Raw genomic sequence first — 143,415 nt, 5'->3', positions numbered from 1 at the left:
TATGAAAATGCACACATGTAGCAATTTTGAAACAAGATTTAAAAATGTAAATAGCATTTCTGTCACTTTCTTTCTGTGACAATCGTGCCTCCCTTCTGTGTGGACAGCATTATGTAGCCAGGGCTTTAGAGCCAGATCCCCTGTGTGCAGATCGAGGGCTTCGTTCTGTCTCTGTGTGGCTTTAGGCCAGCTCTGGGACCCAGGCTCTCCCCCCCCCCCCGTACCCCAGGAGCTGGGTCATCATTCCCACTTGCCTGAGGTATGGTGGGGGTGACAGGTACCAGTTTATGGGTGAGGACTCCACAGGTGGGGAGAGCTCTTATGGGGTAACCATGGTGATTGTCACCAAGATCTGGTTCATCCTTCCTGGCTATCAGTGAAACTACAGGCCTGCAGGCTTATGTTCTGAGCTGTTACCAGAGATTGTCAGGCCATGGCTGAGCATAAACCTGTGACCAGGTCACAGTTCCCCTTTGCCGGGCCCAAGGCCTGCAGCGTGGATACAGACAGAGGGGCCTGTGCTCGTTGAAGGAAGGCTGGCCCTAGCATCACTCAGGACAGAGCGGACAAGCTGGTCAGATTCCAGCTTTCTCTGTGCTCCTTTGGAAGTCCCTAAAATGTCAGTTTGGGTTCATGGGCTGGTTACGGTTCTGATTCCTCCTAACTCCGTAAGGCAAGGCCATGAATTATACAGCGCTGGAGCAGACGGCGCTAAGTAAGGCTGCATTGCAAGCTGGGCTTAATAAGGACACTCTGGCTATTTTTGGAAGGCATTTGCAAGTCCGAAATATGGTGTGTGGAACTCTGATGTCGACTTCAAATCCTGCCGCTTTCAGCTGGGTCAGCACTATTTTCTGTCACTTCCTGTCAACAAGCAACGAGGAGGGGCCGCAGTACTTCATTTGGCTTTGTTTTTAATTTTTAACTTTTTGGTGATAGCACAAATGGTCCAATGTGCCTGCCTCCTCCCACCCGGGGCCCTGTCATCTCAATATATAGCCTCATGGACTCAAAGGGTAGGGACAGACATTCCCCAGCTGCAGAATCAGGAAGAGCTCTGTCCAATGGTTCTGTGCCACAGGGGGCAAAGATAAAAGCTTTTTGTTTTGTTTCTTAGGTTTGCATCAGGGTTTTGTATGGCCCTCACCTGCAGGTGTCTATGACACAGTTGTACCATGTGTCAGGAATCTCATTCAAAAAAGGTGAAGGAGCTGAGACCAAGTCTTTACGGTCCTCCAAAAACAGTACCTAGCATTTAGTTTGAAATTGCACCAGGAAAAAAGTAAAAGTTGATAAGCTGCATCTCCTACAAATGCTACCAGGTGGGCGACCCGATAAGCCCAGGTGGCACCTTTGGGGCTTCTGGAGAATGGGCTGTATCACCGAGCTGGTGCTGGGTCCGGGTGATGTGGGGGGTCACACTGGGACTTCTTTTTGTGGGTCTAGATGGGGGTCTGTTGACAAATAGAGGATTTAAAGCACTAATCAAGCAAGCAGCAAGCCTCAAGAGGCTCAGAGACTTGGAAGCAGGAGCAGCAAGAGGCCTCTACAAGCCTCCTCTGTGGCCACTGTTGACAGTACAGGTTTGTGGTCTGCCTAACTCACTTCCTGGGCCACATCTCTGTGTACACCAGATGTGTCCTTGGGACTCGTAAGTGCAAACACAACCCAACACTGCAGGATCAATGGTGGGCACAGAGTGCTTTGAATGCGACCCCCATGCAGGCTGGACGTGGGTCTCTCTCCAAGGTGTGCTATTGTCCATGGGTTCTTCCTTTCTCACTTTTCAAACTTGACAAAGACTTCTGGTTCTCTGACTTCCTCTCCCACTGCAATTTGAGCCAGAAGAGGAGCAGGGAACACGGCTCCTTCCCCCGCCTCACCGCTCTGTGGCCCTTTCCTCTCCTGCCCCTGGTTGTCTGTATCTGATCTCCACAGCACAGCAGTGACTCCACCTCTCTTCTAAGCCACACTCTCTGCCTCAGCTCCTTCAGAGCTACGCCAGGTGATTCTATAGGTAAGCACTTAGTACTGAGAACAGTTTTTGCAAACTGACAGCTTTAACTTTCTAGAACTTGAATCTACTAGGAGTACCGAACGTTTATTTTGAAATGAAAAAGGTTGACTTTTTGTCTTTCTCTTTGCATTTTTGGTAAGAAAGTCCTCATCTTTTCTGAGGCCAAGACACTTATATCTGGATATACACGGGTGCAGAGAGCGTTATCACCGTTTAGTGCCATTGATAAACACTCCTGGCTCCCTGGGTCTCCTTGAGTTTTTGCACAGGCCCCAGAAGAATCAGTTTTGGAATTAGGGTCCCCAAATCCTTATTCTAGTACTGCCATGATTTAAGGAAGTCTTTGGAGCCTCGCTTTCCTCATTTGTAAACTGTGGGGAGCAACGATAGTCTCTCAGTGTCACTTCGGGTTCAAGGGAGACAAAACATGAGAGTGATCTGCAAAGCACAATGTGCTGTATGAACTGCATTACTTTCCAGCTTTCCTCAGATTTAAACGTGTCCTCTGCGAACCCCAGCCAGGGCTTCCCTTTCGGGGGCCCATCGCCTTGTGCTCGGGGTTGTGCAAATACCGTGTTATGTTGAATTTAGTTTCTAATTTTGCTCTGGATAGATGAGTGGATTCTTAGCAAGCACTCAATAAGTTGGGGAAGGGAAAGCGAGCCATTCACAGTTTTGGCCCCCTCCTCTTGGGGGATGTGTGACAATCTGGACACAATTTGGTTGTTATAACTTGGGGTACTTCAAGTATCCAGTGAGTAGTACCCCACAATGCTGCTAAATACCCCACAGTGCACAAGACTGCCCCACAACAGAGACATGTCCAGCTGCGAATGTCAGCAGCACCCTGTCTAGGAACCCTGCAGCAGACTTTCTTTCTAAACAACTCCAAGTCATAAATCTTATGTGTTTGGAATTGGAAGGCAATCTGTGCAACCTCAGTGAAAACTGTACTCCGGGTTTAGAAATGTTTGAAAACTTCTTGATTATTATTAAAGAAAGGAACAAGATCAGGAAGATGGTGGCTAAATAAAAAAGGAAGATTCTGACAATTTTCCTACTGGGGGTAGAAGAAGAGAGAAATTTGCGAAACCCCAAACTGAAGGGATGAAAGTGTGGGGATCAAGCAGGGTAGGGCTGGGGCTGGGGCTGGGCTGGGCTGGGAGCCCCCAGGGATGGTGCAGGAGGTCAGCCCAGTTGCTTCCGACCTCCTTCCTGCAGAGGCAGTGTCTTCCCCACCTGTTGAAGTGCGGGCATGGGCCTTTTCAGGGTCACTGAAATGTGAGCTGAGGTGACACCCCCTTGGAGTAGACACTTTCACAGTGAATGTGTGCTTCTGCTGTTTGCCATACGGTCACTTAGTCAGTCTGGGTCATAAGATGAGTCAACAGCCACACAGAGCATGACCTGTAGCTGCCATAAAGCTGGGGAAAGAAACAAATACCAGATGCCTCGAATGCCTGCTGTTGAGTGATGGTACTATTTGTTACTGCCTCCTAGCTTAGCATATCCTGACTAGTGCACTGTAGTAAGCCTGATTTAGGAAGGGCACGAACCTGCCTTTTTATCCTCGTGTGTTGACTTGCATGGAGATGATGGGAGGTCTTGCCTGATGGAACTGGTGTAGGGCACAGTGGCTCCTCATCTGTCCATCTGGGCTCTCATAACTTGAAGGGCCAGTGGCCAGAGTAGAAAGAGCCACCGAAAGCAAAGCAAACCTCAAACCCCTCTCCTTGCTGGTAAGTGCCATCTCTAGAAAGATAAAATGGCTCTAATTTTTAGTCACCACAAATGTCACTATTATCACAGATGACATTAATTTTAAAGAGAAATGGAAGAAAATATGTCACATTTCTGTCAGTGCATATGCTTAGTGAGTGAAAAGTTTATACCAGATGCCAATTTAAAGTAAAAACATACAAATATTTCATTGTTTGTATGGATGTATATGTTTCGGTGTGTACGGTTTGTGTCTATATAGGTACAGAGCACTGGGCTCTCAACTGGGAGAAAATTGCTTGTGGAGAACATTCTAGAAATGTGTTTGGTTATCCCCTGCTGAGGGGTGGGCAGCCCTACTGCATCTAGGGGGGAGCCCGGGATGTTACTCATGTAGAGTGCACAGGACAGTGTATTATTTGGTGATGGCATCGATGAGAGTGGGCCATCCCTGCACAGGTCCACACCTAGATTAGCTGGTATGTGTGAGACATAGAGGATGGGGACTTTTCTTCAGAGCACTGCCTTGTTCATTTCCCATCCCCATCTTGGCTGCCTCATTTGAAAGAAACCACGTGTGTCAGCTAGTGGGAGGCCAGCCCGCGTAGCCCTTCTGGGATACGTTCTCTTGGCTCTCTGTGTTCCCTGAAAACACACACAGAGTCAGGTTCCACTGTCCTGTGGTTGATGTACACCCCATGTGCTGTGTGGCACATCTGGGCTGGGCAGCACCAAGAAAGGTAAGGATTCAGCGATGAGGGGGTACACAGGGAAGGGAGGGCGAGTCATTTCACAGCTGTGTGAACACAGGAGGCTTCTGTTGTTCTTGTTTTTCGAAGACAGGACTTCTACACTCATCTTAGTTTCTTGTTTTTTGGTACCAGGGATTGAACTCAGGACTCGCACTTGCCAGGTAAGTGCTTATACCACTGAGCTACTTGCACACTCACTTTAAAGAACTTCTAGGCAGAGTTTGTCTCTATATGAAGACACTGAGGCATGTGGTTTTATAGGCATGGTTCTCACTATATGAAGACATTAGGAGATATGATTTTATTGCAATGCATAAGATATTTCTGCATGTATGAAAGTTGGTACACATGGCAGCAATGAGGTGTAACATTTAATGTTCTAACAGCTAGAGTGAAAATCCAGTAAGAGATAAAAGCTGTCTTTGAGAAATTTCCTTGATAAGTCACTGGGCTAGAGAGAGACTCTGAGAACAAAAATGTCAGCTGGACCCTCAAATAACAAGTTGCCTTCACAGTAAAGATGAGAAAATCTCAACTTTGGCTCCTGAGATGGGGGAGTAAGAATGAATTTAAGGAAGATGAAAAACAGAGGAGGAGGAGGAAGACACAGCAGCTGTCAAGCTGATGAGATGCTGGGATGTTCTGTGGGTGGTGGACCCACTCGAAACATATGTGGCTGTTGAGGGACGGCAGTCAAAAAGTTTTTAAGAGTCAGAGTGGTTCTCTAACACATTTTCACTTTTCTGTTAAAAAATACAGGCATAGTGGCACATGCCTGTAATTCCTGCTCTTGGGCAGCTGAGGCAGGAGGATCACCACAAATTTGAGGTCAGCGTGGGTTATGCACTGAGTTCAAGGCTAGCATGAACTGCATAGGGACCCTGTCTCAACCTCCCCATCCCTGTCTCAACCTCCCCATCCCAACAAAAAGAAAAGAAAAGAACAAGAGTGAAGCCATTGGGTGGTTGTCAGGCAATGTGCTCAAAATCTTCTCAGGACACCTGTCCTGTCCCACCTGAGGCTCTGTGTCAGCTGCTCTGTGTAGGTTTGCAGATGAGGCTGGGCTTCATGGCTAGATCATGGGTGGAACAGGTATACTAGGAAGATGGCCCAAGGCTGAGACATGCTCAGGTCTTGGTCCCTGATCAGGGAGTCCAGTGAGGTTTGGGGGAGACCTTGGTCAGCCACAGAGCAAGGATTTGTGGTTCTGGTCATGTGAATCTAGAGGACTTCCAGTCATTTAAATTTAAAGGAGCTAGGTGTACCTGTTTACAGTGGGAAGCCACATATATTCTAGCAAAGGGTTAGAACAGATGCTTAATGTGGGAGATACTGGAGAAGTGCTTAGGTGAAATGGCAAAGAATCTTAGGCAGACACAGTAACCAAGTGTATTGGTCAGCTTTCCAGTTGCCAGGACAAAATATCCAGTATCACAATTTCTAGGTAGAGGTTTAACTTGGTTCATTGCATTAGGGGATTCAATCCATGGTTAACTAGATCCATGGTAGAAATATCACAGCAGAAGGGAAGAGCAGAGCAAAGCTGCTTAGTTCATGGTGGCCTGGAAATAGAGCAATGGAACAGTATCAGAGAGGAAGTGACCAGGAAGCAGATAGAGTCCCCAAGGTCATGTCTCTATGACTCACCCAGACATATCCAGAAGTGTGTTTTATTAATCCTCTGAGTGGTTCTCCAGCCAATCAAGTTGCCAATCAAGTTTAACTGTCACAGCAAATGAATATTCCTGACATAGCTGCAGAAATGGGACTAAACTTTTGAGAAAAGAAATCCCTGCTAGCTATCATCCATTTACATTTCAGGCTTCACATTCAGAGTCTGGGAATAGGGTGACAGGAGGTATGGCTTAGTCACATCATGCACTGGTCTCTTTAATGCTCAAAGACTATGAGGGGTTTAAAAAAAACACTATGAGGCAGAAGTTCCTGGGCCTCCATCAGCAGTGCACTATGCAGAGCTGTGAGCTCCTATAAGGCATAAAATTGTAAGGTGGGACCATGAGGTTTGCCTATGCTGTACACCAGGTCCTGACACTGACACCTGGATTGAGTTTCCCACTGTCTCTCTACACACCTTCTGTCAAAGCCTTAGATGGGACTCAAGGAAAGGATCATCTTATGATCCTCAGCGCTCATTCTTACCTCCTCCTAGCAAATCTTCCTTTATTGCAAAGGATGAAAAAAATAACAGTAGCAGTACATTGTCTTGACTCCCTTGCAGCTAGATATCTGATTGTGAATTTAGTTCAACCCATTAAATGCCTTCAAGCTGAAATTTGGAAACAGAGATGAGGTTAAGTTGCTTATTCTGCTTACACACCCTTATTGGAACTGAGAAAATCAGGCATGCTGGCTTTGTGACCCTAGGCCCTGGTTTCAGGTCCCTGGACCACATCCAAGGGACAGAGAGTGGTGACCTCCAGAATCTCCACCTTCCTGGCTGAGTCAGAGTTAATAACTCCTGTGGTGAGCCATTTCTTAGTGTTTGGTGGGAGATTCTTGGAGGCCAAGGAAAAAGTCTGCTACTCCAGCCCTTCTTTTGGGTTTTTATTTTTGCTAGTCAGTGCCAGTGGGGGATATCAAGTGATGGCTATGCTTTAAATCATTTATTTCAAAGAGTCTGTGTAAGGTGGCAGTAGATACTCAATACGTCCTGTTGGCCAGCCTTCTCTGCTCCAGCTACCTTGTCCTGGTTAAAATCTCTGGCACTGGCCTCATTTCACAGATCAGAGGAGGAACAGGAAAGGAGTAAGGCATGGTAGTAGCTAGGATTTCTCTCATTTCAGAGGTGCCTTGGGTTTGTCACCCCAGCCCAGTCCTGTATCTGGTTTCTGTGTGGTGTGATAAAGGTTCACTTTGGTGATCTTGACCTTAACCTAGCACTGAAATCTGCAGCTGAGTCCTATACACCTGGCTTGGCTTCCTGTGGTGAAACCTGAAGGGTGAAAGGAAAACCATTCTTGGAAAGTGAGCAGAGAGAAGGGTTCGACCATCAGTGACGGAGAGGCTGGTCACAGAATTCTGGTTACCAGCATGTTCTTCCATGGACCCTGAGCTCAGTAAAGAGGACTCTAGTATTGGTAGTATCAGATGGTTGGTGGCAGCTTGACCTCAATTAACAGGTCTTAGAGGAGGCCCCAAGAGAATCGCCTTTCTCAGGGTCGGGATGGGAAGGTTCATTTGGAGCCCACTGGGGATGTGCTCATGAAGGAGCAAGAGAAATGCCACACTGCTGACACACTGAGGAATGCCTCATTCAGTTCTCCCAATGGGTCTCTGCTATGAACCACATCCCCTACCTCCAGTTCCAAAAATCCCCAAAGTTCTCACCACCAATAAACTTATACAGCTGGCAAGTGAGGATAGATGTGAGTTATTTATGGTCTTAGTTAGTCCATTGACTGTAAATATCTATATATGTTTCCCTCCAGAAATATTAATGCATTTGATTGCAACCCAGAACCCGTGGGCTGTTCTGTAGTGTAGTGTGTCCCATGCAATGTCTCTAAAACCCAGCACTTCTAAATATTGAAACATGGTCCAAAGGTAAGGCAGAGAGGGTTTGTTTTATTTTGTGTTTTCATATGTGGTGTGATTACCACATACTGTGAATATTTACATTTTTAAAAATGTATTATAGTTGGGTATGAGGGTGCATGCCTGTAATCCTTGCACTTAGGAGACTGAGGCAAGAGGATCACTGAGAGTTCATGGTCAGCCTGGGCTCTCCAGTGAGTTCAAGGCCAGCTAAGTCTGCAGGTGAGAGCCTGTCTAAAACAACAACAAAAGTAAATAAATAATAAGTAAATAAAAATAAAAATTGATTATAACAAAAGACACACTGCCATGAATCAATCCCCTTTAACACTATTTCCCCCTTGCTTCTGAATGTACTAGCCCATCATTCTCGCCTCTTTCTGAAGCAGTTCTGGAAGTCCTCTTTCCTAGGTGTCTTTAACAGTGCAATTAAAAAAAAAAAAAAAACAACCTGGTGGGTGTGGCTGCTAAGTGCTAACAACAGACAGCCAGACTCACGGAAACACTACACAGTACCACCATCCACCCTACTCACTGGATCTGGCACAGGGTGATTTCTGGCTCTTCCCCCAAATCAAAATGGTCATGAAAAGTAAATGTTTTGAATTAATTCAGAACGTTGAAGCAGGTGCATCAGCATAAGTGAGACATTCACAGAAGAGGGCTTCCAGAACCTGCTTCAGGAAGCAGCAAGAAAGACAGGATAAATGTGTCTGAAGCCAGAGAGAATGTGGAGGGGGATTCACGGGCCAGTGTCTTCACGGCGATAAATTTTTAAAATTGCAACTGTGTGTTTCTGTCACACATCACGTAAGGAAAGCGGAGGCTACCAGGCGAGAGGCACACCGAACCCAGGCTTCCTGACAGTGCCGCCAGCTCTCACAGCCCAGGAGTGGGTCTCGTCACGACATGCCCGGCGTGGGAATTCAGAAACTGGAGCCACCAGTCACTCCGCACGCCTATGATGAGGAGCCCCTGACTGCATGTGGCACGCCAAGCTCTTCATGAGCACTTTCAGTTGCTTCATGTACTTTTGGATCTGTGTGGTTTATGGACCCAGAGTCAAGGAGAGGTTTGTCTGCCAAGCCTGGAGCTCAATGAAGCTTCCTGAACTGCAAATATGATCACGTGACTCTTAGACGTTTCTTCTCCCTGAACCCCTCTGTGTCATCTCTCTCTCACTCCAAACTCTTGCTCACCCTGGAACCCTGCCTCAACTTCCCTCTGATCCTTTTCTCCTTCAGTAGTTAACCCAGTCAACAAACACTGATGGGGCGCTGTTGCTGCCTGCGGTGTGGTGTGAGAGGTTTCACGGCTTATGGAAGAACACTGGTCTGGTAGACAAAAGACCAGGGTCCTGCAAGCCCAGGGCTGGGCCTTAGTTTAGCTATGTATGAAACAGAAAGATGATTGAGGGACTGCAAAACACAGGAGGAAACATACACAGGATCCAACAGTAAAGCAGTGTGGGTTTTGGCACAGTCAGGATGTTGGCTATGCTGTTCTCTTGACTGAGTCCTTCTAGGGATACCTGCTAATCTCAGGGTGGCTTGTTTCACGGTCACAAAACGGCTGCCAGAGATCTCTGCAACCATATGCCTCACAGTGAGGGAGCAAGAAGCAGAGGTATTTCAGGCATTAAGAAGTAGTTACTTAGAACCAGGCCTGCTGTGACTGAGCCTGCATCATGGGGCCAGAGCTGGAGCAGGAGAGGCTATGAGGTACCTTGAACATCGGTCCCGGGGAAGCTTACTTTTGCATCTAGCAAAGCCCAGGGTTCAGGCTGACTGGTTCACCTTGAGTTACCCAAGTGGCCATTGAGGCCATACAGAGATAGGACATGCAAAAAGAAGCCATTTCCACATTAGCACAAGAGCGGGTAAAGTTACTGAACTTGAAAGTTTGCAGAAGATGCTGCAGGGCTGGGAGCTAAACTCTGAGGTTGGGGTGTGGGCGGGCTGGGCTGATGTCCCTGAGGCCCATGTGCTGTGGTTGCATCTGCCCCAAAGGGGGTGAACTGGAGTCACCTGTGGCTGCTGGGGGGAAGTGTGGCAGGGGTGCCAGGAACAGGAAGCAGTGGTTTGGATGCAATCCCTCCCCCTCTGCCTGCCCACAGTGCTGGCGGGAGGGAGCCTGGCAGGGGAGGAGGGGCAGCAGCCAATACCCAGGGGTTCACAGGAGGACACGAAGTAGAGAGGCACAGGGCAATGTGGAGCTGCCCCCCAGGGTGGATGGTGGCCCCTTGCTTCTGTTCCCTCAAAGCCTCTGTGCAAATCAGAGGCAGGAGCCGCTCAGGGCAGGGCTACCTGCAGCAGGGTGCTGTTCGGCAAGCCGAGGAGGATACCCTCTTGCACAGTCAGGTGTGATGGCCCTACATCCGTTCAGCTACAAGTACATTGTGCATCTGTAACATGTGGGCATGTGCCACACATGTGCACGCATGCATATGCAAGCACACACACCCGTACACATATGCACACACACGCAAACGAAAGCACGGTTCTTACAAACTTGGCTCCTATGTGACCACAGGAGGACAAATAGGGATGGTTTGCTTTGACCACACAAGGGAGCAGGCCATGCTGTTGTCTCACCATTTCCTGCCCTCTGGGGATAGGGTTTAGGTGGTAGCCTCTGTCCTTACCACATGTCTTGCAGCTCTCGGGTATGGGCCCATGTCTTCTGAAGGACCTTTGAGGGGGACAGGGTCTGGTGATCTGGGCATTTCAGACAGGAGGTGCTGGAGAAGCCTGAAAGGGCTCTTTCAGATCCCTTCGGGATAGGTGCTCGGCTGGAAAGTGACCTGGTGATAATGCTGGAGACAATACCATAGCTGTCTTAGACTAGGTTCTCCAGCCCAGCCTGGGTGTGGTTTGAGCAGTTGGGCCACCTGTGGGAGATGTCCCCATGAGGAAGAGAGGAATCAGGGTGGCCTCACGGACAAGGTGTCCAGCACCACGGCTTTAGCGAAGCCCCAGTGAGGCCCATCCTGGGATCTAGAGTTAAGAGACCATCACAGTGGTCTCCCAACCCAAGGCAGGGCTGGGAACCCACACATGGACAGTCGGCAGCCAGGGCTACTTGGGAGGAAGTGTGACCTCAGGATAGGCAGTTTCTAGTGAGGTCAAGCTGTGAGCTTTCATCCAGGTAGCAGGAGGATGAAGGGTCAGCCCTGTAGGCAAATCGATCTCCACTCCAGTGGTGACAGTGAGGAGCAGGGTGACAACAGTTACCCCACTCTGGTCACTTTACTGAGGTAGATCCTCTTCTGCAACTGGGTCCTTGTCAGGTCTTCTGTCCCAGTGACCGGTGCTAACACCCTCTGCTCCCCACGTTGCAATCCATTAGTAGGACTCACCAGCTCCATGTCTGAATTACATCCTGAATCTGTCCATTTCTTTCCACCTTACCTCCATCTCTAGCCAAGCCAGTGGACCTTCCCTGATGGACCATCACAACTTCCCAACTCTCCATCCGAGCTGTTCTGCCTGCTGTGTTCCACTCCATAGCTAGAGCAGCTTCCAGCATACTCCTAAGCAAAGCTCTTTAATCACGTCTTGTTACACCCAAAAGCAATGTTCCCACTGCTTACCGTGGACACAAATCCCCATGGAATAATCATCCTCGTCTCCTCCAAGCTCCCTTTTTCCTGGCTGGCTGTGCCCTCACTATACTGCATCCCTTTCCACTCCTCAAACAGATCACAATCATGCTTGCCCAAGTGCTTGGCATGATCTCCCCGGAACCTGAGCCTAGGCTCATGGCCACCTTCCCAGGGAGGTCTGCTGGGTCCCTCTAGCTCAGTTCTCATAGGGACAACAGTCCAAGCTGGATTCCAAGCGGTGCCTCCCTCGTGCAGGCTGGGGTTGTGTGTTGTTCAAAGCTGCCTCTACACAGTGTAGCCTGGCCGGGGGTGTCTGTGTTGGAGAAATTTCTCCACATAAATTATCTGCAAGGTCCCAGGGCCTGGGAGCCTAGGTTGTCCTGACTATGGTGCATCCCAGCTGGATCTCAACCAGAGGAAACTCAGGAGGGCAGGACTTACGTCTCCATCTTCTAAGTGAGTTAGTTATGGCACAGAAGGGAGACGGCCTCATCACTGAATTTATATTTGCACCGGAAACTGCCTGGCCCTCAGTGGAACAATGAAGGGAAATTTGGTTACACGTCTACCGCTCCGGGGTAAGTAGAAACAAAGATGAGGTTGGAAATATTTTTCACATGTGTGCTTTCTTGGGCCATTCAGAGAAAAACAAGCTCTTGCACCATCTGAAGGAAGCCATCATCCAGTTTACAAGTAGTGATGGAGTCTTGGCTGTGGTCAGAACATCTGGAGGACTTGGGTCGGGCTTTTGCAGGGCCCTAGGGTGGGGTGAGGTCCCTTTTGTTGTGGAGCTGACTTGTAGCAAGGGAGACAGGGCAGAGAAAAGGGGCCTAGGGACAACACTCATAGAGGCCTGGGCTGCTGGAATTCTGCAGGTGGGATGCTGGGATACACAGGCTCTTAACAGATTGAAATGCAATCTCCCTTGCGTGTCCTGATTCTCTGCCCTTCTCTCCCTGCCATTTCCTTGCCCAGCTGGGGAGCACTAAGGAATGCATCGCTGTGCCTGACACACCCTACCTGCCCGATGGCTGATTATCTCCTGCAAACACACACCAGCAGCAGCCTCTTGGCTAGGAAGCCCTTTTGCACCTCACGGCTGCTTTTTGGAACAAGAGCACGCTTGGTGTTTGATGCCTTTGTAGGAAGTGGGAAGCACTGCCCAGAGGGATGAAGGGGTAAAGTGGAAATGCAGGGCTTGGCTTCAGAGTGGAGCACATGCAGGCTGAGAGCAGTTCTGCTGCCTGAGCAAAGTTAGGCTCAGGGCAGAGAGGGCGAGAACCCAGGAAGGAGCGAGGTAGGAAGGAGGGAGCCGGCACTTGCTAATCTGAAGTTAATTTTGAATTGCCTTGAAAATCACCATGCACCATCCAGCTCTGCCTTTGATGGTGGAAATAAAGCAGCTGCTTTTTCTTCCTCTTCAGGGCTGTCTTCCCCCCAGCGGTGCAGCAAATTAGGCAGAGCAGCAGTGGAAGTTGCAGTGGGTGTAATTTCTCAGGAAAAGGTCAGGCTAATTGTTGGTTAGTAGCTAGTAGTGGTGGGGTGCACTATGGGGGGGGGCTGCTCCTGCCTGCTCTATCCTGCCCCTCAATAATGCTGCCTGGCATCTTCAAAGACAACCACCAAGGACTTTGTTTCAAGCTGAGGCCCACTGCCAGCCTTTCACCAGCCTGCCTGTAGCACGTCACATTCCTGGAGGCAGTGGGGGAGAGAGCTGGGAAGCTGGGAAGACACCATCCCTTTGCCCTGGTACAACTTCCTGAGCAGCCCCTGACGCACCCTCTAATTCCTGCAGCAACACCTTCCCTCTGGGAAGTTAGCAGTGCGGCTCCTGACCAGGGAATACAGGCTTCCTCATTTCCCCTTCTTTCTTTCCATCTTCAATTCAGTTACTATCACAGAAGCTTCCTGGAAGGATACCCAGTGCACGCATCTCTAGAAAGCCTCCTGCGCATCTTGGGTCAGATATAACCAGCAATTCGGGGAGCTGATCTTTGCCACTGGAGGCCCTCCTAGCATGGTTTTGAGTGAGCAGCAAGGTGGCAAGATGCCCAAGAAGGGGGTCAGGAGGTGCATAGTCCTGTGATGGATGGAAAAACTGTCATTTCAAAACTAATGGTGGCTCCACTCTTGAGAGATGCAAATTTTAATCTTTGCACAGACTTGGCCTCATGCTATGAGAGCTACTCAAAGGTCCACCAAGGGAGCTTGCTCCTGACTAGGGAGTGATCCAAAGGCAGATGACTGAGATGAGAGATGGCAGGTTACCTTGTTCCCGGTAGCTACAGTGGCGGCCTTAGCTCCTCCCTTTCCATCCTCACCTCCCCCTTCCCTCCTGATTTTTGATCTTGCTTCATTGCATAATCAGATTGATTTTGGAAACTCAGGATTCTGTCCTGACTACTCCTAGGCTGGAAGTATCTTTTTGTTCCCAAGGGCGATACTCAGCTTGGCAAGTGGAGGTCTGGGAAGACCACTTAATCCTGGCTCAGCCACCTGCATTCTTGATGGGACCAATATGATCTTAGGTCCTTTGTATAGTGACCGCCTGGTTGTGGTCACAGATCATCCAGGTCCTTGGTGGCCTATATATGCCAACACAGGGACTGCTTGGGTTTCTGCATGTTTGATCAAGGATCTCACTCCTGCCTCCCACACTAGTCTGAGTTGAGCGGGAGCTTGTGGGGACTGCTAGGTGTGCCACTCACTTCCCTTTGGCTCTTGGTTCCCATCCCCTTGGCCCCAGCTCCCGCACTTCCCTTGGAAAATGCCCATCAGCAGGTGTCCGGATGTCCCTTACCCCTATTCTCACAGACTTTGCCCTGTCATTCCTTGGGGCAAGCCAATGTCACCTGAATAGAGATGTAGACAACAGACTGGGCTGGACAGATGACCTTCAGGCAAACAAGGACTCCACCAGACTCAGTTAGCCAAGGGACAACCTTACAGCTTGTCACGAACCCATTGAAAGGCCACATTGAAGGGAATAATCCTGCTCTCCAATGGATGTGGGTCCCATCTGGAGGTTCCTAACAATTCTAAATAATATTTTCTTTTTAGGGGCAACACATGCACCCCTGAGATAGTGCTTCTTATGTGGAAGCCAGACATGAATTTGGCTTTTATCTGAAGCCTTAGGTTTAAGTCAGTGACACTTGAGCTTTTAGAGCTATAAATGATGCGAACAACTCACTGCAGGCCTTGTAATGTAGGTTCACCACCAGAGGTTTAAGTCAACACCACTGGCAGATCACATAGTCCCCCAGATGGGAGCTTCCTAGATGGGTGAGGGCTCTACTTATGTGTGCCTTTTGGATGGTTTTCTCTATCACGCAAGTCCTCCCAGTTAAAAGGAGGATGAAGTTTGACCCTGAAGGCAGCTGATCTCACTTCGACCCTCAGAATAATCTGAATCTTTTTCCTTGCAGGCACGATGGAACCTAGGTAGCCCCTAATCCATCCTCCTTTGCCTGGCTTCCTTCCTTGGTCAGATGGAAAGAGGTGTCCAGGGGCAGAAGATGGACTTTGCCTGGTTTCCCTGAGGGACTTTGATTGTTTATGGCATCTGTTCACATGGCTGGTCAGAGACTCTGGCAAGGTGTGGTTCCTATCTTACCTTGCTGCTTAGAGTCCTGCTGGCAGCGGTCTTAATTAAATGTCATAGGAGCCTAACAACACATTTAGTCCCACCCTTGGCTGATCCTATTGGAGAGGATCAAGGGAAATACTTAAGGGAAAGTTGGCCAGAAGCTAAGATTGTAAAATGCAGGTTAATATCTTTGGGAAATGATTCTTCCTGGGGCTTGTGAGTTTCTGAAGAACAGGAGTAGTTTGGTCCAGACGATCTTTTATAGGATGTTGTATTGCAAACAACCTTAGCAGACAATATCTCCCGTGAAACCCAAGGGCAGGAGAGCCCACTATTCACTTGAAAATATTTATCACTATGTATGCTGTGTCCTCTGGCTTTTTCTGCGTTCCCTCATGGGGCTTGTGACTTGGGGAACTAACACGAGAAAATGCAACTACGTACTCCGGCCTACCTAGACCTAGAGCATGCATATGAATTTTATCTATCAAATACACGATGGGGAAACGAAAATGAGAGACTGCGACTTTGACTTTGCCTGATTCAACTGGCTGATCAGTATGGGGCCGCCGTGCGGCGTTATCCTCTGCTCACTGCATGTAGCCAACCTTATGGAAAGATCTGGAAGGCTGGCTGGAGAGGGCTGGAGAGACCACTGGAGTCCCACCACATGAATTTCTACCACAATCTTCCAGGAGCTACAGCTCTGACTTCTCATCTGCCATGCAGAAATAAAGGCAACACTTCCTTCAGAGGGCTTTACTAGGGACTAAACCACGTGTAGCCCGAGCAAGCTTTTGTCATTGTTAGGTGTTTTCCTCAGAGACTTTGCTGAGTCCACCTTGACTTGTCCTTTGTGCAGCTACCTTTCCCCCTCAGCGCCTCTCTATAGTCGAAGTATATTTTCTCTACTCTGAAATTGGCCAATTGATGTGGCACCCCTCACAACAATCTCTGGATGTGCCTCTAATCTAATTAGACTAATTTCAATTTCCTGGATTTAATTACTTTTAATTCAATTAATTTAGGATGCAGTACACAAGGTGATTAATTAGGCAACGTTACTGAGGGATTCGGAAGGTGGATTGCAGTGTGCAAAGGTTTAAGTGTCATTGTGGCCACATTCATCCATTGTCACTTTACGTCGGAGGTCACTGCGGACTGGGAGGGTGCGGCTCAGAGGAGCCAGCGGGACAGGGACACCAGTGGAAGCTGCTGGCATCTTTTGCTGCACAGCTCTCAGGGCCCCTCAGTGGAGGCGAAGGAAAGGCAGTTCTCCCATGGCCTCTGAGTTGGAACTGAGGCACAGTCTGTGGGTGTTGAGGACAGAATTTGCCTCTGAGCTGTGAGATTTCACTGTGCAATTTTTCTCTGTGTGGCAAACAGGCAAACCTCAGCGCTCCCTCTGACCCGTCACACGTTTCCTTTTCTTTTTGATTTTTGCTCTACATATCTTTTTAAAGTCATGAAAATAACAACCTTAACAAAGATGTAGAGAGGTATAGAGTGCTACAACCTAGGCACTGTCCTGTGTGCTTTTGTACTGACCCATTATTTGTCACAGGACTTTAATACGGTCAAGTGTCACCTAATGAGAAATTTGTCATTAGGCTATTTTGTCACTGTGACAGTCAAAGTGCATTCACACAGACTAGTGCAGATATGACTAGCTGTCACTAGTATATAATCCAGTGGGATCTGGGTCACATAATCCAGGGGAAGCATCACTGTATGTGCCATCTGTCATTGACTAAAATGTCACCATGTTTAGTGAGGTGCTATCATTTCCACTGTCCAGAGCTGGCTCTGTCAAGGACGACTGTTGTTTGTATTATTCAAAGACACTAGGCAATGGGGGAATGGGTACTGTCAAAACATGTTATATACAGGTAGGAAAAAACACACCAGAAGCCAGTATTTTCTAAAATTCTTATGCATTAATATGCACCAAAATTAATATGCACTAATGTTTTTAGGCAAAAGATGGAAAAGGGTTTATTGACTTTTCCCCTGACCATCCCCAATATTTTGATAGGTAAGAATCGAATTAGAGATGAAAGGCAGCTGGTATTTGTTGAATATTCTGATAAATGTACACACATACACACAAATATATTTTTGAGTCAAGAATGACCAGAATGCATGCTAGTTTTGATTTAAGTTTTAATTTTTATTAGTACATGTTTGTGGTATGTAAGGATTTTAGTCATTGTGAGGAACTTGAACATGTATGTAACACATCGTAACTTTTCTTGCCTTCTCCCAACCCCTGTCTTTTTTTAACATGAGATTCATTTATTCATTTATCTTATAAGTCCTTATAAAATTAGTTTTCACTTTTATAAAACATATATGACAGTTGCCTTTAGAGCACATGGTTTTACCTGCGCCATTGAGGAGAAGCAGAAATAACAGTAACAGCGGCTTGCAGAACCCTCACACAGGCCAGCTATGCCCCCAGATGCCTGCAACTGTTGACTTGGACCTGGCCACTGCCTGGGGCTTCCTCATAGCTCTGCTGGGGGGTCCAGCCCTTAGGCTCAGGGGGAGCTGCTCTCTGCCTTTTTCCCTCTAGAGGTGTTGACTTGATGAGGTCGTGGACTCTGCAGTTTGGAGGGGACCCTGTTTTGGCCTCTTGTGAGGGCAGTGGGCTTTGGCATATCATGGTGGGAGTGTGGGTGTGTGCGTGTGTGTGTGTGTGAGAGAGAGAGAGAGAGAGAGAGAGAGAGAGAGAGAGAGACAGAGAGAGACAGAGAGAGAGAGAGAGAGAGAGAGAGAGAGTTTCTGTAAGAGCAACCAAACAGGAAGGCAGAGGGCATGCTTTCAGTGACCCAAGGACCTCCCAAAAGGTTCCCAAAGTCCCAAAGTTCCCGCCATTGCTCAATAGCACCCCCTTTGGCCCAAGACTTTAATCACAATCTTCTCTGGGAAGGGACACAGACCACACTCAAACCTTAGCAGTAAGCAAAGCAGCTGGTGCAATGCCAACGGGGTGCAGGTAGGGGCAGGAGGACCACCCTGGGGGTTATGCCCATTTGCAAGTCCTTGGCTTCCTATGTGCACAACCAAATAACCACGTGAGTCCACCTCCAAGGTCACAGAGAGGCCAGGGAGCGATGAGGACCACGGCCAAAACCTCTGCCTCACCCACATCTGTGGGGCTCATGTAACCTGTAGCCAAAGCCCCTCTTAGCACCCTCATCCTTGGCTTAATGAAGGGAAGGAGAGCCCAGCATTGCGGTTTTAAGGCTCGGTTCATTTCTATTAAGACCATTGCTGGCCCTGAAAGATTAACTCACACTCACCCTGTGAAAGCTGATCCTAATGGAAAATTGAGCTAGAAAATTCTGCCCCCCGCCCAGCAGATTCAGGGAAGGGCCGCTGCAGGGCTTTGGGGATTTATGGGCACGTGCAGTCTCGCTTTCTCTTCAGGATGCTGGCAACCCCGCTTCCTATAAATTGTCGCTGGTATTTCTGAGCCTTCCCTTGCCAGAGACGCGGAGGCCTGCAACACCTTTTCCGTGCAGTAGCCTGTGAAAATATTGAAGTCGGGCCCAGAAAAACACCAGCATAGAAAGGGGAAACTTTGATGTTTGCTAGTTATTTTCAGACCACCCTTGCCAAATCTTAATTTTTCTCGTTTACAAGGAAGGGATTCTGACCATCTGTCTGCTGTCAACTGATGTTTGTTTGGATGAAGATTTTATTTTTTTCTCCCATCCAGCACTCCTGTTCTTACAAGTAGTTTATTGGACTTCATAAATGTCAGCTTTTTGCATGCATTTTATAAGCAGCTTATGACTTAGTATTTAATCAAAATTGAGCAGTCAGCGTCTGTAATCAATCTGAAATGGAGTAACGAGGAGAGGGGAGATCAGGATGTACCAGAGCTGCAGTTTGTGTCCCCAACTGTTCCCAGAGGGGCCCGTTAGCACCTGCCGGGGCAGGGGTGGGACAGTGAGGGGGAGGGGACAGCATCTGGAGCACCTACTGTGTGCTAATTGCCTTCATGTTAGTTTTCAGTTGCCAAAAGAACACTGACAAACCATCTCCAAGCCAGTGCCTAAAACGCTCACTGATTTTTAGCTCATTGAACTAATTTAGGGGTGAAATCCTGAGGGCTTGGCATGACTCTCCTCTGCCTGTAGGGCTCTATTCCACTCCTTCCTTGTCCTCTGCAGCCTGGCTGGGTACAAACCCACACACTCAAGCCATGCCTTAAGCTTCTGCCAGCGTTGAATTTGTTAACATCCCATGGGCCAAAGAAAATGGTGCAGCTGAACTCTGAATCAAAGAGGTGGTGTCTCAGTCCATGAAGGCTGCCATCACAGAATACCATAAACCAAGAGACTTATAAGTGATGGAAGTTTATTTCCTACAGTTCTTGAGCCTGGGAGAGAAAACCATAGCACAAGCAAATTTGGTCTTAGAGGATCTGGAAGCGTACAATCTGGTTCAGGGACCACCCCCTTCCCGCCCTTGGCACATTGCCCTCCAATGGTGGGAGGAGCAAGGCAGCTCAAGGAGACCTCTTTTATAAGAGTGCAGTCTTATTCATGGAGGCTGAATCCCCCAAAGCCCTGTCTTCAAATACCATCACATTGATGGTTACATTCAGCATATGAATCTGGAAGGGGTGAAAACAGACCTAGCAGGGGGCCAGACCCCCTAATGCTGAGAGGATTTGATAGGTCACAGGCCAAGGCCATGGGCAGAGGGAGGGAGGAAGAAGAGCCAGGGCCCTGGTGCCTGGTTCCATCACAGTGAAGATGGAAATCTCTCGAAGGAGGTAAGGGCTGTCACCCCCACATCCAGATGAAAAAATCCAGAGGCTGAATCATAGGCAACTCCTTGAGCACTTAGCAATGAAGGCAGGAGTCTTCCTCAGCCTCTTTTTGTAGGTACTGGGAATGGAACCCAAGGTTTTGAGGCAAGCACTCCACTATTGAGCTACACCCCCTCCCAGCCTTTTTATTTTAGTTTGGGCCAGGGTCTGGCTAAGTTGTTCGGACTGGCTTGAGCTACCATCTTCCTGTTTCAGCCTCCGGAACAGCTGAGATGACCTGAGTACTGAAAGGATTTTGGCCCAGATGGGACACTGTAGCTGGTGGGAAGCTGGGAGGTGGAACCAAGGGGCTCTATCTTGGGGTCACCCCCCCCAGGCAATTTACCTGTGGTGCGAAATGAATACCAATGGGTACCTGTGCATCACTGATGCCTCTTAGGCTCCACCCCAACCTAAGCTACACGTATGCCCCCACACCACGGGTCTGACAGAGACAATGCCAGACCTCAGAGGGTCATGGAGTCTCTCTCCACATTCTTAAAATAAAGGCCACTTTTATTTCATACTTCTTATCTTTTTCGCTGTGCCAAAATTTCTATCAGATGGTTCCCTTCCATGCCGAAAATTCTATCAAGTACCACCACTCACTCCCAGCTCAGCCTCTCTCAACCTACCTCCTCTGGCTCTCTGAACATCCTTTTCTCTAGGAGTACATACAGCAAAGCCTTTAATATGTGGGGCTCCCCATTCGGTGTTAAAGAATGAAAGGGCGGGGGGAGGAAGCAGGCACGGCTGCCTGGCTGATGGTCCCCACAGCTGTCTGAAGGCAGAGTAGCTGGAGGCCTTGGGGGAGAATTCTGTGCCTCCTCTCACCCCTCCTCCCGCTATGGGGCTTCCCATGGACAGCGAAATTTGAGCCAAACATTTCCCAAAGACTTCAGAATTATTGATGCTGATGTGTGGCAAGCTTCACGGGCACCTCAGATCTAGTCTCCCTCACTCTGGTCCTAGTGGCATCATGGAAAATGCCAAGGAGCTGGAAGACCATTGCTGACCAACAGCAGCAGGAGACACATGGGCTGAAACAGATATAGGAGACCAGAGGGGCTCAGGTTCCTGCCTGATAGCAGCTCCCTGACCCCGAGGACCAGCTTCATCTTACAGAGGTTCCTTAAAAGGGCCATAAAGGAAGGTCAGGAGCTTCTGAGGACCAAGCCTGCCAGCTCCTCCTGCCCTACTCCTGTTTGCCTGGGCCTCCTGATGCTCCTCCCCTGCTTCCTGTGTCCTCTACTCCCTTCCCTGGGGCTGGCTCCCCATCTTGACCTCTCTGTGGGCAGCAGGGTATCAGGGAAAGGGCCAGCTGACTGAGTTAGGTTCCACTCAATGGCTGTTTATTCCTGGGCACTCAGTAAAGCTCTCTGCCTCAGCTTTCTCCTCTGTAGAATGGGGGTGGGCACACAGGCCCTAGTGTGCTGGTTAGGAAAGCCATACTGTCATACCCAAGAATGGCTTGCTGGTGGATATTCAGTTAATGCTCTTTTGTTGTCTTCTCCCTCAGTCTGACCTCCCTTTCCTGTCTGTCCTGATCACTGTAGCACTTTCCTACCCTTTCAATAATTTAACATTAATGGTTTATTAATCAGAGGCTTCCTAATGGGCTGCTATTGACCTTGCAAAGAGCACATCCTCCACTGTGGGGCTGCGCAGGCCCTGAGGGAAGGGAACTGATGGAGAGGCTGCTGGAGAGTCCTCTGCCCAGGAGTGGCCCTAAAGCAAATCCCGGATGTTGTCAACTCAGGCCTTTGACCTCCTGCAAGCATCATTTCTGCAGAATGGAAAGCCTTTGCCCCTCGGAAATGCAATCTTGCACGGGAAGTTCCCAGCTCCACCCTGCTGCTGGTCTTGTAGGAGGACTCAGGCCAGCTTTAACTCTGGGCAAAACCAGCTGTTTTTCCAGACTCGGTCCTGGACCCAGACTGGTGCTTGGAATCTTAGTGGGCTCCATTTCAAGAGGGCTCTGTGATAAGAACAAAGGCCTCAAAGGATGGGGGTACAGGTCAGCGGCAGAACCCTCGTGAGCCTGGGTGAGGCCCTGGGGTTTAACCTCCAGCACTGCAAAAACACATACAAACAAATGAAATGGCTTTAGGAAGTCCATGGGGATGAAGAGAAATCAATTCCTGCCCCCAGATTTGAAAATTGAGGGTTTAGGTTGTGTAGAAGCTAGGATTCCCATGTGCCAGCTGCTAGGGCACTCCTCTTGTGGCTTTTGGGTTTAATCTTCATTGAAACCCATCTTGCAGAGTGGAACCGGAAGTGGAGGGAGCTTGCCTTCCGGTCACCCATCAGCAGCTGCAGGACAGGAAAGTAGCATCAATGATCTTAGGGCCTAACTCACCCATGTCCCACTCTGTAACTGCCACTGCTGTGGGAAGAGCTGCTGTACCTTTTGTGGCTTCCTGTCCTCTCTGGAGCCCTGCAGGCACCCCCTCTTGAACCAGGGGTCAGTGTACACAGACAATGGGCATAAAACTTCAATGACCCAGCCTGGCAAGGACCTGGGAAAGCAATACAGTGTGACATACGGATGACCTGCTCAGCGCACCTTAGCTGCAGCAAACCAGGGAGTTCCAAGTCTTCTGGGGTCACACAGAGGTGCTGTCCTTCCGCCTACCTGGCTTAATGCTGAGAAACACATGCTTCTTTCTTGGAGCCCAGCATTTGTGGCCCCAACCATTTCTGTCCATCAGAGTTGCTCAAACTCGGATTAGAGGCCAGACAGATTGGAACCCTGGGGGCTGTCTGGACTTGGCAAAGATGTGTTTTGCGCTGGTCCCAAGATGAAGAGACAGAGGGGATTCTGGAGGAACTAGGCAAGCTGGGAGCTGTCAAAGGCACACACCCAAATGGAATGGGTGAATCTAACCTCGTCAGCCTTGGTGGGGTTCTAGCAGAGGCGCAGGAGCTTGGACTCTGGCCCATCTTATTAAAACTTTGATCAGTGACTGCATGGAGAAGAACTGCAGAAGGGAAGGAGGAACATTTAAAAACTCTCCTAAGCATCACCAAACGCTGCCAATGTTTTACATCAATTATTTCTGTTTCTATTCACAGGATGCTTGCAAGGTAAGTTTTGTCACCCCTCTACCGGCCAGGAAATGAAGGCTGTGGCCATGAACTCACAGCCATCCGTGCATCTGACTACAGAAGTGTGGCCAGGGATTCACAGGGGCTCATTAGCTGGCCTGTGCCCAACAGGTGTGTGGGCAAGTGGGAGAGACAGATGACAACATACACAGGAAAGGCAGGGTTCACGTGAGCCTGGGATACACAGCCACTGGCCACCATGAACATGAGATAAGACAGGTGGCAGAGAGACCTCTGCTCCAGCTGGGCTTCAGAATACCCTAGACACAGACAGGATGTGGGGTACCCAGGCCCACAGCACAAGTGAAAAGGTGTCCGGGTTTTAGTTGACAGGAAGTTTCAGATGAGTCAACGGGGGTTGTGGCAGTCAACAAAGCCCATGTCACTGTCCCCTCCCAGAGGGGAGACACCCCCAGAGCCAGCAAGGAGAAGATGCTCTCTGGAGTCCAGGAGACAGAGTCCCCATGGGAAGCTGGCACAGCCATCAGCATGTTCCTCTGCTCACCTTTGCCCCACTGCAGGCTTGTCTGTCTCTGCTAAACGGTGGTGGCCACTTTCTGACTGTCATGCAGGGGCCTCATGTGTTTTGGGAACACATAGTGTTGGGCTTTTACTGTTGCAACCAGAATGAGTGCCTGCAGGGTCCGAATAACTCACTCTCCACGCTCTGAAGACATCTCCCAGCCATTGCACGGGGCTCCTCTGGTGACCACAAGAAGTACAGCGCGTCCAGCCTCGCTGAACATCTGTCAAAGATAAGAATCAGTGAGGTCCCCTTGATGTCTCCATCATGTGATCTTGAAACTCAGCGCTTCTCTGAGAGCCTGCACCCTGCAGAACCCCCTGCCTCCCAACCCTGCCAACTCGGTGCGCCACCTCCCTTGGGTGCTTCTTTCTCCTCTACCTCACTCTTCAGTTTTCTTTCTGCTCTGCTCTGGAATGGGCTGAGCAAGCCAGAGGGTGGTAGAGACAGGACCACGCTTTTGCCATGTAGCAAACACAGCAATGGGGGAGGCCCTGCAGACCGATCTTGGCCTAATTGCTTGTGCATGCACAGTACCCACGTGTGACAAACCCCAGCACACACTGCCATGTGACAGCTACTTGCAGCAAACAGCAACAGGCAGAGGCCCTTTTTCCTCCATAAAGTCCCCATTATCTTTACTTTTTAAAAAAACAATTACTACTTTTTATTTTGAGACAGAATCTAAGCTGCCCTTGGCTATCCTCAAACTGGAAATGTGCCTGTCTCAGCTTCCTGAGTCTCTGGGATTACAGGCACTATGCCCATCTGATCTCATTATCTTGTGCTTCCATGACCTTGCTGGGCTCTTTGCAGAGCTGACTCTCATTCGCCTGATGGTATCTTTTGGGAAGTGTTGGACTGTGGGAGGGAGTGCACCCTATTCAGTCCACCTGCTCCCCTGGATCGCCCAGCCTCCTGTGCTGCTCCATCAGGACCATGTGGCTCATTCTGACCAATAGTGAGGGGCACAGGCAGACAAGAAAGGTATGCCTCTTCCTCCTCATCACAGTAGTGACTCTGAGGTCTGAGTGAGCTCTTTCTGGCCTGCAAAAGCAGGACAGGCCTCCTACCTCTCCTGGCACCCAGGAGGCACAAGACATCAGTTTTCTTTCTCATTGCTCCTGGGTCCCCACACTGTTGCTGCAGCCTGGCCTGGCCTCCCCCAGTGTGCCCACATGTGCTGAGTGGCAGCTGATCTGAGCTCCTTCCCGGCATGAAGGACAAAGCTCTGGGGAGCCACTGGGGCAACTGACTAACGCTGTCCTTCCCATCATCATGCAGCCAGATGGCACTTCCTGTTGGCAGCACGTCTCATGGGCCCCCTTGTCCCCTATCACTCTGCCAGAGGCACAAGGGACTGCCTGGGAGGCAGAAAGTCTGGTCCTAGGGAGGCCTGATGTCTATGGGTGTTGGGGCAGGAGCAGGAAGAGGGGGTGCCAGCCCTGAATGGAGAGGTGTGGCTTGGGAGGAACAATCTAGAATAGATTATTATCATCATTATTGTTTTGTTTGAAATTTGAACCCAGAAACTTGAACTGAACTAGTCTTCTGTGCTTTTTAATTTTTTCTGTATGCTGCCACCCCCAGCTTAGACTTGATTTTCAAGTCCCTTCCCATCCTGACTGTCCTCAGCACAATGTCTCGGATAACATAGATTTTTGTTTTGAAATTGTATGAGTACATAAATTCCTGCTGCTAAGACAATAAAGAGCTTCTGAAACAAAATAGCGCGGCTTGCAAATAAGAAGGGTCTCACTGAAATGATCCTCTCCAAAAGGTATGGTCTCGCGAGATCAATACGGTAGGCTCCTGTGAGGCTGACGCATGGTGACGAGTGGTCACAGAGGCATGTGGTAATTTACACGTCAGCCACCAAGAGGGCTGAGCTCAGGGAGGAGTCGGCTGGAGGCAGACTGAAATCATCGTGCCAGCAGCCCCATAATCAGGGCACCTTGTGCTTTATCATGTGCTAAGTGCTGTCATTGACATCCGGAGCACTCAGGGACGATTCCCTACAGGCTTATGATAATATATCATAGATCATCTGGTGTCAGACTCGTGGTAGCCTCCAGGGAGAAAAACTGCTACTCTCCTTTTATGGATGCCTGGTGGTGGTTGTGTTGGTGGTGATGGGACGGGTGAGTTTTAGAGATTTTTCCCTCAGATCACACAGAGAGTAAGGCAAACCCAAGACCTGAACCCTGATCTTTTGACTCAAACCGTCAGATTTTAAGATGAAAGAACACCCAATGTCTTCTCAGAGCTGAGAATGTCACCGTGTAGGTGACACGGGGTGTGGGAATCTTTTTATGGAAAGGACAGCTCTGACCATCTTGGGGGCAAGAAGGTCTTGGGGTTCCAGGGAGAACTCTGTCCAACCCACCATGAAGCCTCAGCTTCTCCATCTAAAAATGGGAATAAAGTCGTGAATTTACATGAAATAGTTCTAGGGGGGCCCCATAAGAGATAAGAGAAGGAGGAGGAGATGTTTGGTACACCCAAGAAAGTCAGGGTTCTGGTTCCGTTTAGGAATGCTTTCAGCTGCAAGTAACACAGTAGCCCATTGCAGTGGTTTGATTAGATGGAGCTATATTTTCTCTGATGTAAGAAGTCCAGAGTATGACAAGAACAGGAGGAAGTGATTTAAGAACACTGCTGGGGTCTGGTCCACTCTTTCTTGCCCATCCCTCACCCGTGCTACCCCGTGAACATGAAAGACACTGCTTCCTGAGGCTTTCTGCTCAAGTTCCAAACAGGATGAAGTAGGAAGCAAGGCGGCAGAGCAGGTGCTCGCGTCAGGGATGTGAACCTTTTCTTAGACACCCAGCAGTAGCTGTGATGTCGGCCTGCGCTGTATGCAAATGCCCAGCCTTCACCTACATGGAGACTGGGAAGGGAACACTCTCAGTTGCCTGCACTATGACCCGAATAAATCTGGGGTTTCGATGGAAAAGAAGGGGGCAGCATTGGCAAGGTAGGTGGCAGCCCTAGTTCCTGTCTCAGCCTCCGCTCTCGGATAAGCACTGAATTCCCAGGAATCTTCAAAATCCAGGTTCTGGGTTTGCACGGGAGCAAATCAGGCATCGGTGACACAGCAAATGCACCCGATCCTATGCCAGCCCGCAAGTGGAGGCAGGCTGGGGACAGGCGGTGGACGAGGCCCAGGGGCCTCTCTGTCCTCTGCACCAGTTCAGGGTCATTAGCCCTGCTGGCTGGGCTGGGAGCAGCGAATGCGAATCCGAGGAGCTCATTAGGCCTGCTCTCCTAGGGTCGGACTCCTCCCAAAGATGTCTAACCACAGACTTCCTCTTGGCTCCTGGCGATGAGGGGAAAACAAAACCACAGCAGCTTTCATTGCTGAAAAAGACAGAAGGGACTGGGTTTGTTTAAGAAGGCCAGAGGGAGGCATTTTGTTTCTGGAAGGAAATGCTAAAGGTTTTAGTCTGAAAAGTCTTGCCTGGGCAGCGGAATTGCCAGTGTGGTTTCCGGCTTCTGCAGTTTCAAGGCCCTGTCTGTGGTCGGTGAGCGGAGACAAGAGCCCCAGGCTCAGCACCGCTAGGGGCCCAGCAAGTGACCTGCCCTCGTGAGGCTGAGGCAGTCAGGCCTCTCTTGCCACTTCGGATTTCAAAGAATCCCACCGTGCAGTCATCTTTCCTAGCTCGTATTTTTTGTATTGAATCTCAGCTATTGATTAATTCTCATTTTGTTCTTTCCTTTTTTTATTTTCCTGTTCCCTGCCTTTCTTATGATGTGGGTTCAGCACTTTTATTTTTAGTCTTTCTTCCCTAATAATGAAGGCATTTCAGGCCCCGCTTTTCCCCCCTGAGTTAAGCTTTTCTCGGGGACCCATAGGTTTTGAAATAAACGGTTCCCTTTTTCATCTGGTTCTCTATGCTTTTTAATTTTCGTTTTTATACTTCCTTTGATCAGTGGGTTCTCCAGAAGTGTGTTTATTAATTTCTGAGCAGTTAAGAATATTTTCAATCACATTAGTGTTTTCCTTTTTAATTTAAAAATTTAGACGGTAGTAAGAGACTGTGACCTCAAAAGGGTCTAATTGTAAATTTGGAGGAAAATTTCTTGGGCTCCCACTGTGAGCTCTGACTTCACACACGTCCTGTGGGGTGGGGAGGGCAGAGCTGCTTAGAATCCTGCAGAAGAGGACGGAATTCTCGAGTTTCCTCGTCACGGTCTCCAGCCTGGCTCCAGTGTTCTCCAGCCGGGCACCCCAGGCCGAACCCAAATTCTTCTGCACTTGACTTCCCATCTTTAATACAGGCACCTGAGAGTATAGATTTCCTAGCATTTCTGCAAAGAATCTCGGTACCCAGGGTGGTGCAGCCATAAGGAAAAACCCTTGTGGAGGATAAAAGTTGCTATTTTTGTTGTTATTTTGTTTTTCTTTTTCTTTTTTTAAGAAAAAGAGGAACCTTCACTGTCCATGTGCTGAGCTCTACCTGAAACGGGAATTGTGGTTTCTGGTCATGGTGGGGTCTGGGAGAAAAGGGGAAATGGGGGTGTAGTGTCGCTGTCCCCACCCACCAAGGGTGGCACCTGGAGCCCAGGAGATGGGGTCACTGGCTCCCGGAAATATGGCGATTCAGAGAGGAAGCCAGGCCTCCGAGCCAGGCCCCGGCCACCTGGTCCCCACCCCTGCCAGCCGCGCTCCCGCTCCTCCCTGGTAAGCAAAGACAGTTGACGGGGCTGAGCCTCTGTGTAGGAGGGTAGCAAGCGCCTGGCAAGGGCACTGGGAGGGCAGAGAAGCTGCAGGAAGGGGGCTGAGCTGGGACTGCGGGACGCTCGGGTGCGAATGCTATTTCATCAGCAGAGGAAGACCACACTCTGTCTGGGGGAGGGGACCCTCTAAGGCTGCCCTGGGAGCTTCCTTCTACAGAGGGCCTCAGCCTGCTTTGCCTTGCTGCCCTGGGCCTGGGGTTGACACTGGTGAAGGCAAGTTCTCCTAGGGACCCTGCCTTTATTTCCCTGGCAAGGAGCAGACTTCAGGGGCAGGATCCCTGTGGGACTGATTCCAGATATGGCTGCGTGGGTAGTAGGCTCAAGGAAATGGGGTGAATGGGGAACAGCCTGGGCAGTGCTGAGCAGGCCTAGCAAAGAAGTAAGGCCAAAAGGGAGGCCAGGCCAGCGATGCCAGCTATGCCAGCTAGCCAAATCCAAAAGGCAGAGACAGGGCCAGGAGCCACGGAGACTGGGGAGGCCAGGGAGCTCACGGAGAGGAAGGCTGGGGAGGGAGGGCAGCACAGGATTCCTGCATCCCCGGATCACTGTGCAAGTTGGCAGCGTCGTCTTCCTGTTTTGTGAGACCTGTGAGCATCCTTGTATTAAGTGTTTTGCAACTTTCATCTCCCCTTTTCTCTTCCCTCCACCCTTCTTTTCTCTAAAACTCACTTTAAGCGCCAGACAGGTGCAACTGGGTAGGGACAGAGCCAGAGAAGCTTACGGGTTCCCTGGGCACAGTGCAAGGAGGTGATGGGTGGCATCCCCCAGTCTCGGGGGTGCTCCAGACAGAAGGGGGCATGTGGGCTGCAAGAAAGAGCAGGAACAAGTTCATCTCATGGGAAAGGTACACAAAGCCAGAGGACAAAACCTTCTGACCCTCACAAGGGTATCAGTGAACAGGGGGAGCTCCAGTTCCGGTTCTGGGCCTGTGGTGACTCATAGAGCTCAGGGCTGTTGGAGGCCTTCCACAGAAGGCACAGTGGTGGGGCATGGTATACAGGGTTGGAAGTGGACAGTCCGGGCATCCAACTCAGGTCCTGGCACTTCCCATGCTGGTTGTTGCTGGGAGCCCAGTTTTATCAACTATAGATTAGAGACCCGGGACCTGGGTGTTCCCTTGGAAATCATGCCCTTGGTTGGAGGGGCAGCCAGGAGGTGGAGTGGGGGGATAGAGAGAGGTCAGCTGGCACTGAGTGCGGCACTGGGAGCCTGAGAGGGGATCTTGGTCTGTGCCGAGGTGCGACGGTAACGCAGCGGAGGAGACTTGCTTAGCCTGGCAGGTCTGGAGTTTCCCTATGAGCCAGGGAGCGGCACTGAAAGGCTTCCCGCCAGGGCAGGGGAGGTTAGCGAGGCTAAGAGAGAAGCACTGGGATGGGCAAAGGCGCGGAGGGGGAAACCAAAGGCAGCTCCTTCCAGCCAGATGCAAGTCTGAACTGGGGGTGCAGAGGCTGCAGAAGACGAGGCCTTGAGTGCTGGGAGGAGAAACCCAGGCCTTTAGTCCTTGTGCATTAGGGGACCATTATGAGCTAGATGATGACTTGCTTCTCGTTTCCCAGTCTCTAATGGGAAGAAAATGTTCAAATGAGAAAGAGAATGGGGGAAAGGAGGCAAAGGGAAAAAAAGCAACTCGAGTAAATAAAAAGAAAAGCTAGATGATGGAGAGTGAACCAACGAGCATGGGTCGTAGGGTCCTAGACGCTGCATGAAAGGTCAAGTCTGTCATCCAGCAGTGACAGTGACGGTGCAATGTGAACTCAGCATCTCTGCACTGGGCTGCAAGGACAGGCTGTGTCACTCAAGCAAAAACAGTCCCTTGAGGGAAGGGCGTTCCCCAGGGTTGAAAGCTTCGCTCCCTCCCCATGGAGGAACTGGAACCAGGAACTGCAAAGTCAGACTGGGGGCTCCCCCCAACTTCTCTTCCGCTTTTTCTCCCCACTTCCCAGCCAGATCCCCCTGTGCATGTGGGACACAGCGGCCCTGCTCCTGCTCCTACCACAAATGTTCTTTGGTGGCCGTGGCCAGCTCAGTCCCACTCTGGTGTCCCAGGGAGCCTGGCAAGCTGAGCTTGGGGAATTGGCAGCCCTGGCTCCATGATTGGGAAAGGCATGATTTTACTGAGCAGCAAGGCACTGGGCCCACCCCTGTGGGTGGTTCTCAGAAGAGGGGTGTCAGGGCCCTCTGACTGCTTTCCCCATTCATGGAGGAGTCTCTCCCTTTCCCAGCTTCGACATGGCCAGAGCAGGGCTCCCTAGGGCTCCTTCTAAACCCAGGAGGCCCCACCATCATTTCCATAGAGAACGGTGTCCCTAAATAGCAGACGCAGCCAGCTGAGGCTGATGATACACAGAACGGCATTGGCCACTGGAGTAAGTGTGTGCCTGATCGTGCATGTGGCAGTCACCTTCTGGCAGAGCTCTTGTGGCAAAGTAACCCAGCACATGGCCTCTGAGCTCTGCACCATCCCAGCAACACCGGTCTCTGTTGCTTCCTAGTCAAGCTATCTGGCCAGTTCCTTGTCTGGCCACGCCTCACTTTTCTCCTCCATGACCTGGGACTAATGAAGGCAGGAGGGGAGACTGTGGCCCTTGGGGGTTACTGAGCCACCCGCCCAGGGAAAGTGCTCAGCATGGTGGCTGGGCAGGGGCTGCGATGCTTGCAGTTTTATAATTACTTCTGCCTCTGCTTTGGCACCGGCTGCAAGGCCTCGGCCCCAGGCTCTTGTGGTTCGTTTGCTGATTTTCAGTGAACGATGATAATGCACCTGATGTACTGGCCTGCCTGCCTCCCGGGGGGGTGGCCTCCTCTGGGATTTCACTTGGGCTTCATCTTATCAATACTGCTTGGACAGTCACCTGACCAAGACCTACTCATCCTTCAGACTGCCCTTGGAGTCTGCCTTTTCACTGAGGCTTTGCTAGGGACCCAGAAGGAGTTCATCCAACCCTCCTGCAGGGCCCAGCAGCTTCCAGCAGTGCATAATAGTCCAATGCAATGATCCAGCCCCGAGACCTTGGCTTTTCTGTGCCTCAGTTTCCTCATGTGTCAAAGGGGGCGATACAAATAACATCACCTGCATAAGGTTTGCATTTGGATGACACGAAGTGAGTTAATACTTGCAAAGTGCTGATAATCCTGCCTGGGAAGGGCTCTGGAAGGTTGGCAATTTCCATAAAATAATCTTCGAAAACATAGATATTAATGGTCGTATCAACTTCTATTGTGTGGGTAGATCCTGGTGTACTTACCCGGCCTCTTATTGTTGAGTGTGCAGGCTGTTTCCAATTCTTCACTGTTATAAATAATTCTGCAGTGAACATCTTATACATAAATCTTTCTGTTTATCTCTGATTACTTCCAATATTGCTTGTCTTAGAACAAAGCCGTGTCCCTCAGACTTTTCAAAGATGCCCTTTGAAATAAAAGTAAAGCCTCTTTCCCATCAGAAGGAGAAACATATGGACTCTGTTAGTCAAGACGGGGCTCAAGAGGAAGCTCAAAATATGTTCAAGATGGGACAGGCAAGGCAGCAGGATATCTGACACACAGCCAGTTCTGAGCTCCCTCCCGGCTCCCTGCCTGGAGGAGGGGTAGGGTCTTAATCCTCAGGACCACTGATTTCTCTCTCTGAGGCAATTCCTAGGGGCTGTGACGTTCTTGGTGCTGCAGAAGCAGCAGACACAGAGCAGTAAATGAAGCCATCATTCTGAGAGCTGTACCAGACTCCTCCAGCCAGTAGGGGGCGATATCGCCTGCTTCTGTCAGAGATAGAGTTGGATTTCTTGATCTCCAGGACTGACTTCGTTGCCTAAAAACTTTGGCTCACATTTTATATATTTCTTCTGTCTGTTTTTCTTCCCTTCCTCCCACCTTGACACTTTTCAGCAGCACTTTGGATTGCCATTTCTTTGCCCATTCATTCTGGAGGAATCCGGCATATGCTTCCCGCCCCTAGGCCAGACATCAAGATTGTTTTCAGACACTTGCCTTGAAGGCTCCACCTCGCACACATCAAACATATTAAATATAGTTTTTCCCTGTGAAAAATTATAGGAATTATTTTTATAACTTTGCTTTTGAAATTCTTTGGCTACAAGTAATTCATTTGATGTATGGTTGGCTTTGATTCCTCGGCAATTATCAGAGGTACTCAGGAATTCTCACAGAGTGAGAAAATCTAACCTGCATGTCGTTTTCAAGCATAATGAAATTTTTTGTGAATACCAAATGAAACCATTAATGAGGTTGATGTAATAGTTTGTTTTGTAGACGTTTCATTAAAATTTTATTGATTTCTCCTGCAAACTTTTCCTTGGAACCGATCATTATGCTTTCGGGTCTCCTACTGGTTCAGAAACTGCTGCAAAGTTTTCAAGGCTAAGGGAGGCTAAGAGAGTCCCCTCCAAGCTTGGGAGTAGATGAAAGGCTCGACGGAGTTTGTGTAAAGCTTCCAGACACAGGAGGACAGATGGACAAATTACTCATACAGGAGGAGGAAAGACATAATTGTAGAGGAATGTGACCAGGGTAAGGTGAAAATTCTGTCTTCTTTAGTCTATGTGTGGGCAGAGGGGCCAGTGAGCTTGTGGACAAGTTGACATTGCCCAAGCCAGAAGCCAAGTGACATCGGGTCTTTCCCAACCAGATTCCAGGAGGACAGGTGGCACCCAGAAAGAACCTGTGAGCCAGTAAAGCTTCTGACTGCTCAGCCTTACCTGTGCTGATATCCAGGCTCCTGGTGTCACCTGGGAGTTTGTCAGAAAGCAGAACCTCAAGCTCTAAGACCTCTTGAATCAGCCCTGTCTTTAGCAGGGTCTCTGCATGATCCGTGAACATCAAGGTGTGAGAGATGGGCTGCAGGTCCAGCTGGATCAGGGATAGGCTTTCTGTAGGGCGTGGCATCCTAGGAGCTGGGGAAACTAGGGAGGTGGCCTTTTGGGAATCAAAGGTAAGAGAGACACTTGTCCCTCAAGCTGTAAGCTGTTTTCAAGTTTGGCTTGCAAGTCCAGTCCCTGGGGGCCCAGGTACTTTCAAGAACTGCTTGGCAAGTTGAAGTTTTCCTGCTCAGGGACTTTGCCCCACCCTGTGCCCATGCAGGAGCTTCTGCTGGTCTCTGCTCCAGACAGCCTGTCTTCCCTGCTGGCTCCTTTAGCCAGCACTCTGCCGATTATCTAATAGACTGTAGACTGCGTGCATAATTTATTCCTGTGAGTAATTGATCACATTAGGATGAGCAAGGGGTAGCACCAGGAAGAGAAAGGAAAAGAGACATCGATAACCAGGGGAAGGAAGTGAGCCACGGCCAGCTAATTGGATGTCTTGCTGAGGCAGCTTTTTAAACACGACATTCATGTAGCTGCCGGCGTCCAACCTGCCCACTCTTGCTCTATACGGGGTGGGCTTTGCCAGGAGTTAGAGCTCTGACAGGGGCTGGCCTGTATCAGAAAACTTGGCTCATGGACTAGGTGCTTTTAAGCAAATCCAATTTCCCTGGTCTCAGTCTTATTATCTGTAAAATGGAGAGGGCTGTCTCCGTGGGTTCCAAACAGGACTGATTACAGAATTGCGGGGATATCTTTGGATGCCTACATTCCCAGCTTGGATGTCCTGAAGGCTGTTGCAGTAGCCACAGGGTGACTGTGACAAGTACCTTATGTGCCTCTGAAGCCCCTGGAGCTCTGGGCAGCCAGGAGCACAGGCTTGGAAAGATAACCTCTGACTGCTGGCCCAGCTCCAGCATTTGCGCTTTTTGCTATGGGTGGATTTTCTCATAACTTCTCATGCAGTCCTGGTTCAGTCCCGAATGGAAAAAGATCAGAAAGACAGGAACCTCATCCTGGCACAGTCGCTAATTCATTACCTGACAGCAGTTCCTCTCCGGGCATCACTTCACCCACCTGGACTGGGGCTGGAAGGTGTCACAGTGCTTCTAACTGAGCACTGTGTCACCATGTGCTGAGGATCCCAGGCCCGGGCAGATTTAAAAAGCACAGATGCCAGGTCCCTATCTACTTGTAGATTTGTTTGGGGGGCATCTTGGCTCCCTCAGGATAGGGTTTGTATGAGCCAGGCTCTGAGCCAGTGACCTAGAGCTGAGCACCACAGGACAAGGAAGGGTCGAATGCAGGGAGGCCACTGAGAGACGGCAAGAAATCAGACTGCAGCAAGGCCCAGGCCGGTCCTCATTCTCCTTCCGGCTTCCAAGGGAGCCTGGACACATCCTGCCTGGATCCCCACCCCAGTACTCCCCAGGATAAGCAGGAGGCCTGTCCCTAAACCCTGGAGCTGTACCTCCCTGCAAAAGCTTCTGTGTCTACATAGTGGAATCAGTTGGAACTCTGACTGCCCAGGCCAGTTGGGAGGGTTCCAGATGATGGGACATTCCGCTACAGCGGGAGCCATCTCGGAACAAACTCGGGCCCTGCTGTATCAGTCTGTGTTTATTAGAGAAACAGAGAGAGCATGAGATATACAAATAGGTAAAAATTTACAAGATTGGCTCATGGCAGCCACCCACACAGTCACATGTGGAAGAGTGCGGAGGGTCTGTCTGCCACTGGAGACCAAAAGAGTTAGTCGGGGTCTGGAGCTCACAGCAATGTCCTGCAGGAGGCCTTATTGGGAGGTCTGCAATGGAAGCTGAAGAGTATCCTGGAAGCCAGGAGATGACCCCCAGGTGAAGGCGCAGCCTGGGGTTCCTCTAAAGAAACAGAGACAGATCCGTCCTTCTCTATTTCCCCTTTATACCGTCTAGGCACAAGCCACCCTAGACTGGCCCTGATTTAGTTGAGCTTCTCTTCCTCACTTTGACATGATCAAGCTCCCATCTCAGTCACCCTAAGGAAAGTGGGGCTGGGGGAGGTTGTGCTGCTCTACTGGGCCGGAGGGTCCAAGGTCTGGCCCGGAAATGGCTCCTGAACTCTTGGTCAGTGATGGTTCCCAGAACCACTTTACTCTGTGTTTAGCCGCCTCCACCAGTAGCTTTGTGTTTCCTCTAATCTTTTGGGAGCCTTGCTCCACACCCCATAAGGAAGTCTCTAGGATGCCTTCTCGTGCTCTGCTCTGAGGAGGAATCCACAATTCCTCCCCTTACAAAGCCATGGGCAACTGGGCATCTGTGTCTTGTACCACGTCAGTCAACCTCGCTTGCTTTGGGAGGCAGAAGAAAACGCTCTTCTCCCAGCCTGCCATCTTCTTGATCATCCCGTAGCTGAGCTCTGTTTCCTGGGCTCTCCTAGAGCTGGGTGAGGCGGTCCTCGTCAATGGACAGTGAGTGGTAGCAGTGTCCGTCTTCCCAAGCTTGGACCCCGAATGTCCTAGGAGCTTTGTCTTTTGTTCTTGGTTCCAGAGAACCTCAGAAGTCTCTGAGAAACCCTAGACAGTGGTCGGTTGGAAAGAGCTCAGTTTTGGGGTAACTCAATGAGAAATCACCCACCCATTAACCTGGCAAGTAGGAGAAACAAATTTTCCTGTGTTTCCCTACTGAGATTTGGGGGTGCTCCCTAGCAGACAGTATTCCTGGTCCTGATTCTATTCTTGGACTATGTCAGGATCTGTCCTGCTTTCCTAATATTGTCCCCTCTTTCCAGAATGATTTTCCATTTCTCAAATGCTTGTCTTCTTCTTAATCTCTAGGTCTGCACTTAAAAGTCATTGCTCAGCTATTAGTCTATATTTACAGTCTTGATTTTTTAAAAGAATAGTACTTTCTACAATTTACTTATTATTTGTTTGTTGGTTGGTTTTCAGTCTGTTTTCCAAGGGCATGACCAAGTCTTCCCTGTTCATCTTTTTGTACCATATGCCAAGACAAGTATCTGACAAAAAGTAGTCACTCAACAACTATTAGCTGATGGATTAAGTGAACGAGTGAACCAATTATGTGTGGATGAGTTTAATTCAGTTCAAATATTTACTGGGCCCCAACCCTGTGCAAGACACTTTACATAACCTAATGTATTCTTTACTCAGTTCTCAGCACAGGCCCAGCAAGGGGGGATAAGATTATCATCCCCGTTTTACATTTGAGGACCTAGAGGCACTGTAGCAAGCATAGCACATTTCCACCCTTAGCAGCCACTGGGCACCGCCGTAGGTCTGAAAGACAAGTCTGTCTGTCTCCATTACCAAAGCGAAGACTCGGGCTCAGACAAAGCAGGTGCCTTTCCCAGGATCAGGCAGCTAATGAGGTCACGGAGCAGGAAGAGAAGAGGGGCCCACCTGCCTTACAGCGCTGTTCTTCAAGTCAGGTGCCCTTGTTAGAAACCTCCAAAGAATCCTGACAGGGGGAGAAAGCGAGGCATGGAATTTCTCCCGAGTCCTGTGAGCCTGGTTGGCAGTTGGGTTTTATTTTAAGTCCAGAATCCATTCTTGTCCTTGACAGCCAGGATTAGGGAGTGTGGCTTTGCACCCCGGGCCTGTGTGAGCCTGGCTGGGCTGGGCAGGCTGCCACCAACCAGCCAGAAAGCACAGTGGCCAGGTTCATTTGGGGAGAGCAGCCGGAGCTGCTGATGGGCAGCAAATCTGTGATTCATTAGGACAGATGAAAGCACAGAGCTACGAGTCCTCTCTGAGCGCTGGGCCAGAGGAAGAGTCTTGCTCTGCTCTGGAGACTGTGCGCTCTCTCCTGAAAGCAGCAGTAACTTTAATGGCTATAAGTTCCCCAGCTTGGCACGATGCGGATTGGAGGGCGCCTACTCCTCGGGAATCCTCTGGGGGGGAGCTAATTAGGGGGCAATTTTTCAATTACGGAACATTGACCAAGCCTCTCCTCAGCCCCCCTCCCACCATCCCACCACGGATACACTCCATTTGTCTATTTTCCTTTTATTTCTTAATCATCGGATGATGTGATGGCAATTATTTGTCATTTGCAAGAGAAAATTGTCACGGAGCTATTGTCTCCCTCTGGAAGCTCCAGCCTTTCTCGGTGGCAGTGGTTTCATTTGATGAATGTTTTGCCTGCTTGCAGCCCGTCCCCCACTCCCACCCGGTGTTGGGCTGGCAACAGGAAGACATTAGCCAGTGACAGTGACGCGGGCCCTCTCTGATGGAAATGCCATTTGTATAAAGGCTTGGAAAAGAGCAGGCTTGGATTGAAAAGAGCCGCAGAGCCCAGAGCTCCAGGGCCCACCCACGTCACCTAGGCTGAGACTGTGGGGCATCTGCTTTGGGAAGCTTGGTCGCTTCTCGGAGCTAATAAGCCAGCCTCAGAATCAGGAATGCAAGACGGAGACGGAGCAAGAGGCATAAAGGCAAAGAAGGCAAAGAAAAAAATAAGCCAGGGCACCGGGAATGGGAAAACTTAAATGACTTTGTTTAAATGTCATGGTACTCTCAAAACCCTGTTCTCATATGTATGCGAGTTAATTAAATGGAAAAATGTCAAATTAGTTGCTTAAAATATTAATGGCAAGAATTATGCTAAATCTAGAGGGGGCAGAGTGGAGGAAGCTAACCTTTCAGGGTTTAACTCTTTCGTGGATGGTCTTTCTCTTGCAAGATTCCCCGTGTCTCCGGTCGGTCCCTGACAAGATCCCTGAGTGCTGAATTTGTCAGTTTTAGGATGGGAGCGCCTTGGGGGGCTTGCAAACTGGGGTTCCCCCTGTGACATGGGACTCAATGGTGACATTTTATTTCCACAGCATCCGCTTTGCTTAGGGGTTTGAGGCTCCTGGAAAAGTCCAGTCAACATATATATGTCTGTTCTGGAGTCTGGAGTAATTTATCTTTTTTTTTTTTTTTGGCTTTTGAAGGATATTTTTGTTTGAGGAGTCCATTAAAATGAAAAATGAGAAAGACAGTGAGAAAAAAGGGGGTGGGGAGCCTCTATGCTCAAATGTTTATTCAGGACCAGGAGAATCCAAAAGCCTGGGATGTCTGAACAGAATGGTAAGGAAAATAGAGAATCTCAGACTCAGGTTTAGGGACTCACGGAGTTGGGTTTAGATCTTGCAGCATAAGCTCATGTTAGCGTGGGGGGAAGCCAGAGCCCAGGACAAGGGAGCAGCCCCAGAGCTCCACAGCTCCTGCCTGTCGCCCCCAGGGCTTTGTATATATCCAGGTGGACAGGCAGAATAAACACAGGACAGCACCTGCTGCACCCCTAACTCCGCCTTAGGAACAGCAGAGAGGGAAAGCGTGCCTGCGGGGGTGCCTGGGAAGACCTGGCCTGGCTCTGCCAAAGTGTGTTTACCGTCACTGCAGCGGGTGTCTGGGCACAAGACTGACTTGGGTTTCATACCAGCAAGAGCAAGCAAGCAAGGAAGGCACACACTGTTTACTGAGAAGTTTTAGCTGGTTACTGGGCTGATGTAGTCAACAGTTATGGTGTATATATCATTCATCAACTGATCATCAGCCTGGAACATGGCTATCACCCCCACTTTGCAGGTGTTTTGGATTCTATGTCTCCCAAGAGCCTCATGTGCTCATGGGTAATCCAATCATGTTTGGAAGGTGCCTGGATTATGGAGGCTTCTGGCTGACTCGCTATAAGGAAGTGGGGTCTGGATGGAAAGGCAGGGCCTGGAGCCTCACCCAGGAGTGTTTATCTCCCTCCTTGGCTCCTCCCTTTTCTCTGCTTCCTGGGCATCATGGTGCATGCAGTTTTTCCTCTGCCATTTCCGTCTTTTTTCTTGGAAGCTAACCAACCACGTACTGAAATGTAAGGCTGAATAAACTCTTCTTTTTAACTTATGGGTATCAGTTATTGAGTCTCAGTGACAAGAAAGTGACTAAGACAACAGATTGGGCAAATGGGCATCCCCAAACAAAGCAGGTGACGGAAGGGAATCTGTAGGGATGCATAATCCTGTCAGAGGAGATGGGCTGTGGGTACCAAATGGTTACAGAGCTTGTGAGAGAAATGCCCAATAATGGGCAAAGGGCCCAATTTCCAAACGTAGGGTCCACATGAGGGAGAGGCAGATATTTTGAGGTGCTCTGTGGGAAAAAAAAAAACCATAGTTTGGAGAAATCTTGTGTATTTTAATCCCTTTGTATATTAGTTGGTTGGGTTGGCTGAATCATGGCCTCAGGTAAATCCCTAGAACTCATGAATAGTTCTGAAGATGGTGAAAGGGATTCTGGGAGGTGACTGAGTTGAGTGTCTTGGGATGGAGATGATCCTGAATTACCTAGGTGGGTCCATTGTAATCCCAGGGTCTTTGTAAGAGGGAGGTGAGGGCATGGGGGAGGGGGCATGGTGAGGAGCAGGACCTGTCCTACCAGAACAGAGATTGGAGCAATGAGTTTGAAGGTGGAAGCAAAGCCAGGAGCCAAGGAACACAAGGAGAAACCAGAAAGGCCAGGCACTGGGTTCTGCCCTGGAGCTCCGGCCAATACCTTGACTTTAGCTCAGCAAGGTTGGCTTTAGACTTCTGCCCTCTAGAATTTTAAGTTGATGATAAATGTGCATTGTTTTAAGCTACTCAGAGGTTTTTTTTTTTTTTTCATTTATTACAACAGCCACCAGAAGTTAATACACTTGGTTATTGAGAAATAATACTCTTCATGTTGCTTTCTCATTCCTGACCCAGGAGGTGGCCAGGGCAGCTTGGCCTCTCATTAGGAGCTGGGTGTAAGGCTCTCCCTATTGTGTTCTGGCAGGGCTGGCGGGGAAGGGGGATGCTGTGAGGGGCACGCTTTGCTCAGGGCCATAGCAAGAGCATTAGAAAAACCCAGGTGATCTCAGCATTCTATTGACCAAAGTAAGATACACAGCCAACCAAACACCAGGGGTCCATAGACACAGTCACAGCCCTGTGTATGGAGGGGACTGCAAGGTCCTCAGCCCAGAGTGAAGAGTGTGCAGGATTCTAATACTAAAGGAGGGTAGTAAGAAATGGTGGAACATGAGTGCCCACTGGGCTACACTTATTTGAGGATCCATGGTCCCCCTGGACACAAGAGAGCTTTGGGAAGGACTTCAGCAAATGAATCTTCTAAGTCTATTTAGCATGGTTTCCCCAAAGTTCCCACTATCACCCTATAGGACAAATACTATGAGAACGGCTCACCAAGATGGTGCCCCTTAAGAAATCTGGGGGTGAAAAGTGCACTGGAACTTGCCTGGGCTCAGGGGCTGTGCTCAAGTAAGCCCGTGAGGGCGGACCTGCCAATGGTCACAGCAGCTGAGATGTTCTCCGGTGCGTTCCAGGGTGCTTTCTCCTAAAAATTTGATCAAAACTCCTCTCCTGCAAGGCATAGCAGAGCCCATGGGAAGTCATGTCGTCCAAAGCTGAACATGACTGAACAGAGTCCATCTTCCCTGACTCGGAAGTCTGTTTGGAATCTACCAGCTGTAGAGGCAGACAGCCACCTGGAACCCTGCACACATCCCGCTTTGCAAAGTGCTGCTCCATTAGAGTCCGCGGAAAGAAGTGAGCAAAACGATCGCACCAACGTCGAGTGCGATAAAACCCTGCCTGTAGAATTTCTCTTGGAGTGGGACATGTGGCTCCCACATTTCATGATCACTTGAGACTAGCAGAGGAACAGGAAGTAGGTTCATAGCATGGGTGTCTGTCAACCTGCAACGTGGACAGGTTGACATGATGGCTAAGAATGGCCTCTTATGGTGACTACAGGACAGACTCAAGCAAAGAGAAGACGACTTTGACACCTGGAGGCATCCCCATTGCCTCTGGAGTGAGGAATGTCACTGTACCCCACCCCTCTCTCTCCCTCATTCCCATGCAATGAGGCTTTGCTGTGTAGGGAGAGCTGGTCACTGCAGGGAATGGTGACTTACTGGACACACGTAATTAGCCTATTTCCATGTAACACATTTTAACGGAGGCCATTACAGCCTAATAAAAGGAAACAATAGTATCATAAATCGCCTGATCAATAGGAGGGAAAGCAGGAGGCTGGGAGCCAGCTTCCTCTGAAGGACCCGAGGGCTTCCAGAATGAAACACCCCTGAAACTGAAGGATGAGGGGAAAGAGTATTGGCCATCTGGCTCACAAATGCACACACACACACACACACACACACACACACACACACACACACGCTCAGCAGATCTTCAAAAGGCATGGGCTCTACGGCATATGCTCCCTCGATTCCCAGAAGATAGAGCAATGGTTCAGGCTAGTGGAGTAAGATGTGAGGACACAGCCCTCATGGTCTAGTGTGTCAAACCCGAGCAGCACTGGAGGAGGGTAAGGCTTCAGGGCAACACAGTGTTTGAGTAGGGTTTGCTTTGAAGCCAGCTGACTATGGATTGAACCTACCGAACCTGTGAGCCAAAGTGACCCCTGGCTCCTTTAAGTTGTAAGCATTGGGTATTTTGTCCCAGCAGCTGAGAAGGAGCTAATGCATACGCAGAGGAGCAGCACTGCTGGATCCAATGGTAGCTCTGCTTTCGGTGTTCTGAGAAGCTTCCATACTGCTTTCCATAGTGGCTGTCCACCATCAGGGTAAAAGGGTCCCCTTTCACCCACATGTTTGTCAGCATTCATTGTTTTTTTGTGTACTTGATAATGGCCATTCTAGCTGAGGTGAGATGAAATAGCGTAGTTTTGATTGTATTTCTCTCATGGCTAACAATGTTACAATTTTTTCATATATTTATTGGTGGCTTTTGCTTTTTCTTTGGAGAAGCGCCATTCAATTCCCTTGATCATTTTTGCGGGGTGTTTGAGTCTTTATACATTACAGATATTAATTCTCTGTTGGAGGAATGAATAGCTGGCAACGATCTTCTCTCAGGCTGTAAGCTGTCTTTTCATTCTGGTGATTGTTTTTTTCACTGTGCAGAAATTTTTAATTCGCTGGAATCTCATTTGTTGATTCTTGTTATTATTTCCGGTGCTTCTGGAGCCCTGTTCAGAAAGTTTTTTCCTTTTACAATGAGTCAAAGGACTTCTCCAATGTTATCTTCTAGCAGTTTCAGTTATGGGTCTTATACCTAGAAATCTGACCCACTTTGCATTGATTTTTGTACAGGGTGAGAAGCAGGGACTTCATTCCAAACTTCTCTATAGGGATTCCAGTTTTCCTAGCACCATCTGCTATAGAGACTGCCTTTTCTCTAATATATGTTTTTGATCCTTTTATTAAGAACCAGGTAAGCTATAGTTGTGTAGGTCTGTTTCTATGTTCTCAATTCTATTCCACACATCAGTGTGTCTGTTTTTGTGCTAGTATCATGCTGTTTTTGCTATTATGACTTTGTAGTGTAATTTGAAGTCAGGTATTGTGATTGTTTCACCTTTGCTTTTTTTTTATTTGGCTATTCTGTTTTCAAATGAATTTTGGGATTTTTTTTCTAGTCCTGTGGAACATTTCTTCTAAATTTTCATGGGGGCTGCATTGAATCTGTAGATCACTTTTGACAATTTGGCCATTTTAACAATGTTCATTTGGCTGATCTGTGAACATAGGAGTTCTTTCCATCTTTCAGCATCTTCTTCAGTTTCTTTCTTTATGTTTCTTTAATCTTCATCGTAGAGGTCTTTTACTTCCTTAGTGTAAAAGGAATGAGCCTAAACTAGAGTCACATAGATACACAGAAAGTAGCACATACATAGTTAAGAGCTAATTCAAGCACGGTGAAAGAAGATTAAAAATATAAAAGAAACATTTAAAAAGGATAAAAAAGATAAGAATGGACAAATAAGACCCTTCCTCTCAGGAAGAAGATTCTTAGGCAAAGTATGCTTGGTTAGCTGACAGCTCCTCCTACCTCTGGGCTAGACTTGGAGGAATTTAGAAATGCAGAATAACCAGGTTCCTTTGAACTCTGTTTCCTTTGGGCCAGCTGAGGAACTGATTTCCTTAAGCGTCTATCAATGTCTTAGTTACTTTATTGTTACTGGGGCAAAGTATCTGACATTCAGTTGAAGGAGGAAAGGTTTATTTTACCTCACAGTTTGCAAAGGTTTCAGTCCATAGTCAGCTGACTCCAAAGCAGGTTGACATGGCAGAGGGCATCACAGAGCAAAAACTTCCCTGGCAGGTAGGCAGTAGCAGCAGCAAGCTTCTTTTCTTCAATTCCACCCAGGTTACAAGCATTTGTTTTGGTGCCATCTCACCCTGGTGAGACTGCTGTCTTCAGTATATCTACCCAGCCGCAATTAGAACTATGCTAAGCCAATCACTGCACTAATCCAGTATCACACACCATGACCCAGCCACCTCCCCAGACCTCTACCTGTAAGCCTATGAGGCTTTGGGGGGCATCTAGACACAAGCCATAACAGTCTACATTACAAAAGCTGAATAAAGCTTGGTTGGTTATTCTAGACTCTCAGAGCCTCTTTTTAAAACAAGTCTCATGCTCTGCTCATCTATGTGAGCCCAAAATGAATAAATTTGAGTTCCACTTTCAGTTTTTATTATTATAAAATAAAAAACCAGTTTATTATTATTATTTCTAATACTTTCCTTACTTCCTCCTTCTATCTGTGATTTCATTCTTCAACTTAGTGAGATGAGATTGGTGTTATGTGGTTTGTGCTTAGGTTAAGTGTTAACTCTTTCAATAGATTGATTCCTAAGTTGTTTTTTTTTTTTAAGCTATTGTGAATGGAATTATTTTCCTGATTTATTTCTCATTTACTTCATTATTGGTGTATAGAAAAAGCTATTAATGTTGCTTTTGTATGCTGGATATGTGAATCACATCTCAATAAGGAGTAATGAAAAAGTTAAAATTAGTTTAGTTTACATGTCACATAACAAGTCAAGGGTTGGATTTGGCCCATCTGCCACAGTTTGGTGACCACAGTGTCTACACTATTGCCAAAACAAACATTTAAAATACAGATCTGATCTTGTCACTCTCCTGCCGGGCTCCCCATTACCCACTGGATGAAGTTCTGACATCTTGGCCATCATTCACAGTCCTCTACACAGCATCCTTAGCTTGTCTTCCTGGCCTTACGACCTTCCATTCCTTCCCATGCTCCCACGGACAAATGCCCTTTGTCTTGCTTTCTGTTGTACCTTTCACCCTCAGTAGCTTGGACAGTTGTTACTTATGTCTCCAATCTTCACTCAAGTGTGCCCTTCCTCTGTGGGCATTCCCCAGGCTCCCTGGAGGAAGGGACAGATATTCCAGCATGTGCTGTCTCCCATCACCTCCTAGGGCAACCAGTCTTTGGCAGCAGGGAGGCAGGAACTGTGCCTTTTCTTCTTGGCACAGTGTCTGCCATGCAATTAACAGCCAGCAATTGCTTCTCCAAGAGGAGCTGATGTCCCAGGAGAAGGTGACCTGTTCAACCACGTCAGAGAAACTCAGCAGCATTGTATTGCCACAAAGATTCCGAGAGTCTCGCCTCCTTGGCAGGGCTAAGCCAGGGATCCCCAGGGCCAGCAGCATGCTGTCCCTGCCTCTGCTTCTCTGGTACTCCTGAGCTCTGGAGAAGGGGCCAGCACCGCAAGTAGCCTGCAGAGACAGCCAGAGGCTCTGGGTATCACTGGCTGCAGAATCTCTGATGTAACTGAGACAGGAGGTTGGGATCAGGCTCGATGTGGATTCTGGGGTTTGATTTATAGCATTGGGCACTTGTCCCTCACAGGGGACACCCCAGGGTTACTGGTTTTTCCTTTCTTTCAATGTGTTGAGTGTGTGCGCGTGTGTGAAGACAGAGTGTGCAGAAGCAAGAAAGGTAATTCTGAGCCGTTCGCAGGAGGGAGAACCTTCCAAGCTGCTAAATTATTAACAGAAGAGCGCATCACCGAGGCTTCCTTCTTCGTGCAGTCGCACACACGTGCAGCTTACAGCCCTGCTGACTGCAGCTGAGCCACTCTCTGTGCTGGGCGCTTAATCCTCTTACGCCTCACAACAGCTTCATGTGGGGAGGAGGAACTGCCCTGCTGGAAGGAGGGGGAACCCAGGTTTAGAAAGACTCCCTGAGGCTCCAGTTAACAAGTGGTGGAGCCTCTGTCTAGATCTGGAAGTTTAATTCCAGCCTTTGCTTCTGCCACTCTCCCACTTCTGCCCTGACGACCGCAGTGCGGGTGGCAGGGTCCTGTAGCCATGCTCAAGGCTTTGGCAATGACTGCCATGTGGTCTCCACCCTCTTGCTGCTGTGTTGCATGTGTACGATGCCTTTGGCCCACCAGCCTTGTAAATAGCTTTCCTGAAACCAAAGCAAACTCCAAGCTATTGTCCAGGCCCACTCTGGGGTTTTCGTTGGTACTCTGACCTCTCAGGCTCAGAAACTGGTTCTTCCAATGCCCCTTGCATAGCAGAAGAAACGTAGGTCCTGCAATGTCAAGCAGTAAACCCAAGTGCCACCGGATAGGGACAGAGGGTTCCCCTACTTGACCCATAGAATTGAGTTGTGGGTTTTCTGATTCTACTCACAGAAAAAGAATTTTCAAGACACGTCAGTGAGAGGCATAAAGGTTTGTATTAGTCAAAAAATGCAAAAGTATAAGGAAATAAGAATGTGGGACTTTCAAGAGAGATTTGGAGCTGAGTATTTTTGTGGGATTTTGGGAGTGTTTTCAAGATGGGTGATTAAAGCTGTTGTCTCACTTTTCTCATGGCTGAGACAAAATACTCAACACCCAAAGTTAAAAGAGGAAAGGCTCATTTAGCTCACACAATGTAAAGGTTGCAGTCCGTAATCAGCTGGCTCCAAGGAAGGTGGCATAGCAGAGGGGCATTGCAGAGGGGAAACAGTTCAGGCAAGTGGAAGGTAGCAAAACGAGCAAGGGGCCCCATGTAACCTCAGCAGCTTCCTTCTTCCTGTTTATATTCTGTCTAGGCTACTGAGATGAGTGCTACCAAACCAATCAGTGGACTGATTTAGTAATCACACGTGCTTAATCCCAGCACCATGCACTTGAGATCTCTGAAAAAGCCCCACCTATGACTGCATGAGGCTTTAGGGGGCATCTAGACACAAACCATAACAGATGTGCGTTCTCACCTTCTGACAGGTCACCCATCTGGCAAGCTGTGTTAGAACAGAAACCATTTGTTCATGTTTGAAGTTGAGCTCCGTTGCCCACTAAAACTGCCATTTCCTTAAGGATAGAGGAAGTGCAGTTTGCAGGTGAAAAGCACAGGCCCAGAATTAAATGTGCAAGATTACTGTGTCTTTAGGGCTCTTGGGATTTTTTTTTTTTTTTGAGGGACTGGAGAGGAAAAAAAGTAACTTGTATCCTGAAGAGCTGCCGTTCTCCCCCTGCCCCAAAGCGTAATTCTAAAATGCTGATTTGCTTGTCTCCTTTCTGGTCATCCTGCCCTATAGCACTCAGGAGCTGAACAGTGGCTGAGCTGGGACATGAATCCTGGTCTCTTGTCTCTCATCTCACATTCCCTCTGTCCTCTGGCCACCTTCATGCTCCAGACCCTCTCTCCTGTTACAGACGTGGACGCCTCCGAGCCAAATCTCACCACCTGGGCTGGAGGTTGAAGGGATACAGGAGCCATCCTGGGGGTACTCCCTGGTTTCCCGATTGAACTAGTACATCAGACCAGGAACCAGAAAGCACAGATTCTGCTGGTGACCTCTGTGCCACTGCCTTTCAGCTGTTACAAGTCCTGGCCCAGCATGTCCCTGGAAGGATCTCAGCCTCTCAGCTTCCTCCACCTTACAGATGAGGCTCTGAGCAGAGATGGAGTCACATCAGAGAAGTGGCAGCTCTCACTGCAAGGTGGCTCTTGGGGGCCACTTGCTTTTCCTGTGTGTCTACAAGTGTAGGATGAGCGTTGAGGGTCCTTGTGGAATGGGGAGACTGGTTCCAGCTCACTGAAAGAAGCATGTCCTAGAGCTTAGTGTTGTCTAAAGTGCAGAATATTTCCTGGAGAGGCAGTGAGCTCCCCACTGTAGGAGGCTGCCACAAGGGAGTGTGATGCAAGGGCCAGCTCAGGGGCTTTGATGCCTAAACTGAAGATCTCATGACCTCAGGATCTAAGGGTTCTGCCTTCCTGCGTGGGAGATGGCGATGGTAGGCATGGATGGGCAAGAGACATTCAGTTGGCTGTCCACCAGAGGTTTTTCGGAGCACTATCTGAAATTAGGTCAGTATCTCCTTATTTATCCAGGGCGAGGGAAGGTCTAAGGCTGAAAACGGCAACACTGACAGGATGTTACGGAATCTTCTCTGGGGAAACCGAGCCCAGGAAAGGGTAGAGATGGTCCCAGATGCTCAGCTGGAATTGATGGTGCAGATGAAAGAAAGCATCGGAAATGGTCAGGGCTCACTTCTGGGCAGAAGCCTGGACCTCTGCCCACACAAAGAGGTAGACACTCAGCATCCAGGGATCTTGGTGTCAGGGCCCTACAGCCTCCTTTGGGGGGAAAACAGATCTTGAGCCCTATCATGTTATGAACGTAGGGCCCCTTGCTTGGCATCTCTGGGTGAGTTCTGGCATCACATGATGGCAACAGGGACTCCTCTCTTGAGAGTTCCCTAGCACCGCACCCCCACTCCCCCTGGTATATGATGCTCCTAATGCTGAGTGGTGGAGGAAGTGGTTTGAACCCCACACCTTAATTTACTGAGTGGGGCAATCACTCTTTGGGATTTCTTCTTCAGCTCGGGCCCAGACCAGACCGGATGTGGTTTCCTTTCTTCATGTAGCTGTTCATGAATGCATGTGTCTGCGTGAGTCCATGTGCATACACGTGTGTCACCTGCCTTTCACTCATCCCTGTGACACACATCCATGCTGAGGGGCCCAAGACTCATCTTATATGGAGATGTCTGCTGCTCACCGAGACACCTGTATGCCAGAGGTCACAGGAAGCGAATCTCACTGGGGTGGCCCTGGAGGGGGATGTATATCCCTGGAGAATCAGATAATAATGCAAGCTGCAGAAAATCGAGCAACATCTACCTTTTCCTTTTGAGTTGATCACACACAGATTTTCTTAAGTCTCTGATGCATGACGTTCCCTGTGGTAGCTCTGGGAAAGGTGGGTGTCTGCTCCTTATTTTCTTTAACTATCTCTAGGTCTTCTCAGAGCCACCTTCAGGCTCTGGCTGTCTTGGGTAAGGGATGGGAATCACTGAGCACCACCACTCCACAGGAGACCTGGAGTGAGCGAGGATGCAGGGGCCCTGGGATCTAGATGTGAATCTCTACCAGCTGGGCTTCAACCAGTGACTTCACCAGGCTGAGCCTGTTTCTCTGCTCTGTATGGGAAAAATCCTTCCTTTCATGGTCAGCCTGAGGCCTGGGGTGGAAGAGTTTTGTGAGTTGGCCCAAGGCATGCTGGTTGATATGTGGACACTACAGCCACAGACAGGGTACCACCTCTGTACAACTACTGGTTCAGGTTTGAGGACCCAAAGAAAGATAGGGCCTAACTCTGCCCCCAGGAACCAACAGTCTACTCTTGTTTCTGGAGGCAGACTTGGGATGTATGTGCCTTCTCTGCCTACTTGGTTTTTGGGGCACAGTTTGCCCCCTTGTGGTTTTTTGGTGATGAGTCCTTAGCACACTTGCCTGACCATCTCCTGATCCTTCCCCTCCTCCTTGCTCACCCTGTAAGAAGGAGTATGGGAGGCACCTCCAGTCACTGTCTCATCTAGGGGGCAGCTGAGGCCAGTGAGGCCCAGAGGAGTCTTAGTGGCCCCAAGACCACACGCTGCAAAATGGCGGCCAATGTGAGATGAGACCAGATCTCTGATCAGCCTGTTGCTTTTGTTTCAGTATCTTACCAAGACTTATCATCCATTTCCTCCTGCTCTGTGGGATATAGTGTACTGATTTCATACCAAGTAAATGTTGTTGAGTTGTTTGGGCCACATTGTTTGACACAGAAACATGTAGGTTTTATTGCTGAAGAAAGTCTCTATGGTTTCTTCATTGGGAACTTCGAATGAACCAAGGAATTCATATCTTGGTTAGAAAGAAAACACAACAGAACAGAATCAAATTTCAGAGAAAAAGAAGTTAAAGGCCCTTTTGCTGCAGAGATAGGAAAGAAGATCATGTCATAGCAGGAGCAGAACAGCTGGCTAGAGAGAGAACCACTGTGCGTCACTTTGTGCTCACTGTGACTCTGGAACAGGGTGGCTGGGAGGGGAGCCAGCTACAGGGTCCCCAGTAAATCACATGTGCACACATGTGTGAGTCCTGGGTACGTACATGACATCATGTGTATACATGTACGGCAGCAAGTCACGGTGCACACAGGTACCTGACACATGGCACGGGCAGCAGTGTGGCCCCGCAGAGCTCCTTCTACTCCCAGGAGTGAACTGGAAAACAGAAAGATTGGAAATAATGTTAGTGAGGCCCAGAGCTGCCACCTCGTCCAGAGGGCTTGGCTGATCCTGGATCATCTGCCCTGCTGGAGCTCAGCCACAGAAGGAGGGCATTCGAGGGCCTGAGCCTTTTTTGGAGACTGAGCCTAGAGAAGCCAGCACCTGGAGAATGACTCCTTGGTGCCCACAGTCCGCCCCCACTGCTGTAAGACTGACTCCTTGGGCCAGGCTGGCCTTCTGACCTCCCACAGACAGACAAGTCATGGTCCTGGTCCCTGGCCTTCCCGGAAGTTTCTCTCACCGAGTTCTTGCACATGAGATGTTGATGGAGACCTGGGGCCTTCTGCGGTTTGCAGACAGGTTTAATTTGCCTGGAGTTATTTTTTTCCCAATAATTTCAACAGCTGCCAGTATTGAAACATTGAACATTTTCACATTAAAAACAAATTTAAAACCCACAAACCTGGCCTTTCTTAAAAACTTGGAAAATCTGACCACGCTGGGCTGGGCTCCTGCAAAGCTACCGTCACTAGGGCCAGCAGAGTGGCTACTGCCCTTGGAGCAGGACATGTTTGCCAAGGTCCCCACCCAGCCATCTCCAACCTTTCTGGGGCTCTTTGGCCCTGTGGTGTCTGGGTAAGTGACTTGTACCCAAGTCAGCCTCTATTTTATACACGGTGGAGCTGATTTAAGTTATAACAAATAAATTGGAGGTCTCTTTTCTCCTTTTTTCAAACACCTCCAGGCCACCAAAGAGCTGGTCCACAGAAATGCTGAGGGGCTGGTCTGTCCCCGTTCACCTACCCCTATGGCTGCCCAGTTTCCCATCTTCAAGGTCCCAGGCAGTTAGGGACTCGTTTCCCACTGAGTCTGGGTTGTGTTCTCTTCTTCAAGTCTTTACAAGGCCTTCCCCAAGGTCCCTAGACCCCAGCCAGTTTTTCTAGACCTCCTTGGCCCACAGCCTGGGTTCCAGGGGTAGCTTTTCAACATTAAGTAGCTGCCTCTTGTGGTTCCCTCTGAGCACTGTGATTCTTTGGATCCCACGAGCCTGGCTGTAGGGCTCTGCATATGCATAGATGTAATTTTCACACAACAGGCTTCGCAGCAGATGGGATCCACACCAGCCTCTAACGTTTCGCTGGGGAACGAGGTGGCTTTGAACCAGCCCCGACTGCTGCCAGCTCTCAACCTTAGACAAATTTTCATAAAAAGGAAAAAAAAAAAACTAAACTTACAAAAAAAAAAAAAAAACAACCAACAACAACAACAGCGACACACACATACACATTCAACAAAACCATTTTTCGTGCTCCTGCAAACCAGATGGCAGATGGTATGGAACCAATAAAACACGGATTCAAACGTTTGTTTATTTAGCATTGAATGGAATATGGCTTTGTGGTGCCTTCCAAGGAAACACAACCTTCCAATCAAAGAAACATGAGTCTGAGTCAAACCTCAGGCTGCATTTGGGGGGGCTACTCCTCCAGAGAGTCCTCCAGCCATGGAGGGGGGAGCGCTAGGCGAAGCCTCTGGGCTGGTTTACGTCTCTGGTAGAAACTCCAGGAGGTCTTCATCCTGAATTTCGACTGACTCTCCTTGCCTCTGTAGTTTGCTTTGGTGCCATTGGAAAAGCAGCTCGTTTCCCGAGAATGTTCCTGCGTCATTTCTGAAACAGCTGTGAAGATGCTTTTGTGGGCAACCAATTAAAGAGACCGTGAGAAAAGGCTCTTTGTTTTGCTGTTTCGGCTTTGGTATATCAGAGGAAGAGAGCTCTGTGATGCAATGTGTTTCCCTCTTTGCTTTGGCTTCCAGGAGATTCACAGCTAAATTGAATGCAGAGGTCAAATACCTCTGCTGGGTGAAGAATCTTTTTGGGTAGGAGTGGCAAAAATCTAACCCAAACTATTTAACATAAAAGATAATTTATCAGGTCATATAAGGGCAGAGAACTTCTGAGACTGATGGATTCAGAGGTCAAAAGGCTTCTCTTTCTAGATATCTAACACCCTTCACAAGGCAGCCACCATTGCCCCAAACTGAACCAAAGCACATTCTTCCTGTTCAGCAAGGCTAGCAGGAAGTCCTCCTGGAAGCTCAGTCAGCAAAGTCCTCTTGGAGGAATCTGATTGGTCCACATGACTTGTCTCTAAGCCAATCCAAACAGACAGAGACTTGAGGTGTTTTGCTTGGCCATTCTGGGCCATAAGACACAGAAGGGAAGAGGAAAGTTGATTACTCTAAGCACATGGAAGTACAGTTCCCACAGGAAATGAGAGGGGAAGGGAGTTCTCTCTTACGCAAATAGATGACTACCACAGCCCAAAAGTCTAGCTTTCTACCCTTCCCTAATCCATATAAATCTCTTCTGAAATAAGCATGAAATTAAATATACGTGCTTTTCATGGTAAGCTGTCCTTACTCTATTCTCATTGGCAGGCTCTACAGGAAAGAGCCACTCCTGAGGCACAACTCACCTGGGATGTGGGTTGAATCCACTTCCCTGTAGCTTTGTGCTAGCTGTGGCCTAGAGGCCACCCTGAGGACCCAGAAGCCCTCCAGCACAACCAGTTTCTGGACACCTGGTTTCCTGCACCCGATAGCTCCTGCTTCGAGTTTAGCCAGATTCCAGTTTCACCATGCAGCTTTTATTGTAAGTGATAATCTTGACATGTTATCTTACTGTCCTTGCTGAAGTAACACCTGATGGGGAGAGTGACATCCCACTGGTAAGATTGTGGCGTGTCCAAAAGATGAGAAGTATAAATTAAAAGAGGCCTTTATTTTGAGAATGAGGAGAGAGAAAAACAACACCCACCACCACCACCACCGGAGTCTGGCTTTCTCTCGCAGACCCGTGGTGTGGGGGCATACATGTAGCTTAGGTTTGGAGTGGTGCCTATGGGGCATTAGGGATGCACAGTAGCCCACTGGTATTCATTTCACACCACAGGCAAATTCCTAGGAGTGGGGAAGATAGAGCTCCTTGGTTTCACCTCCAAGGGTTTACCATGTCCCGTGTGGACCAAAATCCTTTCACCACCACCTTTACCGTGTCCTTTGGTTAACAAGTCACAGATTCTGCTGGGACTGGGAATTATTAGGGTAATAACAATTGGTACATCTGATCACCATTAGGGTCTTCCTCCCCAATGTAAGACACTGTGGACACCCATCCATCACACACCTGCATCCATGTGATAAGCCCTATTCCTAGGGGCAGCACACTGGTCCCTCACATAGCCCATTGGGGATGCTGAATCTATAGACAGGTAGTAGCCCTAGAGTCAGGATGTCCTGGAGGCTGTAGGTTTGAAGGGTCTAGGGTCAAATACCCCAATTTCTTCTTGGGCTGGGGAACAGTGCAGGGAGATAGCCAGAGTGGATTTCCCAAAGAAGTGGACACAGACACAGCCTTGATGGATGTACATCAAGCCAACAGGAAGACAAGCAATATATCAGAGAGGGCCAGAATGTGACAGGAGAAGAGCAAGGTGCACTGGGGAAGCTGGGAGTAGACCAGCCACCCCATAAAACAGTTCTGGGACAACAGGATGAGGCTAGAACATTGGGGGATTTAGAAGCCAACTATATACAAGGGTGTCTTCCTTCAGGGCCATGTGGAGGTCCCAGTAGGGAGCTGGGGCAGGGATGTGATGGGTTTGGGGGTCTGAGGAGGAAGGCACCCCAGGTAGGAGCACAAGCAGGGCAAAGATTGAGATGGGAAAGCCTGATTTGACCCAAGTAGGGAGAAGTCCCTGCTCTCCCCCTGAATCCCAGCACAGTCTGACTGAGCTGTGGAGAGTGCTCCAAGGCAGGCCAGCTGTCAGAATGACAGAAAGAAGCAAGAAGTCCCCACAAGCCCCATTTTACTGCCCTTGACCTTGTAGCAAAGCTCAAAGTACAAAATCTGCCATCTATTAATCTGTTACAACTTGACAAAAGAGTCTTTGATCAGGGGTTGTTTTTCCCCCCTTCAAAGTTTCCTGATGACACATAATAGCCCATTTCAGCCCCAGGCCCGGAAGCAGGGCCATCATTCTCTGCTCATTGCGACCCCGGGGCCTTCCCCTGCTGTGGCTTTCTCCCCGCCCCAATATTAATTGGGCTGTAAGTGGTTACATGTGCTCCTTTTCATGTGTCGGCTGGGCTCTGTTGTGTTTTTTTTTTTTTTTTTTTTTTTTGGCTCTGTTGTTTGAACATAGCTCTTTGGGAATGTAACACTGTGCCCTGGTTCAGGCGGGGGAAGGGAACCAGAGTGTGGCTCCAGAGCATACTCATGCCCACCTCCTGGCTTTTTCCCTGGTGCTGCCCATCTTGCCCCCATCCCTGCCCCATCTCCCCCTGAGCCAGGCCCATCCCATATTGGCCGCCCCACCCTTAGAACCATGATGTTGATGGCCAGCAGTGACCTCAGGGAGCCTTAATTGCAACTTCTTACTAAAGAGAAATTGAAACCCAAAGGGGGAATAGTTTCATTCCATGCAGATTTTTCACATATGTTCTCTTGTTTCTCTCTTAAAAGAATTCTTTGAATTAGGACCCACATGGCCATCACTTAGATGGGGAAACTGACTCCTGGAGACAAGCAGAGAAGTCCCTGGGGCCAGATCGCCCAGGGTCATGTCCTGACTCAAACGCTTTCCAGCTCTGTGACCTTGGGAAAGTCAGCCATCTCTTCTGTGCTCTGTTTGCTGGCTTGTGTCTAGTAGGAGTCCCTCCTTCAAAAGGTTATGTGCTTGAAACAGTGTCTGGCATGCAGAAAAGTAGCTCTTAAATATCAGATGCTGCTCTAAAAGAGGCAGTGGAACTCAGTGGGCTAGACATTGCTTCTAGAATGAGCTCTTACTAGTTTGATCTTAGCTAGTTAGTGACCACCTGTGACAGTGTGAATGAGTGAGTTTTGGAGAAACTGATCCTGGGGTGGGGTCTTAGTGTTTGTGGATCCTTCTATAAAATTATTAAGTCTAATGTGATTATCTTGTGGTTCCACCAATTACAAGCCCTATCTAATGCAATGGAGATTCTTGTTAGTGTCCTGTTTTAACGATGAATGGGTTTCAAAAGACTACAAGTTATATCATCATAAAGATGAGGAGACACTGAATCCAAGAAGAATAATACCCATAGATTATAAAAAGAAAGACTCAGAGAACACAATGAGAATCAAACAAAACACTGGAAAATGGAAATCAAAAGAGCAAAAAAGTTTGTTTTTTAAAAAATTTTAATTACTATGATATTCAAGACATGAGAATGCTCAGAAAGTGAAACAAAAAGATAAACAGATTGAAATAGAAGAGAAAGGAAGTGGAGAACCCACCCACACTCTCTAGCATACACATAAGAGTATCAAAAAGAGAAAAATGAAGAAAATCCAGGAAGAGCAATATTCATGGAAGTAAAAATAACATTTGTGGAACAACAAAATTCCCAGAACTGAAATGATAAGTTTACTCATTTGAACTCACCACATGCTCAACACAGCAGTTGACAAAAAGATCCACAACAAGGCAGACTACTGTGAAATTTCAGAATATCATTGATAAAGGTATTGGAAGCTTCCAGAAATGAAAAATGGACAAACAAAACAAAATTATTGTTTTGAGGTACAAGGTGTCATGGGATTTCTCAACAGTAGTTGTGCAGGCTAATTTAGGCTATGGAATTCTATACCCAGCTAAACTATCATGCAATCATGGGCTTCTCAGCAGCAGCACTGAAAACTAGAAGCAAAGAAGTAACATCTTCAAAATCTGATACAGAATTTACACTCAGACAAATATCATTCTAAATATCTAAAGACATTTACAAAATGCAAATCCTCCAAAAGTTGCTCTCTTATTCTTGTCTCAGGATTCCACTGGAGAAACCCTTTCGCTATAATAACCGGAGCAAACTGGCATGTCGCATGACATCTGGAGGACTGTAGTATAATCCTGGTATTTGTTAAATAAAAGTTTTTGCCTAATGGTGTCAAAGTGCACTTGAAGTGGGTTGGAGGTGCAACCCTTCACCTTTTAGCCATAGATGAAACAAACTGATCAGCTCCCAACAGTTGCATGCAGCTAGATGCAAATGTGCTTTCCTAGTGGGGCACATTTGCTCATTGCAACCCCAGCACCTTAGGGAGGCCCTTCAGCTTGGGAGGCCAATAGTGTGAGCACATCAGTTGTAGCTGCACACCCCTTAGTGGTGCTGAGGAAGGAGCCAGAGCTGTGCCCAGCCCACCATACTCACCTTGAAGCTGGTGTCCTTTCTCATCTGCCCTCAGACTCCCAGACTATTGTGACTCCTGTGCTGTTCCTGCTGGGACTCTGCCTTCCACCGTCCACTCCTTCTTGCTGCTCCCTACTTATCCCTGGACCTTGGCTAGGTTGTCATTTCTGCATTCCCTTGACCTGAAGCAGGTTAGAAGAGCATGATATGTTCTTATAGCCCCAAATACGTTTGATTGTTGACTCAGTGTGACATCTGCAATTGTCTGGATCAGTCATTCATTCGTTCATTCCTTCATCCAGCCTCTACTTACTGAGTACCTGTTCTAGGCCAAGCTGTATAGCCAGCCTGAACCCCCTTGCTCTCAGCCATGGGCCTCTCTAGCAGCTGTTTGACATTTTACTAACCAGCACACATGAAAAGGATTCCTTTGCTCACTCCTATTTCCCAATGCCTAACATGAATTTGATGGAAAATGGGCTTTGTATTTGCTGAGAAACAAGCTAAAAGTGTGTTGCTGCCCTCCCTGAGACAGAAGATGGGGTTGGGGGCTCTGTCCTGTTGCTATTAAACACATAAAGATCTCTTTGAAGTGCTGGCAGGAAACAGAGATGCTGACATACACTTTAGCATGAGGTTAAAGGCACAAGGACAGTCACACCCGGGTGGGAGGTGCTGTGGTTTCTTCAGGGAAGGATGGTCCCCCACCTTGTGCCCTTTGGCCCTCTTCATCTGGCCCATAATCAAGGCAGCCTCCAGACGAACAGGGCCTGAGAGGTGAGGGGAACATTCGAGACCGAGATTGGGTCACCCGGTGACTCATCCAGAGAAACAGCTTTGGGCCTGGTGGTTCACCTCGGGCTGGTTCTCATCTCATTTCCCCAGGGGCCAATTGGCCCCTTAATTTCACTCTGAGGTTTAGGTTTTCCCCCTTGAGCTCCCACAGACACTCAGCCAGGATGTTTTGCATAAGTGTGGGAAGTCTTGGAGTTGGAAGAGGAGATGGGGTGGGGAGGAAAGAAGGCCCTTGTGGATAGACACTCCAGACCCTTCTCCTGCAGAGCTCAGCATAGCTCTCCTGCACGTAATCATGGTTCCTCAGGCTTCTTAGCAGAAGTATCTAACAGGAGGCCAAGGGGACAGAGGATTTAGCTTCCCCACTCCCAGATGGGAACAGGAGGTAGAAGCAGGAAGGACCTGGCCCTAAGCAGATGACAAGTACTGGGCTCCGTCTTTTGTACCTGAGTCTGCCATAGGGCTCAACACGGGGCACAGTGCTGTATCAGTGAAATGATACACTCCTGTCTCCTAAGCAGCAGACTTTCTTTTCTTGAGTCCACTGTGAGCTGGGCTTGAGGTTGTCATCATGCATCTGTCGTTTAGAATGTCACTTCATGTCTGATCCCCATGTTTCCCATATGAAAATCTTCCTGCCTGTCTCACAGCATCCCAAAGATTACCCTGGATAGTCTGTGTGACAAGGGGTCATCGCTGATGCTGTCCTCTTAAACAACCTGTGACCAACAAACTTGCTAGATCAGCAATGCTCAGCCATCTCTGTGCCCAACCTGTGGAGCTGGTAGTTCCATTTAAAACTGCACTCCCATTTTTCAAGGGGTATCTGTTTCCACCACTGAGCTATGGGTACCTCCCAAGGGTGATTCATCTGTGTCATCATCATGTACCCATTGCTCTGATTAAGTCTTGCAATTCATTCTGTAATGTGATGAAATATATGTGTGAAAACTCAGACTTGTTTCTGCACAAGTTCAACCAGTGCTCTGGAGGCAGTGGACACAGGTGATCATCAGCAACTTTCCGGTGAGTTCACTGTGAGATGACTGTGAATGCTGGAGAAGAAACACCTGGAAACAGAGTCAGAGGTGTTCTGTTTCGTGTTCTCACTCTAAAACAGAGACTAGAAATTGTTGATATTTTGTGGGTGTGTTTTATTTGGGAAAGGAACTCAAAAAGTAAGATTATGTCCAATTTAGCTGAAAGATTTTTGATTGTTTTTATTTTCAAGTCTAAGATTGGGAGTTATAGAGGATGATCAGTAGGGGTTGGTTTTTTTTTTTTTATAAAAAACTCATTACAGTAAAAACATTGCCAAGAAGAGTGAAATGAGTGTGTTTGAAATGAGCAGGAGTTTCTTGAGGATTCTGAGAAATTAATAGCCATGTATTCTTTACTGTAATATGTTTTAAAAATGTAAATAGCAGGGTGCTTTTCAATCACCCCTCCATCAACCATTTATGAAAATTTCTGTCAAATAAAAACATTGCAGTGTTTCTCATCCATCTTACTCACTTGATCTGGCTCCTTCTGATTTCTGGCTCTTCCCCAAAGTCAAAATGACCAGAAAGGTTGTAGACATTCATGAAAGAAGACTTGCAGAACTGCTTCCAGAAGTAGAAGGACAATGGGATGAGTGTGTCTGAGAAAGAACATCCTGCGGGAGATGAAAGGCAGTGTGTCTGTGCTGTAATAAACATGTGTTAATTTAAACTTTCACTGTAGATTTTGATCACACCTGACACTTCATTCCATCAAATAGCATGGGTGCTCTCTCAGACTGAGCAGAGGAGGTAGGGTTACAGACAGAAAAGGGCTGGAGAAAGCAGAAGCACAGAGTGAAAGGGGGATTGTCCTTTCAAAGTGATATTTTTTGTAAAGCAGAGAGGAAGAAAAGTAGGAAAATAACTGGTGAACAGAAGGTTACTTCAAGTCACTTGTTAAGGGAGCAATTAAGGCAGAGGGGACCTCATTAGCAAGCTGGTGGAAACCAGCCTGCTGGGGAAACTCGGTTGTTTATCTTTCAGATTGCTCAGAAGTTCAGATAATAACTTGGTTTGGGTTTGGTGCCTAGACCTATGGTATGAATGACTTGTTTTGATGACTGTGATCTGTTAGGGTTCTGTGCAGGAGCTTAGACCGAAAAAATACCATCCTATAATTTTTAAAAATGTAGTAAAAGTCTCCATCCACCAAACCAGTGAGTCTCTGTATTCGGAGGCTGTTTCAGCAAAGTGGCCCTGACAAAGCGGGGTGACCTCAGATCAGGAGAGCCTGGCCTGGGCCCTGAGTACTTCTGGGAAGCAGGGACCCCAGAGGGCTGAGGACCTCAAGGCTGGGAGGACTACACGGTCCCTGAACCCAGAGTCTGAGGGGGTGGCATCTCCCTCAGTACTACAGCCACGTGGTGCCCAAGCTCCTCATGGACACCCCAGTGACTCCACCCCACCGGGACCAGAACCTCAAGAGTTTTGAGCTGTACTCTGGTAAGCTTGCTTGACTTGCTAGTGCTTCCCCTTTCCGCAAGGTTAAAGCATCGTCTTTTACTCCAAGCTCAGAAAGCTCCAGTATTTACCCTTAGTTAAGAAGAACACAGACTTAGAAAGAAACTAACATTATAGTATGAATTAGCTTCCTAGAGTCCCAAAGCATCTATTTTCTTAGCGGGATGGGATCTTCTTATCCATTCAAGTTATTCTTTATTCTCTCCTAGAGTCTCCCAGCCCTGTGATGTAGCCCTCTCCAAGAGACCTAGCTTAGCCCTGATTGCTGCAGATTCATGGCAAGATTCTCTATGACCTTTGATTTGAATTTAGAAGGTAAAAACACTACACCTTAGCCAGGGGATACAGGTCAGCAGCACATCTGCCTGGAAAGCATGAGGTAGTGAGTTCAATTCCTGGTTCAGCAAACAAACAAACAAACAATCAAACAATAACACCCCCCCCCAAAAAAATCCTTACTCTATACCTTAGATAAGACAAATTCTAATTTTACCATTTTCTGTCAGACTTTTTACTACATAATTAGCTTTTCTAAAAGCTGTGTTTTCCTCATTTGTAATGGGAATTAAAGCAGCTTGTTGTGATGGTTCATTTATTCAGCACTAATTTGTGTTGTTTTAGAACGTACAAGGTACCCAGGCCCTGTGCTGCTTTGGTACTGTGGGTAGCTGCATGGGACAACCAGGGACCCTCTGGCATAATCACAGGAATGAAACTTGGCTAGTTGATTGATGGGCTAAAGCAGGGGTTGACAGAATTTTTCTTCTGTGAAGGGCCAGATAGGGAATATTTTCCAGCTTCTTTCTGCCATTATAGTGCAAAAGCTGCAATAAAAAATGCAGAAACAGCTGGGCTTAGTGACGCATGCTTGTAAATCCAGCACTCAGGAGGCTGAGGCAGGAGGATTGTTAAGTCAAAGGCCAGCCTTGAGCGCAGCGAGTTTTTCCCACGGGCTCTTCCAAATGCCCCTCGCGGTCCTCCAGCACTGTTTCTCTTATTTCTGTAGAGCTGGCTGTGTTAACACAGACCTCGAGGTGGTGGCTGCATCAGTGCACCTAACTGGCTCCCTTAATAGCAAAGTGTGACTCCAGCAGCATTGACAGGTGTCACAGGCACACTAACAACACGCCCCACTTCACATGGAGAGGTGCTGGGAAAACTCATTCCCCCTCTGATCTTCAATTCCTCTCTTTACCAAAAACAAGAGTGTGGGCCTAATGGATTCCCAAGTTTGAATTCTTACCCAATCACACAAAGTGCTTGTTAGGAGAAACAGATTTCCAGGATCTACTTCAGAGCCATCATTTTAAACTCTAGAGATGGCTTGGGACTGGGACAAGTGGCCTGGACAGATAGATCTGAAGGTGGAAGCTCAGCATTGGACCTCTCCAGCTCTAGTGCTCTGCAGTTGTCGGGAGGTGGAGACAGCCCCCATGCTCCCAGGGCTGGGCTGTGGTGGGTCGGAGAATGGTGGTGGTGGGGATCGTTATCTCATCTGCAAGGACGTGGCAGGATGTGGTTGACCTGAGCTTCCTGTGAATGGGGAGCCAGAGAAGTGACAAGAGAGTCACAGCCCACCTGTAGCCCAGCCTGCACGTCCAGAGTGTGCCCAAGGTCCTGGAAACGAGAGGCTGGCCCACCTTGCTGTGACCTGGGGCAGGTCTCTTCACTTCCCAGAGTCTCCGTGTGCATGTACAAAATGTATGATTGGCAATAACACGGCACAGAATAAATGTGACACGTGTAAACGATCTCATGCATTGTGGGACATTTTTTTTTCCAGGTGGAATCAGCAGCCCCGTTTTGAACATTCAAAGGGGAAAGAGTCAAGCTGCTGCTTTGTGGGCAGTTTTATCAATGATTTAGTGTTTCTTCCTGGGGCGGGGGGTGGAGACATTGTCCTTGCTAGGCCTCCCTTACTCTCCGGGGAAGGGACACAGAGGTCCCTATGGTTCCCGTGCCCTTTCTCAGGATTCTCTGGACAGCTGGGAGCAACCACAGGATGATGAGAGGCATCCTAGAGTATGCAGACCAGACTGTCAGAGGAAGGGCTACTGCTTTTTGTAATGTCTTTCTTTTCCATGTGTTCTTTTCAAGAGGAAGACAGGAAACGGGATCTTGGGAAGGCTTTCTTAGCAAATGAAACATTCTCTCTTTGGTTTCTTTTCCTCTGCATTGATTATTTAGAGGACAGTCACTGGGTACCAACCTAGCACCCAGCTCTGTGCTGGCTGCAAAGGAGGACGGGTTTTGGAAGTGAGCCTCGGTATCTAGCTGCAGGGGCTCACCACCTGGGTTGGATGATGACTCTTGGATCTGCCTGAGGACTGGAAGAGCAACATGCTGGTGACCATGACGACAGGGACAGAGAGAGAAGGGTTTGGACACATTGAGTGTTCTCATGCATGCGCACCGCCCTCCGCTTTACAGAGCATGCTTGTGACCATTATCTTATTTACTTAACATTCAAACCTATTTTAAAAAGACTTCAGTTTTACCGAGGAGCAAACTGAGGGTGATAACATCTCTGAGATGAGGTGGGAAGAAAGTGGCTGAGTCAGGTCCCAGTTTTCTTCTTTGGGCCCCAAAAGAGTGCCTTGGCCCCCAAACATCCCTACTTTCCTCCTTGAGATCACAACACAACATTGCCAAACACACACCTCATCAGAGTGGACGGAATCGTGGCCACACTGGAGGGGGCTGCCATAGCCTCAGACAGCAGGCAGGGAAGGGACCAGAAGGACCAAACGGAACAAGGGGTACATTGGGTCCAGTAGTGCACTGCTGAGTGAGGAGGGGAGGTGACAAGCAAGGTGGCACTCCCGGCAAGAGATAGTGTGACATGACAGTAAGTAAGGGCGTGTGGAGGTCCAAGGTAGACGAGAAAGCGGCCAGGGCCTGGTGCAACCGGAATGGACATTGCTGATAGGTCTGAAGCAGCCAGGGAGGTTCTTCCAAACGACTGGAGGATTCTCTTCACTTTGCTACTGATGACAGTCCCACTGTTTTCTCTTTGACATCCTCGTCTCCTTCAACCACAAGTCCATTCATAATTGAACCCAGGAGTAATCAAATCAAAGAGCTGTCTGCAGTATTAGCCCAAAGATAGAGCCTGCTGCTTCTGACTCTTTTCTTTAAAAACTGTCAGGAGGCTGCTGGAGCAGGTAAGGCTCTGAGGCAGCAGCAGCTCTGACTCACAGGACCACATCAAAGTGGCAGCCCGGTAACAGGCGGCAGCAGTGCTGCGTGGGAGCAGACTTTGCCTGCTACTGTTTGAGGCTCAGCGCCCCTCTGGGCAGCCTCATTGTGGAAAGTAGCCTGTGGTTTAGAGACTGAGTGACTCATACCGTAGGCAGAGTTTGGGAACAGAGATGTCAGCTTGGTCTGCTCTGCCTCCCAGCCAGGAACCCTGGCCTGAAGCTCTGAATCACTAGATGTCTATGCTCATCAGTGAGTCAAGGTTGCATCTGTGCAAGCATCCATGCATCCATCTATCACCAGCCCATTTATCTATTTTCCACCCATCAGTTCATTTACCCACCCACCCATCCATCTATCTATCCATCCATTTATCCATCTGCCTATCTACCTATCCATCTATCCATCCACCCATCCATCCACCCATCCACCCACCCACCCACACATACATACATACATGCATCTGTTCACCCATCCATCCATTTTCCCACCCACCCACCCTCCCTTCCATCCATCCATACATACATATGTCCTTTCATCCATCCATCCATCCATCCATCCATCCATCCACCCACCCATCCATCCATCCTTCCATCAATTTGTTTAGCAAATGCTATAGGCATGTACTTTTTTCCAGGCCCTGTATAAGAAACATTGTGATGACCAAGACAGACCCAGTCCCTGCCTTCATATGACTCAGGAGAAAAGGTAAGACCGAGAAGTATTGAACACATAATCCCACAAGTAACTGAATCACTATTGCAAGAGATGCTGTGAAGGAAAACACAGGGTATTCTGAGGGCAGACAATAGGAAAAGCTGAGCAGGTTTAGGAAGATGGTCAATAAAAGTCAGGACTGATGCTAAAGGAAGGGGCCACCTGGTGACTATCTATCCAGCTTTTCATCGCTGACTGCCACAGCCCCACTGGCTGTCAGGATCAGGGCTGATAAAGAGGTAGAGTTCACCTTTTTTCCCTTTCAGTCTCTCTCTGTCTATCTCTCGGCTCCCTTCATTACTGCACACACCACAATGAGTTAGGGAGATAATAATGTTCGAGTCTCAGAGAACTGGATTCAAATCCCAGAGTCTCAACTGACGGACTCTGTAGCTTTGACTAAATGGCTCACCTTCAGCATATCCATTAGAAAGAGAGGGTAAAACATCAAGGCCTTCACAAGATAGTTTAGGAAGTGAAATTATTTCTATCAGTTTCCTGGTCTCTAACACAGCCTAAACGACCCTGATCCAGTTTTTAAAATATCACATCTATCCCACTAGGCAAATCTTGGAATAGGTGTATTTTTCCAGAGATGGCTGAGGACCAGGCCTGTCATCTGAACTCTAGAACATTCTGACCTGATGAGAGCATGATTTTGATGATTTGTAAGATTTCTTGCTCTTCTGGGCCTTTAGAATTCTAAAAATCCTTTATTTTAAAAACACCCTGAGCCAGGAGTCAGCAGGTAGTTCATGCTGCCTTGGAGAGTCGGGGAGTCCTCTGTCCCTCTGTGAGCCTCAGTTTCCTCCCCCGTCTCCGTGGGCTGGTGGTTTGGGACTGTGAGGCTCTCTGAGAGGGCAGAACCCCGCTAGGGCTGGTGCCAGATCAGACCACACTTCTGCCTTGGCCCTGCCCAGCTGCCGCTTCCCAGCTGCCAGCTGCCTGGGTTTCTCCAGGATCAGGGGCAGAGCCACCTGGAGATTCAGTTTATTTTTAGGGCATTCCTGAGCCACAAGGTGCTTTTGTTTCCCAGGAGAATGAGCTTTGGGTGAGATGAAGCCTGACTTTTGGAGAAATGTGTAGTCTTTTGCCCACATTTGAATTGGGTTGTTTTTGTCTTTTTGTTGGAATGGTTTAGCTTTGGGGAGAGGGGTCCTCTATAAATCTTGCATATCAATTCCTTATCAAATATATAATTTCCAACTATTTTTCTCCTTCTGGGGGTTACATTTTCTTTGTAAATCGATGCACAGACATTTTCAATTTTTATGATGCCCAAGTTGTCCGGTTTTTCTTTTTCTTTTTGCTCCTCCTTTTGTTGTTGTTACTGCATTTATTTTGGTATCAAATCCAAAATTCAATGCCACAGAACTTTCCTGTGTGTTTTCTTTTATGAGTTTAATAGCTTTGGGTCTGTGAATGAGTTTAAATTAATTTCCATATGTGGTTTTAGGTAAGGTCCATTGTTTTGCATCTGGATATGCTGTCATGCAGTATCATTGGCTGGAAGCACTGTCTTTTCTACATTAAATAGTGTTGGGACTTCTGCTGAAAAATCTCTTGGCCATATATGTGAGGGCTTATTGCTGTGCTCTCTATTCTAATAAATTGGTCTTTAAGCTTATCTATATGTTGATAGCACATTGTTTTGATTGCTATAGCTTTGCAGTAAACTCTGAAATAAAGTATGAGTTCTCCAACGTTGCTCTCTTTCAATATTGTTTTGCTATTCAGACTCCATATGATTTTTTCTTTAATTTCTGTCAGCAATTTTTTAGCTTATTAGTACAGATGGGTATTTTATTTCTACTAAAAAAATGGGGTTTTGGTTGTGTTGTGGTCTGTTTGGGCTACTATAGCCAAAGGCCATACACTGGGTAGCTTATAAACAACAAACATTTATTTGTTGCTTGCAATTCCGGAGTCCTGTAAGTCTAAAATCAAAGCATCAACAAATTTTGTATCTGACAAGATACCACTTTCTGGTTCACAGGTGGCCCCTTCGCAATGTGTACTGAAAGCATCTCTTAATATAAGCAAAGACTTATTCTACAAAAGCAACAATCCCATTCATGAGGGATCTGTCCTCTAATTACCTCCAAGGACCCCACCTCCTAATAGCCAAATTAGGCTCCAGCATTTTATAGGAGAGGGCAGAAGCATTCAGGAACAGCAGGTAGGGACAGCGCTGACTCTGTAGATCACTTTGACAGCACCATCGCCTTAACAATATTAAGGCCTTCAACCCAAGCGCATGGGATGTCTTTCCATTTACTGATGTCTTTAATTTTGCAGTCATGTTTTATAGTTTTCAATATGTATGTCTTTCACCTCTTTGCTTAATTCCTAAGCATTTCATTCTTTTTTGGATGCTATTAAAAATGAAATTATTTTCCTCATTTCCTTTTCAGATTGTTTATTATCCTACAGAAATGCAACGTACTTTTGAGAATCAGCTTTGTATCTGGCTACATTGCTGATTTTATTAGTTCTGATAGCTTTTTTGTGAATGTGTCCTGTAAGTAAGGTTTCCTATATGTAAGACCTGTAAATATGGTTAATTTTACCTTTTTCTTTCCAATTTGGGTGACTTTTATTCTTTTCTTTGCCTAGTGGCTCTAACTAGGACTTTTAGTCATATACTGAGTAGAAGAGATGAGGACAGACGTCCTGACTTATTTCCAATTTATAAGAAAAGTTTTAGTTTTCTACTATTGAATGTGATGTTTGTTGTGGGTTTTTCATCGATGGTTTTTATTATGTTGAGATAGTTTATTTCCACTCCTTGTTCGTTAATTTCTAGTTAAGCATGAAAGGGTGTTGAATTTGTCAAATGCTTTCTCTGTATCAATTGAGATCGTATGTTTTCTTCCTCTTCATTCTGAGAGTATGGCATATTATGTCAGTTAATATTCATGTGTGAACCCTCTTTGCATTAAAGAAAACTCACTTGGTCATAGTATACAATCTTAATTTGCTGTTGAATTTGATCTGATAGTATTTTGCTGAGAATTTTGGCATTAGAGGTCAGAAGGGATAGTCTGTGGTTTTCTCACACTTGGTCTGGCTTTAGTGTCAGGGTCTTGTGGACTTCATAGACTAAAGTAGAAAACTTACTCTCCCTTAAATGTTTTTGGATACCTTTGATTAGGGTTAGGGTTAGTTCTTTAAATATTTAACAGAATTCACCAGTGAAGCCATTAGGGCCAGGACTTTTGAGTTTTCTTTTTAATCTTTATCACTGATTCAATATCTTTACTACTTATTGGTCTACTCAGATCTTCTATTTGATTCCTTCTATTTCTTGGTAGATCCTGTGTTTCTAGGAATGTGTCCATTTTACGTAGGTTGTGCAATTTGTCTACGTATGATTGCTCGTGTTACTCTTATAATTCTGAGTAGAATCAGTAGCCATGTCCTCACTTTCATTTCTGATTTTAGTAACTTGTGTCTTCTTCCTCTTTTTTGTTAGTCACTCTACCCAAAGTTTTGTCAATTATGTTGATCTTTTTGAAGAACCAACTTTTGGTTTCATTGATTTTTCTCTGTTTTTCCCTTCTGTATCTCTGCTCTGATCTTTATTTATTTCCTTCCTTTCACTTGTCTTGTGTTTGGGTTTGTTCTTTTTCTAGTGCCTTACATTAAAGACAGGTTGTTGATTTGCAAGCTTTCGTGTTTTTGAACATAAGAGCTTGACAGCTGTAAATTTCCCCCTTAGCACATCTTTTCTGCACTTCATAAAGGTTTTGGTATGCTGTGGTTTTGCTGTTAGTGTCACTAAGTATTTTCTAATTTCTCTTGTGACTTCTACTGTGATCTACTGGTTATTTAAGAGAATGTTATTTAATTGGCACACATTTGTGAATTTTTCCTGTTATTAATATCTAACTTCATTTCCTTGCAGTCAGAGAAGAGATCTTTTATTACAACTTTCTTTTAAAATTCATTGACACCAATTTGTGGCCTAACATACGGTCCATTCTGGAAAAGCCTCACATGCACTTAAGAAAAAAACATTTTTAAACTTTTAGATACAGAGTTCTAAATATGTCTGGCATGTCCAGTTGGTTTACTGTGTTCTCCTCTATTTTGTTTTGTTACCATCTCTGGTTTAAGCCATTATTGAAAGTTGGGTTATTGAAGTCTCAAAATACTGTTGTTGACCATCTTTTATTCCTGTCCATTCTGTTGATTTTTGCTACATATTTTTATGAGCTTTTTTTAAGAGAAAAAAATAATAAAGCAGAGTTTCAAAACAGTTTAGTGGGAGAGTTACAATAATTATACATTGTGTATTGTTGTCTTCATAGTAGTTATTCAGAGTACAAAATTTAGGCATGATATCTTGTCCAAATAATATTAGCACAAACTTTTATTTTTAATAAACTAAGAGAAACTAGCTGTATAACTATCTTAACTATCTTCTATTTAAATGTATTTTCCCTTTCTTTCTTTCTTTCTTTCTTTCTTTCTTTCTTTCTCTTTCTTTCTTTCTTTCTTTCTTTCTTCCTTTCCCCCAATCACTATTTGTCTTTTCTTTTGAACAATTTCTTCCCAATTCACTATATTGGTTGTACGTTTTGGATCTTATTTACTCATTCAGTTTTTCACACTAGATAATATGATGTTTGTGTGTATGGGTCTGATTTATTTCACTTATGAGTAAACTACGTATGTTTTGATGATCTGTTGTTAGGCCCATTGATGTTTACAGTTATTATACCTCCTTGCTATGTTGAGCCTTTTACGAATGTGCCATGCTTTTCTTACCTTTTTTAACTCTTTTAAAATTCAAGTCTACTTTGGCTGATAATTAGAGAGAGCCTCTTCTACTTTCTTTGAGCTATGAATTGCCTTTTTCAACCTTTTCTTTTCAATGTATCTCTTTTGGACCTAAAGGGAGTCTACTATAGATAGTAGGTTAGACATTTTCATTGGAGGTTTAGTCCACATCCTTGTCCATTTATATATTTTTTTTTAATTTTTTTTTTTTTGTCTTTTTCGTTTTTATCGGTACCAGGGATCGAACTCACGACTGCCTGCTTGCAAGGCAGGCGCTTATGCCGCTGAGCTAAATCCCCAGCCCCTTGTCCATTTATATTTAAAGTAACTACTGGTAAGAAGGAAATTGCCTCATTATATTGCTGCTTATTTTTATGTGCCTTAGAAATTTTGTCCCATCTTTCTTGTATCATGCTCTTTTTTGTTTTGTTCATTTTTGTAGTGAAATATTTTAATCTCTTATTTATTTTAGTGTATATTCTGTACCTCTTTCTTGAGTTAGGATTAGGATTACATTTTACACCCTAAACTTACATTATTCTGATTGAATTCATACCAGCTTTAATAATATACAACTTTAATTTGTATGACTTTAATAATATACAAAAGCTCTGATTTTGTGCAGTGTTGTACCCTGCACACTTGCATTACTAATATCACAGGATTATATTCTTATGCTCAAGCTAATCATTCTTTTACTTAATACATTAGTTTCAAACTATGTGGAAAACAAAATGTGGAACAATGAAGCAAAATTACAGTACTATTTCCTCTTAGGTTAATAGTTTTTAGGAAATATATTAGTGTCTTAAATCATGTGGAAAACAAAAACTGGAGTGACATGTTATTAGAATAATACTAGTTTATTTGTTTTCTCAGTTATGCCCTTTTCTGAGACCTTTATTTCTTCATACATGTTTGAGTTAGTATCTAGTTCTCTTCATTTAAATCTGAATAGGGGCCAGGGATACAGACTGCTTGGTAAGCTTGAGGTCCTGAGTTTAATTCTTGGTTCAGAACAAAAACAAAACACCTCCATCACTTCCTCTTGCATTTCTCGTAGGACAGGTCCAGTAGTAACAAATTCATTTGTCTTAGTCACTTTCATGTCATGGAACAAAACACCCAACACTTACAGATTAAAGGAAGAGAGGTTTGTTTTTGTTCTCAGTTTCAGTCCACAATCAGCTGGGTCCAAGGTAGGAAAGGCATGGTAGAAGGTTCTGATGGAGGAAAGATGCTCATGCCATGGCAATCAAGAAGCAGAGACAGAAAGGACAAGCTGGGGAGGGAGATTAAACCCTTCCTGGTCACATCCCTAGTGACCTACTTCTTCTGACCAGGGATTCCTTCTAACAGCACATTTGGTTATATGTTAATATATTGATGAGTACAGTAACCCATGATACAATCACCTTACAAAAACCCCACCTCTGAACACATGAGCCTCTGTGAGAACAGTCTAGATTTAAACCATAATATCCTTCAACTTTGTCTGGAAATGTCTTAATAGTTCCCTCATCCTGAAGGACTATTTTACTGGATATAGAATTGTTGGCTAGTAGTTTTTTTCCTAGATTTTTTTCCATTGCATTGTTCTTTTTATTATTACTTCTATCATTTCTACAAAATAATGGGTTCCAATGAGTATTGTGTTTCCCCCAAAATAAGACCTAGCCAGCATAAGCACTGGCAATTACCAATGTGAAAGTCTGTGTCATGCAGGAGATTATACCTCACTATTCTCTTGCTTAGTGGCTGCTCTGTAATGGCAGATAAGGCAACAGTAGACTGAGCTGGGCTGGTGCTTTTGATCTCTACTTTTCAAGGCTGATAATTTTCCAGTTAGGTCTTATTTTCAGGGAAATAGGGAATAATATATTTCGATCATATTTATACCCTCTGTTGCTTTTCCTTAGACCCCCTACTTCCTTCTAACATTTTGACTATTTCATCAGTCCCCGTCGCACTTATGGTCTTTGAATTTGATGATCAGAAATGTAGCAACAGCATTATGAAGGATCCCTTGTATGCAATAAGTGTCTTCTCATTTATTGCTTTTAAGAAACTGCAGCTTTACTTTTTGATACTTTGATTCTACTATGTCTCTCTAGTATGGCTCAGCATGGGGCTCTTTGAGTTTTTCTCATAAGAGCTTGTTGAGTTTCTTAAATATTTACATTCATGTCTTTTGTTACCTTGGGATAATTTCTCTGCTCCTTTCTTCCTCTCTTCTTCTGAACTCCCTCCAAGTGTAAGCTGCTGCACTTGATCATGTCCCATATACCCCTTAGGTGCTGCTCACTATTCTTCAACCTTTTTTTCCCTTTCTTCAGACTCTGCACTTTACAACACCTCGCTTTAATACTCATTCTCCTGCCTACTCGCGTATACTTTTGAATCACTTTAGCCAAGTTTTCATTTCAGTTTTTGTACTTTTTAGCTCTAGAGTTCTCTTTTGGTTTCCAGTCTCCCCTCCTCATATGTCTGTTTTATTATTTTATCTTTCTTGAGTTCTTTGGACATCTTTCAGACAGTTGTTTTAAAGTCTTCATCTAGTATGTCTATTTAGTCTTTCTGGTGACAGTTTCTGTTGGTTTATTTTTCTCTTTGAATGTGTCACATTTTTGTATTTATTTATATGGCTTATGACTTGTTTTTGGTGAAAACTGGACATTTGAATCTAATAATGTATTAACTCTGTATATCAGATACTTCCCCCAGGTTTTGCTGCTTTTCATGCTTTGTTTTTTATATTCTAAGCTGTTTTCATGCTGAGGAACCTCCTGGAATATAAACCCCAGGTTTCCTCATATTTTCTGAGCCTTCATCTTTTGTTTTGTATTCTCAGTGACTTTCTACTTTCTCTTGAACAGGTAGTTCTTTTTGAATATTCTTGAATTTATTAGCTGGCTCACAAAAATCAGGGAGATGAATGGGAGGCAGTAGGCCTTTTTTTGTTGGACCTGGGACCTGGGACCCATGACCTCATGCTTCCCAGGCAGGCACTTCCCCTGCTAAGCTAAACTCCCAGCCCTTTTAAAGAAAGTTTAAGCTGAGTTGAAAGAGCTTGTAACAACAAGGGAAATGTGCAACAAAGATAAACATCCTCACTCGTACCTCCACAGGCAGAAGCAGGAACCCATGATCAGAACATAGATACTCATACTTGGAAGACAAGGTCTTTTTTGTCCATCTTGGTTCCCATTAACTGCATTTACATTGCTCCAGAAACATATGCATATGCCAAGGGACTGGGCTATTTCTCCCAGTCTAGGGCTTAAATAGACCAATATTACCCTCAACTTACCATCCAAGCCTTTCCCTGGAAGTTGTGAGCCTTTCACAGACTCCAGAGCTCTGAAACCCTCACACTAGACAGACTTTCACAGTACTGCTGCTATCTGTGTGGGGACATAGATTCTTGTGCTTCCTGCTGTGACATATTCACAGACTTGTATACACATATGTGTATATGTATATATACACACACATATACACTTAACTATATGCACACATATTTTTATGACTAAACATAAATGTACAGTAAGATCATATCTGCTACAACGTCTTTCATCTAATTAAGTCAGTAGTATTCAATTTTTGATGGCTAGGTGATTTTTCTTTGGATAACTGATTATTAGTTTAACCAGAATTCTGTTACTGGTATTTCAGCCTGTGTCTGCCATTTCACTACTATCAACCACAGTGTAGCAAATGCATATGCATACAGAGAATAGAATTGTACATATCTTTGCTCACTTTTCTGATTATTTCATTAGGAAAATGGAGTGAAAACTGTTTAGATGGGTGTGCTGTGGTTGGTTGGTTGTTGTGGTCCTGGGGAACTAATCTAGGACCTCACGTATGATAGGCAAGCACCGTGCTTGGCTACTGAGTCATATCTGAGCCTCTGAGATACACTTGAGAAAGCAAAGGGACAGTAAGTACACAGAGGTGGAAGGGACAGCTTGAGCAAAGTCCACACGTGTGTGTGTGTGTGTGTGTGTGTGTGTGTGTGTGTGTGTGTGTGAGTGCCTCTGATGCTAACGTTGCAGCTATAAAAATATCCCAGCTCTGTTTTTCCATGGAGTCTCCCCTGGTCCCCCAGCCTTTGGAGTGGCCCCTGTACTCTCAGATGTCCTGCACCACGCTGCTCAGGGCTTCTCATTGCCCAGGACTCCTCCAGACCGCAGGCCACACCCTGTGCAACTGGCAGCCCACCGACTGATTCCTCTAAAATCCCAAGCAGCCAGAAAAGGCTGGGATATATTTTAAGGACAATCGTCTAAACTCCTAAAATAGACTCTCGTCCAAACGAAACATATTCCATATGGGTCTAATTCACTTGTGGAAGAAAATAAAAATGGGTTTTGGAGGGTCTCCTTCCCTTTTTTTTTTTTTTTCATTTTAATTGAAAAAAGGCTATTTGATATCCCGGAAACCTTTTCAGCCTTTTTATTTGCCATGTAACCCTAAAAGGAGCCTTGGAGGCAGGAGCTGTTGGCAGCTCTGGGTGAAGAAACTCAAGAACCAAAAAGAACCTGGTCCTCGGAGGTTGACAGTCTCCCTATTTTGGAAGGGGTCAGGCCTGGCTTGCAGGTTGGTGTCTGGGAAGGGAACAAGGACAGAGCTGAGGTTGTGTCTCTGCTGTGATGTGTGTAGCCCCTGTCTTCCTGTGACTCTGGAAACCCTACCCCTCGATCCATATAGTGGGTGGTGCTGTGTTCCTGTGTGTGAGAGTGTGTGTTGTGCTCATACAACATTGCAGACTGTAAAAACATCCAGGCCATGCCTTTTTGGGAGGAGTCTCCTCTGATCCCCCTTAGTTGGAGAAGCAGGGAAACCAGATCTGAGGACCTCCTCCCCACCTGCTCATGCCCCAAAGGGACCCTACAAGGCCTGCAGTAAGGTACTTGAGCCCAGTTAAAAGACAATTTTCTCTGCCCGTCATCTGCTGGGCCATGTGCCACTGTCAGGCTAACCATTAGACTGTTTTTAAATTTATTGTTAAGTACAGCATAACCATCTTGCCTTTCCAAGGTGAAGGATATCATAAGAGATTAGAGTGGAAGACAGAGCTAGCGAGAATGGTAGGCAAGAACACGGGCTCTTTCAAATGAAGGGCAGACTCAGTTACTGCCCTAAGCCCCTGGGAAGCAAGTGGTCACCCTCCTGTGCCCTCAGCAGATGGTATGTAGTTTAGGGAGCCTCAAGAGCCTCAGGGGCCTTAGTCAGCTCCAGAAGTCAGGAGTAGGGGAAGAGAAGAGAGGCTGTGAGCCGTTACTAACCAGGCGCTTCCTTGGCTAGAACTGGTAAAACAGATGAACTGCATGGTTGCCAGTAAACAGAGGGAAACCAAGACCAGAGGGGTCATTTTCAATAAAAACCTACTTTAGCAAGGAGCCTGACTCCATACAGATCCCAAGGTGCAGGCAAGGGACCTGCATGGAAAAGTCTCCGGTTGCTACGGTTTCAATTGAGAATGTCCCCTGTGTCCCCCGAATGTCATATGCCCATAGATGAGGCTTTGGGAAGGTGATGGATTGTGGGGCTCATAGCCGGCTCGCTCTTTGGAGGGGCCTGGTTGGAAGCAGCAGTTCCTGGGGAGTGACCTGGGCGTGGCCTGGTTTTTCTCTCTCCTCCCTGCTTCCTGGCTGCCAGCAGGAGCAGCTTGAGACCCTTCCACTGTGCTGCCTTGGAGCTGGCCAACCATGGGCGGCAGGTGGGTGCCAAAATAAACCTGTCCTCCTCGCAATTTTTGGTGTCAGGCTTGTGTTCCAGTGCTGAAAAAGTGACCCTGACATGGGCTCACGGGGGTGTGGGAGGAACTGAAGGGAATCAAGCAGGGGTTGGGCAGAAGGTTGCTCCATCCCCACAGCCCTGGCTCTTCTAGACCTGGGAGCTGGAACCTCACAGAGGCTGCTCTTACAGCACCCCAAAAGGACGGACTTGAGTTCCGGTTCTCAAACTGTGTGTGACCCTGGGCAGGGGCCTCCCTTTCTAAACCCCAGCTTGTTCACCTTCACTATCACCACTCTGGGATGGTCAGGAAGCGTGTCACACAGGGATTCTCTGTCCCTAGGGGATGATGCCCAGATGCTGACTTAAGGGAGAGGCCCAGGTTCAGATCTGTGGCCTGGACATTGTTTGGCATGGGACAGGGGCCTCCCTGTAGAAGCTGCGAGAGTTAAGGCAAAGGAGTGGGAGGCCCTGGGGTAGGAGAGGACCAGCCCCATGCTCTCTGGTGCTAGGGAGGGCAAGAGAGAGGCAGAAAGAGGAAGTCGCAGGCTGTAGCAGCAGTGCCAGCTGAGAGGTGATGGCCGATGGCTGCAGAGATAAACACCCACATTCCGGAAAGTGAGAATTATTCCACACACAGTGTGGGAAAGTGGGGCCATCCAAGGGGGATGGGGACACAGAATCACCCAGACGGGGTGCAAAGAAATGACGCTGGGGTTCAGCTCCCCGCTCCAGCCCCGTTTCCAGCCCTCCTTGGTTTTGATGCCTCCAGCCGATCTCCTCGGTCTGATTCCTCTCCCCCACCATTTTTCTGGTCCCTCCTTGGTAAAAATCACTTTGTGCTGAGCCACTTGCTCAAGAACCACCAATGGCTCCCTATGGTTCTTCCCTGCAGGCCCAAATGCCTCTCTGTGGCTTTCTGCTCCAGTTATTAACCCGGGGAACACGTAGTTATTCTTAACTACACTCTGAAATAAAAGTGTGACGTGTGAACTTAAACATGAGTCAGTGGTATGCAAGGATAAACAACGCATACTCTTAGCTCAGAGTTAAACACAGGAAGCACAGGAAAGCCCCTTCCCAGGGACACGGGAAGTGTGCTATGCTTATCAGATGGTAGACGGAAATAACTTTTATACTAATAAGATGTCCTACCCTTTGGTTTCACCTTGATTTTGCCACGTATAAATATATCTTGGAGAACACTCCTTTTTAGCACAAACTTCCCTCACGCTGATTTATTTAATCAGAACCCTGCCGAAGACTTGGACTCTAATCTGCTGCCAAGATAAGTGATGTTTTTTGCTGTGAACACCTAGTACAGGCCCACCGGCCTGCCACAATGCAGAGTTCTCTCCAGAGAACACATTTCTGGAAGCAGCGAGGTGGGATCAGAGGGCACACAGGCTTTCTGGACTAGTAGGTAAGAGGACTCACACGGTATGACCAGCTTTATAAAAGGGATGCATGGATGGGGTGAAGGGGACAATATGGGAGGAGCAGGGCGGACCAGGTTCCCGGCATACTAGTCACCTCACCCCTTCTCATCAGACCTTAGGCTACTCACACACCTGCCAAGTGACAAATAGCTCTGGTGCTCCTAAGCCCTATGAGGGTACAGGACAAATATTTATTAATGAGTGGGTCTGCACCTATCCTCCAGGGACAGAGCCGTCCTGCCCTGTGATGAAAGCAATGCATATCCTTGACAAAAATGCATAGGTGCTGTAAAGCACTGCGGTAAGAAAGCTAAGTCACTGTGCTCCCACCCACACCAGCGTGAGCATCCATGAGCTTCGTCCTCCGGTCCTGTGCTCTGCGTATGTGTGCCCTTTTTAAAGCTGGGGTCACACTGTACCCACAATTTGGGGTGGGCCCTTTGCTATTTAATACTGTATCGCAAATACTGTATTGCAAATACTGTATTGCAAATTCTGAAGTTTTTCAAATACTATTTTCACTGGCCAAAATATTGTTTCATATGAATGTTCCAAAATTCGTTCATGGATTTTGTCTTCCTTCATTTCCTCCCTCCCTCCCTTCCCTCTTCCTTCCTTCCTCCCTTCCTTCCTTCCTTCCTTTCCTCTTCCTTCCTTCCTTCCTTCTTTCCTTCCTTCCTTCCTTCCTTCCTTCTTCCCTCTTTGTTGTCATGTTAGAGTGTGGGACATCTCTGAGACATTTGGCGGCCAGGCTAGTTGAAACATACTCTACCCTTCCCAGAATGTCTAGATCCCGAAGTTACCTGCCAAGACCTCCCTACAGCACCAGTTCGAGCTGGGATCCTGGGTGTGAGCAGCAGTGCTAAAGAGATGAACATCTGTGAACGTGATTTGAGTGACATGTGGAAAGGAGGAAGAGCCTAGCACTGTTTTGCCAGCGCAGTTGGGGACAGATGTGGCAGGTTCTGGGGCCAAGAGCCGTGGAGGTTGTTCCTGTCCTGAAACTTTAGTGGCTCCACTGGCAGCCAGTTCTGTATCGTGTTTGTGATCCTCAGCCTAGAGCTTGTCACTTCACGCTCGCAGTGATTCTGCATGCGGTCTTCGCCCAGTGGGCCTCTTTCTGCTTAAAGCAGCCCAGTACATTCCGCAATCTTCCAATGAGAGTGTTTAGCTGAGCTCCTCTTTGTCAGATACCCTCTGGGAACCAAGAGGCTGCACCTGTGTGTAGCCCCACTAAGCACAGAGGATAGGAGCTAAACGTATTTCAAGTGCCTAATGTCTCTTCCAAGGATGGGTGTCAAGAGGGCTTCCCTTCCAGACGTTTCCCTTTGTGGTGAAGCCTGCAACATCCACTGGGGCTGCCTAATACAGTGACAAGATAAATAATAACTCTTTGTACACTTGCCTACCTGACAGGTGTACCATGCTTTACCGCTTCACAATCTTTCCAATTCCCACTTTGCAGATGTGGGGACTGAAGCTTAAGAAGTTTCAGGAACTTCTCAAGGTCTGGACTCCAAAAAAGCTAAGCAGGGTTTCTGTGTAAGACCTGAGGATCCCAAAGCCGGCCATGGTGCCTGGGTCCTGCCCTCGGATCCCACTGGAGAGTGCAAGGGCCCTCGGCAAGCAGCATCTTCCTCCTCCGGTTTGGGCATGGAGGTTGCTGAGCTCTGTCAAATGGCAAAATGACAAGTCCACTGTCAAGGGCAGCCCAGCTAGGGCCAGCAGACTGGTCTCTGAACTCCTAAGCCATGCTCTTCTGGTGAGCTTGGATTGGGAGGGTAAAAGTGTCCCATAAATTCCAGTCTTCCTATAATCTCAGTTTGTCACCAACATCCTTGCCTCCATACACATGTCTGTTGGGTCATCGGGGACCCTGATTTCATGACCTGTCGGGGTCGCTCCCGGCCGGCAGGAAAGACACACGACAAAGTCTGGCGGTGTGCAACCTTGCCTTTATTTATCTCCGCGTGGGCCCCGCGAGGCCTCCACTCTGCCACCAGCCCTTTCTCGCCGGTGGACTTTCTCTATCTCTCTCTGTGCTTCCTCTGTGCTTCTCTCTTGTGGCGGGAGAGGCATTTACTTTTATAGGGTAACAGTGGCCAATCAGTTCAAAGCGCGCGATGCGGGCTGATTGGCTAACATCAGTTGTTGCTAGGCAGACTATCTTACAGAGCGGGTTGTTTAAGTCGCCAGCGCAATCAGGGGGCAGGAAGCAGGCGCCAACTTGACTCACTTGATGGGAGGGGCAATCTAGCTCAGGCTCCGCTCCCACCCACAGGCCCTACGTCCGCCAAGTAAGGCGACCGGTGTTGGCGGCTCCCAACAATGACCCATGTCCTAATAATCCCAGCCCAGAGCCATCTCAGGGAAGAGCCAACTAAATGAATTTAGAGTGACCACCACAGCAACCTTGATTTTAGCAGGAAGTGAAGAGGTCAGGTGCTTTATCCAATCAGGACGCCCTCCCCCCCAGGAAGAAGTCCAGTGTGGCAGACTTCCAGTGCTGTGATAGGTTCCTGAGGAGAAAGTTAGTATGGAGCCCAGTAGAGAGGAAAAACCTGCTGCAGTCTGCAGAATCACAGATCTGCAAACCCTCAAGCCACCCAGTATAATGTCTTTCCCCAGGCTGAGGCTGGTGTTTCCTGACAGTGCCCCCAACAGTGGGCATCTGGCTTGATTGCCTCTGGTGTTAGGAAGCTCACCTCCTCCTAAACCCTTCCATTTCATCTTGGGTCACTGCTGACAGCAGTGTGTGTGACAGGAAGCAACGCCACCCTTTCACAGAACTCTAGCTGGTCTGTCTGAGGGCAGCTGGTCAGGCTGACCATGCTCCAATTGGAACAGATGTGCATCTCCCCAGGACGATATGGCATCACGCAGTCACCCTTACACCCAAGGACAAACATTTGTCACCTCTGTGGTGGCGGCAGTCAGCCTGCCTCGTTTTCCCATGGTGGAGGGACCTGATTATAGCAGGTCCCGACTCAGGTTCTGTGCCCCTGACTCTGACATCAGATTGTATTTAAAGGTCGGGCCAGGGACACACCCCAGCAGCTTAGTTCTCCTGGTGACACAGGAGTCCAGCTTCATTTCTGGCTCCACTGTCACGTGCTATGAATGATGGCAGCAAAGGTCAGTGGCCAGCCCAGCTGCAGGTAGTACCCAGTGCATCTGGACAGCTATGCCTGTGAAAGAGACATCAAGACAACCAGCCATAGGTAAGGGAGGTTGGGTCATCTTTTCACATCTTCATGCTGCTTGCTGTGCTCCATCATTTCAGGAGTAGGAGACTGAAATTAAAATTCCAGGCATCAAGATGGGGTTTAGGGTTATGTTCCACTGTGAGGACAAAGATCATGGGTGTAATCAATATAGACTTCAGGGCCCTTGGGTGGCCCTTGAAGAATGTTTAGCAACAATGCTATAGGAAGTGGTACCACGGACATGGTCATACTGGCTTAAACACAGCAGGAGAGCATTCTTCCTTTAGGTAACAGCAGTAATTGAAGTTGTTCAGGAGTTTGATGGTTTTAGAGACCCAAGCTCCTTCTGTTTCATTGCCCTGCCTTTCTCAGTCAATCGTTGTTCCAGGAAAGTTTCTCCAAAGTCTTACCAGCACACCACTGTTCTAACCCGCAGGAGCGGGAAACAGGAAGTTGAAGGCAGCCATTCCCATTAGGAAAGGAACCACCAAGAAAGAGGATACAGTGCATCCTCGAAGTTCATTGGCAAGTTTTGTCTTGTGGCCACACCTATCTTCACTAGAGGGAGTCTGGGAAATGTAGTCTTTGGCTGCATCACTAACATGGAGGAGAGAATGGATCCCAGAGGGGCAACCAGTCATCTGTGCCAGGAGGAGGAGCGAATCCCAGGCAGCAGGAGATTGGCATGAACTTGGCCTGGGCATTTTGGGAATGAGGCACCAAGTCTGGGAATTGCTTACACAGGGCCACTGTGAGAGGAATACTACTCTTCCGGAGGCACTGGGGCTGCAGGCAGCCTCACAAGGCTTGGCTTCTGGAGGTCCTGAGATTGTAAAATGATCTCAGAGGCTTGGGAGTGAATTCACAGAATTCCACACCTCTGCTCCAGTTTAAATGCGCAGCATTTCCAATGAGTGACAGTGTTTCAAATTGTACCCAGAAGAAAGATGGACAGAAGTTTGCAATTTAATGAAACCTTGGTAGTTTTGCACCTCAGAGAACCCTTCCGTTAATTAAAAAGTGACTTGTTCAGTGACCTTTTCCAGGAAATCTCACACACGACCACATCTGGAGGGGTACAGGTTCATACGCCTCTGCGGTGATGGGAGAGTTGGCTATGGACACGTGCTAGGTCACCTACTCCCCAAACCGTCTGAAGGACACAGACATAGAGGTTTAGGCTCTCACCTACGGCCACTCAGAAGCAAGTGGCTGTGTGCAGCCACCTTCCCAAAGCGCTGAAGCACAGCCCCTCACTCCAATCCATGAGAAAAATGACCTGCACTCCAGTGAGACTGAGAAATGACCCCGTTTCATGACTCCGCTTGGAGGGTCACAGAGCCCAAGTGACGATGGATGGCTTTGATAAATCCCACAGACTGCACCAGTGTTGGGTTAAGTCACTGTTTAAGGGCTTCTCAGAGCTCTCTTACTGCCCTTGGGGACAAAGTGACTTCACTTGGAAAGACACAGAGGCTGACTGCCAGGCAACCGCAAGAAAAGCCTTGGAGGATGAGGGCTGGAGAGTCACCTAGAGCACTGTTGGAGACTAGGGGAAACCCCAACTCTTTCTCCGCTTAATACTGAATGAATTGAGAGCGTAGCAGGGATCACACAGACAGGTGTCAAATGGCCAGCTTTTTTCACCTAAAGCACTGCCCAGGTGGCCAAAGAGGCAGAGCCCCCCCCACACACACCAGGACAGGCCCTGCAGGCAGGACCTAGTATGGCAGAGCCACCAGGCCCAGCACTTCCACCCAGATTCATCTTTCAAGTGAGCCACAGCTCCTGCCTGCAGCCCCAAGCCTCAGTTTCCTTGCTTGTCAAATGGAGTCAGTGAAATCCACACTTTCTGTCTACAGAGTTGTTAGGGGGACAGCACAGATCGCAACAAAGAGAGACCTTAGAACCATTAAGTATTCAGTAGCCTTACTCACGTGCATGCTGCCGGGCTGTTCTCATCAGGTTATGTTCCTATTAAAGCGTGTGTCCCTTCGTTCATTTGAGCAGAGTCGTCCATCCTGCACAGGCTATGCACTGGGGGGTAAAGCACATTAAACCCAAGTGCCACCCTCTTTCTGCAGGTGAGGAAGCAGAACTTCCAATTATCAAATGTCTCCCAAGAGCTGCGGTGGCAGGGACCCCAACATACTGTATCCCATCCCATCTCGATGGCCTCTTTGTTCCTCTCCATCCCTACGAGTTCTGTCCGCCACTCAGACCTGGTTCCAGACCCACGTTCCCTGATTACCCATCTTTTATTTCAGACTCACAGAGCCCTCGTTAAATCCACAGCGCCCATCTCAGACCCACTCTTCCGTGCTGTTATGCACTGGTGCCACGCCCCCCTCATCACCTGCTGCTCCTGTCTCGGGTTCCAGGCTGGACTCGGGAGGGGTCAGGGAGGACCTGGTGGCCGAGGGCTGCTGACAGATTTAGCCACCAGAGAAGGCGACAGGGTGGCTGTGAGCTCATCTTCCCCTTCGGTGCCCAGGTCTGAATTCAGCTTTATGGTATTTTTCTGGGGTGTCAGCTGTGCTGTTTGGGGTGTGGTTGGTGGGAAGGGCTTGGCAGTGGGTGGGCATGTCTGCCACCTTCTCCATCCTGAGGAGAGGCTCTCCGAAGATCCTGGCCCACTTTGGAGTCTTGGAAGCTGGTGTCAGGTGAAAAAGTAATCAGAGATTCTGTGAATGTGTGTCACCAGGAGAACACAACAGAAGACCACTGTTAAAGTCCCCAGGGCGAGGGCCAGGACACCAGGGGGAAAGGGCTGGCTTGCGGTCCTTGGGGACAAGCTCTCACATGGTGTCACAATAGTGATGACAGGACAGCCATATTGAGTGGCATTCCCCGGATGTGACTCAGCTATGTGGCTTTTTGTGGTCTGTGCCTCAGTTTTCTCATCTGTTAAAAAGAAGGCCACAGATTAGTCTCCAATGTTTTTGTTCTGAATTTGAATTGTCTCTGGGTTTTTAAAAACAATATTTTCTAGGTAGTTGTTGAAAAATTAGAATGTCCGGAAATCCTGGGCCTGCATGGCATCTTCCTGGGTCGGTCACACCAAGTTCGCTCCCTCCACTCAGACATGGCCTGTGGCCCCAGAAGGCAGCAGGTCTGTCCCGGCCTCTCGGGCCCCAGCTTGGCGCTGCTCACTAGGCAGTGGGAAGGGACACATGGGTGAGGGCAGCACCCAGGCCCAGGTGCCCGACGGCCCTGGCTGACCTGCTGAGTGACCCGGGGTGAGCCTCCCGCCCCTTCATTTCCCTCATCTATTAAAAGACGGGGGCGGTGGCAACCAGCAATCAGTGCCTTTCAACTTCTCACATTCTATGACTCCATTAAAATGTCATTTGCCAGAATAAAACGCAACTGTGACTTAAATGTTGTGGAATTTGGCTGCCCCAGGCTCTTGCAGAATCCATTTCAGGGTGTGAAGGAGGAGAGAGAAACAAGAGAAGAAGAGGGAGAAAGCTCTGGGGCAGTGGCACGGGGGTCCCAGCTGGGGACACTGCAGCCCTTGTGGCTCAGGCGGACCCTGGCCAGTGGTATTGAAGGAGCAGCCAGTGTCCTGGAGTCCCTCCAGCTCCACCTTCCAGCAGCCCGAGGCTGGTCGGAGTGGGGACAGACCAGACATTCACAGGAGTGCGGGTGTGGGCACTTTTCCTGCATACCCCAGTGCCTGCTTCTAAATGCAGATGGCCCAGGGTGAGCGCTGGTTCGCGCCACTCATTAGGAGGACTCTTGCGCTGTCTTTCCGGCTCCCTCCTGACTTAAACACAAACCCAAAAACAAAAAACTTTTTGCATCACTGAGACCTGCACCCAGACCTCTCTTACTGAACTGCAGCCCTCTTTGAAGATTTTGAGACAGAGTCTGGCCCCATTGCTACATCGTGCGGGCTGGGCATGAGCTTGCCCGCCTCCTGCCCAGCACTCAGGGCACTGGGATTATAGCCTGATGTCCCATTGGCCAGTGATGATTGTTTATTTGGATTTCAGTTTCCTCATTTGTCAAACAGACTTCAAACAAACAAACATAATGTAACAAGAGGGAGTGAGACTGACGGGCATGAGGATTGTATGAGGCAGTGAGGACAGTGGCCCCAGAGTGGAGTCTGCTGAGTCACAGCCCTCCATGGACCTTACAGAATGCCTGCCAGGTGTCCTTCAGCCATCAGGAACCTCCCAGAGCACGAGGCAGGCTGTCGGCTGAAGGGCACACGGGCCCTGTGTGGACACTGCATGATCACTGCATGAATCAGACCCTACAGGGTCCAGTGTGGTCTCCTATAGAGATCATATTGCTACACTACAGCTCAAGTTCCCTTATGCACCCCGTGAAGACCCTCAGACAAAGGGCCCGCGCGGCACCCTACTCAGGACCTCCTCCCAGCCAGCAGGAGCTTTACTTCCACCTCTGCACTTTTTTTCTTGTTTTTACTTTCTTGCCTTTATATCTTTTAAAGAAATGTATCTGGACCCTACCTCTGCTATCCTCAGTTTCATTCTGTCACCGTGGGCCATGACCCCAGGGTTTGGTCGTAATAAAGCCCTTCAGAAGTCTGACTCCCAGGAGGAGAGGGGTGAGTGCTCTGCCAGCTGTCCGGTAGGGTTTCCTGGGGAAGGTGGGTGCCCCATTTTCTCTGGGACATTCTTAATTTCCCAGTACTATCAGGGATGCCAGTAGTCCAGCCCAAGCTGACCTCCAAAGAGAGGAGCCCCCAAGAGCACCCCTGATGAAGGACAAGCCACCCACAGGTTCACAGGACCCCTATACCTGCTCCATGACCTACTTTACACCATGAGTGTCATCCCTTGGTGACACCTTGGTGAGAGAGGCCCCTGCTCAGTAGGTTGGTACAGTGTCTCCAGGGTCTCTGCTGGCCAGGGACAGAGTCCACTTCAAGTGTCCCCAGAACCACCGAAGAGGTCTGCAGACAAGTGGAAACAGATGCACCTGAATCTGCAGATGGTATTGGGATGGCCTGGGATGCACGTGATCCAGTGAAAGATGGGTCATACTGGGGAGAGAGGTCCTGCCCAGTGAAGGCTGTCCCATCCCTGCCCACAAGAGGCTGCTGGGGGAAGGAATAACTTCAGTCCAAGCCCTGCGGTTGGAGCTAAGATGCTGACGAGGAGCTGTGCACTGTTCTCCTGTGGGCTTTCCTTGCCTCTGCGAATTGGAGGTAGCTATTCAGATCTCGGAGTCGTTTGAAGATTAAAATGAAAAGAGAAACTTATGTAGAACATCTGGTGCTGAGCCTGGGGCTTAATGTGTAGCCCAAGGGTGGCGCCTGGGGTTTTCTACAACTCTGCAAATTTGCTTCTCACTGGGCACGCTGGGCAGCCCCACTGCAAACCTGGCATCTCCCCGCAGGGAGAGTGTGAGGCTCTTCTGCGTGGAGGTGGGAATATCTTTAGCGTTATATCCTTTCTGAGGTCAGCACCTTGTGCTATTGCCTTGACTGCTTGCTGGTGAGTGTGTTTGTCTGATCACCAGCACTGGGCACCCACACCCCTGGCCTTACCCAGACCTCTGACTCCTGCACTGGCTGCAGCCTTGCTTTGGAGCGACAGGGACCCAAGTGCCTAAAGATCGCAGCCTAGAAGGCTCAGGTGAAGCCTGTGGGGCTGTATAAGACCAGGCAAGAGCTCTCAGAGGTGGCACTTGTTCTCTGTCTCCTGACCCTACCCCACCTTGCAGGTGGAGCTGAACACATCCTCCTGGAATCTCTTCCAAAGTCTAAGCTGAGGGGACCCTTAGCTTCCTGTGAGCTCCCCACCATGTAAACACCAAAGGCACAGGTACATCCCGCAGTCTCACTGCCTCAGTGGAAAACCCAGCTCTGAGACCACCCAGTTGAGTGGCCCTCAGTAGCTGTGACTTCTTGGAGCATCTCTTGCTCTCCATGCTCAACAACTCTACGTCACACAATCTTCATTCAAATTAACTGATTAGTTTCTGTCACATCCTGAGAGCTCAATGGGTACCCGTCATTCTTTTGTTCCATCTCTCTGGAAATATCCATCTTAGATTTCATCCAAGTTGTCTCTGCACCACCTTTGCAGTCCCTTGGTGCTTCTGGGAGGGCCTGATTCTTCCAGGAGCTACCTCGGTCCTTAAATTTGGCTTTGCAATGACCTAAAGAAAAAGGAGAGTTGAAGACTTGAGGAGAGGGATCAGCCTAGACAGAAAGGGTTGGGTGGCTTGCTCTCTCCTCCCTTTCCCACAGGACAGAGAGGTCGCCTGCTTGGGTAGAGAAAGCCCGTGTCCCAAATTCCTTCCTTGTGAGTCACACCTTTTACTCTCTGCAAATGAATAAATGAGTGCATAAGTGGTGGATTGAGCACATCCCCTGACCACAGATGGACACGGGTGTGAGACTGTGTCTGGGTGTCCTGCTGGCTGTACTTAGACAAGGACCTGAGGTCCTGAGATCAGGATGATCACTTTCCCTCAGGGCCACTGTCCCCTCGCTCTGCCTACCTCAGACCCTGCTGTCTAGAGATTCCGTTCATGCGTTTTCGCCTCCTCCACTGCATCCATGGGGGAGAAGACAGAGAGATGGGCAGCTCAGCTCTGCCCACAGCTTCTGGGGCAGAGCCCCCCAGTTTGCAAGGATGGGGTCTCCTCTGTCCTGTCTAGCTCCAGAACCCATTTGGTGAAGAACTGTTTCTTACCTACAGGAAATATGCTTTGTGATTGAAACAAACAAATAAATCAGAGGACAGACTGTTAGCAATGTCCAGCCAGCGGGGAGAGCGTTTGCTTTGCCTCTAACCTCCTTCCACAGACCATGGTTTTCAGCCTGCTGGAAAATTATCATCTACAGATGAAGGAAAAGAGGAGAATTGGGGTTTTCTTTTCAAGCCTCGCAGGCAGTCACTTTAAAACAGATGACGCATATCTCACAGAGTCGAGTGAGACAGAGAGGAGCTTAGGGTGGTCCCAGAGCCAAAATCCATCCAAGTCTGGGCTTAAACCATTTGGAAATCTCTCCTTCTCATTAAAGGTCTCAAAGACATTCTATCCTCTTAGAAGTATCCCCTTAGAATGGTTTTCTGACATCACTGTGCCTCATTTCTAGAATGTTCCTCTGAGGCTCTCTTTTCGTAGAATCCTCCTGACACCCCACCACCAGAAGGAGTTTGGTCCTTTCCAAAGTGCTTTTCTACTGAAGGTCATGGCGGGTGTCACCATGCTCCTAGGGGCAGAGGGAAGCAAGCCTAGAGGTCAGACCTCCACAGACCGTGCCTGAAGACATCAGGGTCCTCAAGTCAAACACATCAAGGCCAGGACTTCTGACTCCAAGGCATGCACCTTCATGGAGGAGGGTGTGGGGTATTCAGAGGAGGCGACTCTGAGCCACGGCCCCCAGCAGATCTTCTCAGAAGGACAGGGCTGGGGCTGAGACCTGGGTGACACAGGTGAGGGTAGAAGGTAGAGCACACAGGGCCAGATGGCCCTGCCAGGGTCTGCCACGTTCCACCCCTCCGAAGTCTGCCAGTCGTCTGCTTGCTGAGTCAGAGGGCTGGGTTTCTGGACTGGTACATCATTATTTGCCAGGATGATTCTGAATGTGTTTTACTCCACTGAGCAAAACTATCTCTTCACAGGCCATTTCTCTTAATTGATGGGTAGCATTCCTCACTCTATACAAAATGAGGAAGGCGGCTGTCTTTCCTGTCTGCTCACTGCCTCTCTGGCCCTCTATGCCCACCTAGCAGACTCTGCGTGCCCTGGTTCCCCCAGCTCCTGGCACCTTGTATGGTTGCCATCTTCTCCTACATCTCCAGGAAGATGTAGATAAAGAGGAGTTCATAGCACTGAACGAGGAGTCTGTGGTGACCATGCACTGGACCACAGATGATAGTGACAGCAACTCCAACACCAGTGAGGCCGGACCATGCAAAATGCAGGCACCAGCCCTCAAGTCCCTGGCTCTTTATACGATACCCCTATGCCCCTGTGCTAGTGGTCAGGTGGTCCTCCTCCTCACCATTATCCCATCCCTCTCTCTCCAAAGCCTTGTCCGCCTGAGAACCGAGTCCTGCAGTCTGTGCCTGAACTCCCCCAAGACACCCCTATCTTCCTATCCTTGTCTCCTTTTCCACAGCACCCCAGGAGAGCTGGCCAAGTTCTCTCCTTCTTGCAAGCCTGTTTTTCTGGGTCATCAAGTCTATTTTTCGTTACCCACTCCCAAAGTGGTTTTTAATTTCAAACGGGTTTTTAGTTACTTTGCAATTCTTCCATTGCTCATCCATTGCCCATTTAACATCACTTTGCTGTTTTATTTTGGGGATGAAATAACACACCCAAACTAAGCCTTCCATCATACTAGGCTTGTGGGAGCAGCAGGCAGGTATTCTTCTCCTGTCTGCAGCTGGGTGAGGTCTCCCAGTCAGCTCCTTGTTCTTGGTTTGCCAGTGTGGTGCTGCTTCTGATTCCTGACTGCCGCCCTGGTAAGGAGGCTCTGGGATTGTGCTGAGTCCACTGTAGGCTTGGTGAGCCGGGTCCAGGACAGAGGCAGGAGCCTAGGACCGCAGAGGGAAGAAAATCGAGAAATGAGATTTTTCTCATTTGGGCTCTGGCCAGGGTACACTGGAAGCTGACCCTGTGTGTGTGTCCCTGTGGAGCAGCTGAGGGGCTGGGCACAGGCCACACCCCTCCCTGTTGACCTGAGCTGGGGGACCGGGATCCGGTTTGGGGGCTTCTGCAGTAATCTGGAACCTGTCTCCCCCAGGAGGCTCAGCCCTTTGGTTGGAGGCAGAGTAGGGTTAAAAATTCCATCTCCCCCTCCCCGAGGTCTTTCGTATAAATGTTTGAGATCTTGGTTAAACGGATAACCTGGACCTTGTTTGATTTCTCCTTACGCCGTGAGGGTTATGTCTGGACTCTACAGTCGTCCTCACCGGCTCCGGCCTCATTCTTCCCCTTACAGGGCACAAGAGCAGAAAGAATCAAAAACACACAGTTTTTGAATTGCAAAGTCCGTTTGAAACTCACGACAGAGTTTGAGAGTCTCCCCATCTTGCCTTTTAGGCATCCAGATCCTGAGTGTGCAGACCCCAGGAGGCCTGGTGGATGGTTTGTTAAACTGCTTTTGCGTCTACTTACAAATGTTAATGACTACCTGAGCAAAAGAATAAGAAGCCCTCCCGAGGTAAGAGAGTGAGAGAAGCTGGCAGGAATCTCTGGGAATGGCTCTGCCCTAAACTCTGACATTGAGGGGACAACTGAATGTCCAAGAGCAAAGCTGGTGAGCACCCCATTGCCCAGGAGCAACTGAGCGGCAGGAAGCTCCTGAGATATCCCTGCACCCAGCGGAGGGGGACCAGGCTGTGTCACAAGCCCTCATGGCCCTGGCATTTTGTAGGGAGCACCAGGATGTTTTGGGGGTGCATCTGACGGCCTGGAGGTCCTGCAGCATCAGGTGGCAGGGAGTGATAGCAGATGCAAGCTGAACCAAGGGCCAAGGAGCCAGAAGGGGGACACTTACTTGTCTACTGGAAGTAGCTGCCACCAAGGACCATCAGATGATGATGCCAGTGTGACAGGTGGCTATGAGAACCGGGCATGCTATCCTGATGCGATGTGACGTTCCCTAAAATGGACAGCCTCTAAGGAAAAGCAGAGGGAAATCCTAAGCAGACCAAAAGGGAAGTGCTACCAGATGCAGAACGGACAATGGGGGAAGAAATTGGGTTTTTCTTTTAAAAAGCAGTTTGGAACATAGTAAAAAACAGCCATTTTAAGTGCCTATTCCTTAAACTGTTGCCAAACAATATCAGACTTGACATTCCTTCCGCACATCCGGCCCGATGTCCAGCTAACGTGGTACATTGGCCATGACTTCTTGTACAGTAGGGCTGGTACAGGTAGGTGGTGGCATCAGTCCTGCTCTGGGCCCTGGCCAAAGCCCACCAGTGCCTGAGTGTTCCCGATCCGTCTTTCTCTGGTCCCAACCAACTTCCTGGGTTGTGGGAGGGGTCACCCCGTTTCTGGCCAGAATGCTCCTAAAATCTGGGAGGAGAGGATGCCAACGAGAGTCTCTGAGAGCCCTGGTCTCTGCCTGTAATTGTGTGGCCTCGGTCCTCTCTGTAAGAGAAGGCCACCTCTGCTGCATGGCTAAGAGTGGTCACAGTTCTTGCACCTGGCTGTCGCCATGCCCAGGTGCCCTCCTCACTGTGTCCCACTTAGTTTTAACCACAGCCCTGCCAGGAGGTGCTCTCAGCACCAGCTTACAGATGTGGAAACAACGTCACACAGAAGAGACTTGACAAGGGCCAGACACCTAATTAGTGGAATCCAAGACTCTGTAGATTGTTATACATGCAGTTCGTTATTTATAAAAAAATAAAACAGAACAAAGGAACTGGCAGTGAAGGTTTCAAGGCATCACTGTGTGTAAATCACAGTCCAATTTCAGAGATGTTAAAATAATGACCTAGGGAATTAAGCAGCTGGAGTGGGTATAGCCCTAGGTCTGAGGGATCCCAAGGCTCCAGTGTTTTGTGTTGGGACACAGTGTCACTCAGACGGCCCGTACACGCTGATGTGGAAGCCCAGCAAATCACATAATGAGACAGACTAGAAAATACACAACGCATAGTGAGTGGGAAACGTCATGGCTGCCAGGGAACAAAAGGACCGTGCAGAGGTCCTTTTGGACAAACTTGCAGGGACTCTTCTGGAGGCCGAGAATAGACTCTCTTGCCCATGGAATCAAGCACAAGCTCGGCCAAGAACTATGTAGCCAGGTCCAATTCACCCGGAGAATAAGTTCCAGACCTCATGTTACCAACAAGTTGGAATGAATCGGAACACACCCAGCAAGCTGCCTGCCCCGATGGTGGTCCTGCCTGCCTGAGACTGGAGGCTCTGCTGGTGCCCACTGGTCTCTGGTCCCCTCTCTGGGGTAGAGCAGGACCTGGCTTCCCTGAGGCGGTAGCCTTGACTGAGGACTCGCTCCCAACCAATGGAGTGTCATAGACCTGTCCTCATCTGATGTGGAGTGTGATGTGGCCACAGTCTCTGGAGTGTGCCACTGCTCTGAGAGCTTGTCCCCAAATCACACCTGGCCATCACGGGCATAAAGACACAGTGATCTAATCTTCAGCTGCTTCTCCTGGGGTGCCCACGAAGTGTGACACCTCCACACCTAGCTTTTCTTTCTCTGGCTCTCTCCTCTACTACCCGCTCCTCAGATGGTCACCTGACAGAAGTGGCTGGTGGCTACTTCACCAAGCAGCATTTGTCCTAGCACGTCAAGTACTTGGTGTTAGCACTCTTTTGAGTGTTATCCAAGTAAATGTTCTTATCTCCATTTTAAAGATGATTGGCCTGAAGATCAGAGAGGCCAGTAACACATCCAGAACCACACACCCTGTGTGGATCTGTGTACTGTGTCTGGGGCAACAGACGGGGAATCAGGAGCCTATGGTACTTCTTAGACAGTAGAAGGAAAACTGTCCTAAGAAGATACTGCTGTAAAGTTCTGTGGGAGCTAATTGCGATTTAATTTCATTCATCTGAATTCCTGATATTAAGTCCTGTGTGGAACTACAGGGAAAGTGATTTCCAGGCAACCCAGGCTGTGGCACACACACACACACACACACACACACACACACGCCTCTCCTTTAACGACCCGCTTGCAATTGATATACTGCTAAGTAGCATTGCTTGTACCGGGGAGATTCTATTTCCACACTAGCAGCAAATATGACCTTTGTGTCAGCTGCCAGCTGCTTATAATTCTGACAGATGCAAGCACATTTCTGGGAAGCTGTAGCCACTCAGGACCTTGCGGATCAACAAGCAGTGCGGGCGGCTTTGGTAAGATTGATCGGCCCTCGAGAATCCCATTTACAGCCCTTTATGGAGCCTCGGTTTACCATGGCCTGGGCACTAATGACTTCGACAGCTCCGATCTAAATCTGTCAGCCAGGGCTGGTGGTGATATTAAAGAATTCTCTATTTATACGAAGCAGCAATTAGAGGAATGCTCGCCACTGGGCCACTGCTTCCAAGTAAATCCCCGGCCTTCCAAATGGTGTCATGCTTGTGGTTATTTTAATCCGCTTGGAATTTCAGGGTTATTAATGCAACGGGCCATCGTGGAGGATTAGCCAGGTTTATTTCTGCTGACATTTCAGAGAGCACAGGCAGGTTCCTGAGACGGGCCTGCCTGCCCTGCCCATGTCGGGGCAGGCGGTGGGGAGGAGGAGCAGCTGCTGCAGCAGGGTGAGCCCTGTCACCTCAGCTCTTCCCTGCCTGCTTCCCACTGTCCTGTGTCACCTCGTGTCCTGCCTCCCTCCCTCAGGGTTCACTTCTGCCCCTTGCCCTTCTAGGCTGTTCAGAAAACCTGCCCATGGAGTTGTCAGACAAAATTGAGTGTACCCACTCCATTGTGAATTTCAGATACAATGAGGATCTTTTCCCAGTGTAAGTCTGTGCAAAGCAAGGCATATCATTTACCTAAAATTCACATTTACTGAGCGTCCTGTCTTAAGGTGGGCATCAGAAAGCGACAGGTAAAATGGAGGTGCTGAGTGAAGAAGGACACCCCAAGACAAACAACATACAGGTGGGGTGGGCAGGGCTGCAAATTGAGCTCGGAAGGCCAAAACCCTAGAAATCCTGAGAATTCTCCATGTATGAGCTTATGGGAGACTTGGGCATAAGAATGAAATTTCAAACTCTGCCCCCAAGATCATTCTACTCGGTCCTGGGGCCACACTCAAGTGTCTCCTGTTGTCTGCAAAATATGAGAGACCTCTGCACCCAGGAAGTCTGCATCACCCCACCATGGCTGGAGAGGGGAAGTGGGTAGGAGGAGGGACCAAGCAAAGGGGACCCCCAGATGGACCCTGGGTGTTACTGTACCCATTTTGCCTCCTGCAAATGTCTATTTCTGTAAATATTTTTGGCAGTAAAAATAATTCTAGATAATCAGGGGCAGGTGCGGGTCAGGCAGGGGACAGGCCACAGCAAGGCTGCCAGGGATCCAGGAGGGCTGGGCATTGGGTTAGAGGCTGAGGGGCTCAGTGCAGACCCAGGGTCATTGGCTGTACTGTGGCCTGTCTATGTACCCACAGAACCTGTGGACAGGCTGGGACAGACTGACCCTGCAGAGTCAGAAGCAGATGGTAGGAAGGGATGGGGTGGGAACAGCCGGGCTCTGCCACATGCCTGGTACCACGAGGGTACTTAGCTGATTGCCTCACCAAGCCTGTGAGGCTGCAATTGTCCTCTTTCTTGCAGAGCTGAACTGACTCTCAAGGAGGCAAAGATGCTCTCTCAGGTCCCAGGGTGAGAAATTCTCAGCACCTGCTTCGAACTTGGCTTTGCCTGATTGTGGCTTCAGCCTCAGTTTACCCTCTCCCCATTGTCCTGTGCTCCAGAATGCAGAAGCATGTCCAGCCCCTCAGTACAGTGCTCTCTCTGGCTTCGGCACGTTTAGCTCTGGCTCCCACACTGCCTCCTCTGGGCAGGACTCCAGGGTGCCCACACCAGCCGACAGTTCGTTCCTTTGCCTTTCAGGCAAAGGACTCAGCTCTTCTGGATGTCACTTTCTCTTTGCTGTGTCCCCACACTTAACACTCTTCTTGGCACCCGGGAGAGGCTTCCCTAGTGTCTGTCCACTTACTCAAATCCATGTTCTTCGCTGGACTTGGCTCTGAGCCACTCAGCAGCCTGTGAGTAGGGCCATTGGTCACCTCCATGGAACCGGACCTCCCAGAGGGAGTCACTCTGCCATCTGTGCCCTGGCCTGAGGCTGGGATGCTGGCACACTGGGAACCCCCAGGGCCCGTCTGCCCAAGTGCAAATGCAAGCCAGGGCATTGATGGCTATTTTAAGACTCTAGACAATTCCTCCTGGAAATGTTGATGGCAGCAAGAACCAGGAGAGTCCTAGAGGCTGGGCCAGGCGGAGGGCCAGATGAGGTCTGCCAGGCTCTGGCTCCCATCAGGGACACCTGCCCCTAGAGGGCTCACTTTGTTTGTGGACAGAGCCCTCCCTTCAGAATGGGCACATTCAGAGAGCCCCAGGTGCAGCACACTTGGCTGACCCCAGCAAGGATCTGTGATCATGAAGGTCGTAGGCAGCACAGAAAGGGTACTGGATGGATGGATGGATGGATGGATGGGCAGCAGTGGGTCTGGCTTCGAGGCCCAAGCCTGTCACTTGTTTGCTTGTGACCCTGCAAGTCTCAGTCTCCTCCTCTGTAAAACTGATCATGACATGGGTTACAGGAAAGTGTAACTGCCAAGAAAATGGCTGACTATATTAGGGCCCTGCCTGTAACTGTGCACACACACTTTTGATGTGCAGAGAGGGGAGAGGGTGCTAGAGAGGTGGGGTCGGGGACAGTGGGGCCACTGAAGCAGAGGCCTGGGGATGACACTGGATGACCCGTTCTGAAGGACAAAGAGCCTCCTTCTCTCCAGGACTTCACTGAAGGCTTCACTGCATTTCTCAACCCGTGTGTTTTTAGTCTTCCCCTGAGAAAGCCTCCTGGCTCCTCCATGTTTTTGGAAAGATGCTTCCATTCAGGAAGAGATATGGTGGTTCTCCTTCCTCCCCACTCTCAGTCCTTGCAAAGGGTACAATAGCAGGGTCACCATCCATGGTGTCCAACATGGGTCTGGTGCAGGAAACATGGGGATCATAATCCTGGGGTTGTCCCTCTAAGTTTGAGAGACTTGACCCCTCATGGAGGCTATCAGGCTTTGGTCTCATCTCTGCCCCCCCCCCATCCTAGGCATTGTTTGCAGCAGGACATTACCACGCTCTGGATGACAGGTCCAAGGGTTCCTGGCTGCAGGGATGGATTCCCTCTTAAATTCTTCAACTTGGGAATGCATGTCCTCAGTAGAGCCAGCCTGGGATTGGAGCACGAATCTTAACTAACACTTAGCTCATGAGTATCTGGAACCAGACAGCATGGAAGGCTATTGGTTCCATGTGGGAAATCTGGTTTTTAGATCAATGCAAAATTCCATTTAGCAAAGTTCTTCCAGCTGGAAAGTTGGGCCCCGTGTTTGAACGAGTGAAGTCAGGTTGGCCAGCGAGGGCTGGGAGTGTCAATGACGGCAGAGATGGCAGCTACTGTAAGGACAGAAAAGCCAGCTGGAGCACATAGCACAAGAGGGGAGGGGCCTAGGAAGCTGGACCGGACTCCAGGGTAGGGCCAGGTAGGCCTGTGTTCTAACCCTGGGACACAGCCAGAAAGGCAAGTTAGTACTGCGTCTGTGCCTCAAAGAGAGAAAGAAGACGGAAAATAAGCAAGAAAGAGAGACATTAAGAAGGAAGGAAGGAAGCTCCTGAAAGTGCTTGCACTGCTATACAAAATGCTGTAAATGGGGTAACTTAAAAATAACAGAAATTTCTTTCTTACAGTTCTGGAAGCTGGAAGTCGAGGTCAAGGTGGATTTGGTGACTGGCAAGGGCTGACTTTTGACTTATGGATACAACCCTCATGCCATGGCCTCTATGGTTTATGGGTGAGGATCTCATAGGGCTGCTTGGATAAGGGCACTAATCTCCTTTATAGGGGCCCTGCCCACACTATCTAATCATCTCCCAAAGGCCCCCACGTCTTAATGCTTAGAATAAGACCCAGAAAGGATGGAAGAAATGAAGTAAAGAAGGAAGGAAGGGAGAAAGGAAGAAAGGAAGATAGAAAGATAAACACACCTTTTTTTAATAGCCTGTGTTCTATTTAAAGTTCATCATTGCTTCCTGGAAGGGGGTGTGCTGTGTGTGCAGAGACACCCACGGTCACTGTTCATTTACTTCCCCTTACCCAGCGTCACATGTGCTGCATCCCCGATCTCGGAAGCCCAGAGGGGCATCTCCACCTGTTGGCTTCCATCTCACCCTCTGTCAAATGTTAAGTCTTGAAGGAAATCCTCTTTCTCAATAGAAAGGAAGGAAAGAACAGGCTGTTGGGGCCTGCAACCATGCATCAACCCCAGCGCTAACGCCAACCGGTTGCCTGGGTAGTTTTCCCCACACAGTTGTTCAGCTGAGTGGTTGATATTCCTGACTCTGCACCGAGATCCCACACCCAGGCCTGGAGTGTGACATTAGTGGTGTCCAGGGCAGAGCCCCGTGTGGGCCCAAAGCACAGTTCCCAAGGATGGGCAGGGGCAGAGAAGGAGGTAGGTTCTCATGGAGGACCATCAGGATTGACTTGGTTGGCTCTGGGCTCCCTGATGAAGAGTCTAGACCAGCGTTGGTAAACCTTTCAGAGCATTCCGTGACCACAAACAGCTGACTACAGCACATGTGTCATGGGTCACCACCCCTGGTACAGACTGTAGACTCCATCAAGCAGGAGAGGGCATGGAGCTCCACTTTGCCCATTTGGACCATTGTGGACAAGCTGCCTCATCTCTCTGAGCCTCAGTTTCCCCTTTCATAAAGGAGCACTAGACACCTGTATATCGTCAAATCCTTAGATGCTGCCAGGCATGCAATCAGCATCTAGCAACCAGCCTCTGCCTTTATAATTTTATCAGGCTCCAGTGTGGCTCTCAATCATGCTGAACCAAACCAGCAACTCAGAGTCCAAATAAGAGGAAGAAAGCCTGGGTCCTCTGCTTGTTTTAGATTTGGTTACAAATGATTCACTGAAGCACATGACACGGTCCCTTGGGGCAGCTTAGAGAACATGGTGAAATTTTAAACCAAGTTTGGCTAAAGACAGAGTGATTAATGGCTCACACAGGTCCTCCTTTCTTTCCTCTTCGAAAGCCACAGAAACCCAGTCAACTAGATTAAATTAGCATTATGTGGCATCTACACTCAAAGCTGTTCCCATCAATGCGTTCATTAGCTAGCAAAAGTTTGATAAAACCTCTTTGGATAGCTACTCATTTCTTGCCCCCTCTGTTCTTTCCCAATCAAAAGATGCCCCCCAAGTTTCTGGGCAGTCATCAACGCCCTCCCTAAGTTTTTCCCCAAACTATTGCTTACGAGGTTGGAGCTTCTGCAGAACCATAGAGCAGCCTTTAGAAAGATATAAATAGGGCCAATTTAGACATCTTTCTTGGTATGGCTTCACCAAGGAATAAAGGACAAAATAAAGAGATTCCTGAGGCTTTCTTTAAATGTTACTTCTAGTCTTAGCGGTCTCCTCTTTGAGAGCAAATGGATCTCAATGATGCCAATCCTGCCAGCAGGAAACGTGGGATTTATGTCTTAAATTCTCCCCTTTCAGTGGTGATTCGGGTTTGTTTATGACACCAAGGACTCTGCCCACGATGCTAATGCAGTGGGAGCGATGTTTGATTTCACATAGAAAAGCTCCCCATTCAGGCACCTTCCCAGGTGTGCGGCAGCACAAAAGCCTTCTTTCCTGATGATTTCGCATTGAAACCGGGAGTCAATCGCACCATTTCTGGTTCCCCGGGCCTACATGTTTGCTTCGGCAGTGGCAGCAGAGGTAAGGGAAGCCCATGGGGTCAACACCAGAACAGCTGGGCCAGCCTCACAGAGGTGGCTCTGGGAGAGGAGTCACACCTGCTTCACAGGAGCAAAGCTAAAGGCGAGACAGGCAGAGCTCAACACCTATGGATATTGTTTGGGCCCCCCTGCTCTGATGTTTCGACCTGGATCCTAGTCCATGGACATGCTAGACAAGATGGAAGAAACTTCTAGAATGTTCCTTTTTCTCAAAGGTTCATGAGTTTGAGCCCTGCCTGGGCAACTTAATAATTTAGTAAGGCCTTATCTCAAAATGAAAGAGCTGGAGATACAGCTCAATATAAAGGCTCTGAGTTCAGTTCACAGTATGAGAGAGAGAGAGAGAGGAAAAAGGAGAAGGGAGAAGAAGAAAAGAGGGAAGGGAGAGTGAGAGAAAGGGGCAGGAGTGGGGAGGAGGAAAAAAGACCCTGGAGACCCAGAATGTGGGGAAGGGACGTCCCCCCAACGTTCTAAGGAAGATTAAGGTTGGCTTGAAGAGTCTCATTCTAAGTTTTGGGTCACGTATATTAAAACCTAGAACCCTGCTGCTTCATAGTGAAGGAGCCAAGACCCAGGTCCTGTTGCTGAAACACTGTGCCTGAGCTGGCGGGGAGCAGAGGTGTTTCCCTGATTAGATGGATGGTGGGGTAAGTGTGCATTCTGCTGGCCCGTGCCTGGACTGGGGGGAACCTGGGCCCTCAGGAGATGCTGACCTGGCAGGCTCCCCCTGCTTGTACACAGCCTCTCCTGAATGGCCTGCTTGGAGCATCCATGCCGGTGGGAGGAGCCAGCTGACAGTTTTGTGGTCAGTGTGGCTGCAGTGTGGGTATTGAGGGACTTCCCAGGAGGCAGGGCTACAGTGTGGGGCAGGCTGTCACAGCAAGACAAATGGGACCCTGCAGAGGCCTTGCTGAAATACTGCCATGGGATAGGACAGGGATGGCTCCCCGCTGTGCAGACTCCAACCTTGGGAAGCAACAGCATACTCCTCATCAGAGAGCTGAGCTTGGCCTCAGGCCAGGACTGAGGGCTCTGTTTACATGGACCTGGCTCTCCCGATGCTCCAAAGCTGACCGACACTCCATCCTCAGCACCAGATGTGGGCCATTGGGTTGGGGAAAAGGGTCATTTGGTGTCCACGTGGCTGGGTAGGAGAGACAGACTGGGAGCAGAGACAGAAGACGCTCCTCTCCAAACCTGCAAGGGCTCTAAGTGCCCAGTGCGGGAAGTCTGCACCACTAAACAGTTCCAGAATCAGGCTCGATGCCTCTTGACTTCCGCTTTCCATCTTCAAATGTGGAAACTGAGGCCTACAGAAAGTGCCGACCAATGGATAATAGGAAAGAGCCACCAGGCCCCCAGCTCCCAGCAAGGTTTTTGCACCCTGCTTTATCCAGGCATTCACATTGGCCCTCAAGGCTGTCTCTCACCAGTTCAAGGTCCCCTGTGCTATGAACATCCTTGGGGACCCTCGGGTAGGGGTCTGTATCTTTGCATCCCCCAGTGGTTGCACCACACAGGCTGGACATAGTGGGGCTGTGGCTGCTTACCCAGTAGGTCATTTCTGACTCAGATTCCTAGAAGACAGACTGTGTTTGGGCCTGCTGGGGTCACGTGTCCATCCCTGGCCCAATCAGCTTTGGCAGGGCGGTGAAATACCCAGGTTCCTACCCCGGGAGCTCTGCAGAGAGGAGGAAGATGGGGTGTCATAGCTGATGTCCAGGGTATCTTGCCTACCCCAGTCTGTTATCGCCTTCTGGAAGATAAAAGCCATGCTTGACATTTTTATATTCCTAAATACCTCTCCAAGAGCAAAGTGAGTTGCTCCAAACCCAAAATACAGGTTACTGAAACCCTAGAGGTTTGCAAGGGAATACACCTGTGAAAGCCTGGGATGGAAGAAATGATAGAGATGAGCAGTGTACCCAGTTGCATAGACACAGCAGGCAAAACGCTCTTCTCCCTGGTCCTGCAAACGCCTGTGAAAAATCCGACCACGGAACCTGTAGACACATTCAGAGAGTCACAGGCACGGAGTAGGGAAATCACACTGATTATCTGAACACATGCCACTTGGAAATGTTCCTTAGTATTAATAATAATAAATAAGTGGTTCCAAGAGTTACAATTTTCTCTTATCAAAATTAGCACATTTTTTCCAGTTCTCCTAAATTGCTACCTTTTTTGATAATGTGTATATAATTATGGAATGCTCCTGGTCTACCCCAACTCATTCTTTGTTAGCCGGGCTGACTTTCTCTGCTGGCTGTCAGGCTCAGGTGAGATTTTTTTTTTTTTTTAAAGAACTGTTATGATTGATGTAATTAAACTAAGATGAGGCCTCTGTTTTTTCCTCTTCCCCTTTTCTCTTTGTCTTTCCCCTCCAAACCACAGCAGAATCAGAGAGAGAGAGAGGGAGAATTAGTTGCCTCCGGTTTGGTGGAGCAGTTTTAGCAGAAGGCGCCATATCTGCAGGGCGCACGGAGAACTTAATAAAACACCCAAAGCAAACTTGGGGCGGCATTGTTCTCGGCAATTACTGGAGCGGCCTGGTTTCTCCTCGTTAATTGCTGCAAGCAGGAAGCTTTACTCAGTGCGAGGCGTACCCAAGCATGGATGGAGTTTAATGAATCATACTAACTCTGCACTCCAAGCAATTAGGTAAATCTAGCTGTTAGTTAGTGAGGCATAAAATAAATTTAATCTCTCTTCTAAAAAATCAATTATAGTGCTGTAATGTATAATTCAATTTGGGTCATGCTACATAAATTTTCTGTTTTTAGTATGTTTTTAAACTGGTTGTTATTAGATTTTGCAGGCTGTGTGTGTGTGTGCGTGTGTGTGTGTGTGTGGGCATGTGTACGTGTGTGCGTTGTGTGTGTATTAACTGCAGGATGAGGGACAGGGACAACTGTAAACAAGGCTGGATGTATTGAGGAGCCAGTGTCACCCTGAGGGTCTCTGTCCACCTGGTCCTGCAGGTGTCCCTGGAGCACCTACTGTGTGCGCTATGTTCATGGAAGGCAGAGAGGACGCACGAGGGGCACCTACCTTCAGCGAACTTCGTGTTTAACTGACGGTGCAAGACCAAACAGAATACAAAATTAGAAGAAAATTAGCAAATCTGGAGGAAGGAGACGCACACGATGTGGGGCTATCGGAGAGAGAACGTGGAGTTTCAAATCCTGGGCTGTTTTCAACGCCGCTACTGGCTGGGGCTGCGCCCTCAGGCACATAGCAATCTCTGTCTCCATAACTTTCCTCCTTGTTGGGACTAAACACCAGGGTCCACAACTTAAGGAAGGCAAGGTTTATTTTGGCTCATGCTTCATTCTCCAGGAGGCTGGCATCACGGCAGGATGGTGTGGCTGCAGGAACAGCAGAAGGGTGCTGCACCAGAAGCAGCACATGTGGTGGGAGGCCCTGGGAGGGGAATAGGCCTTTCCTCTGGGCACACTGTCTGTGCCCCGCCTCTTCTGACCACACCCCACTCCTGACACCAAGTCAGCTAGAGACCCTCGTAATCCAGTCACCTTTCCAAAGCCCTGCCTATTAGCACATGGTGCTCTTATATATATAAATGATAATGCCAAGCCTCAGTTTGCCCATATGTGCAACGGGCACACCAGTCCCTTCTCCCAGACTTCTGATATAGGTCCATGTATTAGTGGTCAAGCTCGAGTTCCATATGCAGCATCTTAAATCTGTAGCCTAGCTGAAGGGAAGTGGACATATTAGGCCGCCCAGCTCCAAGGACCTGGAGGGCTGAGACTGTATCTTCCTTTCTCTGGCTTTGTCCTTGACACCTGGCTCTGGCCCATCTTACAGAGAGTTTACTCAGGTTGTAGAAACTGACGCAAGAGGAGGGAATGACATGAGTCTGGATGAGCCCAGGAGTGGACATTTGAAGAGGTGACCCATGAATGCAATTTCCACAGGGCCACTCTGCACAGTGCTGTGCTGGCCACTACAGCCTGTCACATAAGACCCTCAGCGTAGCCCCACGTGGCTGTGGTCACCCCTCATCGAAGGAAGGAAGCCGATACCTGGTAGCTGAGGCTTGCAGAAGACCTCATAGTGAGGAAAGGCCCGCTAGAGGTTGGAGCTCAGGTCTCTGGGCTGTTTTTACCCACCTTGCCTCCCCTCAGGGCTGAGAAAGACAAGAGCAGACCCAAGGAGCCTGGACCTCACATCCCAGTGCTTTGCTGGGATTGGCACTTAGAAATGCGCCCCACAGAAGCCTCCAGAAAGCTCCCCACCCTCCCCACCTCTGCCTGCCCATTTGATTTTGTTAATGGAATTCTTAGGGAAAATTACACACCATTACATTTTCCTGCTAATCTCCCAGCAACAGCCATGGTCCCGAACATTATTAAAACAGTTAAGACTCCATCCTGGCTGTCTCTTTCCAATTTTCTTGCTTCCAGGGGGTGCTCAGCAAAGCGGTGAACAGCTTACCTACTGGGCCCGCCTTCGTGTCGAGGTAAGCCAGCAGCCACATCCAGGGCCCTCTCCGGGACAGCTGGGGCCAGTGGGCGTGTACTGCGCGTGTGTAGGGCTTGGCTGGAGAGTGGATGGAAGCTTGGCGGTGTTGGAGGCTTGGTGTTCTCACACTGGGTTCTGCCAGTCTGCCGGGAAGCTCTGGGCAGACCTGGTTCCCTCTCCTCACCCAGGCATTTCTGCTGCCCACTGGCCCCCTTCTGTTCTGCAGCCCTCTTTGTGGGTTCTTTGTGACTTCAAGAACATACTTGCCACTGGCTGGGTTGGAAAATAGGAGCTCTGGGTTGTGGATGGTGTTGCTACCTAATAAACCGTGAGCGGCTGTGGGCTATCCGTTCACTCACTTTGCAGAGCCTGTGGATCATTAGAAAAAAAAATCTCAACTAGTGCAAACGAAGTAGCTTCCACAAAATGATTCCCGTCACAAAATAAGCCTTTAATTAGCAGAACATCTCACCCAGCTGAAGCACGACTTTCACAGACATATACCCAGTGATGTTAATTATGAAATGAATTTGCACATGCATGATTTATGGGTCTTTGACTTTAAAGAGAAAAAAATATCGGCTGCCTGCTTTATTTATGCTTGCTGCCCTCTGAGTGAATTCACAAGAGACAGATACCACGGATGGTTCTAGTGTTTCTCAGAAGCTTACGTCCCTTTCGGTGACTTTTATGTTGTGCTTACATCAGTCAGCTAAATATTTATCGAATTCTCAATTGCCCAGTATACGGTAGGGGCCGGGGTGGATCAGGGAGGATCTGGGATGGGTACAGCTGTGTTGCTGTGTGGAGCTAAAGTATGCACCCTGGGGGACCTCACAGAGACAGACGGGGCCAACCTTCCTGACCATGCAAAAGGGGAAACAGGGCGGAAGGAGACTGACTCCATGGAACTGTGTTCATCAGGTTTGGCCTGACACCTGGCAGCTGCTTCTGTCACACAGTGAGCAGCAAAGGCAGCTCTTGGTCAGGCTCCCGTGCAGCCGGGAAGCTCGAGGCCTACTGTGGATCACGACAGATGGGGTGCAAGAATATGTGTGCATGTGTGCTCACAGGTATGCATACTCGCACACACACAAGGAACGTGTGCTTTGCACACCTGGAAGACTGTAAAATAAGAAGATGAGCAGACTAGCAGAGCAATTCGGGCTCTCCTGGGAGAGGTAGGCCTGGGTCTGACCTGAGGCCTTCTGACTGAGGTCTGTGGGGCTCTCCCTGGGGTCAGCATGGGCCAGCAGCATCTGGGAGGCAGGAGGAAGGCTCATGTCCCAGAGTGTTGGCCTATACATGTCACCTGCCCCTGGGCCCTGTCTTGTTTTCCAGCCAGACCCTGCAGTGGGGCTCCTGGCTTTTTGAGCCTCAGAGGCCACAAATCGTGAGTTTAGAGGGGATAAAGACAGACAGGACCAGGCAGCCCCCCCCCAACCCGTGACTTCCAGAGTGTAGCCGTGGTGGGGAGAGGGCTGGGCAGAGGGGCTGGCCTGTGGCTGAATCCCACGCTGTGACTGTCACTATCACCTGTGTTTCATCATGGGGTGGGGGTGGGGCAGGAACAGCTGATGGGGCTTCAAGCACTGGGACCACGGAGGCGCAGAGCCAAGGTTCTGGTCCTTCTGCCAGCGTCAGCTCGCTTGACTCAGGGAAACCGAGCACAGGGAAATGGGAAGAGAGGTGCATGCCCCACCCAGGTCCGCTTGGAAGGCAAGGGTGAGAGGTCCATCGCAGAGGATCTCGACACCTGAGGAGCCTCCAGGCCTCAGTCCCAGCTGGAGAGAATGGAAAGATCAGAGCTCTGGATGCTCCAGGGCACAGGGCACTGACTTCTAGCTGAGCTCTGCCATGCACTGACGGGGTGGCTTTGGGCAAATGGCTCGGCCTCTTAGTGCCTCAGTTTCTCCACTTGGAAATACGCTTGATAATCTCTAAAAACCACTGTTTTTATAGACTTCAGTGTGCCCAGCTGTCGTAGCAGACATGGGTTCGAGTGTGCGGGACCTCCTCCCTCTCGGGCTCCCTGTCACCCTGGGAGCCCTTGACAGCGCGGGGCACGGCCGCTGGTGCCCCTGCCCTCTGCTGGCCCTGCTGTCACCGGCCGCCACCTCCCCCAGTGCCTGCTCCTTCCTCCTCCCGCCTCCGGTGCCTTTCCCTGCCTCTGCCTTTGCCAGTCTGACCCTGTTTCTTTTTCTTCACTTGTTTGGCAATTCATGATTTATTCATTATCTCCATTTTTCTTCTGCTTTCAAATATGAAGTAAAAAGTTTCAAACATCACAGCATACAAAGATGAAAAGTCCTTAGGCCCGTGACCTGTTCTCAAAGTATCAAAAGTTAATGGGTTGCTGTGCTTACGCTCAGGCATGAAGTCAGCACATAAATAAATAAAATAAGTACAGATGGTGAATCCCAAGCACAGCCGTATCACACGCATTGTTCTGTGATGTTTTACCCAATGGGCACCGGTTTAGCCTCAATTTAGTCCATTCAGTGCAAGGTACCATATTCTTTTTCACAACTCTGTAATACTCCATTGAACTAATTTAACACATTCGTCACCAATCAGCACTGAGGAACTGTAATTTTCAACAGTGCGTGGTAGTCAGGGGTTGTGAGGAGACGAGAATCAGGAGATTGGAATTTATGCTATTATTTTATGATGTCACTCAGAGTTAACACAAGAAAGTGCAGGAGATCTGTCCACAACACTAAAGACACAGAATATTCATCCAAAGGCCTGGATCCCACAGCAATGTCCCACATGAGTCCAGATAAAAACCCAGAGTCCATGACAGTGCCTCCCATTAGTTCAACTGGAGGTCTGGAGCCCACAAGAAGGACTCATGCCAGTCTGTTTTACAGATCCGTGCTGGGAAGGCCCAAAGGTCAGCAGTGGAAGCTAGAAAGTTGAGGTGAAGGAGCTGTGATGGTAGGTTGAGGGTTCTACACTGGAGCCAAGAAGTCATGCTTATCATAAAGACCAGGGCTGTCCTGAAAAGCACCACAGCCATCCTCAGCTACACGGAAGTCCCGAGCTCCTCTAATGATAAGTAACAATTGAGTACATGCCAGAAAGACAGCATGATGAGTTTGTCCTGGAGATTAAGCGGCGCACATCTTTCCCTCTGGAGCCAGGAAGTAATGCTCGATGTAAGGACCAGCGCTCCCCAAAAGTGAACCACAGCCACTCACCAACAAGGTCCCAAGCTTCTCTGCTGGTGGAACTCACACTGGGGCAGCCAGTCATGAGGAGCTCCTCCAGGAGAACCAGTGGCTCAGACAGCAACACGTAGGAGAACCCACAACACCTTACTCGTCTCCACGTCTCTATTTATGCTGGCAACTTCCCTCAGATGGGCCATCTATGCTCCGCACGGTGCTGATTTAATTCAGCTGGCGTTACAGTGACCACCAGTTTTTAGTCCATAACAAGCTGCAAACCCGTCAGCATAGATCCGGCAGTGCGCTAGCTTGGGCGGCGTTGGATGTAAAGTTGCTGGGCCAGAGGCGTGACTATTTACAGTGGTCCTCTTTGGCCAGTGTGGCTCTCAAAACAGATTTCAACTCACTTCTTGCCCCCCTACTCCCGTGCTTTGTGAGCCTGTTCACTCTTTGCCAGGCACATGGATGAAAGTGTCTTTTGATTGTTTGCTGCTGCTTCTTTCCGCAGCTATGGATGAGGGTGATCAGCGTGGGGCTGGTCCCCAAAGTGTCATCTCATAACCTCTGCTCATTCTTGGTCTCCTGAGTGAACCACGAAGGCTTCCATGCTGCCTTAGTCTGTTCTCCGGCCACCCTCCAGCGTGGCAGTGTTAATGGAGGGCTGCTCATGATGCTGACCCTGGGAGGGTCCAGGTGGGGCAGCCACAGCTGGCAGGCAGGCCGGGGCTGATGCTGGAATAGGGCAGGGATCGGCTGCTCCAGGAGGACAGGGAAGGCAACGGAGAGGAGGGAAGGAAGGAAGGAAGGAGAGGGGAAGGAGCGGGAGGCTTAGGAAGGAGAAAGGAGAGGCAGGAAGGGAGAAGAGTAGTGGCTTGGGAACCCACCTCGGAGTCTGGCTCTCCCACCTGCACTGTGGGCCTCTGGAGACCTCACTTTCTGGCCCTCAGTTCCCAAGGCTGGAGAATGGGAGTGGTGATCTCAGGGGATGCTTAATGTTTGCAGGAGGTTGCACAGCAGGCAGCTACTTCCCCAGCCCAGGCATGAGCTGGATATGTTCCTGACCCCAGAGCCTTTGCACTGGCTGTTTGCGCTACCTGGAAAACTCTTCTTCCAGATAGGAGTGCTACTTCATTCCCTTGCATCTTTGCTCACAGGTTGCCCCCTCAGTGAGTGTGTCCTGGGCACGCTAAAACTACATGGGCACTGATACTTACTCAATTTTCCTCTTAGCTTTACTCACCACTGGAGATGCTAATGACTTACTTGTTGCTGTCTGTCTGTGAGTCTTCCTCTGCTGCAATAAACATCCTTGTAACACACTGCCAGTGTAACACACTGCCTAGGGGTTCAGTAGCCTAAAACAACCATGGGTCGAGGTTCTGCTGGTGGCTCTTCTGTTAGGTACCGGGCATGCAGTAGATGCTCAATAAATCAATGCCAAATCAATCAATGCCATCTGGATAAGCCCACCTCTGCCTGGAAATCGTCAATGCCAACCCCTGGTCACAGGTCCTTCCCCTGCCCACTCTGGGCTGTGAGGCTCTTCTGTCCTCTATGGACCACCCTAGAAACAAGGTCTGGGGCTCCCTCATGGTCTTGTGTCTCTGAGATGGGTCAAACAGTGCAGAGCTCCCGACTCGGGGCAGACCCACTTTAGAAACCAGATTCACCCATTGCAACCACCATTAGGTGGTTGCAATGGGTGAATTCTGCTATCCTGTTTGATAAGTAAGGAAACTGAGGTCCAGACAGAGTTACAGGGCACAACCCAGCCTGGCACCCCCATGGAATCCGATGCCTGGTGGCTCTGTGCAGGATGCCCCCTAACCCTACCTAATGGGAATCTGGCACCCCGAGGCTTCCCTGGAGGCGCCAGGCTTCTAGGGCTAAACTGATGCCGCCTTTTCTTTTCTTTGCCCTGGAGATCACGGGTCCCCACTGCCCAGAAGGTCTGTCGAGGGAACCAGGTTTAATATTCATGAACCAGCCAGGCATGAGTGATTAGCTGCCTCAGTGTTGGAGGAGGAGGAATAATTGAACAAGGTATTTACATAACAAGTTAATGCCGTTAATGCCACAGCCTGCTGGGGGCCCCTTGACAGTGGCCCCCTTCTTCCCCTCCCCCACTCTGCCCCACTTGCCAGCCTGATACCCCTGCTCACCTTGAATGCTCTTGCAGGGCCCACGACTATGCCCTTGGGGGACAGGGGCTGTGTCTAAACACAGGTGAAGACAGCATCATGCCCGAGAGAGGCCAAAGTGGGCTGATTGGTGGCTGAACAGGGGCCTGGACCCCAGACTAACAAACCCGTTCTGCAGACTCTGCACTGCTGCAGCTGCACTTGTCGCAAATGCTCAGGGGACCCTAGGCATGTCCCATCTCATTCTCAAGCTTGGCTCCTTTCTCACTGCAGCAGGCTCCTGTGCAACCCTCTGTGGTCTCGGACGTCCTCAGCCACCTGATTCATGACAGTAGGCCAGGCCAGGCGCGGGCACTCTGCCACACTGCCACAAGACACAGAATCCCTCTCCGTGGCCGCAGAGCAAAGCTGTCATTACTCCCGTGCCTTCCTGGGCTGCCTTCGGGGTCACCCCTGGTCAGGGCTCACTGGGGTTCTGGGCTAGAAGTTATTAGCTCGTAATCACCTTGTTCACAGCTGGCTGGGAGGTGCGTAGTGCGTCTGACCCCAGGCAGAGGACACCAGCCAAGTGCTCCTGGCTGCACTTCAAAGGGCTCAGCCGTCTCTCCCTGCAGATAAAGTACAGCTGCAGGCTGGGGGTTTCCAAGGCAGGCGGGAGAGTTAATGAAAGAGGTGCCAGCCCAGTCCAATCACAGCCAAGGCACTGGAGCCGGTGATATCTGGAACAGTGGATGGTACCCTGCAAGGGCCAAAACACTCGAGTTCCCCTGGCCCAGCATGCAGAGAGGCAGGCCTGGGAGAGCTGTACCTTGATGATTTTTGTGAGCTCTCCGAGACACAGATTCCTGCTCCGTAGAAGGGGCAGGACAACAGCTGCTGTGTGTCATGTGATCAAAAGTGACCCCGTCCCACACACCAGGGTTCTCTGCTGGAAGAATTGTAGGGAACAATACTGTGTCCCCACTCTCTGGTTCCTCGTGGATGGCTCACCTCCTGGGAAAGCATGGGTGACTGTCCTGGGCCTGAGCGTCAGTTTTCTCCACTGTAATATGGGGTCATGAGCCCACTGTGGGCTCACTGGGAGGATTAAATGACAGTGACTGGCCAATGGGGCCTAGACTCAATGTGGCCACTGGAAGGTGCAGTTTTGGTCAGGGAGGACCTGCTACATGTTCTGGAGAGAGGGTGCAGGGAATCCTACAGCATCACATGGCCACAGAGCCAACATTCCCAAGGCCAAGGGAGGACTTCTGTGTGCCCCAAAAGGATGTAACTGGCCACTTGAGTTAGTGTGGCAGGCAGAAGGACCCTAACCCAAAGAGAAAGGGACCCACACTGCCCGACAGGTTAGCAGCAATGGGGGATGGGGGTAAGCCATTGTCTAAGAGCGTCCCTGCCCAGAGGGCCTGTCGGGCTACAGAACCACTGGTGTTTGAAGCATCTGGAGCCAGAGTCGAGTCTGAGGTCCAGCAGTGGAAGAGTCGGCTCTGTTCTCAGGGAGGGTCTGGTCCGAGGGGACACCGAACTTCAGGGCCCAGGACTCCTTGCACCCCGGAGTCCACCTCCTTACCTGCTTCCAGTACCAAACTGCCTCCTGGACTTGGCCACAGAGAAGCTGCAATAGGATTCAGAGGGAAAGTCCCTCTCTTTATGGCTTCAGGTGTCCTGCCTGTGCTGGGCAGTCTGCTCATGAGGGTCCCTCATGATCTCCGGAGGTGTGCCCAGTGCAGGAGGACCTGGCTTGGTCAAGGAGGGTGTTACCATCAAAGAGCAGAACTAGACAAGGGTGAAGTTGAGTGGGTGTGGCACCGGCTGCACTAAGGGTACTCCAGTTCAGCAATCAGGATGAAAAACGTCCTGAAGGAATATTCTCAAAGGCCAATGTATTACCAAAAAAAGAAAAGAAAGAAAGAAAAAAAATCCTATGTGGTTTTCAATTTGTAAACGCACTGCTTGAAATATTATTCGGGGTGATGAGCACATTTAGGGGGAACTCCTAGATTCTCCCCCCAGATGGTGGCTGTGCACAGTCTTGGCCCAGGTGGCTAGAACAGGGGAGCCATAGAGGGTTGGCTTTGAACTCTGGTTTTGTGGGAGCAGAGGAGGAAAGGAGGACTCCCCTGGGAGCCCACCTGGAGGGTGTGTGGTGGGGCCTGCTTCTTAATTTCTGGGAAAGCCCACTATCCCCAGGGTGCTAGCAGGGTCAGGAGAACATGAGGAGGGAACCAGAGCCCCACTGTCCCAAACCTTGGAGCTGAGATGGGCCTGCTGGCTGCCATCCCTAAAGGGTTTCCCAAGTGGGGCTTTTGGAAAGCTGGGGCCCAGCATGACCCCAGTTTCCCATCCTACCCCTGCCCTGCTCCCTGCTGAGCTGAGGCCACCTCAGGCTGTGTGCTGGAACAGGGGGAATGTGCGTGGTCAGGATGGATGGTGATCAGGAAGGGCCACTCCTGTGTCCACGTCCCCTCTGATCCTCCCAGAGCTCGTGAGAATGGGCCTCATGGCGTCACCCCTGGCATACAGATCAGGAAACTGAGGCTCAGAGGAAAGCAGCAGCCTCTGCGGCAGGGCAGACCTGGGGCCCCCACTCAGAGGCACCTCTTTCCAGACCAGCTGCTCTCTGCTCTTAAACCCCTCCCCATGCCCAGCTGCCTGACCCCAAACTGTCACTTCCACCTTTTCTCACCCCTCTTAACTTTCCCGAAGCGAATATCATTATTAATATTATTTGCCTAATTAACACATTGGCTGAATGACAGAAAACATGCAAACAAGTTTTGCCAAGGAAACTCTGATTAAAACTGCAGCCTGTCTAATTAGATGGAGATCTCTTCATCTAAATTTGATCTCCCTCCTGGGCGTGGTCCCCCTTCCTCAGGTGGCTGATTGCAGGGCTGACCCACCCAGGGCTGCAGCTGCCCCCTGGCTGCCCATGGCACTCAAGGAGCTAAGATCGCTCTGGGATGGGTAGTCATGCCTGAGGTCTGCTCTGGAAAGAGGCCCCAATGCTCTCTTTTAAAATAAATTCTTGTTCACAACCAAACGCAGCAAACCAAAGCCAAATGCCAGGGTGTCTCGTTCAGACTCCAGGGACAGAGAAGGGCACTTGGGATGACAAGAATAGCTTTAGACAGCAATGCCAAGGATCTGCATGCCTCAGACCCTTCTGAGCACTTCTTCCTGTGATCACCATGGCAACCCCACAAAGGAAGTTATCATTCTGTGGATGAGGAAACTGAGACTCTGAGGAGATGGGTGAGGAGCAGGGGCTCAGACCTGCAAACTCTGCGCCCATGCTGCCGTCTCCGTCTCCGCGCCTCCTCCCTTTGAGGTCCCCCACTTCACCTTCACTTCCATTCCTCTCTGCCAGTCTCATGTCCATGCAGCATGGTTGATGGGCAAGGTTAGGATGGGACAGAGGATGTCCTGGGGAGGGACAGAGGAACTTTCAAGGGCCTCAGAAGTAGCCATGGGGAGAGAAACCAAGATTAGGAAGGGCTTTCAGGAAGAAGGTGGCTTGTGGGTCTCCACCTGGTGATTCCATCCCATGACAGGGAATTGTGCAAGGGACTTTCAGTGTGTGTGTATGCCTCTTGGTTTATAGCCAGGTGCATTATTTCTGCATTTTATAGATGAAGAAACGGAGGCTCAGAAAGGCTCAGAAATGTGGGCAAGATCACACAGCTAGGATGCGACTGTGCTGTTTCCATGGAAACAGGAGCAGGCTCCACTGGGCAACTCCAAGGATACCAAGGGCAGAGGGGGCAGCAGTGAGAGGGCTGCTCTTCCTACAGATGAGCCCAGACCCAGCTCTGCCCGAGGTGGTTAGGGGCCTATTGGGCAATTTCAGCAGGAAGCCCAAGCCCTGCGGGAGCTTGATCAGAGGCAGGCAGACGAGCCTCATTAGAGAGCGCCAGCGCAGGCTCCGTCACCATGGCAGCCAGCCCTCTTGTGGACCAGGTGGTTTTTATTACCGAACTTGGAAAACTTTATAGCGGCGGCGCCAACAATGAATCTTTATTCTGTTGTTAATAGCATGTCTCTTATTAGCATGTATCTTTTCCCCTTCTTAATAACCTTTACATTTCCAAGCCGCATTTATAATTAAGCCATTAATCCCTTCCTGGAATTTCTTGTTTTTCTGAAGCAAACCAGAGCCCTCATCTGGCCAGCGTGAATGGAAGGGTAGTTGTGCCACCATGTTGCATCAGTGATGTCTTTCTCATTATTGGATCCCAACCTGGCAGCCTGCTAATAAGCTCAGGGCCGGGGATACCCCTGCTCTGAGGAGCTTGGAGCCCGCCCTTGGCCTTGCTGCACCCCCTGTGACTTCCCTGCCAAGCAATTAGCCTGGGGCTGTCTGAGAGGTGGTGGCAGGGGGAACAGGTTGCTGTGGGGAGGGCCAAATGGTCAGTATGTTGGTAACTTTCCTCATTGCTGGGGTGAAATACCTAAAACTTGCTATTTAAGGGGGAAGAGGTTTCTTTGGGTTCACTTTTCAATCCGGGATTGGCGGGTTTCAAGGAAGAAATGGCACGGTGGTGGAAGAGCCTGGTGCAGGGAGCTGCTCATGGTGCAGTGGACAGGAAGTCGAGAGTAAAGGGAAGCAGAGAAAGATCAGGGAGGAGGTGGGGAGGGCTTTCCAAGCCACGTGCCCAGGGGCCAGCTCTGCAGACCAGACCCCAGCTCCTAACTCAAGGCAGGTATCAGCCCCGTGTCCCATCACCTTGCAAAGCCCTACCCATGAATTTACACAACGTCCCAGGGTCTGCGCACGAAGCAGCCCCGGGGTCCGCATCGCAGCCTGAGCCTTCTTCCTTCCTTGCGCTGCCACGAGGCTCCGGGCTGCACCCTGGGGAGGAGGAAGTGCTGTAGTACTGACTTCGGGTCTTTGTGATGTGCTGAGCTGTGTGCCCCCCAGATTCACACAATGACATATTGACCCCTGAGAACTCGGAATGTAACTGCTTGGAAATAGACCTTTACAGAAACGATTTAGGTGCGATGAAGTCATTAGGTTGGGCTCTCATCCAATGAGACTGGTGTCTTTCTAAGAACAGAAAAGTGGAATGTGGTCACAGAGAGGGAAGACGATGTGAAAAACACAGCCATCTCCAACCACAGAAGGAGGCCTCTGATGAAGCCCACCACGGCAAGGTGTAGGGGCGCGTGCCTGTAATCCCAGCACCCCAGGGTGTCGATGTCCGCTCCCGGCCGGCAGGAAGGACACACGACAAAGTCTGGTAGTGGACAACCTTTTCTTTTTATTTTCCTTCTCCGTACAGCCTGCCCTGGGTTCTCCCAGCTGAAGCCTCCTCTGGTCCGCTCCCCGCGGCTCCTTTCGTGCTTCAGTCTGCCCCAAAGCCTCTACCGGTCCGCTCTCCGCGGCTCCTTTTGGGCTTTTACTTCTGGGCTTCTACCTGGCTTCTTCTTCCGCCCAGGGGTGGCACCGGTATATATACGGGTACAGTGTCCAATCATGTTAAAGTAAGCAAGGCAAGCTGATTGGCTAACATCATCAGTTGCCAGGCAGACTATATTGTTGAGCGGGTTGTTTACGCGGTAAGCAGGAAACTAACATATTCGATGGGAGGGGCAATCTACCTCAGGCTTCACTCTTTACTACAGGCCTCACGTCCGCCAAGTGAGGCGACCGGGCTCGGGGCTGCGGCTCCCAACATCTCCCCCTTTTTTATTTTTTATGAATGTGCGCATCGTAGCCCTTTCTGGACTGGGTGCAGAGGCTTATGCCCTATGCGTAGGCCCACCGTAGGTCCTTGGCTTAGACCCTGGTCGGCCGTCCCATGGTCTGCCAAGGCCCTGAGGCCCTCGTCCTTTTTCTAGGGCCAGGCACAAACTGGACGGAACCTGGATGCACACAAGCTTGCACTCATTTCCTCTCCGTAAAGAAATCCCCTCGGAGAGAAATTTAGACCTGGGCAGCATCTAACAGTCCAGCGGCTTACGTGCAGGATGGGGTAGGGCCTGGCTTAGGTCGAGTCGTGCTGGGAAGGCACGCTCTTACCCGTCATTGACTCACCTACCCTGCTGTGTATTGTCACCTTATGGAGGAGAATGAGGGATGCCCGCCATATCTAGACTCTGTCGTGGGCCAATTGAGCAAGCCATGCATATGCCTGAGGATCTTCTTGTCCATTTCGGGCTACCGCTATTTCTATTCATCTTATTGGTTGGTCTGTGATGGATCTCCAGTAGGGCAGGTCTGATCTTCAGTCGAGGGCTTTGTTGCCCGTGTCAGTCTCTCCGGTATCCACAGTGGTTCTCGTCCCGGTTCCTGTGGGAAAACACAAACCGCGCCTCGGTTCCAGCTGACCACTGGATCCGGGCCCATCCATTGTCATGCCATAGATAACCGCGCCTTTGGAGGCAGGCCTTGGCTTACTCCCCCTTTTTGTTTTTTATTTTTTATTTTTTATTTTTATCTTTTTCGTTTTTTTTTTTTTTTTTTTTTTTTTTTTTTTTATTGGTACCAGGGATCGAACTGGCGATTGCCTGCTTACAAGGCAGGCGCTTATGCCGCTAAGCTAAATCCCCAGCTCCCATTTCCTCGACCGGCGTTTTTCTCAGCCTGCTCGGCAGAGAACTCTGTGTACAAGGCTCGCCAATCCAGGTAACTACCCGAGGGCAGACACGCCTTTGCCAGCTGAATCCAGTCCGCGGGGGTGAGGGGCCCAGAAGACAGATTCTCCAGCATGGCAATGGTGTAAGGCGCAGTCGGCCCAAAGGTTGTAACTGCATTTTTAAGTTCTCTAATCTGCTTTATCTCAAAAGGCTCCCATACATTGCGTCCCTGGCCCATAGCTACTTGTACAGGAAATATCCCGTAGGGGCCACTATCTATCCCAGGTGGATGTACCTCATGAGACAAGCGTCCCCCCTGCCAAAGCCGCCTGTAAAAATACCGACCCGCCGGCGGCGGAGCATAAGACAGCGGCCGTGATTGGGCGGAAAATGGGGGCCCGTGCATCACTTCCTGTTCTGGCGAAAGGGGAGAGAGCTCCCAGGCGGCCGCCTCGTGGCGAGGAATCGCCTCCGGAAACGGCCCCCAAGGTGGGGCGGAAGGCTTCGCCTCCCTCTCGCGCCGGGGAGCGCTCAGGAGCTCTCTACTCCTCCGCAGACCAGGTTGAGCAGAGCGCAATTCGCGGGGCAACGCTGGAAAAGAACCCTGCGACTCCTTATTGAGCGACTTAGGCTCCTGACAGCTGGTCTCTTTGGCCTCCTTGCCATTCAACTTTCCCTCGTCCTCGGAGTCAGACGACTCCGAGGCTAGAGCCCCATCCTCCTCCTTAGCATCCTTGTTCCCCTTGACGGACCCCTCTCGGGAGCTCCCTGACTGGGCCTGCTCAGATACCCTGCGTACTTTTGTAAGCTCTTGAGAGCTTTCTCCACAACCACCCTCGCTCTTAGTGTTGCTACCTAACATGTTTCCCATCTTTTAATATGTTACTCACCGCGTGAGGCCCAAGGAATCCGCCACTTACGCGTGAGCCTGAGGGGAGTCTAAAAGCCCTGTAGGTGCGCGCCACCCAGAGCCCAGGCTTATCCCCAACTCACCTGTCTCGCAGCTCTGTACTGGAGCGTTGTCCACTTCCACGTCTCGGGGGTGATCAGTCCCCGTACGGGCCACCAAATGTCGATGTCCGCTCCCGGCCGGCAGGAAGGACACACGACAAAGTCTGGTAGTGGACAACCTTTTCTTTTTATTTTCCTTCTCCGTACAGCCTGCCCTGGGTTCTCCCAGCTGAAGCCTCCTCTGGTCCGCTCCCCGCGGCTCCTTTCGTGCTTCAGTCTGCCCCAAAGCCTCTACCGGTCCGCTCTCCGCGGCTCCTTTTGGGCTTTTACTTCTGGGCTTCTACCTGGCTTCTTCTTCCGCCCAGGGGTGGCACCGGTATATATACGGGTACAGTGTCCAATCATGTTAAAGTAAGCAAGGCAAGCTGATTGGCTAACATCATCAGTTGCCAGGCAGACTATATTGTTGAGCGGGTTGTTTACGCGGTAAGCAGGAAACTAACATATTCAATGGGAGGGGCAATCTACCTCAGGCTTCACTCTTTACTACAGGCCTCACGTCCGCCAAGTGAGGCGACCGGGCTCGGGGCTGCGGCTCCCAACACCAGGGGACTGGGGTAAGAGGTTCACAAGTTCAAGCCCAACCTGGGCAATCTAGTGACTTAGCAAGACCTCGTCTCAAAATAAAAAAATAAAATAGAGCCGAGGATGTAGTTCTGTGCAGTGCTTCTAGGTTCAATTCCAGGGCCACCAATAGCAAAACGAGGTGGGCAGCCCTGCCTGGACTACCACCTCCAGCCTTCGGAACAGCAGGGAAATGAATTGCCGCTGTCGAAGTCATGTGATCCACGGGACTTTGTCATGACAGCCCCTGGTGAACGCACACAGCTCCAGCCAGTGCTTCCAGCCCCAGTGCATTCTGCCCACAGACCCTCAGCAGGCTCTCTGGCAGAGACACGGCCAGGGCACTGACCTAGAGGGAGGGTGGAGCCCTGCACCAGGGGCATGAAGTTCCTCAGGCTGCTACAGCTCAGGGCTGGGAAGGTCATAGCAACTACGGGCACTAGCAGGGCTCTGATATCAGTTCTGGGGGGCCTGGCACGGGGACAGTATCAAAGGAATGTGTAGCCACCATATGGGTTTCCCGCTGAAGGTGAAGAACATGCCTGTCTTCTGGTCTGTAGGAAAGGCACTTAGCTGGGCACCAGGGCGCCTGTCTCTCTGCCACTCATGCAGTGCCCACCGTCCACCTGCAGCTCTCTCTCCTGGAGCCTCAGCCATGGAGCTGGCTGGGGACCCAAAGGGTAGGGCAGCCAGTCTCTGGAGAGAGCCCCACTCCCCTGGGGTTCCCGGACCACCCAGCCCATGTGAAGCAGCACATGCCAGTTGGACCCGGGAAGCTTGCAAGATGAGCAGGCTGGCTCCAAAAGACCCGAATTCTGACCCAGACATGACCTGAGCTCCGATTTCACTCTGGGTCTATAGAACTGTCATGACTATTTTTATAGCTGGTCATCGCAGTGGACTCTTGGTTTTTTGATTTTACTCTGTACTGTAAGCAAATCCACGCTATTTTAACCTTCACAAACAGAATTCTTACCAACTGCCCAGCAGTCCAAGAGAATGCACTGCTCTAAGAAATCTTGTATTGCTGGACATCTAGCTTGTTTCCAGATTGTTGCTGTGACAGAGTGACAGAGTGACCCTGTGTTGGATAATCGCTGTGTGAGGCACCATGAATGTATACGGTGAATGTTCCAACGAGAAAAATTGATTCCAGTAAAAAACACACTGTCATTAATTCCTCTCGGAATGCCCCACTTTGTGGTGAAGGTACCCATCATTCTCGCCACTCTGTGCAGTGGTTCTAGAAGTTTTCTCTTGTGCCTTTATGAGGTTTGATTTAAAAACAAAAACAAAACGCTACCTTAAACGCAGCTATGGAGCACCACCCTAGGGAAAGCCGGGCTCCTGAAATCATGGCTCTGTCTTCATCCACCCCGCTCAGCAGACCTGGCAACGTGGAACTTCTAGACTGGCCCAGAGTCAAAATGACAGCGAAGAGTGAGCATTTTAAACCGATTTGGGAGGTACCACAGCACAGCCAAAGACACGCAAAGGGTGGCCCCCGATTGCTTCAGAAACTGGCAAGAATGGCAGGCTAAGTGTGTGCAAGGTGAGGAGCAGTTTCCCAGGGAGGCTTCATGGCAATGTGTCCTATCGCACTAAAATTTTTCAAATGTAGTATTTTTGAATTATCCCTCCCGTATTTTCCAAATAAGAGGGAGCAAGGGAAGAAGTACAAGAGTTTAATCCGTGGAGTTCCCTTGTCAACCGACTGACTAATAAAACTGGCATGCCCTACATCCTTACCTATAATGTTGAGGGTTTGCCCAGCTGGGCTACCGCTTTCTCCATAAAGCCAGGAATGATTCTTGAAGCTCAGGAGCATTTTACAAAGAGTAAAGGGAAGTGATGAAAGACAGAATAACCATCGTAGGGCCGACAGCTCAGGATTTCCAGCTAAACATTTCGGCCTATATATGAATCTAAAATCACCAATAGCTACAACCAACGTGGAGGATCTTGTATCTTTACCTCCCAGGATGCCCGAGTGAGGGGAGCATCCCTTGCTTAGCTCAGGAAAGTGGGGCCCTGCTGCTGCCCTGGGCTACCTTCTGTTGCCCAGAGGGGTCAACTTCAATAATCCAGGTATTTAACATCTCACTTAATATAGCCAAGCGTGTGACTAGCTTAGAAGCCCTCTACCCCATCAAGGCTAACTCTCCCTGTCTTTCTGCTCTCCCATCCTCAGAATACCAATGTTCTATCCTGCTACTCTCTTGGTCACGGGGTGGCTGCTGATACTCCAGGCTGGCAAACGTCACATGGCCATCAGAAAAGAGTAGAGAGCAAAAGACCCTTCCTGATATTCATTCATTTGTTTTCCCGTGATGAAATTCACGTAACATCAAATGGATCATTTGAAGGTGACAATTCAATAATTATATTCATAAAGTTGTGTAACCATATAGAATCATTTCAAAACATGTTCATCACCCCAAAAGAAGCCCCTAAACAACCTGTCCCAGAAACTCAGAAGACATGTCTCGAGTCTCATCAGTGCAAATTCAGTCACGTGATTCTTTTTAAACTCCTCCCTGGCAAGGGGTATGGAATTAATATGAATGAATGAAATTATTAGTGTAGGATGGAGCACATAACAGATACCGAATGTGCCATCTTCCCCATATTGATGTTGGATCAGAGGACAGAGCACACCCCAGCCTTTCCAGCTTGCCAAAATTAAAAAAATACGAATAAAAATAAACGTCACCAGAGCGGTCCTCCCAAGGGCATGACCGATAAAGCTCCCAAGCTTGAGTGATGCACGTCTGCCATCAAAGAAAGTACCTACAGTCTCCCAGGGAGCAGAGGAGCCGGCATCTAGACCCTGCAGGCCTCGCCAGCCTCTCACCCTGTCCCAGTTATACTTTGCACCACTTTCCTGACCATTTTCCATGCTCCAAACTGGCTGCATGTCTCTTCTTTTGAAAAAATGTTGCTTAGACCTGGGAGACCTTGGCATTTCCCAGACACCTGCTTGTAATCACATTTCCTTTAACGGAGCTACTCGAAGCTTGTTCTCAGGAGCTACCTAGCAAGCCATGAGGGAGACTACCCGCTGCATGCCGCATCCTATCAGGGGTGCTCTGCTCCCTCCTTGGGTACAGTGGCCCTTACCTGTCTGACAGCATCTGTGGTGCAGGGAATGCTCCGGCGTCATGTGGCCATGCCCGGGGTTAAAGGCACTTCCCTTCCAGTGTCTCTGGGGATCTGGCTGCCCCTGGCTATTCCTGGTGATAGAGTGGACCGGATGTTCCCTTCTCAGGCAGGCAAAGATTAACCAGGGAAGGCAGGAGTTGGAGACTCATGTCTCATTTCAGAGATTTCTGTCTTCTTCCTTTGCTTAAATCGTATTGATGGAGGCCATAGATGCACACAGATTGTGCTGGCCACCAGGCATGTAACAATGCTGCAGTGACCAGTCTCCTGGGGGCTCCTAGTCAAATAACCTCTCCACTATACAATTACACACTGAGCAAAAGCTTTATGTTTGCAATGGCTGATGGGCCCAGTCCATCACCTGGAAAAAGCAAGAGACTCCATAACCGTGTTAGGTCAGGCAATTCCCAGTGCTCCTGGAGTCCAGCTGAAGGCCACTCTGCTGACCATTTAATCCTGCCAAGACTATCCCACAGGCATTCCAGGCCTCCTCCTTCCTCCCTTATTTTGGGCATAGTCTCCTGTTGGCATCTGATCTGCAAACCTCTTTTTGCATAGCTAGATGCTTCTGTGCTAAAACACATGTAACACAATGCTACCTCAGTCAAGGAGGTCAAACTTTCTCATGGGTGACCAGATAGTAAATAGTGTCCACATTTTGCAGGTCACATGACTTCCATTATAATTTCTCATGTCTGCCATCACACCATGGAAACAGCTGGGGACGGTTCATAAACATACAATGCCTGTTTCCAATACAGCTTGACTTGTAGACACTCCAAGTAGAATTTAATATGGTTTTCACGTCACAAAATGTGTTCTGTGGATTTTTTCTTCTTCAACCCTTGAAAAGCCCTTTAAGTTCACACTGTTAGCTCGCAGGCCACACACAGATCAGGGCAGCATGCCAAAATGCCCAAGAGTTTCTAAAGGCACTGGACAAAAAGTAGATCCAATCCAAGAAGCCAAAGCCTTGCAGGATTGGAGCCATAACTCGGTTGGAGACGTGAGGGGAGCAGGCGAAGGAAACAAGGTGCAAGCAGGTGGCATCTAACTGTGGACAGACACCAGGCTGTGTCCTAAGAGATGGGACCAAGAGCAGGTAGGCTGGCCCTTGGGACACCACCCCCGGCTCTGTGCTGGGGCCGCTCCTGGCTCAGCAGCCAGGCTATACCTGCGTCCTTCCTGGGGCCCAACCTTGTGTCCAGCTGTCTTGCCCAAAGCCATTCCACCAGACTCATCCCCCGAGAATCCTGCCCAGCATGACCAGGGTGTCACCTGGGGTTTCATGGCTCAGTGACATATAAAGGGACAATGGCACAAAGGGCCAGTTGACGGTCATTTGCCAAGAAGGTCATTTCTTTTTTCTTTTTTTTTTCTTTCTGGTGCCGAGGATTGAACTCATGACCTCGAGCTTGCCAGGCAGGCACTTATGCCGCTAAGCTAAATCCCTGGCCGGACAGTCATGTTCAAAACCCAAGTATTCCTTTTACTCTGTAAATAAGAACATTTTCTTTTTGATCCTCTAAACATAGGAAGGATGTGATCTTGGGGTCCTCTGTCACCTCTCACACCCACATGCAACTCCAATGCTCTGCGGGGCTGGATCCAGCTTTGGTGTGAACACTTTTTTAAGGAAAAAAATGCCAAAAGTAAATGGCGTAGGAGAGCAAGGTATCATTTATAATGAGAAAACACAACACATCCCATTTTTAAAAGCTAGCAAAACCACAAACATGACAAAATCCAGAAGAAGCCATGATACTGAACTGTACTAATTTACTGACATGCCTTTAAAGATGCTCCTTCTGGTCTCTATTTTTAACAATAGATTTAATTTTTCTCTTTCTGTCAACAATTTCAGGCTGGATTTTGTTGTTATTTTTGGCGGACAGAGGAAAGGACACGGTGTCTTCCCTTTGACACTGCCCATCTAGTTTTCTCTTCATTACTGAGCACTTGGGGAGATTTCTTTACCTTCCTGCCTCGTTGCTATCAGTGATGTAAATGTTACCTCTGTCCCCAAATTCAGGAAAATATCTAATTTCATTCACATCCGGTTGTCAGTGCAATGTATGTGTAATGATACCCGCAGAATTATCAAGCCTGTCTGATCCGTAGGCAGAATTTGGTTTTCTTAATAATGTGCAACCTTCACCTCACTCTCTCACTTGTAGCCTGCAGTAAAAATGGGTTCGAGGTGTTCCTGGGTGGGGGAACCATCCTGGGGCCTACCTGCTGCTGTTCTGGCATCCCTGTTCCCTCCAGCTGTGCTGGCCCCACGCCTGCAGCTGAGAGTATCCCCCGACCCTGGAAACAGAGCCTCAGAAGTCCCCAAGGAGGTGGCAGGGTTCTAAGCCTCAGTTCCACCACCTCCTTCCGCCTCCACTTCCAAATTCTGGAGATTGATTTCTAGGCTGGTTCTTTTCTCTAAAAAGTAATAACAAGATGTTCCCACTTGGGAGGAAGATGATTAAATTGCAAATTATGCTGCTTGCCAGATAAGATTGAAATCTCTGGGTCCAGGCAGGCCCGGAGACCTGTTGTTTACACAGGAAGCTACCAGCCACTGACTGGCCACACCACAGGGTGATGGAAAGAGAACAGCATGTTAAAATCACATTAAGGGGCGGCAAGCATGGTAATGAGGGCATTTGTCATGCTGCAAGGAGCTTTCTAGAACATAGAAATTGTTGATGTGCCGATGATGACTATGATGTCTGTGAGGGAAATGAAATCCAGCCCCCCTCCGGCCCCCGTCTCCCCAAAGGGTGCACCGGGTCTTCATGAGGGAGGAGTTGTGGAAAGTTATTAAATGTTTTAATAACGCTTTAATACTGTGCAGAGTTGGGGCTTCAGCATGGGTTTGTGGCGGCTTTGATCAAATCTGTCTCCAGGGCAGGGTTGGCCTAGGGAGAGCCAGAGGGAGAGGAAGGAATCCTCAGACTGATGTGTCCGTTTTGATGTCCCTGGCCAGGCAGGCCATGAGGATGCCTGCAAGAGCGCTGCACTCAGAGTTGGGAAAAGGGCATCTAACCATCCCCAGCCTCCCAGTTAAACATACTTTGTATCTTTGGGCCTTGGTTTCCTTATCTATAGCCTTACATCCCTTCCTCAGGAAAACCATCGATCATCCATGCAGGTGAGGATCCCTGTTCAGAATTCTGCATTGGCTTCAAACCACATCATCCCCCTGGCCTTTGCCTCCCTGTTGTGCCTTCCCCTCAGCCTCGAGCTCCGGCAGGCAGCGTCCATGCAGGGCCAGCCTCAGTGAGCTCCTACTGAATATTCGAGCGAGCCTGTAATCCTCAGAACCTATTCTTATTCCAGACTCAGAGTTAGGCAGGAGTATTGTGACAATCTGTGACGCTAGGTTAATAGAAGTACTACGCGTTGGATATAGTCATTCTCGGCACGGACACCGCTGGTTTGGATCTACAATGCACACCCGAAGTCTCCTGTGTGTGGAGGGTGATTGGATCCGAGGAGCACTGTGGTCTTCAGTGGATTCAGCCTTGGATGAGTTTGTGGCTGTTAGGAGATGGGTCCTGGCTAGAGATGCATTCCCGGGACGTGACCTAGAAGGGTGTTTTCTTCAGCTCTGCTCTCTTTCTGCTTCCTGGCTGCCATGACTTGAGTACCTTTCCTTGGCCAAGCCTTTCCATCATACCATTTCTGTCTTACAGTCAGTTGACCATGGACTGAACCCCTGGAAACTATGAGCTAAATAACCACTCCCCTTTAAGTTGTGGGTATTGTTTTTCTGTTCCAGGAATGGGAGAGTGATAAACACAGATTCTGGAATCTTTTGCCACTCCTTTGCCCTTTTTATCAGGCCTGGAGAACCCTAACGCTTCCAGGGCCTGGGCTGAGCATATAAATGGGTGGACATTCTCACCCACAGCCTCAGCCTTCTCCTCCCATCCTTGCTCCACCCCACACTCAAGCCTAGGGTTACTCTGACCTGCAGCCCATCCTCCTTTCTCCCTAATAACACTCCCTGAGCAGCCCCTGGGCTGGGTTGTGCAGATGGATGGTGTGGCCAGATCTAGGAGACTCCAGAAGAGACTGGAAGTAGCAGGAACACTTATCCAGGAATCCAGGGACCCTGGGTCCTAGAATATAATCTAGAAAGGGAGCCACCAGCTTAGGGTGCACATGGTTCTTCTGCTCTCTAGACTCCTTGTCCGTAGGGTGGGACGAGGCCAGAAGGGGCCCTGATGCCTCAGGCAAGGACAAACCTCCAATCTACCCTTCTCCATCCACACTTCCACTAAACATCACCTGCATGGAGCTTCTCTTTCCAAATGTAACTCTCTTGCCACCCCACTCACTTGTGCTAGCAAGAAAGAACTTCCATAACCAAACCACAGAAGAATAAAACACCAGGTCCACCCGTTGCCTAGCACTGAGGGGGGAGCTGAGACGAGAGGCGGGATAAAGGAGCAAGCAAGCACTTTGCTTGGTGTTGAACTTGGCTCTGAGCAGGGCACTTCCAGGGTGACCAAGGCTGTCGGGCACAGGGCAATGTAGTGATGGGTACTGTGCACATAGCTCATGGACCATCAGAGCATCTTTTGGCAGAAGTGGATTCGAGTAGGAGCAGCAGCTTTGCAGCACCCCAGACCCCAGTGCAGGCTCCTACTCTGCCTCTCATGGCCCACGGGTCTGCAGGTTGCGCAAAGGCCTCTGTCTTCAGTGTGATTCTGTATCCAGCCACATCTGCATATGCCTGGCCGTTGGCTTGGCAGGGAGGACCGCAAAATGCCAATAAACACAGAAGCACACGGCTCTGAGTTCTGGGCTGACCCTGTGCTCCTGCCCTGCCATCCAGTGCACTTTTTTTTTTTTTTAGGAGCTTATGTTCCAAGCCAACCTGGCATTCATACATATAGGACCTAGGTCACGACCCAGCTTCCTGTCCTAAAGATAAAAGGTAATTTAAAGTTTCCCATAAAGTCCATTTAGACTCTGCATCAAAGGGCTCCCCTGGGACTGCTGTTGGAAGCCTCAGTTCTCAGGATTGAGGCCTCTCGAGCTGGGCTGGTTGATGCAGATGCAGGGGGAGCCACAGATCTCCCCATGCGTTTGGGGAGATGCAAGGGGTACTGTGCCCAGGGGCTCTGTGCCACCCTGCTAGGAGCCTCAGCCCACCGCACACCCATGAGAAGGGCAGGTGCGGAAGGGAGAGGCTTGGGAAACTGGCAGAAAGTGAGGGCAGCCAGGCCAGCCTGCTGCAGGGCTCACGGCACTGGGTCAGACACAGCCTTCAGTGGCAAAACACAGAACAGAATACTCGGGATCGCACAGAAAAGCAGGGCCTGGCAGGTGGTGGGGCTCAGGGCTCGGAGTGGGCCGGGGGCACACAGCAGCTGGATGCACAGCAGCCCTGGAGAACACGCAGAAGTTACGGTGGGACGGGGCAAGAGGGCTTGGGCTGGGCAGCTGGAGGTGAACTTGGCAGACTTCACAAACGTCCTCAACAGCCCTCTTAACCTGCAGACGCTGCAGACCAAAGAAAAAGCACAAGCACCTCCCCTTTCTGGGCTTTATGGGCAACTGCTTTTTGCTTGGAATCCAACGCAACAGACTTACTAAGGAGTTTCCAAAATCAGCACGCCTTTAGTAATTTTACCCTCTCCAGCTCTATTTTGGCTTTCTCTTTCCCCTGGAAAAGGGGACCAAATCTGACAGGTCAGTGATGGGATTTCACTGTCCAAATATGCAGCCCAAATCCCCAGCCATGCAGGCCGGGCAGCTTCCAATTCTAGGTACTGTGGGGATTTCCTTTGCCTAGGGAACAGCACAGGAGGGGGTGCAGAGCTAACTGCCCCCTAACTGCCGCTGAGCAGAGCCAGGGGGATGGCGCTTTACAGTATCTGCATGAAACAGTCCATGTTTGTGAAAACACATGGTCCTCAAGTCACGATCCTTAAATGAACTGGAAATCAGGTTTGTGGTGCTCGGTCTCCACCTCCGGGCCAACGGGTATTCCCCTTAGCTTCAAAAGGGGCTGGGAAGAACCTTGTCATTCTTTCGACCAGGTCAGCAGTTATCCTCAAAGAGGCAGGAAGAAAGCTGAGCAGATCCAAGCCCTCGTGCCAGCCGTCTGCTGAGTGCCATAGAGGCTTAGGTAAGTCTCCTGTCAGGTCCCCACCTGTCTGAGAGACTGAGGACCAGGTAGAATTAGCCTGCAGGTAGCCCTGGGGCTGCTAGAGAATTAAGTGAGATACAGCAGGCCAGGTGCCTGCCCAAGGCCTGACATGGAGGTTAATTGGATGGAAAGAGAGGAGAGAAGGAAGAGGAGGGGTAACTGGGTCCCTGGGTACCTTAACAGTGTCCCAGATCCTATCGGACTTACCAGCTGCTGCCTGAAATTCCACCATGAAAGCCTCCTCCCTCTCGCCTGAAGCATTGATCCCAATTAAAATGCTAATTATCTCCAAGGGTTCTACTTGCTAATTTTTTTTTCCTGTCTGTCATTGACCCCAGAGTGTGAATGAAGAATTCGAGAGGCTGGAATCATGGGGAGAGGGTGGTCTGTCCCCTGACACACGGCTGTGTGTGACCTTCTTCCCATCATGCCCTTGGAGCCATGCATTCTCCATGCCCTTTAGTCACTGTGGTTTTGTTCTTATGCTTTGCCCTCCCCGCCTCCAAGGCCCAGGTCCAATCTTCCTCCTACTTGCAATGCCTCACTTCCTTCTCCCTTCTCCTGGGCCTTCAGCCCATGGCCTTTAGACCTAATGCAAGATGAGGTGTTCGGATGGTGACAGAGGCCACTCTGTCCCGCATGTGCAGCAGGCCCTGGTTCCTGCGGGTGTCCACGGGGAGTGGGAAGGGGAGTGTGGTCCTGAGAATGTCACAGATCAGAGGGTCACCATGCACCTGTGACATCCATCAGCAGTGCTGAGCCTCTTTTCCCCTCCACAGCACAGAGGATTAAAACAAGGAACAACGGGACACTGCACTGAAAGGCACTGACATGTAATAGGGTCTTTGAACGTTGGTTGCACCCTTACCCACTTTCCTTGTCCTCTGTCATTTTGTAATAACTCTGTGTGGTAGCCATCTCCATTCCCATCATACAGATGAGCAAACTGAGAGCTCAGGGGTGAGCAGATTTGTGCAAACTTGGGTGGCAGTAAGGACATTGTGGTGCCCCAACCAAGCCCTCCCAAGCTCTCAGCTGCTACCTCTTCAGGAGGAGGCAGCATCTAGGCCCCAGCACCCAGCTGGGGGGTCACATGTACCAAGAAAGGAGAAGATGCTGGAAATGTACACACCCACAGCCCTTGAGAGCAGGCTCTTCTGTGGGAATTAATTGAAACCACAGCTTTCATTACATCTCTCTTAACAAGCTTCTCTGTGTCCCGTGGTTTTGCTGGAGCGGAGTTAATCTTGGTTTCCCTCTGCACTTCAACTGTTGACACAGAGGCCCCCGAGGAAGTGGACAGCTGTCACCTCAGGGGACACATGGATAGATGGAGTGAGGTCAGTGCTCGAAGGATTGGTGATTTCTTTTTTAACTGGAAGGAAACAGGCTGGAAGAGACTGCCAGGAGGCCACTTTTGTGAACTCCGCATGCAGATTCTCTGGGACCTCACTGGCACAGGTGCAAGAAGTCCACGGAGGGAGGAGCAGAATGCATGAGCCCTGAGCTCTTTGCCGGGCTGCATCTCTTCCCGAGAGGCTGGGCTCTGTGGGACTGGAACCCAAGCATGGGCTCCCAGTGTGGCAGAGGTCCAGGAGGTTTCTGCAGACCAAGAGCTGCTGTTGCCAATTTCAGAGGCCACATAGCTTGTTAGCTAGTCAGCCTGGGCACTAGCAACTTGGTAAGCTGGCTACATCTTTATCTGGGGCACTGTCCCATGCATGGTGGCACATTTAGCAACTTCTGACCTCTGTCCCATAGATACAGCACCTCCCTCTGCCAGTCCTGATAGCCAAAAACACCTCCAGACATTGCTAAATGTCTCCTGTGCTGCAGGACTCACTGCCCTTTGAGAACCCTGACAGGAAGTAGGGAAGTGTGTCCCAGTTTGAGAGAACATTTTGGGGGAGCTGGCAGTGAGGTACGCCAGGCTATGGCGGGGGGGGGGGAGGGGTGATGAAGAGAATGGAACATGGGCTGGGGAAGGGAGAGGTACAAAGGTGTTTTCCAGCTTTCCAGGCACAAGGAAGCAAACTGACTGCACTCCATGGGGCCACTAGATTCCTTCTGCAATTGAGAGACCCATTAGAAAAGTCATCTGCACCAGGCAGATAAAGCAGGCGGATTCTGGTCTTCAGCTGGCACCGTGTATCAACCAATGGAGTATCAATGGGGTATCAACCATGGCTGCATGCCTGAGCACATGGCAAACAGCACGCTTTTGCTGAGTTCAGTTTGTTCACGACATTTCCAGCCCAAGTCATGGCCCGGAGTGGGCCACCCTGTGTTCATCTGTACCTAATTCCCAAGCCAAATGCACTTGACTATTTTAGTCTCGATCACACTTGATCATCACAAACAACCACCAAATCCCTCTCCTCTCCTATTTACGGATGGAAGCAGCTGCCGTATTTGCATGGCTCCTTAATATAAACACGGCTCTGATTTCCGAACTTTCTTTGGGGAATTCCTCCTCGGCGCCCATGTTTATTTATGAAGCTGGTTTGGAAATAGAGCCAGGCTCTGCTGTCATCTCTGGGGGTTTAGTTGAGGTCAGTAGGGAGTGCTGGTATTATCTGGGCAGAGGAGGAGTGAGAGGTCACAGGCAAGCTCCTATGCTGGGGGACTCCCTGAGGCATCAAGCCTGTCCCTACTTCCAGACAAAGCTGTCCATTTCTAAGTTCCCTGTGTTACCCGTTATCTTTTGATTCATTTTGCTTTCGCTACTAGGAAGCTCAGAGGTAAATCAGGCCTTATCTCAGGCTTGTAGAGCTCATTTTTCAGTTCTCTAAAAGGCTTGGGAGATTTCTTTGAGGTTTATTTTGGGCTGTTTTACATGTGTTTTAATATTATAAACTGCCTTACACACATTAGATAGGCACTAATCTCCAAGGCACTAAATAGTTCCTTCCACCTCCATTAAAAGGCAGGCATTGTGGGTCTCTCTTGCTAGAGAATCCATTCTGAGCTTCTAAAACAATCCTCAGTGATGGGAAAATGAGGGGAATTTGAGCAGGAATGGACCATGGGCCTCAAGAAAGGAAGGAAGCAACATCACTAACTAACCAGAGCCCTGTGCCTGTATGTACAGCCACAGATGTGGGCAGTGCAGGGTGGAATAAAGGGAAAGTCCTTCTCCAGCAGGACTGGCACCCATGTCTTCTGGCAGCACCAGCAAGGTGACCAGAGTCTTTTTCGTTTTTACCGGTACCAGGGATCGAACTCACGACTGCCTGCTTCCAAGGCAGGCGCTTATGCCACTGAGCTAAATCCCCAGCCCCTCAAGCCAGAGTCTTAAAGGGGCCTCCTCCTACTGGTGGGAGTGCAGAGGGAATCTTACTCAGGCGACAGTTTAGCTCACAGGAGTACTCAAAACTGTACTCGGTTATCTGGTGGCCCGCCTGTGCCACATTGGTGCTAGGTGACCATGGGGCAGAGCAGGCTGCCAGAGAACAGATTTGGGCAATGCAACCCTACAGGAGAAAGAAGTAGCTTCTGAAGGCCACGTAGGACCAAGAGTCAAGCCAGAGATAGCTGCCATGGCTTCTGAAGCTGGGACTTCGGGTCTACCTTTGGTACAATTCTTGCATTACCACAACAGCTTGGCCACTGGGAACTCATTAGCGGCAAAGAGAGAGGCAGGAACAGACAGGCTGTGAGGGTACAGGACCAGGGTCCTGGGTCCAGATGTCAGAGGACCCAGAGAGGGTCCTGCCCCCTCAGGTGTCTTCAGGGACCTTGCAGATCCCACAGGTTATGGCCAGAGCCATTGGGGGACAGGTGGATGGTCCCCTGGTGAAGGCAACCGTGGAGACTTGGGTCACCTCTCTCAGCGTAGTGCCTGGCCTGCCTGCAGAAATGCGAGTGGGTTGCCGAGGACTGCAGCCAGGCAGATCCCGAAATAAAGCTGCCAGGAAAACAAAGCTGCTTGCTGTCTTAGACATCTCCGTGAGTGACAGAGCTGGAATTAGGCCTGGGGGGAGCAGGCAGGGCCCTCTCTGGGATAAACACTCCCTCTGTGGTCTGTGTCAAGGCAGCAAGACAAGGCGCTGAGGCAGAGCAGGGCAGAGACGCGACCAGTCTTCCCACAGGCAGGGCTGGGCTGGCCCGGCGGCCCTGGTGACATGTGGCACTGTCTCTTCTTAGTCACTGCCCTGATTCCGACCTGCCTGGCTCCTCCAGGCCTTGACGTCATCACCTGTGTACTGGGGCTGAGATCAGCCTCCTCCCCAGGCCCACAGGGTCAGGGGGTGAAACTGAGAATCAGAGCTCTCCTACTTTTGTTGAAGAATTCTTTGAAAGCAAGAGTGTTCCTTTATCACCCGCCATCTGAGGGCCAATAAAGGAAATGCATCATGAGCAGGACTAACAGAGCACTGAGGCCTGGGGAAAGCCCAATCATGTGACCTGGGAAAGCCCAGGTCTCGACTTCCCCACCTGTGAAATGGGAATCCCATTTGCACCCCAAAGCCTCCCAGGGGTGTTGGGAAAACTGGGGGGATTAGAAAGGACTCATTTTCGAGAGCTCACTCACAAGAGAAGGGGGTGGTTTTGCTATTATGACAGAAACGACAGCAAAAAGTGTCAGCCCAACCATCAAAGGCACACTTTCCGCCCCAGAAAACTAATCTCTAATTATGCCTTTTAGTTCTAAAGAGACGGGGGCCCAGAAGAGAAGCCGAGGTTCATCCTTCATGTGACTACTTAAGCCTGCACCAGGAACAGTGACAACCGTACGTACAGGGCTGGAATTTGAATATCTAATTTGATGGGGCACATAAATTGGCAGTTATTCAAATGAGCGTATTTGCATATATAGGGTTTAAGGCTAAATGCTAATTCCTTAATATGTTTTCCACCGTGCAGAGGAAGAACTTTAGATCTTTCTGCTTCTCTTCAGGGGTTTTAGGAAGGGATTGCAAAGGCAGCTGAATGGAGCCCAGAAGTCACCCAGATGTGAATTCAGGGTGCACAGCCCAGGAACCCTGGGCGGCCACACCTGGAGTGGCCAAAGTGTCCTCAGGCTTGCTGCCTGTGGCCCAGGTTGGCTGTGCTCTCACCACCAGCAGTGGCACCTTTGTCTCAGGAGGTGACAGAGGCTCCAGGTTGGCTCCCCTCAGTCCCAGCAGACTCACATTGAGGCCCCGGCCAACATCACCTGGGAATGCAGGTTCTCAGGCCCACCCAGCCTTCTGGGTCTAATAAGCCTCCAGGGCCACTCACATGCAGCTCTGGTGGGAACTTGTTCCACACTCTTGGGGTCAAGGTTATTTCCGGAGGCCAATTCCAAGTGTCATTAGGGCCCTTGAGGTTGGTTCTGACTTCTAGTGGAGGAGGGAGGGTCCCCAGTTTCTTTCGGGAGGGGAGAAAGGAAAGCCTCTCCCTCCGATATGCAGCGGCCAAGGTACGGGGTCTATGGCGATCTGCCCGGTCCTGATCCAGGCTGCCCTCCTTCCTGGGCAGAGGAGGCCACTGAGTCCCATGGATGGAGGCAGTGCTGCGGGGGGACCTGGGAGCTGCTGGCATTTCTCGGTTCTCTGTTGGACCCAGGCACTAGCTTCTCCGCTTTGCACCACCCTGCAGTCTCCCAGGCCAACCCGGACCAGGGAGTCCTCCAGATGGACTTAGGCACAGATGCCTGGGGGCCACAGCTGACCGTGAGGTTCCAACCAAGGGCTGGGGGCCAAGACAGCAAGTGAGCAGCAGGCAGGTCTCATCGATCCAGAAGCCACGGAAGGAAGGATGGGTGATGAGGGTGGCTGGGGTCTTGAGTTTGAGTAGAAGCAAGTGAGACTCCCAAGGAAGCAGAGAGGATCACAAAGCTGCCCACCTGGTCCACAGAAGGGCTTGCAGGAGAGTCCAGGGAGGCGACAGCAGCCTGGACCAGAAAGTGTGGGATGGAGAGCACAGCACTACATTACAGATGGGGTCACCTGGTCATGGAGCACCTTTACAACATGGGAGAGGTGAAGCTCTGTCCCAGGTGTCAACCTAGGAAGGGTGGGCTGCAGGAGGACCAAGACTTCCTGGGCTGCATGTGGGATAAGGATGGTAGCTTCTAGGTAACCATTTTCTCACTGCTTAGGGTGGTCCATAGTTTCTTCAGATAGCCAGGCTCCTCTTCTCTCCCTGTTCTGCTAACCCCAAAGTGTGGCCCCATCCTCTTATTAATAAGATGGCTGCTGAAGCTCCAGCTATCATCATGCCCACCTCCACACAGAAAGATCCTAAGAGAAAAGAAAAAAGAGAACAAGAAAAAAAGGAAGGAAATCACCTCAAAGCTGAATCAGCTCCTTTTCTGGGATTTTCCTTGAGGTCTCTCCCCCAAATTTCTACTTTTAGCTCTTTTGGCCATCACTATCTGCAAGATGGATTAGAATAGGTGGCATTTTATTTTGGCACATCGCTACCTCCAGAGTAGAGGAAAAGAAGAGGGTGTTAAGAAGGGAATAGAACCCTTCCTTGCAGAAGCAGTAAATAGGGTAAATTAGCATATTTTTCATTAGATTTTGCTTTTTAAATATTAAAAAAAATCACAAACATTAGCAAATGAGGTCAAGTTATTAAGCAAACCGTGAGTGTCTAGGGCACACATCATTTAGATGCAAGGAGCAGAAAGCAGCCGTAGGTAAAAGACGGATTCACTGTGAGGATCCAGAGTCCCCCACCCCGGCCCAAGGCGGGCCCCAGGGTCCCTTCTGTCCCCAATTCCTCTGACTGTTTCATTCTGCTTTGAGTCTCTTCCTCCCCTCCCCACCTCTTCTCTCTGCACCCCTTTCTTTCTTTGAACCTCAGCTTCCTTCCCCTGGGAATGGAGCAGAAAGAGGTCACCCTGCTCGGCTATTTGGAGTCCCAGCAGGGAAGGTCTCCAGGACCCAAGACACCCACTGCTGGGTAAGTTACAAGCAACAGACGTTTCTTACATTGGGAGGCAGCGAGGTGGGTGGCCCGAGATCATGACGCTAGGAGATGCGGTGTCTGCCCCGTCTCTCTGCTCCTGGCAAAGTCTGCGGAGAGCACAGACACTGGGCACTCACGTGGCAGAAGGGACCAAAGGTGAGAGGAGAAATGGCCCAGCTGGCTTCCTCCAGCGCCTGTGCAGGAGCTGAGGCACCCCTCCAGGTGAGGTCCTCACAGCCTAACAGGCCCACCGGGCCATATTACCACAGTGGCAATTAAATTTTCATGCAGGAGTACAATGTTTGGTCTCTCGCTGTCCTTCATCTAACCCCAGGCCTTCTTCCAAGTGTGTGGCAAAAGCACCTCTAACTCGTCTGGTCTCTGGATGAATTTCTTCCGGTCCAGAGTGGTTTTGACCTTCTACACCAAATGACTCCACACTATTCTTGACATTCGCACCTATGTTTATTTTCCTCCCTCAAAGCCTGGAAAGGCCAAGTCAAGCAGAACTGTCCTTGGCTTTGGTGTTTCATCATCTAGGGTCATGAGAGGCACACAACCTGCACTCTGGGAGGCTGAGGCAGGAGGGCTATAGATTTAACCCATCTTGGGCAACTCGGTTCAAAATAAAAATTTACAAAAATACCAGGATGTAGCTCAGTGCAAAAACCCAATCTCTAGTACTGCAAATAAATAAACAACATTTTACAATATAATTGATTTCTAGTTTATTTTTCCAAACAATCCAGTTTTGTTTTGTTTTGTTTTCTGAGACAGGGTCTCAATATATGGTTCAGGGTAGCTTTGAAGTCACTATATGGCTCAGGCTGGCCTCAAATTCCTGGCAATCCTCCTGCCTCAGCCTCTTGAGTTCTGGGATTACAAGTGTGCTCCACCATGCCAGGCACAATCCACTTTCTTTACAGAAGTTTCTGGATACATGCCAGTCCTTGATTATACCTGTTAGCTATTTTTCCACATAGAAGAAAGGCTAGCTGTGTTTACTTGCCTATCTCATAATGCCAAAGCACTGCTAACAATTTTGCGACCAATACCAGCAGCTACCAAAGAGGCAAGGTCAGAATTCCTAGCTCCCAACAGTTGCACCAATGGTGTAAAACCTCACACAAAGGAATGGTGTTTCCTCTAACATTAGTTACTTGAACACACACACATGAGTGCATTAGAATAGTGGTACTAGCCGGGCATGGTGGTGCATGCCTATCATCCTAGCATCTGGGAGGCCGAGCCGGGAGGATCGCTATGAGTTCGAGGCCAGCCTGTACTACACAGTGAGATCCTGCCTCCAAAAGAAAACAAACAAACAAATGAATAAATAAGTAAATAATATTGTCCAGTTCTGGGTCATTGTGGGATAACACATGGATTCATCCAGCTGGATTGCCCTGAGGGAAATTTAACGCTGCATTCCAAGGGCTCTGTGAATGCTATCCCCCTTCAATCCTGGCAATCAAATTCGATAACACCACCACCACCAAAACAAAAGGCTTTTAAATACGTGTATGATAAATAAGCTTTTCTATAAAGGAGAGAGCCGGAAACACATAGTTCCGTCCTTTTCTGTTCAGGCCAGGCAGGAGGCGCGATTTCCCCCGCACCTTTGCTTCTCCTCCCTGAGCTTGGTCACCCTGGACCCCACCTGGCAGGGTGGCATCATGCCCTTACAGATGCAGATCTGCTAAGATACCTAAAGTGGTGTTTTTAAAGAGCTGCAGAGCACTCCATGATTCTTGGAAACTCTGCCCTTCGCATGGAGGCATCCCACCCGGACTTCTGCTCGCTTTTGAAAGGAGAGAATATAGTATCATTTGATACCTTACCAAAGCATGCTTTACAAAGGAAAAACAAATCCCAAGTGCAAACACACAGGGTTTTTTCCTTCCTTTCTCCACTCCTTTTATTAAGCACTTTTTATTCTCTAAGAAGTTTGGACTCATTAATTACAGCGGTGGTAATTATAACCCACTTCTCCTTCTGCAGAGCCCTTCTAAAGAGCTGAGAGCCCTTTAGAGGCAGGAGCTCATTAATTGTCCCAGCAGCCCCGCAGGTAGAGGGTGGTGACTGTCCTCAGAGTCTGGGGTTCCAGGCTGCCTGCGCTGGGGCTGCAGTGCCCTGTGCTGGGCACTGCCTGGAGCCCACTGTAGGGACAGTCGTCTGCCTGAGGCACCAAGCGGGGACTCCTCCCCTGGGTATGGTCCTGCTGTGCCTAGTGGCTTTCTTGTTACTTGGCATTCGTTGGAAGCACGGTGGGGTCCCTTTCCCCAGTGGAAACCCCTTCAGGGAGGAAGCATCTTCCCATGATTCTGGTATAGCTGGGGGTCAGGGAATGGTGACCGAGGGATGGCCAGTGTCCTGAGCAGCGGTTCCCGGGGAGCTCAGGCAGGAGGTGGGCAGGAGAGCACAGGAGGCCGCAGCTACATCCCCTGCTCCCACTCCACCTCCCACGCCATGGACCCGGAGCCACAAGGCAGCACCTACCATCTTCTAGGGGCCTGGCTTGCACAGCCCATCTCCTTCTTGGGTTGCTCCGCACCTCTCCACCAGGGTTGCTTGAACAGCCAAGCACGCCACAAGGTTTCCCGATACCCACTCTCCATCCCTGAGACTCCACTTCAGGGCTCAGAGCTCTCATGACACTGCGGAGGATGTGGCCCAGCCTGAGGACTAGAGTCCAGGCTGGCATGGTCCAATGGGTCTCCACTTCCCCTCGCATCTGTGTTGTGTCTCTGACGGTGGTGATGCGTGGACTGTAGAGTGTGTCCTGGGAACTCGAAGAGAGAGCTCATTGCCTGGCCTGAATCCAGACCGCTGCCCGTGCTTTCTGCCCAACGGAGGGCAGAGGTGCTACCCGTATTAGAGTTCTCTGCAGGAACAGAACCAATCAGTATGTGTGTTTAATTACATAAGGGATATATTAGTCAGGCTTATAGGACCAGAGACGGAAGAGCCACAGTGGCCATCTGTGGGGTCAGTGGTGAAGAATCACAATGGCCGTCTGTGTGCTGAAGAGCGAGGATCCAGTGACAAAGCCCAGAGACCCAGAAGCTCACTGCAAAGTCACCTGGTGCCTCTGCAAGGTTAGACGATTAAAGAAACTAGAGACAAATGCCCAAAGGCAAAGGCAAAGACTGGGGCTTGTCCTACAAGGGTGAGGACACACACATGTCCTTCTTTCCCTTTTTATTCTGTCCAGGATACTGGGTGGGGCTGGGGTCATCTCCCTCAGTTTGCTAGGCTGCATATCAGTCATCCACGGACAAACCCAGAACTCTCTCTCATCTGCTAGGCCGTTCTTATTCAGGTCAGGTGAGCATGGCGCAGTTAGGATCACAGCACCTAATTCAATGTCAGGGACAGACCGGCGCCTGAATCTCTTGTTTTAGAAAAGCTATCGAGGGGCTGGGGTTTAGCTCAGCAGCATAAGCATCTGCCTTGCAAGCAGGCAGTTGTGAGTTTGAACCCCGGTACCAATAAAAATGAAAAAGACCAAAAAAAAGCTATCGAATGGATTTGATGTGTGGCTCAGAGACTACAAGGCTAAACCAGATTGTGTCATGAGAGAGGAAACCAGGATGCATAAGGTAGGGGACAGGGTGCTGTGTGCTGAGTCAATGCCATGGGAAAGGGTTTTAGTAACCGCAAGGTATACAGTCAGAGCCCAGGGTTGGTGGAGAATGTCCATGTCACTCAACCAAGAACATATCTGATGCCATATGCCACCAAAACTTTGATTAGCCTCACTTCTCATATTTTTTATTTTCTAAATTCTGTTCCCATAATGTATGTTCATAGGCTTGTTTTAAAACAATCACCATAGATAAATCAGAACTCCCTTCGATATTCATCTTCTGCTCCTGCTCTTTTGGTGGGTGTCTGTGTGACCTTCTAGAACTTTTCCTTTATTGTCAGTTATTTTTCCTTTTATTTTGAGGATACACTGAGGACTTTCCAAAGACCAAAGTATACGTTAAAATTCATCTCAACGTAACACTAAACCTTATGTTTCTGTCTTTATCAGATAACAAATGAAATTGTTGTTTAGGATGGAATTGGATTTGTCACATAACCACAGCTCTTTCTCAGATGGACACTTTGCTTGGGGAACATTGCTAAACATCTATAGAGGGCCAGCACTGGACATGAATCAGTCCCCAGAGTTACATTCAACCCAGTTTCCTGAGTTCTCCTTCTCTATCAGGAGGCACTGAGAGTCCATGCTAATTGCTTTACTGAAATTATATCCATTACATTTATTGTGTTTCTCTGACAACCTATCTGATAACCTTGTCAGAGAGAGCTTTTATTCTGATATAGGCTTATTTTAACTCACTTATTCTTTGAAAAGTGATCATGGCCACTAATGATCACCATTCCATTATCTAATTACTCATAAGTTTGACTTTCATTACTTGTGCTATAATCCCACTCTGGATTTGGATTTTTATTGAGCTCACGAATACACAGTATTGGTGTTCAGCTTTGTTTGTCTTTATAGCCCTTCCGAGGTCACTGCCAGCTCTTTAGTGATCTTTTCAAGCCCTCTTTGGATAGACTGGATTGGGTTCATAGGATCTTGGTCATCTGACTCCTCTCTCTCTCCCAGCTGTTCTGCCAACCCATAGCACTGTTGAGTGAATGACAGTGATAATTACCATAATCTTCCCAAGCAGCTTAAAAAACCACCACCTGGAGCCAGGAAGGACAACTTGTTTTCAAAGCTGAATCATTTGATGAAGCCATGAGCCATGGGTTTCCCCGGGGCCTCGATATCTTGGGAATTCTGTGGATGCCTCTAAGACAGATGGAGAACAGAGACAAAGTTCTTCTGAGCTTCTACAATAAACACCAGGAGAAGGAAAGGGTAATTCAGGGGACTTTGTGGTGAAGGGTAATTTCCTCTGAGTCACTCTATGGCAGCTGTGCTCCTGTCCGCTGGACAGTGGATGCTGCAGGGGTCCTGTGTGCTCCCCTAGATCCCACCCTCTTCCTGTCCCTCTGGTGAAGGCCTTGGCCCCAGTTCACCCCATATATTTTTCTCACTCGTGGACTTGGTGGTGTCTTTGCTCACTAATTAGCCAAGCTCATTCATAAGTAATGTAGCTAAGGCTTAGAAAGGGGATGTCACTTGATCAAAGTCCTCCAACCATTTGCCTATGGAGCTGGAGTCACAGGAATTCTGGGGCACCGTCTTCGCTGGACTTCCCCTCCCCTTCCAATCCCTTGTCCTGACAGTGGGCTCCTCCTCAGACTAAAGTCTTGTTGCAAAGTGGTATTGATTACTTACCTCTGTTTCTCGTCATGCCCAGTAGTATGCTATTCAGTGCTGGCCTATGTGACAAAAGTCCTTTTTCCTGGGTGATCTTAGGGGATTCACTGTCCCTCTGTGGACCTCTGTACGGGTAATGTAGAGGTTGGACACCTGCTGTCTCAGTCACTTTCCACCTGTGTTGGTTTCCACCCACGGGGTAGGACGATCCCAGGTCTCACTCCAGCTGCACTGACAGGCGCTCTCTTCTGCTCCTATCCACAGCCTTCAAGAGCCAGTCCTGAGCTTAGAGATGCAAGGCAGACTCAGAACCTGCACGCAATGATGTGTGCACCAAAGTTGTACAGCCACAGCTCCCCATGCCTTCCCCTGCACAGAATTTAGGTGAAAAGACTGCAGGTCTGCTGGGGACTCCTGAGTGCACACCCCCACACACACTGAGTCCCCCAAATCCATCCAGGCTCCTCCTGGAGGCCTTCAAGGCCACTCTAGAAACTGAAGATCCCTTGGCATGGCCAGCACCAGGCACTGGGTATTGACAGTAGATGCTGGAGGCCACCCCCACACGTATTCTCCACCACCTGCCACCTTCCTGCACCTGCATTTGGAAAGGACTTGAGACAGCTCCTCCTTGGGCCCAAGGGACTCCCTGTCACGCAGCCGCATCCAGCCTGCGTGTCCCATGCTCCCCCGGGGCCACGCCTGCAGAAGGATGATAAGGGAATCGGCTTCTCCAGCCACACCGGAGGCTCGGTCCAAAGATGCAGAATATTTAGCTGTGTTTACCCGCAATAATCAGCCTTCCAAAGACATGTCGCCGGGCAGCTCTCGCTACATTTATTATGCCGCCTCATATTTTTGGCCCCCAGGGGCCAACAGTTCTGATTAATATTTCACAACACAGTCCCCCCATATTCCTTTCTCCATGTTGTTGCTTTTCTCTCTCTCTTTTTTAAAAAATTTTTTCCTCCTTCTTTCTGAGCCCTTGAGAACCTGATAGAGAGACACGGAATATTTTACAGTCTCTTGTGTCTGCCTGCTCCAGTAATCAGTGGACTCAATCACACTTGCAGTGTTTTTATGAATTAATGACAGGCACTTGGGAAGGCCAGTGGGGGAGGCAGAAAATGCAATCTATGGCCACTTAATGAGCGCCGCGGGGAGCAGCTACCTCCAGCCCGCCTCCAGCCCTGCAGCACGGTTCTCTGAATCAAGGTTCCTGAGATTCCCAGCTTCCACACGGGCCTTAACAGCTTGCATGGGGCTCGGCAGTGCCCCTCTGTCCCTACCGAGCCCTCCTCAAAGCAGAATCTGGGAAAGGTAGTCTCTCAGGGCAGCTCCATTTTAGTTTGGAAACACAGAGAGGGACCCAGGTTGGGCTCCACAAAAGACCCTGTCCTTGTGTGCACTTGGTATCTGCCAAGGTGAGAAGTGGGGTGAAAAGATTGGGAGCAGGGTAAGTAGGGAGGGTCAGGATTCACCTGGGCCACCCACTGGGACTCCACAGTCCTACAAGGGCCCTGCATGGGGCTCTCATCCCCTGGGGTGTCTAGAAATATTTTGGGGGCACTCCACAGCCTCTAGAGATTCACGCCTCTTGATGCTCCACCAGCTCTGCTCTGTGTTGTGAGGTACCACGCTTTCAGTAGAATTTCCCACTTCATTGCAGCGTGAAGTGCAGGACTTGAGTTAGAGAATCCCAAAGCCAGACCAGGCCTCGCACCATAAGCATGGAGGCTGGGACAAGGCCAGGTGGCCACAAAGGACATTTCTTTCCCATCTCCTTGTGTCCTGGGAACAAGCTGTGCATTGGATTTCATTCTTCTTCTTTCTTTCTTTCTTTCTTTCTTTCTTTCTTTCTTTCTTTCTTTCTTTCTTCCTTTCTTCTTTCTTTCCCTTTTGGCAAATGTCATATCTGTGCAAAAGTAGAAATAATAGCATGAATGAAGCATTTACGACACTGTCGTGAGCTCAAATGACCACACTGTGCTATGGAGCCAGCTCTTGAGCTCACCTGCCCAGGACAGGGCGAGATCAGTGAGTTTACCCATCTTCCTCCTCAGAGATGCTGTGCAGCTCAGGCCTGCCGGACACACAGGTCCCTCACGCAGACACACACAAGTGTGACCGATGACTGGCCAGTGTATATCGTGACTCTTCCTGGTTTCAGTTTCATATGGGAATTCCAGGAGCTGGGAAAACCTGCCCTTGGGAAGCGCGGTATACGAGGCTTTGAAAGTGACCTGCTGTGAGACCTAGAAAACCGCCTCTTCCAGGCACCTGGAGCAGGCAATAGGGACACCATTGAGTCTCTGTCCACACCGGGCGGTATGCTGGGCTGGAAGCCTCAGACAAAAGAGCACCTGTGTCTCCCTTGAGGACCCCTGAAATGCCAAGAATTCCAGAAAAGTAAGCACTGACCCCCTTGCTGACCTCGTGAGTCTGCTGTTCCTAGGGGCCGTGGAGAGGAAACAGATGATGATGTTGGGGAGCAGGACAGGGGAAAGAGGGAGCGAAAAGAAAATAAAACAGGCAGATGGATAGATAATTGGATAGACAGAGAGATGGGTGGACAGAAAAACAACCCTCGCACATTCCATCCAGACACAGAGGCAAGTGGAGAGCTGTGAAGGCAGAGAAAATGACCTGCCAGAGAAATGGGACAGAGGTAGATTTGGGCCTGGGGTGGGGCCTGTAGGCCCAGCAGCCCCACCCCGCAGGCGGCTTATGATTCTTCAGAGTGCAGTACGCTTTCCAGGACCACTTCAAACTACAGATGTAAATCTGGAAACTGGCGCTGTGTGTCAGTGATCCTGCTGTCTTAGGGGCACTCTGCTGTCATTGCCTGAATTTCTCCACTGACACAGCCTGCAGCGTGTAGGCTGCAGACTAGGGAGAATTGGGCTCCCTGTTAGTTATTACCCTGCTCTGTCAAATGTGATCCTCTCACTCTCACTGTGGGCATGGTCTTAGGGGAGGGAGGCTCATGAGAAATGCAAATTTTCGGGTTCCTCCCAGCCCCCTGAATGGGAATCTGCATTTCAACTTGCTCCCCAGCACCCTCTGAGTCCCACACTCGGGGTACACCATCTGAGGATGCCAGCCTTTCTTTTCACTGCACTTCTGGCCTCAGCTGCTACCACCCAGGCTCACGGGGCCCAGAAGCAAATAACTGAGCATTTTCCCCTGCCCAGCTCATTTTAGCGAAAAGGTCATAAAGATTCAAAAGCCTCTAACATCCAGGGAATCCGTTTGTAATGATGAAACGTCTGGTCCGTTGTCAGACCTTGGCAACGCTATTTCGAGATGAGAGAGAACCTCCTGACATTGCTCAGAGTTTCATGCCCCAATAACCAGAATTTGCACAGCATCTTAATTCTACAACACGTGAGTGTTACCTCCTGCTCAGTGCCAGGCACCTGAAGGACAGGATCCCAGCAGCTGAGAATCGCCAGTCCAGAGAGGAAATGAGGCTGGAAAAGGTTAAGAACCTTGCCTGTGGCCACCAGCCAAGGAGGGAGAGAGGCCCTTCTCTAATTCCTCAGTTCCTTCTGAGCCAAGGCACAGCTCCTGGGATGACCTTGCCAGGAAGCTCTGCCCACCGAGTGAGGTTTGGTTTGGTTTGAATAGAATCCCATCTTCAAGGCATAGGGGACAGTTGGCCCCTTCCTCTCAACAAACACATCCCTCAGGCACTGACCCCTACGATGGACAGGGACAGTGTGAACCTTTGGGGGTTCACACACACATTAGGGCTTCACTGTTATAAACTCTCTGATAGATCTGAGATGTTTCCACATCCTCCCTAAAAGATACATGCATATTTTTTTTTCTGTAAAAAAGCAACCTCTCTCTGCTTTAGGAGAAGGAGGAAAACCTCTCAACTCTGATTCCTCTCACCTAGCAGTCACAGGGGTTTCCCAGGATGAGTCTGGCTGCTCCCTGACAGAGAAGGGGCCCTTGCACAACAGGTTAGTGCCTTTTCCAACTAGATTGACTTAAGGGTTCCCGGTGCAAAACCTCAGTTCTGCAAGATGAGAAACTCTTTTTTGTTTTTTCTTCCCAACAACGCATTGAAATAAGCTTTTCTCAAATTGGATTTAAGGTGGTTTCACTTCTCCCTGTTCTTCAAATCACAACTTACCTTTCCTGTCCCATTTCCTCGGAGCCTTCCAGATGATTCGGAGCTAATCTGTTAAACCACTTTGCATTTAGAAGGATTTGAACAATATTAAAATACTATTTTATTCCTCCCTGAGAAAGATATGTCTTTCTACACTCCTCACAGCCTTAATCCCGCATTTCACGACACAAATGCGTACAGGAGGCTGGGTTAGAAAGGGCCACGTGCCAATGCACCCCTGGTCGGAGGGCTTGGGAAATTCTGCAAACCTGCACCTTGGCTCATTAGCCTGGAAAACGCTCTGACAAGCCTTGCAGGACGCACAGTACTTTATGTTTGTCAAAATCAGCGTTTTTCAAACTTCTGTGGACAGAGAGCCATTCAGGGGAATTTGTGAATCCCAGGAATCTAGGCTCCACCTAACACTCCTTAGGGAAATTTCCTCAACACTCCAGGTGCGCTGACGAGGCCTGAAGGATTTAAGTTCTGCCTCGGGTAGAGCTGGGCTTCCTTGGTCCCGTAAGCCTCGTACCTCAGACACTTCCCCTAGAGTTCCTGGGCTTCTCCTGGGGCCGTGGGGTGATGGAGGAGGCTTTGGAACCATGCTGCTTTTGTAGAGTAGCTTGCTTCTCAGTCACCAGACCGCGGTGTAAATCTGGTTCTGCAGAGAAGCTCTTCCAGCCTGCAGCTCTGGGTGACATCTCTGTCCTCTGCCCCATCCCACCCTGCATCTCACTATCACATTGGCCTAAATCTCACATTTTAGTGCTATTCCCCGAGATCTTGCCCAGTCGTTAGATTCAAGGTGGGGGTGGCCAGGTTGTGCTGGAGAAAAGCAACACCCCAGCTCTACCATCTCCCCACCCCACAGCTCTCCCTGGCTGTCCCCGGAGCCACACCTGCCAGCAATCTGCTCTGCCATGTGCGATGCCTCTGTGTGACAGCCTGGCTGTGGAAAGCCCAGGGGGGCTGTTTTGTCGCATCCATAAGTATCTCATGTGCAGTCAAACGAGGGCGGTGTTTGTGTCTCAGTTCTATCTTGCAAAGGGAGAAAAAACACAGCAGAGCTGCAAGTACAGACACTCTGCACAGCCACCCTCATGCCCAGGTGTGTCACTACACATCAGATCAACTCGTGAAGTTAGCGTTTTGCGACATGATGGAGGGAAACACGGCCAGGGACATCACACTCTTCTGTTCCATAACCCCCCCCACACACACATCGAGCATTCAAACTCAACCCCCTGCGCTGAGCAAGGAGGAAAAAATGTGCTCACAGACACACAACCTGATTTCCTGTGGGGGAAGGGGACAGCTGTCGCTGTGATGCCCTTTGTAGCACACACCTTGGCTCTCTCTACATGAGCTCAGTTTGTTCTTTTCTGAGCAAGGCACTTCCCCTACCCTGGCCTGGGAATGTAGTCTAGGGTCCAGGCTAAACTTGCCAGAAGAGGAGACTGAGGCTGTCACAACAGTCCAGAAACCAACAACACAAGAATCCTGCAGCTCCTGCTGGCATGTCTCTCTCTGCCTGGGCCTCATCTGGCTGCCATTCTACGGTCACCCACATGGGTCATGGAGTTTTGTCTCCAGGATTGCTCAAGGTGGAAATTCCTTACTGAGGAATCCATCACCTTCAGCAGCTAGTGCCTGACCATCTTGTGACCCTAGGGAAGAGACTTGTCTCAGTGGGGATGCTGTGCTCAGGGAACAAGGTCAGGAACCCTCCTCGCAGAGGCCACCTGCTCACAGTGCCATCTTTGAAGCGCTGGAGGGGAAGAATTGCACAGGGGAGGAACTCCGCCCACCGGATTCCTTCCTGCACACTGCATCCTGTGTCCAGCCCCTGGGGGCAGCCATTCTCCTCCTGAGTGTGTCCCTCCTTACCTGGGCCTTGAGGAGCTAGGGACACAAGAAGGATCAGGACCAAGCTGAGCTCATGACAGAGCAAGCAGGGGTGCAGGTCCTTCAGCCTCGTTGGGGGACCTGACCCAGCCCTGGAGCTTGCATCAGACATATTTGCTTCCATGTCTCATGGGAAATACGTGACAAGCCGTTACTGTCCCATGTCGTCCATGATGGCCTTCTGAGCTTGTGACAGACACAGTGACATTGCCAGGCTCATGCGGCCCGAGGAACTCAAGGCAAATTGTCTCCAACTGCAAATTCCAGGCTCCTGCCAAATCCCCACCTGGTCGGATCCCCCAGGTGCAGTAGGGACCCTGGGACGGGCATAGGCTCACCCTCCCAGTTCCTGTCTGTGTCAACAGCATAGAGACCCCCGATGCACCCTCTGGGAGCCAAGACTTGTCTAAACTTGCCATCCACAGGAGGCTCTGCACAAGTCTCGGGGCAGAGGAGACACTGTCCCTTGTGGGAGCCGAGAGAGGAAACAAACCAGACTTCTGACTGATGACAGCCAGCCACGGGTGGCCCTTGACGGGGAAGGACAAGTCATGCCCTCCTGTGCCAAGTGGAAGTCTGAGGCTTGGGAGTCGGGGCTCCAGCGTGGCCTAGGAATGCCCGACCTCTCCCCCTCCCCACCTAGTTTCTTTTGCTCCCCATCCAAGCCTCCCTTCCTCCTCTGACTCCTGAGATATTCTTCAACACCCCTTTAAAACTTAAGGGTGCGGTGAAGCTGGGGGCAGCTTCTGAAACAGATAAGAGGTAATTGCCTGCCTTTGACTCCTCTTGATGTGAAAATAGGATTGGAATGACTCACTCTGGTTGAAAGGTTAGTTGAAGGTTATTACAGGAAAATTGTTATTCATACATTTTTTTTCTGTGCAGGCTGGATAGCCTAAAAGATTAAATTCACAGAGTGCATAATGACCCATCAGGGCGGACAATGGTAGGGCCTTCCCCGGGGAGGGGAGATAACGGCACAGAAACTGCGCTGAATAATTCATGCTCCAGCGCTGGGGCCCCAGATTACATGAGGGTTTTCATTAGGAGAGCAGAGAGCGGGCTTGGAGCACAGCTGTCACTGTCATGGGCGGCTTGGGCCTGTCTTGCTGTGGCTTGCTCTGCACCTGTCCCTGCCTCTTAGGGGTTCAGCGAGGGGAGCAAGCAGGATTGGAGGGTGCTGTCGTTCATCACAAGGCAGACAGGGGGCAGACACCCCACTCCTGAGTGGGCCTGGCTTTCTGAGCTCATCCCTGAGTCCTGCCGATCTGAGAGAAGAGGCCAAGAAGAGTTCCTCTTGGCTGCGCTGAGAGAGGTGTCAGATAATGAAGTCGGGTTATGTAAAATTTGCAGTCAGGTGAGCATGGGTATCTTCCTCCAGTTTCACTACTGCAGAGGCCAGCTGGTACTTTTCCACCCTCTTCTGAGCATGCCAGGTGGCCCACCATCCTCCATGCAGAGTTGTGGTCAGTATGGGCCAGGGTGGCTGCCAGATGGGCAGAAGGGAATGTTGACTGACTAGCAGATTACACGAGGGTTTTCAGGGGAGGGCTCTCCAGTGGTGAAGAGATGGAAACACCCACGTAAGTCCTGGAGGAGGGGATTTAAGCCCTAGCCTGTGACTCCAGGCCCTTGACATCTCTGTCCTCCTCCGTGCCATGGGTGGAACATGCGACAATTCCTCAGAGATACAGGTGGGAGAGCCTGGTGCAGGTCTGGCACTCGTCATACAGGAGCTGAGTGCAAGTGGGCACCGATCTGGGCTTAGCTGGCTGTTGGAGTGGCCGAAGATCAGGCCTCTGTCTCTGGGGTCACGATCCCTCCTGTTTCTTTGCTTTTTCACTTGCCCACCCTCTGCCGAGAGGTCTCTCCACACTTGCTCCTTCTCGGCCTCGGGGCGCTTGCCCAAAGTCACCAAGACTCAATCCCAGTCTCCTGCCCCCCCCCACCTTGGAATCTTCCATTTCTGATGTGTCCCCAGTGCAAGGCTTTCCTCAAGGGTGACACTGGTCAGGTCCTACTTGACCATTGAGTACATTATCCCTTCCACTTAAACAGAGGCTCGCTGCTCACCTGTGGAATACGGCAGAATGTCCCCGCAGCTAGTGTCTCCCTTGGTGTCTGTGATCACACGTGATCATATGTACCTGGTCCTCCTGAGGAAATGGCTGGGGCCTGAGGTCCTGATTAAACCCAAGTCCAGCAGTTCATTTAGCCCCTTCATTTTCGCTGAGT

At 49.4% G+C, this 143,415-nt stretch overlaps 2 long non-coding RNA genes across 2 annotated transcripts in view; both read left to right on the top strand.

Moving 5' to 3' along the window:
* Positions 1-15,598, top strand: part of LOC134475659 (uncharacterized) — a 15,654-nt gene extending 56 nt beyond the window's left edge. Inside the window, exons 1-3 of the long non-coding RNA XR_010046838.1 lie at positions 1-4,476; positions 4,621-4,649; positions 8,859-15,598. The exon at positions 1-4,476 is cut by the window's left edge and continues 56 nt beyond it. This is a non-coding gene — a long non-coding RNA (uncharacterized LOC134475659). The remainder of the gene's footprint in view (positions 4,477-4,620; positions 4,650-8,858) is intronic.
* Positions 15,599-28,236: 12,638 nt separating this feature from the next.
* Positions 28,237-90,432, top strand: LOC134475563 (uncharacterized). Its single transcript, XR_010046731.1, has 3 exons — positions 28,237-28,376; positions 62,967-63,037; positions 87,261-90,432. It is a non-coding gene; the product is annotated as an uncharacterized LOC134475563 (long non-coding RNA).
* The last annotated feature ends 52,983 nt before the right edge of the window (positions 90,433-143,415 follow it).

This window comes from Cavia porcellus, unplaced genomic scaffold (assembly GCF_034190915.1).
Source record: "Cavia porcellus strain 051 isolate PalLab524CR breed Dunkin Hartley unplaced genomic scaffold, mCavPor4.1 scaffold_4, whole genome shotgun sequence".
NCBI lineage: Eukaryota > Metazoa > Chordata > Mammalia > Rodentia > Caviidae > Cavia > Cavia porcellus.
This window is presented reverse-complemented; position numbering and strand designations above follow the sequence as displayed.